Source organism: Oncorhynchus nerka, linkage group LG9b (genome assembly GCF_034236695.1).
Source record: "Oncorhynchus nerka isolate Pitt River linkage group LG9b, Oner_Uvic_2.0, whole genome shotgun sequence".
NCBI classification, from domain to species: Eukaryota; Metazoa; Chordata; class Actinopteri; order Salmoniformes; family Salmonidae; genus Oncorhynchus; species Oncorhynchus nerka.
Window position 1 is genome coordinate 28,311,761 of NC_088424.1, and position 144,179 is coordinate 28,455,939.

At 41.5% G+C, this 144,179-nt stretch overlaps 3 protein-coding genes across 10 annotated transcripts; 2 read left to right on the plus strand and 1 right to left on the minus strand.

Moving 5' to 3' along the window:
* Positions 1 to 30,309: 30,309 nt before the first annotated feature.
* Positions 30,310 to 54,950, minus strand: LOC115114546 (coiled-coil domain-containing protein 178). The gene is made up of 20 exons (XM_029642873.2): positions 54,749 to 54,950; positions 54,494 to 54,577; positions 53,540 to 53,676; positions 53,372 to 53,430; positions 52,584 to 52,660; positions 52,118 to 52,321; positions 51,698 to 51,918; positions 51,464 to 51,606; positions 47,967 to 48,120; positions 47,653 to 47,748; positions 47,411 to 47,547; positions 47,104 to 47,287; positions 46,346 to 46,408; positions 46,010 to 46,171; positions 45,796 to 45,909; positions 45,388 to 45,533; positions 44,947 to 45,106; positions 38,898 to 39,047; positions 33,847 to 33,981; positions 30,310 to 31,046 (listed from the first exon to the last, which is right to left on the minus strand). Exons 2-20 carry the CDS (start codon positions 54,549 to 54,551, stop codon positions 30,870 to 30,872), a joined length of 2,577 nt encoding a protein of 858 aa, XP_029498733.2. The 5' UTR covers positions 54,552 to 54,577; positions 54,749 to 54,950; the 3' UTR covers positions 30,310 to 30,869.
* Positions 54,951 to 58,798: 3,848 nt separating this feature from the next.
* LOC115114547 (dystrobrevin alpha) lies at positions 58,799 to 97,463 on the plus strand. Of its 6 annotated transcripts, none has more exons than XM_065013485.1 (21): positions 58,799 to 59,038; positions 64,569 to 64,636; positions 64,963 to 65,043; positions 66,129 to 66,342; positions 68,407 to 68,492; positions 69,080 to 69,234; positions 69,454 to 69,559; positions 69,995 to 70,161; positions 70,535 to 70,659; positions 71,958 to 72,041; positions 81,155 to 81,242; positions 81,727 to 81,821; positions 83,804 to 83,917; positions 85,107 to 85,203; positions 85,913 to 85,933; positions 94,487 to 94,646; positions 94,726 to 94,833; positions 94,929 to 95,028; positions 95,143 to 95,272; positions 95,388 to 95,426; positions 95,603 to 97,463. In XM_065013485.1, the coding sequence occupies exons 2-20, from the start codon at positions 64,570 to 64,572 to the stop codon at positions 95,403 to 95,405; spliced, it is 2,016 nt and encodes a 671-aa protein (XP_064869557.1). In that variant the 5' UTR covers positions 58,799 to 59,038; position 64,569; the 3' UTR covers positions 95,406 to 95,426; positions 95,603 to 97,463. The 6 variants fall into 6 exon arrangements, with proteins under 6 accessions (XP_064869557.1, XP_064869559.1, XP_064869556.1 ...); XM_065013484.1 differs by lacking the exon at positions 58,799 to 59,038 and adding an exon at positions 60,654 to 60,894; XM_029642876.2 differs by lacking the exon at positions 58,799 to 59,038 and adding an exon at positions 60,656 to 60,894 and having other exon boundaries at positions 94,744 to 94,833.
* A 17,392-nt stretch (positions 97,464 to 114,855) lies between these two features.
* LOC115114548 (microtubule-associated protein RP/EB family member 2-like) lies at positions 114,856 to 129,374 on the plus strand. 3 transcript variants are annotated; one of them, XM_029642884.1, is made up of 7 exons: positions 114,856 to 114,962; positions 123,865 to 123,992; positions 124,556 to 124,701; positions 124,915 to 125,134; positions 126,681 to 126,844; positions 127,341 to 127,499; positions 127,793 to 129,374. In XM_029642884.1, exons 2-7 carry the CDS (start codon positions 123,872 to 123,874, stop codon positions 127,877 to 127,879), a joined length of 897 nt encoding a protein of 298 aa, XP_029498744.1. In that variant the 5' UTR covers positions 114,856 to 114,962; positions 123,865 to 123,871; the 3' UTR covers positions 127,880 to 129,374. The 3 variants fall into 3 exon arrangements, with proteins under 3 accessions (XP_029498744.1, XP_029498743.1, XP_029498745.1); XM_029642883.2 differs by lacking the exon at positions 114,856 to 114,962 and adding an exon at positions 121,822 to 122,071; XM_029642885.2 differs by lacking the exon at positions 114,856 to 114,962 and adding an exon at positions 122,701 to 122,785.
* The last annotated feature ends 14,805 nt before the right edge of the window (positions 129,375 to 144,179 follow it).

A 144,179-nucleotide genomic window follows, 5' to 3' on the forward strand; every position in this document is an offset into this window, starting at 1 on the left:
GTTAACTCAAATTACCCCTGAACCTTTCTACTGTTAACTCAAATGTTAACTCAAATTACCCCTGAACCTCAAATTCTAACTGTTAACTCAAATTACCCCTGAACCTGTCTACTGTTAACTCAAATTACCCCTGAACCTGTCTACTGTTAACTCAAATTACCCCTGAACCTTTCTACTGTTAACTCAAATTACCCCTGAACCTGTCTACTGTTAACTCAAATTACCCCTGAACCTGTCTGTCTACTGTTAACTCAAATTACCCCTGAACCTGTCTACTGTTAACTCAAATTACCCCTGAACCTGTCTATTAACTCAAATTACCCCTGAACCTTTCTACTGTTAACTCAAATTACCCCTGAACCTGTCTACTGTTAACTCAAATTACCCCCTGAACCTTACCCCTGAACCTGTCTACTGTTAACTCAAATTACCCCTGCACCTGTCTACTGTTAACTCAAATTACCCCTGAACCTTTCTACTGTTAACTCAAATTACCCCTGAACCTTTCTACTGTTAACTCAAATTACCCCTGAACCTGTCTACTGTTAACTCAAATTACCCCTGTTAACTCAAATTACCCCTGAACCTCTACTGTTAACTCAAATTACCCCTGAACCTGTCTACTGTTAACTCAAATTACCCCTGAACCTTTCTGCTGTTAACTCAAATTACCCCTGAACCTGTCTACTGTTAACTCAAATTACCCCTGAACCTGTTTACTGTTAACTCAAATTACCCCTGAACCTGAACTCACCCTGAACCTGTCTACTGTTAACTCAAATTACCCCTGAACCTGTCTACTGTTAACTCAAATTACCCCTGAACCTTTCTAACTGTTAACTCAAATTACCCCTGAACCTGTCTACTGTTAACTCAAATTACCCCTGAACCTGTTCTACTGTTAACTCAAATTACCCCTGAACCTCAAAATTACCCCTGAACCTGTCTACTGTTAACTCAAATTACCCCTGAACCTGTCTACTGTTAACTCAAATTACCCCTGAACCTTCTGTTAACTCAAATTTAACTCAAATCAAATTACCCCTGAACCTGTCTACTGTTAACTCAAATTACCCCTGAACCTGAACCTCTACTGTTAACTCAAATTACCCCTGAACCTGTCTTGTGAACCTGTCTACTGTTAACTCAAATTACCCCTGAACCTTTCTACTGTTAACTCAAATTACCCCTGAACCTGTGTTAACTGTTAATTACTCCTGAACCTTTCTACTGTTAACTCAAATTACCCCTGAACCTGTCTACTTACTCAAATTACCCCTGAACCTGTCTACTGTTAACTCAAATTACCCTACTGTTAACTCAAATTTCCTTTCTACTGTTAACTCAAATTACCCCTGAACCTGTCTACTGTTAAATTACCCCTGAACCTTTCTACTGTTAACTCAAATTACCCCTGAACCTGTCTACTGTTAACTCAAATTACCCCTGAACCTTTCTAAACTCAAATTACCCCTGAACCTGTCTACTGTTAACTCAAATTTCCCCTGAACCTGTTAAACTCAAATTACCCTGAACCTGTCTACTGTTAACTCAAATTTAACTCACCCCTGCCCTGAACCTTTCTACTGAACCTGTCTACTGTTAACTCAAATTACCCCTGAACCTTTCTACTGTCTACTGTTAACTCAAATTACCCCTGAACCTGTCTACTGTTTACCCCTGAACCTTTCTACTGTTAACCTGGTGTCAAATTCAAATTACCCCTGAACCTGTCTACTGTTAACTCAAATTACCCCTGAACACCTGAACCTTCTACTGTTAACTCAAATTACCCTGAACCTTCTACTGTTAACTCAAATTACCCCTGAACCTTCTACTGTTAACTCAAATTACCCCTGCACCTGTCTACTGTTAACTCAAATCAACCTTTCTACCCTCAAATTACCCCTGAACCTGTCTACTGTTAACTCAAATTACTGAACCTGTCTACTGTTAACTCAAATTACCCTGAACCTGTTCTACTGTTAACTCAAATTACCTACTGTTAACTGCAACCTGTCTACTGTTAACTCAAATTACCCCTGAACCTGTCTACTGTTAACTCAAATTACCCCTGAACCTGTCTACTGTTAACTCAAATTACCCTGAACCTTTCTACTGTTAACTCAAATTACCCCTGAACCTTTCTACTGTTAACTCAAATTACCTGAACCTTCTACTGTTAACTCAAATTACCCCTGAACCTGTGAACCTGTCTACTGTTAACTCAAATTACCCCTGAACCTGTCTACTGTTAACTCAAATTACCCCTGACCTGTCTACTGTTAACTCAAATTACCTTCTACTGTTAACTCAAATTACCCCTGAACCTTCTACTGTTAACTCAAATTACCCCTGAACCTGTCTACTGTTAACTCAAATTACCCTGAACCTGTCTACTGTTAACTCAAATTACCCCTGAACCTGTCTACTGTTAACTCAAAATACCCCTGAACCTGTCTAAACCTCAAATTACCCCTGAACCTGTCTACTGTTAACTCAAATTACCCCTGAACCTTTCTACTGTTAACTCAAATTACCCTTCTGAACCTCAAATTACCCTGAACCTTTCTACTGTTAACTCTACCCCTGAACCTGTCTACTGTTAACTCAAATTACCCTGAACCTGTCTACTGTTAACTCAAATTACCCCTGAACCTTTCTACTGTTAACTCAAATTACCCCTGTCTACTGTTAACTCAAATTACCTGTTTACTGAACCTGAACCTTCTACTGTTAACTAACCTCAAATTACCCCTGAACCTGTCTACTGTTAACTCAAATTACCCCTGAACCTGTCTACTGTTAACTCAAATTACCCCTGACCTTTCTACTGTTAACTCAAATTACCCCTCCTACCCCTGTTACTGTTAACTCAAATTACCCCTGAACCTTTCTACTGTTAACTCAAATTACCCCTGAACCTGTCTACTGTTAACTCAAATTACCCCTGAACCTTTCTACTGTTAACTCAAATTACCCCTGACCTTCTACTGTTAACTCAAATTACCCCTGAACCTGTCTACTGTTAACTCAAATTACCCCTGTTAACTCAAATTACCCCTGAACCTTTCTACTGTTAACTCAAATTAAATTACCCCTGCACCTGTCTACCTTAACTCAAATTACCCTGAACCTGTCTACTGTTAACTCAAATTACCCTGAACCTGTCTACTGTTAACTCAAATTACCCCTGAACCTGTCTACTGTTAACTCAAATTACCCCTGAACCTGTCTAACTCAAATTACCCCTGAACCTGTCTACTGTTAACTCAAATTACCCTGAACCTGTCTACTGTTAACTCAAATTACCCCTGAACCTGTTAACTCAAATTACCCCTGAACCTGTCTACTGTTAACTCAAATTACCCCTGAACCTGAACCTTACCCTGAACCTCTACTGTTAACTCAAATTACCCTGAACCTGTCTACTGTTAACTCAAATTACCCCCCTGAACCTGTCTACTGTTAACTCAAATTACCCCTGAACCTGTTCTACTGTTAACTCAAATTACCCCTGAACCTGTCTACTGTTAACTCAAATTACCCCTGAACCTTCTACTGTTAACTCAAATTACCCCTGCCTGTCTACTGTTAACTCAAATTACCCCTGAACCTTTCTACTGTTAACTCAAATTACCCCTGAACCTGCTACTGTTAACTTACCCCTCTCTACTGTTAACTCAAATTACCCCTGAACCTGTCTACTGTTAACTCAAATTACCCTGAACCTTTCTACCCCTGAACCTGTCTACTGTTAACTCAAACTTCAAATGTACTCAAATTACCCCTGAACCTGTCTACTGTTAACTCAAATTACCCCTGAACCTGTCTACTGTTAACTCAAATTACCCTGAACCTGTTCTACTGTTAACTCAACTGAAAACTCAAATTACCCCTGAACCTGTCTACTGTTAACTCAAATTACCCCTGAACCTGTTACTGTTAACTCAAATTACCCCTGAACCTGTTAACTTCTACTGTTAACTCAAATTACCCTGAACCTGTCTACTGTTAACTCAAATTACCCCTGAACCTTTACCCCTGAACCTACCCCTGAACCTGTCTACTGTTAACTCAAATTACCCTGAACCTTTCTACTGTTAACTCAAATTACCCCTGAACCTGTTTACTGTTAACTCAAATTACCCCTGAACCTGTCTACTGTTAACTCAAATTACCCCTGAACCTGTCTACTGTTAACTCAAATTACCCCTGAACCTTTCTACTGTTAACTGAACCTGTCTACTGTTAACTCAAATTACCCCTGAACCTTTCTACTGTTAACAAATTACCCTGAACCTGTCTACTGTTAACTCAAATTACCCTGAACCTTTCCTGTTAACTGTTAAACTCAAATTACCCCTGAACCTGTCTACTGTTAACTCAAATTACCCCTGAACCTGTCTACTGTTAACTCAAATTACCCCTGAACCTTACCCCTGTCTACTGTTAACTCAAATTACCCCTGAACCTGTCTACTGTTAACCTCAAATCTGTCTACTGTTAACTCAAATTACCCTGAACCTGTCTACTGTTAACTCAAATTACCCCTGAACCTGTCTACTGTTAACTCAAATTACCCCTGAACCTGTCTACTGTTAACTCAAATTACTCAAATTACCCCTGAACCTTTCTACTGTTAACCCCCTGAACCTGTCTACTGTTAACTGAACCTTTCTACTGTTAATTAAAATTACCCCCTGCACCTGTCTACTGTTACCAAATTACCCCTGAACCTTTTACTGTTAACTCAAATACTGTTAACCCAAATTTACCCCTGAACCTTTCTACTGTTAACTCAAATTACCCCTGCCTGTCTGAACCTTTACTGTTAACTCAAATTACCCCTGAACCTTTGCTGTTAACTCAAATTACCCCTGAACCTGTCTACTGTTAACTCAAATTACCCCTGAACCTGTCTACTGTTAACTCAAATTACAAATTACCTGAACCTGTCTACTGTTAACTCAAATTACCTGAACCTTTCTACTGTTAACTCAAATTACCCCCTGAACCTGTTAAAATTACCTGAACCTTTCTACTGTTAACTCAAATTACCCCTGAACCTGTCTACTGTTAACTCAAATTACCCCTGAACCTTCTACTGTTAACTCAAATTACCCTGAACCTGGGTACTGTTAACTCAAATTACTGTTAACTCAGTTACCCCTGAACCTGTCTTGTTAACTCAAATTAAAAATTACCCTGAACCTGTCTACTGTTAACCAAATTACTGAACCTTCTACTGTTAACTCAAATTACCTGCTACTGTTAACTCAAATCCCTGAACCTTTCTAAAACTCAAATTACCCCTGAACCTGTCTACTGTTAACTCACCCCTGAACCTGTTTACTGTTAACTCAAATTACCCCTGAACCTGTCTACTGTTAACTCAAATTACCCCTGAACCTGTCTACTGTTAACTCAAATTACCCCTGAACCTTTCTACTGTTAACTCAAATTACCCCTGAACCTGTCTACTGTTAACTCAAATTACCCCTGAACCTTTCTACTGTTAACTCAAATTACCCCTGCACCTGTCTACTGTTAACTCAAATTACCCCTGAACCTTTCTACTGTTAACTCAAATTACCCCTGAACCTGTCTACTGTTAACTCAAATTACCCCTACTGTTAACTCACCTGTCTACTGTTAACTCAAATTACCCCTGAACCTGTCTACTGTTAACTCAAATTACCCCTGAACCTGTCTACTGTTAACTCAAATTACCCTGAACCTTCTACTGTTAACTCAAATTACCCCTGAACCTTTCTACTGTTAACTCAAATTACCCCTGAACCTTTCTACTGTTAACTCAAATTACCCCTGAACCTGTCTACTGTTAACTCAAATTACCCCTGAACCTTTCTACTGTTAACTCAAATTACCCCTGAACCTTTCTACTGTTAACTCAAATTACCCCTGAACCTGTCAAATTACCCCTGTTTCTACTGTTAACTCAAATTACCCCTGAACCTTTCTACTGTTAACTCAAATTACCCCTGAACCTGTCTACTGTTAACTCAAATTACCCCTGAACCTTTCTACTGTTAACTCAAATTACCCCTGAACCTGTCTGTCTACTGTTAACTCAAATTACCCTGAACCTTACCCCTGTCTACTGTTAACTCAAATTACCCCTGAACCTGTCTACTGTTAACTCAAATTACCCTGAACCTTTCTACTGTTAACTCAAATTACCCCTGAACCTGTCTACTGTTAACTCAAATTACCCCTGAACCTGTCTACTGTTAACTCAAATTACCCCTGAAAACTCAAATTACCCCTGAACCTGTCTACTGTTAACTCAAATTACCCCTGAACCTGTCTACTGTTAACTCAAATTACCCCTGAACCTGTCTACTGTTAACTCAAATTACCCCTGAACCTTCTACTGTTAACTCAAATTACCCCTGAACCTTCTACTGTTAACTCAAATTACCCCTGAACCTTTCTACTGTTAACTCAAATTACCCCTGAACCTTTCTACTGTTAACTCAAATTACCCCTGAACCTTTCTGAACCTGTTAACTCAAATTACCCCCTGAACCTGTCCTTTCTACTGTTAACTCAAATTACCCCTGAACCTGTTCTACTGTTAACTCAAATTACCCCTGAACTCAAATTACCCCTGAACCTTCTACTGTTAACTCAAATTACCCCTGAACCTGTCTACTGTTAACTCAAATTACCCCTGAACCTTTCTACTGTTAACTCAAATTACCTGTCCTGTTAACTCAACCCCCTGTCTACTGTTAACTCAAATTACCCCTGAACCTTTCTACTGTTAACTCAAATTACCCCTGAACCTTTCTACCTGTCTACTGTTAACTCAAATTACCCCTGAACCTGTTCTACTGTTAACTCAAATTACCCCTGAACCTTTCTACTGTTAACTCAAATTACCCCTGAACCTTTCTACTGTTAACTCAAATTACCCCTGAACCTTACTGTTAACTCAAATTACCCCTGAACCTTTCTACTGTTAACTCAAATTACCCCTGAACCTGTCTACTGTTAACTCAAATTACCCCTGAACCTGTCTACTGTTAACTCAAATTACCCCTGAACCTGTCTACTGTTAACTCAAATTACCCCTGAACCTTTCTACTGTTAACTCAAATTACCCCTGAACCTGTCTACCTTACCCCTCTACTGTTAACTCAAATTACCCCTGAACCTTCTACTGTTAACTCAAATTACCCCTGAACCTGTCTACTGTTAACTCAAATTACCCCTGAACCTGTCTACTGTTAACTCAAATTACCCCTGAACCTTTCTACTGTTAACTCAAATTACCCCTGAACCTTTCTACTGTTAACTCAAATTACCCCTGAACCTGTCTACTGTTAACTCAAATTACCCCCTGAACCTGTTAACTATTAACTCAAATTACCCTGAACCTGTCTACTGTTAACTCAAATTACCCCTGAACCTTTCTACTGTTAACTGAACCTTTCTTTAACTCAAATTGAACCTGAACCTTCTACTGTTAACTCAAATTACCCCTGAACCTTTCTACTGTTAACTCAAATTACCCCTGAACCTGTCTACTGTTAACTCAAATTACCCCTGAACCTTCTACTGTTAACTCAAATTACCCCTGAACCTGTCTACTGTTAACTCAAATTACCCCTGAACCTGTCTACTGTTAACTCAAATTACCCCTGAACCTGTCTACTGTTAACCAAATTACCCCTGAACCTGTCTACTGTTAACTCAAATTACCCCTGAACCTGTCTACTGTTAACTCAAATTACCCCTGAACCTTTCTAACTGTTACCCCTGAACCTGTCTCAAACTCAAATTACCCCTGAACCTGTCTACTGTTAACTCAAATTACCCCTGAACCTTTCTACTGTTAACTCAAATTACCCCTGAACCTTTCTACTGTTAACTCAAATTACCCCTGAACCTTTCTACTGTTAACTCAAATTACCCCTGAACCTGTCTACTGTTAACTCAAATTACCCCTGAACCTTTCTACTGTTAACTCAAATTACCCCTGAACCTGTCTACTGTTAACTCAAATTACCCCTGAACCTGTCTACTGTTAACTCAAATTACCCCTGAACCTTTCTACTGTTAACTCAAATTACCCCTGAACCTTTCTACTGTTAACTCAAATTACCCCTGAACCTGTCTAAACTCAAATTACCCTACTGAACCTGTCTACTGTTAACTCAAATTACCCCTGAACCTGTCTACTGTTAACTCAAATTACCCCTGAACCTACTGTTAACTGTTAACAAATTACCCCTGCACCTGTCTACTGTTAACTCAAATTACCCCTGAACCTGTCTACTGTTAACTCAAATTACCCCTGAACCTGTCTACTGTTAACTCAAATTAACTCAAACTTACCCTGAACCTTTCTACTGTTAACTCAAATTACCCCTGAACCTGTCTACTGTTAACTCAAATTACCCCTGTTAAACTCAAATTACCCCTGAACCTTTCTACTGTTAACTCAAATTACCCCTGAACCTTTCTACTGTTAACTCAAATTACCCCTGAACCTGTCTAAACTCAAATTACCCCTGAACCTGAACCCCTGAACCTACTGTTAACTCAAATTACCCCTGAACCTTTCTACTGTTAACTCAAATTACCCCTGAACCTGTCTACTGTTAACTCAAATTACCCCTGAACCTTTCTACTGTTAACTCAAATTACCCCTGAACCTGTCTACTGTTAACTCAAATTACCCCTGAACCTGTCTACTGTTAACTCAAATTACCCCTGAACCTGTCTACTGTTAACTCAAATTACCCCTGAACCTTTCTACTGTTAACTCAAATTACCCCTGAACCTGTCTACTGTTAACTCAAATTACCCCTGAACCTGTCTACTGTTAACTCAAATTACCCCTGAACCTGTCTACTGTTAACTCAAATTACCCCTGAACCTGTCTACTGTTAACTCAAATTACCCCTGAACCTGTCTACTGTTAACTCAAATTACCCCTGAACCTGTCTACTGTTAACTCAAATTACCCTGAACCTTTCTACTGTTAACTCAAATTACCCCTGAACCTGTCTACTGTTAACTCAAATTACCCCTGAAACTCAAATTACCCCTGAACTTTCTACTGTTAACTCAAATTACCCCTGAACCTGTCTACTGTTAACTCAAATTACCCCTGAACCTTTCTAACTGTTAAACTCAAATTACCCCCTGTTAACTCACCCCTGTCTACTGTTAACTCAAATTACCCCTGAACCTTTCTACTGTTAACTCAAATTACCCCTGAACCTGTCTACTGTTAACTCAAATTACCCCTGAACCTGTCTACTGTTAACTCAAATTACCCCTGAACCTGTCTACTGTTAACTCAAATTACCCCTGAACCTTTACTGTTAACTCAAATTACCCTGAACCTTTCTACTGTTAACCAACCTTCTACTGTTAACTCAAATTACTGAACCTACTGTTAACTCAAATTACCCCTGAACCTGTCTACTGTTAACTCAAATTACCCCTGAACCTGTCTACTGTTAACTCAAATTACCCCTGAACCTTTCTACTGTTAACTCAAATTACCCCTGAACCTGTCTACTGTTAACTCAAATTACCCCTGACCTTTCTACTGTTAACTCAAATTACCCCTGAACCTTCTACTGTTAACTCAAATTACCCCTGAACCTGTCTACTGTTAACTCAAATTACCCCTGAACCTGTCTACTGTTAACTCAAATTACCCCTGAACCTGTCTACTGTTAACTCAAATTACCCCTGAACCTGTCTACTGTTAACTCAAATTACCCCTGAACCTGTCTACTGTTAACTCAAATTACCCCTGAACCTTTCTACTGTTAACTCAAATTACCCCTGAACCTGTCTACTGTTAACTCAAATTACCCCTGAACCTGTCTACTGTTAACTCAAATTACCCTGAACCTGCTACTGTTAACTCAAATTACCCCTGAACCTTTCTACTGTTAACTCAAATTACCCCTGAACCTGTCTACTGTTAACTCAAATTACCCCTGAACCTGTCTACTGTTAACTCAAATTACCCCTGAACCTGTCTACTGTTAACTCAAATTACCCCTGAACCTTTCTACTGTTAACTCAAATTACCCCCGAACCTGTCTACTGTTAACTCAAATTACCCCATGCACCTGTCTACTGTTAACTCAAATTACCCCTGAACCTGTCTACTGTTAACTCAAATTACCCCTGAACCTTTCTACTGTTAACTCAAATTACCCCTGAACCTGTCTACTGTTAACTCAAATTACCCCTGAACCTGTCTACTGTTAACTCAAATTACCCCTGAACCTGTCTACTGTTAACTCAAATTACCCCTGAACCTTTCTACTGTTAACTCAAATTACCCCTGAACCTGTCTACTGTTAACTCAAATTACCCCTGAACCTGTCTACTGTTAACTCAAATTCCCCTGCACCTGTCTACTGTTAACTCAAATTACCCCTGAACCTGTCTACTGTTAACTCAAATTACCCCTGAACCTTTCTACTGTTAACTCAAATTACCCCTGAACCTGTCTACTGTTAACTCAAATTACCCCTGAACCTGTCTACTGTTAACTCAAATTACCCCTGAACCTGTCTACTGTTAACTCAAATTACCCCTGAACCTGTCTACTGTTAACTCAAATTACCCCCTGCACCTGTCTACTGTTAACTCAAATTACCCCTGCACCTGTCTACTGTTAACTCAAATTACCCCTGAACCTTTCTACTGTTAACTCAAATTACCCCTGAACCTTTCTACTGTTAACTCAAATTACCCCTGAACCTTTCTACTGTTAACTCAAATTACCCCTGAACCTGTCTACTGTTAACTCAAATTACCCCTGAACCTGTCTACTGTTAACTCAAATTACCCTGAACCTTTCTACTGTTAACTCAAATTACCCCCTGAACCTTCTACTGTTAACTCAAATTACCCCTGAACCTGTCTACTTAACTCAAATTACCCCTGAACCTGTCTACTGTTAACTCAAATTACCCCTGAACCTTTCTACTGTTAACTCAAATTACCCTGAACCTGTCTACTGTTAACTCAAATTACCCCTGAACCTGTCTACTGTTAACTCAAATTACCCCTGAACCTGTCTACTGTTAACTCAAATTACCCCTGAACCTGTCTACTGTTAACTCAAATTACCCCTGAACCTGTCTACTGTTAACTCAAATTACCCCTGAACCTGTCTACTGTTAACTCAAATTACCCCTGAACCTTTCTACTGTTAACTCAAATTACCCCTGAACCTGTCTACTGTTAACTCAAATTACCCCTGAACCTGTCTACTGTTAACTCAAATTACCCCTGAACCTTTCTACTGTTAACTCAAATTACCCCTGAACCTGTCTACTGTTAACTCAAATTACCCCTGAACCTGTCTACTGTTAACTCAAATTACCCCTGAACCTTAACTGTTAACTCAAATTACCCCTGAACCTGTCTACTGTAAACTCAAATTACCCCTGAACCTTTCTACTGTTAACTCAAATTACCCCTGCACCTGTCTACTGTTAACTCAAATTACCCCTGAACCTTTCTACTGTTAACTCAAATTACCCCTGAACCTTTCTACTGTTAACTCAAATTACCCCTGAACCTTTCTACTGTTAACTCAAATTACCCCCTGAACCTGTTAACTCTACTGTTAACTCAAATTACCCCTGAACCTGAACCTTCTACTGTTAACTCAAATTACCCCTGAACCTGTCTACTGTTAACTCAAATTACCCCTGAACCTGTCTACTGTTAACTCAAATTACCCCTGAACCTGTCTACTGTTAACTCAAATTACCCCTGAACCTTTCTGCTGTTAACTCAAATTACCCCTGAACCTGTCTACTGTTAACTCAAATTACCCCTGAACCTGTTTACTGTTAACTCAAATTACCCCTGAACCTGTCTACTGTTAACTCAAATTACCCCTGAACCTTTCTACTGTTAACTCAAATTACCCCTGAACCTGTCTACTGTTAACTCAAATTACCCCTGAACCTTTCTACTGTTAACTCAAATTACCCCTGAACCTGTCTACTGTTAACTCAAATTACCCCTGAACCTGTCTACTGTTAACTCAAATTACCCCCTGTTAACCTTACCCCTGAACTACTGTTAACTCAAATTACCCCTGAACCTGTCTACTGTTAACTCAAATTACCCCTGAACCTTTCTACTGTTAACTCAAATTACCCCTGAACCTTCTACTGTTAACTCAAATTACCCCTGAACCTGTCTACTGTTAACTCAAATTACCCCTGTTAACCTGTCTACTGTTAACTCAAATTACCCCTGAACCTTTCTACTGTTAACTCAAATTACCCCTGAACCTGTCTACTGTTAACTCAAATTACCCCTGAACCTTTCTACTGTTAACTCAAACCTTACCCTCAAATTACCCCTGCACCTGTCTACTGTTAACTCAAATTACCCCTGAACCTTACCCCTCTACTGTTAACTCAAATTACCCCTGAACCTGTCTACTGTTAACTCAAATTACCCCTGAACCTTTCTACTGTTAACTCAAATTACCCCTGAACCTTTCTACTGTTAACTCAAATTACCCCTGAACCTGTCTACTGTTAACTCAAATTACCCCTAACCTGTCTACTGTTAACTCAAATTACCCCTGAACCTGTCTACTGTTAACTCAAATTACCCCTGAACCTGTCTACTGTTAACTCAAATTACCCCTGAACCTTTGAACCTTTCTACTGTTAACTCAAATTACCCCTGAACCTGTCTACTGTTAACTCAAATTACCCCTGAACCTGTCTACTGTTAACTCAAATTACCCCTGAACCTGTCTACTGTTAACTCAAATTACCCCTGAACCTGTTCTACTGTTAACTCAAATTACCCCTGAACCTGTTTACTGTTAACTCAAATTACCCCTGAACCTTTCTACTGTTAACTCAAATTAACTCCCCTGAACCTGTCTACTGTTAACTCAAATTACCCCTGAACCTTTCTACTGTTAACTCAAATTACCCCTGAACCTTTCTACTCAAATTACCCCTGAACCTAACTGTTAACTCAAATTACCCCTGAACCTGTCTACTGTTAACTCAAATTACCCCTGAACCTGTTCTACTGTTAACTCAAATTACCCCTGAACCTGTTCTACTGTTAACTCAAATTACCCCTGAACCTGTCTACTGTTAACTCAAATTACCCCTGAACCTGTCTACTGTTAACTCAAATTACCCCTGAACCTTTCTACTGTTAACTCAAATTACCCCTGAACCTTTCTACTGTTAACTCAAATTACCCCTGAACCTGTCTACTGTTAACTCAAATTACCCCTGAACCAAATTACCCCTGAACCTCTACTGTTAACTCAAATTACCCCTGAACCTGTCTACTGTTAACTCAAATTACCCCTGAACCTGTCTGTTAACTGTTAACTCAAATTACCCCTGAACCTTTCTACTGTTAACTCAAATTACCCTGAACCTTTCTACTGTTAACTCAAATTACCCCTGAACCTTTCTACTGTTAACTCAAATTACCCCTGAACCTTTCTACTGTTAACTCAAATTACCCCTGAACCAAATTACCCCTGAACCTACTGTTAACTCAAATTACCCCTGAACCTGTCTACTGTTAACTCAAATTACCCCTGAACCTGTTTACTGTTAACTCAAATTACCCCTGAACCTGTCTACTGTTAACTCAAATTACCCCTGAACCTTTCTACTGTTAACTCAAATTACCCCTGAACCTGTCTACTGTTAACTCAAATTACCCCTGAACCTGTCTACTGTTAACTCAAATTACCCCTGAACCTTTCTACTGTTAACTCAAATTACCCCTGAACCTTTCTACTGTTAACTCAAATTACCCCTGAACCTTTCTAACTCAAATTACCCCTGAACCTTTCTACTGTTAACTCAAATTACCCCTGAACCTGTCTACTGTTAACTCAAATTACCCCTGAACCTGTCTACTGTTAACTCAAATTACCCTGAACCTTTCTGTTAACCTGTCTACCCTGAACCAAATTTCTGTCTACTGTTAACTCAAATTACCCCTGAACCTTTCTACTGTTAACTCAAATTACCCCTGAACCTGTCTACTGTTAACTCAAATTACCCCTGAACCTTTCTACTGTTAACTCAAATTACCCCTGAACCTGTCTACTGTTAACTCAAATTACCCCTGAACCTTTCTACTGTTAACTCAAATTACCCCCCTGAACCTGTTACCTGTCTACTGTTAACTCAAATTACCCCTGAACCTTTCTACTGTTAACTCAAATTACCCCTGAACCTTTCTACTGTTAACTCAAATTACCCCTGAACCTGTCTACTGTTAACTCAAATTACCCCTGAACCTTTCTACTGTTAACTCAAATTACCCCTGAACCTTTCTACTGTTAACTCAAATTACCCCTGAACAAAATTACCCTGAACCTTTCTACTGTTAACTCAAATTACCCCTGAACCTTTCTACTGTTAACTCAAATTACCCCTGAACCTTCTACTGTTAACTCAAATTACCCCTGAACCTGTCTACTGTTAACTCAAATTACCCCTGAACCTGTTCAAATTACTGAACCTTTCTACTGTTAACTCAAATTACCCCTGAACCTCTACTGTTAAATTGTCTACCTCAAATTACCCCTGAACCTTTCTACTGTTAACTCAAATTACCCTGAACCTGTCTAACTCAAATTACCCCTGCACCTGTCTACTGTTAACTCAAATTACCCTCTGTCCTCTGCACAGTCTAGTCATAAAGCAGGTGGAGTTTGCTGGAGAGAAAATCAGTCCATTTATAAAATTCAGTTTATCGATAAGGCCCGTTATTTGCCTGAACCATAGGAAGGAGATTCATTGTTTATAGAGTGAAAGGTGCTGTTGTCTGTATAGCACCAGTTGCTAATTATTCACTGTAAGGAGAACTAAAGCGGTGCACTAAATGACATGATAAAGTCCTCTACCATGTAGACCATAACCCTTGTGAATTATCAACATACAGCTTCCCTTCAGCTTCCCTTCAGCTTCCCTTCAGTTCAAAGTTAGTGTTAGTACTCATCCAAAGTCTACTTTGTATTAATTATTGTGCTCTTATTGGTTGCTGTTTGAAACCACCAGATCTTACATTTACATTTACATTTAAGTCATTTAGCAGACGCTCTTATCCAGAGCGACTTACAAATTGGTGCGTTCACCTTAAGACATCCAGTGGAACAGCCACTTTACAATAGTGCATCTAAATCTTTTAAGGGGGGTGAGAAGGATTACTTTATCCTATCCTAGGTATTCCTGAAAGAGGTGGGGTTTCAGGTGTCTCCGGAAGGTGGTGATTGACTCCGCTGTCCTGGCGTCGTGAGGGAGTTTGTTCCACCATTGGGGGGCCAGAGCAGCGAACAGTTTTCACTGGGCTGCGCGGGAACTGTACTTCCTCAGTGGTAGGGAGGCGAGCAGGCCAGAGGTGGATGAACGCAGTGCCCTTGTTTGGGTGTAGGGCCTGATCAGAGCCTGGAGGTACTGAGGTGCCGTTCCCCTCACAGCTCCGTAGGCAAGCACCATGGTCTTGTAGCGGATGCGAGCTTCAACTGGAAGCCAGTGGAGAGAGCGGAGAAGCGGAGATCTTCACACATGACGTAGTGTAGGCACCACAGACACATGATGTAGTGTAGGCACCACAGACACATGACGTAGTGTAGGCACCACAGACACATGATGTAGTGTAGGCACCACAGACACATGACTTGGTGTAGGCACCACAGACACATGACATAGTGTGGGCACCACAGACACATGACGTAGTGTAGGCACCGCAAACACATGGCGTAGTCTAGGCACCACAGACACATGGCGTAGTCTAGGCACCACAGACACATGACGTAGTCTAGGCACCACAGACACATGGCGTAGTCTAGGCACCACAGACACATGGCGTAGTCTAGGCACCACAGACACATGACGTAGTGTAGGCACCACAGACACATGACGTAGTGTAGGCACCACAGACACATGGCATAGTCTAGGCACCACAGACACATGATGTAGTGTAGGCACCACAGACACATGACTTGGTGTAGGCACCACAGACACATGACATAGTGTGGGCACCACAGACACATGGCGTAGTCTAGGCACCACAGACACATTGTGTAGTCTAGGCACCACAGACACATGGTGTAGTCTAGGCACCACAGACACATGGCGTAGTCTAGGCACCACAGACACATGGCGTAGTCTAGGCACCACAGACACATGGCGTAGTGTAGGCACCACAGACACATGACGTAGTGTAGGCACCACAGACACATGTTGTAGTGTAGGCACCACAGACACATGACTTGGTGTAGGCACCACAGACACATGACATAGTGTGGGCACCACAGACACATGACGTAGTGTAGGCACCGCAAACACATGGCGTAGTCTAGGCACCACAGACACATGGCGTAGTCTAGGCACCACAGACACATGACGTAGTCTAGGCACCACAGACACATGGCGTAGTCTAGGCACCACAGACACATGGCGTAGTCTAGGCACCACAGACACATGACGTAGTGTAGGCACCACAGACACATGACGTAGTGTAGGCACCACAGACACATGTCATAGTCTAGGCACCACAGACACATGATGTAGTGTAGGCACCACAGACACATGACTTGGTGTAGGCACCACAGACACATGACATAGTGTGGGCACCACAGACACATGACGTAGTGTAGGCACCGCAAACACATGGCGTAGTCTAGGCACCACAGACACATGGCGTAGTCTAGGCACCACAGACACATGACGTAGTCTAGGCACCACAGACACATGGCGTAGTCTAGGCACCACAGACACATGGCGTAGTCTAGGCACCACAGACACATGGTGTAGTGTAGGCACCACAGACACATGACGTAGTGTAGGCACCACAGACACATGACGTAGTGTAGGCACCACAGACACATGGCATAGTCTAGGCAGCACAGACACATGGCGTAGTGTAGGCACCACAGACACATGGCGTAGTGTGGGCACCACAGACACATGACGTAGTCTAGGCACCACAGACACATGGCGTAGTCTAGGCACCACAGACACATGACGTAGTCTAGGCACCACAGACACATGGCGTAGTGTAGGCACCACAGACACATGGCGTAGTCTAGGCACCACAGACACATGGCGTAGTCTAGGCAGCACAGACACATGGCGTAGTGTAGGCACCACAGACACATGATGTAGTGTAGGCACCACAGACACATGACGTAGTGTAGGCACCACAGACACATGGCGTAGTGTAGGCACCACAGAACCATGGCGTAATGTAGGCACCACAGACACATGGCGTTGTGTGGGCCCCACAGACACATAACCATGGCGTAATGTAGGCACCACAGACACATGGCCTAGTGTAGGCACCACAGACACATAACCATGGCGTAATGTAGGCACCACAGACACATGGCCTAGTGTAGGCACCACAGACACATAACCATGGCGTAATGTAGGCACCAAAGACACATGGCCTAGTGTAGGCACCACAGACACATAATCATGGCTTAATGTAGGCACCACAGACACATGGCCTAGTGTAGGCACCACAGACACATAACCATGGCGTAATGTAGGCACCACAGACACATGGCGTATTGTAGGCACCACAGAACCATGGCGTAAAGTAGACACCACAGACACATGGCGTAGTGTAGGCACCAGAGAACCATGGCGTAATGTAGGCACCACAGACACAGACAAGGCTCACAGAGTCAGCCAGCAGCCGGGAGGTGAGCAGAGGGATGAACAGGCGGTGTCCCCTCCAGACTGAGCACAGAAGCATACGTGTGTGTGTGTGTGTGTGTGTGTGTGTGTGTGTGTGTGTGTGTGTGTGTGTGTGTGTGTGTGTGTGTGTGTGTGTGTGTAAGTGACTGAGGCATTCTATTCTCAAATGACAAAGGAGAGTGGATGAGCAATAGAGGAGGGAGAGAGGGAGGGAACAGGGAAAGTTGTACGGAGGGAGGGAAGACTCACCTTGGGAGCGGCTAGCTGGACTACTGGGACAGGAAGAGGTGTGGGGGAGACTGGAGAGGACACCAAGGTGTGGAGGACTGGGCACAGGGGGGCAAGCCAAACCATGGTGGTAGTAGTCTAGAGTGGAGAACTGTGTGGGGGCTGGGGGGAGTAAGGGGGTGCCGATGTCTCCCCAGCGTGAAGCATCTACCTTCAGGGTGGCAGCAGGCGTGGAGTGGGGTGCGGTGGAGCGAGCACAGGCTCACTGGCGCGGTCACCTAGGGATGCTGGAGCTGCTGTTGCATGACTGATAGTTATTCCTTGGGAGAATTGGGAGATGAGCCCATTGTATTACCACCTCCCCCCCACTACCACAACCCAAATTGTATCAATGCTGTTGAGCCTTGAAAGTGTGATTTTTTTTTAGGTGTCCAAAGAAATTGTGGTATCAACAAAGCAAATGGTGTATTCCATTTTTTTTAATTATGCATACTTTTTAACCATATTATATAAGCAATAATTTAATTTACAGTAATGAATGTCAATGAATACCATAGTAGTATGAAAGGGGATGTATCGCATAATTTGGTATCTCAAAGCCGACTGAGTTAGGCTGAGATACAGCATAGAACTGGTGTATTCATATAAAATATAACTCCCATAGTAAATTCCCTTGGCAACAAGGACCTACCAAGCCTTTGAATTTTTGCCACTACTTTTGTTTCTGACTCTCGCAGTCGTATCTTCTCGAAAATTCTCTGTGTCTAATATGGTCAGCACTCCCAATTATTCACTCCACTGACAAGTGAAACAAACAGGGGCCAACCAGTACATTCTGTATTATCGACTCCCCTTGGATTCCTATGACAATAATTAATACAATGGCAAGCCGCTGTTACCGACCCCGGCGACATGAGCTCAAGAACATAAGCTCTCCCATTTAGAACAATTGTCGAGAGGAAGGAAACTACTACCTCCAGCTACACGTGAGGTTATAACTAATGATGTAGTCACCACACAGTCTGTGAGGTCATCATAACTAATTATATAGTCACCACACAGTCTGTGAGGTCATCATAGCTAATGATGTGGTCACCACACAGGCCATGAGGTCATCATAGCTGATGATGAAGTCACCACACAGTCCGTAAGGTCATCATAGCTAATGATGTAGTCACCACACAGTCCGTGAGGTCATCATAGCTAATGATGAAGTCACCACACAGTCCGTGAGGTCATCATAGCTAATGATGTAGTCACCACACAGTCCATGAGGTCATCATAGCTAATGATGTAGTCACCACACAGTCCGTGAGGTCATCATAGCTAATGATGAAGTCACCACACAGTCCGTAAGGTCAACATAGCTAATGATGTAGTCACCACACAGTCCGTGAGGTCATCATAGCTAATGATGTAGTCACCACACAGTCCGTGAGGTCATCATAGCTAATGATGAAGTCACCACACAGTCCGTGAGGTCATCAAAGCTAATGATGTAGTCACCACACAGTCCGGGAGGTCATCATAGCTAATGATGTAGTCACCACACAGTCCATGAGGTCATCATAGCTAATGATGTAGTCACCACACAGTCTGTGAGGTCATCATAGCTAATGATGTAGTCACCACACAGTCCGGGAGGTCATCATAGCTAATGATGTAGTCACCACACAGTCCATGAGGTCATCATAGCTAATGATGTAGTCACCACACAGTTTGTGAGATCATCATAGCTGATGATGTAGTCACCACACAGTTGGTGAGGTCATCATAGCTGATGATGTTGTTGTCTTAGTTCTCTCTTTATGTAGTGTTGTGGCGTCTCTTTTGTCGTGATGTGTGTTTTGTCCTTTTTATACAAATAAAAAAAATCATTTTTAATCGCAGCCTTTTGCCTTCGGGCCGCCATTGTAAAATTCTATTTTTTCTTAACTGACTTGCCTAGTTAAATACATACATATATATTAAATGTAGTCACCACAGTCTGTGAGGTAATCATAGTTGATGATATAGTCACCACACAGTCCGTGAGGTCATTATAGCTGATGATGTAGTCAGCAGTCTGTGAGGTCATCATAGTTGATGATGCACAGTCCACACCATGGACAGACATGCCCGTGCAGTCTGGTTTCCAGTCCATAGAATGGATATAAATCCCATTACAAGAGCTCATTAATAACATCAGGTTATTACCAGATTATTACTCACACCATTACATAGCTAATGCTGTGGCTCTGGTGGATGGCAGGAACATATGAATACCTGACCATAAATATACAGTACAGTACATACAATTTCCAGCAACTCAAGCAGGGTCACCACTGACCATCACAGAGGCATGGTGCTGTACATACAGGCGCATAGGTAGCACAATCACACATAAGAGCACAGCATAGACAGACACAACACAGAAATATAGGACATAAATATAACACACGCTCAAAGTACAAGCACACAATCACAATATCAACACACAAGACATAAAGTTTGAGGGGTTGTGGTAAGAGTTGCCATTACACTTCATGCAGATAAAGCCTTTCCTATATAAAATCAAAGGATTACTTGTAATGTGTTCATCAGCCAACCAATATCGGCATGCAGTTTTACCACGGGACATTTTGAGAGGTTTATTAAAAAAATGGTTGTGGATCACTTTTTTTCCTTCCAACATCCATTAAAAGAATGTCACACCATGTTTAAATCCTCACAGCAGGACTTGGCATCAACAGAAAGAGTGGATGGGTTTCTCTTTAACAGCTGTAATTTGTGTTTTCCAATCACCATGCTGATTTCTGCTCATTATACTCTGGGTTCACATCGGTAAGTGAGCAAAGTTTGGATTGATTGACTCTAATTAACTAAAAAATGTTCCGAGCCATGGATTTATTATCATGCTAGCTAGCCACAATGTCACAGACATTCACAAATTACTATCCTGTTAAGATAAATGTCTTGGAAATCAAAGGAGTGTGTAAACACAGGGAACAGTAGTATTATTTCCGTGATCATTTTTATTTGGCATGTTTTCCATGTGGTTACCACACAATGAAAAAAGTAGCCTATAAAGCTAGTATGCAGATTTCACATTTATTCTCAAAATATGAATATATTGGTAGTCATACAAGATTGGTATTAGTATCAATGAATGGAAACTTGTGTACTATCCAAACTTCAGTTGTCTAAGTCGTACAGTGTTTCCCAACTCCGGTCCTAGAGTACCCCCAACAGTGCGTAATTTTGTTGTGGCCCCAGGCAAGCACACCAGATTCTACTTGTCAACTAATCATCAAGCCCTTGACAAGTGGATTCAGGTATTTTTGTCCGGGGATACAACAAAAAGGTGTGCTATTGGGGGAACTCGAGGACCAGAGTTGGGAAACACTGGTCTAAGAAACGACAAATGACAATTTGTAAATGGTTTCCCACTGAGACGATGGGAAGACAGAAACTGACAACCCTGCTTAGCTCCACTGTCGGCACGACTAAACGTTTGAAACAGTTCATCTAGGAACCTTCACAGTACTATTTGGTCGTCTCTTTGTCAAGTCCAGGCCCTATCCTTGTTGTGTCCACTAAAAGAAAGCAGTGTCTCCCTCATTGATATGTTAGACACAGTAGTACCTCTCTCCACTCTATTATTCCTTTGCCCCCATGGCTCAATTCTCTACTCTTAGAAAAAAGGGTTCCAAAAGTGTTCTTCAGCTGTCCCTCTGTCCCTCTCTTTCTGTAAATACCCTGATGAAGGCTTGCACTGAAATACGTTGGCTTTAACAATAAATACATACTTCTTTAAGCAACATTCACATGTACATTGTATATATTTACTGTACTTTGCATGGAAGTGGTGTTGGAGGGCCAGTAGGAGGCACTCTTTCCTCTTGTCTAAAAATTATAATAACCCAATGCCCCAGGGCAGTGATTGGGGACATTGCCCTGTGTAGCGTCTTTCAAATGGGACATTAAACGGGTATCCTGACTCTCTGTGGTCACTAAAAGACCATGGAACTTATCATCATGGCCACCTAATCATCCCCAGCTTCCAATTGTCTCATTTATCTCCACTCCCCTGTAACTATTTCCCAGGTCGTTGCTGTAAATGAGAATATGTTCTATGTTAATTTACCTGGTAAAATGTTTTTAAGCATACTGTCAAATATGCTGAATAGTTTTTCATCTTCAACTTCTTCTCTTTCACAAACAACTAGAGATGATGGCTCTAGGGTACAGGTAGCAAACTGACCCCCATTATCCATGATTCAAACAAACACCCTGTAATAGATAACCTGTAAATCAGGTCCTACCACAATATCTGTACAACCTGTCTGTGTGCTATAGTGAAAGCCCCTTCACTGACTGGCATGTCACAAATGATTACAATGAAATACCAGAGGTACTGTTCAATGTATGCCCGCTGTGTTGTTTGTGACACATGTTCTGAATTTTGTTTACTCATCATAGACTTTACATAATAACACCAGTGTGTATAAATCAAATCAAATCAAATTTTATTTGTCACATACACATGGTTAGCAGATGTTAATGCGAGTGTAGCGAAATGCTTGTGCTTCTAGTTCCGACAATGCAGTAATAACCAACAAGTAATCTAACTAACAATTCCAAAACTACTGTCTTATACACAGTGTAAGGGGATAAAGAATATGTACATAAAGATATATGAATGAGTGATGGTACAGAGCAGCATAGGCAAGATACAGTAGATGGTATCGAGTACAGTATATACATATGAGATGAGTATGTAAACAAAGTGGCATAGTTAAAGTGGCTAGTGATACATGTATTACATAAGAATGCTGTCGATGATATAGAGTACAGTATATACGTATGCATATGAGATGAATAATGTAGGGTATGTAACATTATATAAGGTAGCATTGTTTAAAGTGGCTAGTGATATATTTACATCATTTCCCATCAATTCCCATTATTAAAGTGGCTGGAGTTGAGTCAGTGTCAGTGTCAGTGTGTTGGCAGCAGCCACTCAATGTTAGTGGTGGCTGTTTAACAGTCTGATGGCCTTGAGATAGAAGCTGTTTTTCAGTCTCTCGGTCCCAGCTTTGATGCACCTGTACTGACCTCGCCTTCTGGATGATAGCGGGGTGAACAGGCAGTGGCTCGGGTGGTTGATGTCCTTGATGAACTTTATGGCCTTCCTGTAACATCCGGTGGTGTAGGTGTCCTGGAGGGCAGGTAGTTTGCCCCCGGTGATGCGTTGTGCAGACCTCACTACCCTCTGGAGAGCCTTACGGTTGTGGGCGGAGCGGTTGCCGTACCAGGCGGTGATACAGCCCGCCAGGATGCTCTCGATTGTGCATCTGTAGAAGTTTGTGAGTGCTTTTGGTGACAAGCCGAATTTCTTCAGCCTCCTGAGGTTGAAGAGGCGCTGCTGCGCCTTCTTCACGATGCTGTCTGTGTGAGTGGACCAATTCAGTTTGTCTGTGATGTGTATGCCGAGGAACTTAAAACTTGCTACCCTCTCCACTACTGTTCCATCGATGTGGATAGGGGGGTGTTCCCTCTGCTGTTTCCTGAAGTCCACAATCATCTCCTTAGTTTTGTTGACGTTGAGTGTGAGGTTATTTTCCTGACACCACACTCCGAGGGCCCTCACCTCCTCCCTGTAGGCCGTCTCGTCGTTGTTGGTAATCAAGCCTACCACTGTTGTGTCGTCCGCAAACTTGATGATTGAGTTGAAGGCGTGCGTGGCCACGCAGTCGTGGGTGAACAGGGAGTACAGGAGAGGGCTCAGAACGCACCCTTGTGGGGCCCCAGTGTTGAGGATCCGCGGGGTGGAGATGTTGTTGCCTACCCTCACCACCTGGGGGCGGCCCGTCAGGAAGTCCAGTACCCAGTTGCACAGGGCGGGGTCGAGACCCAGGGTCTCGAGCTTAATGACGAGCTTGGAGGGTACTATGGTGTTGAATGCCGAGCTGTAGTCGATGAACAGCATTCTCACATAGGTATTCCTCTTGTCCAGATGGGTTAGGGCAGTGTGCAGTGTGGTTGAGATTGCATCGTCTGTGGACCTATTTGGGCGGTAAGCAAATTGGAGTGGGTCTAGGGTGTCAGGTAGGGTGGAGGTGATATGGTCCTTGACTAGTCTCTCAAAACACTTGTATAACATGTAATAAACATAAAATACTGTACAGTAGGCCTAGCAATTTTTACATCAATATCTCCACACACTACAGTAGTACACACACACACACACACACACACACACACACACACACACACACACACACACACACACGTACATGTACACATCAGTACACCTACTAACAAGTAGCAACATTCAGGTGTGTGTACCTAGTCTTGTCTCCAGACAAATGTGATGACAGCCAGCTCTGGGTCTGTGTCATTTATTATGGGGGATTGATTTGATGCAAGGAAATGAGATTAATGTTTTGGGAAGTAGCCTAAATTTGAGATATTGCTATAATGTTTAAGAGATACAGATGTAGGATCTTGATTTGATCACCCTGTTGCAGAAAAACTTTAAAACGTGTAGTGTATTTGACGTTTAAAAAGGCTTTTGAAGCAAACAGGCTCAAATTAGGATCATACATCTGTAGCAGAGTCAGTGCATTTTTCTAAATACTCCTATTTCCTTAAGGTGTTTTGGGGGAAAGAGCTGGATCTGAAAGACTGTGTTAGATCCATTAACCTGTATGGCCATCTTAGACAACAGCCCTGTTGAGGAATCACACAATACAATAAGTAAACAACGCCACTACCACGAAGCTAGCACCAGTTAGCCGTGAGCCAGGCGCATCTCCCGGCCAGCAAACTAAATTCTACAATACCTCTTTCGCCATCTGGCTTGGATTCTCTGTCGACACGGCGCCCCGCCACACCACCACGACTGGTCTGCCGACGAATACTCCATCCGCTGTGCCTTCAACCGGCCTCCGTCGGAGGGCTACTAACTTTAAACACCTTGTCGCCTGCTAGCGTAGTGGCGGGTTCTCTGTTCCATCCATCACTTGGCTACATAGCTGATGCCTGCTGGACTGTCCATTAATCACGGTACTCCATTCTGTTAATTACATTTTTATCTGTCGGCCCCAGCCGCGAACTCAGGCTCTGTGTGTAGTTGATCCGACCCTCTCTGCCTAGTCATCGCCATTTTACCTGCTGTTGCTGTGTTAGCTGATTAGCTGTTGTTGTCTCAGCTGTTGTTTTAGCTAGCTCTCCCAATCAACACCTGTGATTACTTTATGCCTCGCTGTATGTCTCTCTCAAATGTCAATATGCCTTGTATACTGTTGTTCAGGTTAGTTATCATTGTTTTAGTTTACAATGGAGCCCCTAGTTCCACTCTTCATACCTCTGATACCTCCTTTGTCCCACCTCCCACACATGCGGTGACCTCACCCATTACAACCAGCATGTCCAGAGATACAACCTCTCTTATCATCACCCAGTGCCTGGGCTTACCTCCGTTGTACCCGCACCCCACCATACCCCTGTCTGCGCATTGTGCCCTGAATATATTCTACCATGCCCAGAAATCTGCCTCTTTTATTCTTTGTCCCCAACGCTCTAGGTGACCAGTTTTGATAGCCTTTAGCCGCACCCTCATACTACTCCTCCTCTGTTCTGCGGGTGATGTGGAGGTAAACCCAGGCCCTGCATGTCCCCAGGCACCCTCATTTGTTGACTTCTGTGATCGAAAATGTCTTGGCTTCATGCATGTCAACATCAGAAGCCTCCTCCCTAAGTTTGTTTTACTCACTGCTTTAGCACACTGAGCCAACCCTGATGTCCTTGCCGTGTCTGAATCCTGCCTTAGGAAGGCCACCAAAATGTCTGAGATTTCCATACCCAACTACAACATTTTCCGTCAAGATAGAACTGCCAAAGGGGGAGGAGTTGCAGTCTACTGCAGAGATAGCCTGCAAAGTAATGTCATACTTTCCAGGTCCATACCCAAACAATTCGAACTACTAATTTTAAAAATTACTCTCTCCAGAAATAAGTCTCTCACTGTTGCCGCCTTCTACCGACCCCTCTCAGCTCCCAGCTGTGCCCTGGACACCATTTGTGAATTGATCGCCCCCCATCTAGCTTCAGAGTTTGTTCTGTTAGGTGACCTAAACTGGGATATGCTTAACACCCCAGCAGTCCTAAAATCTAAGCTAGATGCCCTCAATCTCACACAAATCATCAAGGAACCCACCAGGTACAACCCTACATCTGTAAACAAGGGCACCCTCATAGACGTTATCCTGACCAACTGGCCCTCCAAATATACCTCCACTGTCTTCAACCAGGATCTCAGCGATCACTGCCTCATTGCCTGTATCTGCTATGGGTCCGCAGTCAAACGACCACCCCTCATCACTGTCAAACGCTCCCTAAAACACTTCTGCGAGCAGGCCTTTCTAATCGACCTGGAAGGATATTGACCTCATCCCGTCAGTTGAGGATGCCTGGCCATTCTTTAAAAGTAACTTCCTCACCATCTTAGATAAGCATGCTCCGTTCAAAAAATGCAGAACTAAGAACAGATATAGCCCTTGGTTCACTCCAGACCTGACTGCCCTCGACCAGCACAAAAACATCCTGTGGCGGACTGCAATAGCATCGAATAGTCCCCGCGATATGCAACTGTTCAGGGAAGTCAGGAACCAATACACGCAGTCAGTCAGGAAAACAAAGGCCAGCTTTTTCAAGCAGAAATTTGCATCCTGTAGCTCTAACTCCAAAAAGTTCCGGGACACTGTAAAGTCCATGGAGAACAAGAGCACCTCCTCCCAGCTGCCCACTGCACTGAGGCTAGGTAACACGGTCACCACCGATAAATCCATGATAATCGAAAACTTCAACAAGCATTTCTCAACGGCTGGCCATGCCTTCCTCCTTGCTACTCCAACCTCGGCCAACAGCTCCACCCCCCCTCCCCGCAGCTACTTGCCCAAGCCTACCCAGCTTCTCCTTTACCCAAATAGATGTTCTGAAAGAGCTGCAAAACCTGGAACCGTACAAATCAGCTGAGCTTGACAATCTGGACCCTCTATTTCTGAAACTATCCGCCGCCATTGTCGCAACCCCTATTACCAGCCTGTTCAACCTCTCTTTCATATCGTCTGAGATCCCCAAGGATTGGAAAGCTGCCGCAGTCATCCCCCTCTTCAAAGGGGGAGACACCCTGGACCCCAACTGTTACAAACCAATATCCATCCTGCCCTGACTATCTAAGGTCTTCGAAAGCCAAGTCAACAAACAGATCACTGACCATCTCGAATCCCACCGTACCTTCTCCGCTGTGCAATCTGGTTTCCGAGCCGGTCACGGGTGCACCTCAGCCACGCTCAAGGTACTAAATGATATCATAACCGCCATCGATAAAAGACAGTACTGTGCAGCCGTCTTCATCGACCTGGCCAAGGCTTTAGACTCTGTCAATCACCATATTCTTATCGGCAGACTCAGTAGCCTCGGTTTTTCTAATGACTGCCTTGCCTGGTTCACCAACTACTTTGCAGACAGAGTTCAGTGTGTCAAATCGGAGGGCATGTTGTCCGGTCCTCTGGCAGTCTCTATGGGGGTGCCACAGGGTTCAATTCTCGGGCCGACTATTTTCTTTGTATATATCAATGATGTTGCTCTTGCTGCGGCTGATTCCCTGATCCACCTCTACGCAGACGACACCATTCTGTATACTTCTGGCCCTTCCAAGGAGACTGTGCTATCTAACCTCCAAACAAGCTTCAATGCCATACAACACTCCTTCCGTGGCCTCCAACTGCTCTTACACGCTAGTAAAACCAAATGCATGCTTTTCAACCGTTCGCTGCCTGCACCCGCACGCCCGACTAGCATCACCACCCTGGATGGTTCCGACCTAGAATATGTGGACATCTATAAGTACCTAGGTGTCTGGCTAGACTGTAAACTCTCCTACTCATATCAAACATCTCCAATCTAAAATCAAATCTAGAGTCGGCTTTCTATTCCGCAACAAAGCCTCCTTCAATCACGCCGACAAAATTACCCTATTAAAACTGACTATTCTACCGATCCTCGACTTTGGTGATGTCATCTACAAAATAGCTTCCAATACTCTGGATGCAGTTTATCACAGTGCCATCCGTTTTGTTACTAAAGCACCTATACCACCCACCACTGCGACCTGTAAGCTCTAGTCGGCTGGCCCTCGCTACATATTCGTCGCCAGACCGACTGGCTCCAGGTCATCTACAATTCCATGCTAGGTAAAGCTCCGCCTTATCTCAGTTCACTGGTCACGATGGCAACATCCACCCGTAGCACGTGCTCCAGCAGGTGTATCTCACTGATCATCCCTAAAGCCAACACCTCATTTGGCCACCTTTCCTTCCAGTTCCATGCTGCCTGTGACTGGAACGAATTGAAAAAATCGCTGAAGTTGGAGACTTTGTATCTTCCTCACCAACTTTAAACAGCTGCTATCTGAGCAGCTAACCGATCGCTGCAGCTGTACATAGTCCATCGGTAAATAGCCCACCCAATTTACCTACCCAATCCCCAACTGTTTTTATTTATTTACTTTTCTGCTCTTTTGCACACCATTATCTCTACCTGTACATGACCATCTGATCATTTATCACTCCAGTGTTAATCTGCAAAATTGTAATTATTCGCCTACCTCCTCATGCCTTTTGCACACAATGTATATAGACTGTTTTTTCTTTTTTTTCTACTGTGTTATTGACTTGTTTATTGTTTACTCCATGTGTAACTCTGTGTTGTTGTCTGTTCACACTGCTATGCTTTATCTTGGCCAGGTCGCAGTTGTAAATGAGAACCTGTTCTCAACTAGCCTACCTGGTTAAATAAAGGTGAAATATAAATTTAAAAAAAATAAAGTGCACCTAGAGTGCCTTATTCCCCAAACAGGAACATCTTTAAACTACTGGTCTTTACAGTCAAAAGGTCAAAATGATCATAGTAAACACACACTTTCATAAGGCCAACTTGACTACCAGGTGATTCAATAAGATGCTATTTTATGGCATGGCAGTGGAAATGGAGCATGTGTTGCTAAAGTCAATGGTGATTTCAATAACCACATTTCCATCCATAGTTTTTATGTGAGTAAAGTCATACTGTATTTTTTTTTTTAAACACAGCTGTGATAGAAACAGGAAGTTTCCATACAATTTTATAAATGGCAACAGATAATTCCTTTGTTTTACATCTTTTTATCTGTAAAATTAATTATGCGAGAAATGGACGTGGAAATGCCTTTACGCACAAATATTGATATAATAATCATCATATCGAAGTAAACTTGGGAGTCATGCAATATGTTGTGTGGTTCAAACACTAGGACTCGGGAAACCAAGCAGTTTATTAGACTGGTCTGATTCTGGTGACATGATGATGCCGTTTGACAAATAAAAATATTCTGGCTCTTATCCATAAGAATCTCGTCATGTAGGCCTAGACCACCTGTTTCTGCGAGTTGTTGACTAGAGAGCAAGTGCTTAGACCAGAGCAGGCAAATGTTCTAGTTTAATGCAACAGAGTTGAAAATGTGAAGGAAACTTGATTGAACTTTTGAACATATTTTCTTTATGCAGATTCTTGAAAATTCGCATGAAAATCTTTCACCAATTGGATGGAAACCGAGATACTGTCTCCCTCTCTCAGCTTGTTGTTTCATACTGCCCCCCTCTGCCCTGGAAGGGAGGGAATAGGCCTCGGTGTCATCAACATACAAACGTCTCTATCAACCAGAAGACTGCAGACCCAGACCAACAATATCTATCACCTGGCTGAGTGACCTGATAGGAAATCACTGTCACTACTTGAGGTGACTTCAAGAACATCTTGGCGAGAACAGATCTTACATGAATCCAATGGCCATCTCCATAGCTTAATAGTCCATTTCAGCCATAGTCTGAAATTGTCCCATCACAATAATCAAAATATGAACAATGCTGTGCTAATAATACTTGTATCACTAATATTTATGAAAGAGGAAAATAAAAACTTTTGAAGTGTGTTTAATAAATATTAATGTGCCACATCATTATTGGGCCCGTGAAGCAATGCTTAATGTTTGATGAATTGCTTGATGAAATAATACACATTTGTTTTCTCTTCCAAATAAATACTACGTGTGATTCAGGTGAGATGTGGCAAATTGAAAGCAGCGTTACCTGGGGGTTCTTCCGTTAGAAAGCCAGTTGGCTACTGCACCCCGCTACACAACATCCTTTTGTAATGTGCACACTATTTACCCCTGGAATGCTCCAGGCTAATGTCTCAATAATGTTCACTCCTTTCTCAGGTCCTTCCCACAAAGGACTTAACTAATGATCCATGGACAAAATGAAGCATTTAAATTTATTCATTAATCATTCATCTCCAGCTCATTGAAAATGCTAAACTTCCACAAAATGAAGATTGAATATTGAAAAGTGATTGAGGGAGACAGCTTTCTAGAAGAGGGAGAGAGAAAATGAGAGAGGGATAAAAAAAATGAAACAACAACAACAAGTGTGCTTGTCTCCTGAGAGGAAGTGTTTTGCTCGGACATTGGTCCGGGTGGTCGAGGTAGTGTACTAAGTGGTAGTTAAGGTCACGGTGGGTTTTAGTAGTCCTGATTAGATCTCCAAATCTGGAGAAGCTTAGAATTTCTGTCAACACTGCCTGTAATTATTCTCTTTTCCAATTAATGGTGACATAGATTAATTATCTGATGAGGCAAAGCCAATTGCAATCATTCACCCTGCTAAAATTAGATCAGTCCTGGCAGCAGCATGAAAGTCACCTGTTTCATTGTTATGGATCTGCTGCTGGTGAGAGAGAGAGAGAGAGGGGGGGGGGGGATAGTGAGTGAGTGAAGCGTGCTGGGGTAAGTAAGTTGTCTGGCACCAGGTGAATGTCCAATTACACTGTTATCTGAACTGTAGGCATCTTCTTCTTGTTCAACCCAATGGCATCCAGACCCGCTTGTTTGTTCCCTGCTGCTGTCTCCATCGTCGGAGCATCCTCACTGGTTGTTGAGTCATCTGCCAGAGAGTGCAGAAAGGCAGAAATGCGCCGGATTGCTTCTGACAACTCCTCCTGTTTGAATAAGAGAGCAAATAGAATCAATGAATACATTCTAATTAAGAAAACAGAGTGACGACAGTAGTCAGATGACGTTGAGTCGGGGAGATTAGAGAGGGAGAGCAGCAGCTTTGACGACAGACATACAGTAGACAAAGACAACTCTAGTGTTGATGTGATGCTTTCTCCGTTCTCTGTCTGTTTCACTACTTGCTGCTTGCTCGACGTATTGTCTAGAGATAGTGAGAGTAAGTTACGCCCAGGGTCTTGTTCTTTATTTTGTGGAAGGAGAGAGCGAGAACAAGTACAAGAGAGAGAGGCTCCTGGTTGAACCATGGTCCAGGTTCAGTGCGCCTGTGTTTTAAAAATCTCAGCATCCAGTTTTTCTATTAAACTGCCTTGCACTGTCAACCAACTTGGGAATCTGAACCGGCCTAGCCATGCAGAAATTCTCTGACTAACAATTATATCAGAAACAGGATCTTGGATTACTGTCCCTGGAGACTGGGGCTAGTGGGCGTCTGCTACTATCATTACTGGCCATTCAACAAGCACTCTGCACTGTGAGCCATTGTCAATTATGCCATCCCTGGTGTAAACTGGTAGAACACAAAATCTCAACTGCCAGTTCTGGCAGCGGTGTTACAGGATGACAGCGCCCCCCCCCCCCCCCCACCATCCCACACCGCCCATTGCCTCCTCCTCTGAAGCTACTGCAAAGCAAGAAAATAAGTTATATTTGGCTTCATAATGCTAGTGTGGTGGAAGTGCAGACCTGACGCCTTGGTGGTGGAAGTGCAGACCTGACTTTTCTGATCTTCTGCCAAATAGGTGGATGGATTAGTATAGTACCCAGCAGGATTCAGTCCATGAAGACTCCATTTTGGTACATTTGTTTCATTATGTTTTGTTCTGTTGGTGCGAAGTGGGAACTGCTATGAGGCCATCACCATCAGTATGTAAAATATGCAGTGCATCACTGAGGGCTTTGGTTTTAACATGAACGTTACTCGGAGGGGCTTTCTGTTAAAAGTATGCACTGCTTTATCTGTAAGTGTGCACTACTTAGAGGGTCTTTGATTTTTAAGTGTGTACTACTCTGAGGGTCGTTGTGCTTAAAGTGTGCACTACTCTAAGGGGTCTTTCTAAGGGGTGTGCACTATTCTAAGGACCCTGAGTAAGGAAGCTTAGTAAGGAAGCTGTGCGTAGTGCGTAGTAAAGCCTACTTTAGTCTGCAGGAGCCGGGTTGGGGGTTTAATGTGAGTAGCTGCTCTGCTCTGAGGGACCCTGTGCTGGGCTGTGACGGGTGACGGTGCGCTGCGCTTCAATACACCAGCTCTTTTGTCCTTCACACTCTGCAGCTCCCTGATAGCTCCTCCCTCCTCCTCCTCCTCCTCCATGCTCCACTCCTCCCTGCTCTGCTCTACCCTCTGCTCTGTGTTCAGCTGCCTAGGGCCTCCCCTCCTCTCTTCGGGGCTAGACCTGGGAGACATGACTGCTCCCTCCCTCCCTGACTGACTGGCTGTAATGTCTGGCTGGATAAGACCAATCAAAAAGCATGTCGGCAATACAAAGGGGGAAGGAATGGATGGATAGGGAAATAATGACTGAATGTGTTATTGCTCACTGTGTAGAGAAGACTAGACACAGAGGGTCTGAAATTATGTCAAAACAATTCTATCTGGGAAGAAGTCTGATCGAATCAAATCAGTTGAATTATAATTTGAATTGCAATGAAGACCTAGACAAAACTTGTATTGTCTAAGTGTGTGGGACTGTGACATAGGTAATGGTAGTGCTAGCTTGGGAAAAGCCGATAGACGTGGCTGGCTGTCACACCTGGATAGAAAGCAGGGGCAAGGAAACAATGCTGAATGTAAACACCTCTGTATACAAAATATAATGGGTGAGAGAATGTTGAATGGTTCATGGTTGGATGGCACCTGCCTGCTACACTATGATGTTTGGTGAGGGTGCTACAGGACAGGACATTCTTGATAAAGATTCATCACTCTCCTTCTGTCCGCTTTGACCTCCTCTCACATCTCACCACATATTAGCCACCCATTATCCAGTAATTGAAGATCTCCACTTCTCCATGCACCCCTGCAGATTTAGAATTACGTGCCTACTACTTTTTCAGCAAAACATGAGAAAGGTAGCTCGGGGTTATTCAACCTAGGAACACAGGAGGGTTTGTAGTTGTACCATAGATAGTTATCCAGTAGTAACAACACAATAAACATAAGGCAGCCACACAGCCAAACGTAATGTAGTGAATAAATATGCACCCTAACAAGAGTGAATGTATAGTTCTCTGGAGAGGAGAAAGGGCTAGCTTCACATGCCGGGTCGCAGCATGTCATAGGCACTCGCACTGAAACATCGTCAATCACGTCACTGTGCCGGCGTTGTGACGACTGGATATATGGAGGAAGGGTGATGGTGGCGTGTTTAATAACTGTAGTGTGATGACGCTACAGACGGCTGTGGTGACTGGTGAATGTTTTACTGTGGGTTAGTGGACTGGTTAGTTCCCTGCCAATGGAGGCATGACGCTCAGCTCAACATGTTTTAACTTTGGGATGCCACACATGCTCAGCATTACACGAAGTCATTATGCTGTCATAAATTATTATACTCCCATTAAATTAATAAAATCTACTCATCCCATGAATCTTCCCAACACTTAAAAAAATTATTGTGATATACTGCAGGACTAGGCAGGCGGATTGGAGAATTGAAGAAAACCCCATTGAACTGGAATGGTTGTAATGTTGTATGTGTGTGAATTCATCCTGTGAAACATACATACCTGGACAGTTTTTATTTTCTGGTTGTTCTCGTTAGAGAGGGTCTGGAAGCGGGCCAGTTCAGCCTGGCTATAGAGGCTGCGTTGTCTGAAGTATTTCACCACAGCTTTGTGCATCCTCTTCTGCAACAAAGAAATCTAGGAGGGGGAAGACAGGGAGAAAGAAGGAAGGGAAGAGAGAAGAGAGAAAAAGGAATTGGTAAGGCAGGAGAGGAAATTAATGGCAGTGTTCAAGAAGAATGATGGAGGGGAATAGAGAAAGCAGTCAATAGCCCATTCTGCAGTACACAGGCCTGACAGGAATTTCACAGTCTCTTGGTTTCTCTGCCCACTCGTGTGCAGTCATCAGAATCCAGTCACATCTGGCTGCCAGGATGGGGGGTTAATTTTCTCTAAATGCTTCAGCAGTTTTGTTCTAGCTGAGGCAAACTCTGTGACTGCAAAGCTGATGAGTAAAATATTTCTACTTCACCCAGTTTAACTTTATATCAATCCCCTCAAGACATATTTTACACATACACACAGAGTCATGAACCCCCCACCGAAACTAGAAATTATTCCTAGTCTATTGGAAAGACATGATGCTCGCTTGCTTTATTATTTGAACACAGTTTCAAGCAAAGGGGTTTCTTTAAATTCTGATAGATGCCATTGCTTTTTCTCCCTCCATCTCTGCTTTCTTCCTGCAAAGCTTATCATTGCTTGGCAATGTGTTCCCCAGTGCATAGAGAAACTAAAGCGAATTAGCTCAGCCATCTACTGCTGAAGGACAGACAATAACAGGAATTCTCTTCATAGCGTAAAAACCTGTGTTGAGAGCTCCATCCACATAAACAAAACAATGCTTACATGCAGTGATGAGGCCACTTAAATGAACCATAAGGTAACTGGTGCTACTGGAGGAGAAATAACACATTGCAATTGAAAACCACTTTTAGGTTAGTGCTATCCTAGTAGATGGGGGTAGGTATGGTATGTAACCATTATACAAAAAAAGGTATTTTGATATTGCCTAAAATTTGAGGAAAGTGTTGGGTTGGAGCATTGAAGCATTCAGCTATGTGCAGGTGATTAAAAAATGTACCAATTGTAACATTGTAACTTACTGTATAATGTCAACTAATAACAAATGCAATACATTCAGAATGTATCTTTGTCTTATTACTATGGTGCTAACTACGTTTGCATTATAACAGGCCAAAGCCTATAAACCTTGGCTTGATGAGTCAGGCCAGTAGAGCGCCTTAGCAGGTGCTTCCATTGGCTCCCTCTGCTGAATATCAAACATTTTACAGGCTCTTCAAACAACTGAGAGCTTCTTCCATGTTTGGAGTGAACCAAGTCATTCCAGTACACAGTATTGCTATGGGCTGTCAAAACATGAGTGCTATGATATGATCCCACCAGTGTGCTGGGTCCTTTGAAGCTAGTCTTTCTTCTCTGGGACAGAAGCAGGTTAGTTAGCCACTATGAATAAAACCCTGTATCATTGGGTATTGAGAATAACAACTGATAGAAATGAGATTGTCAGAGGGATATGCAAATCAGAAACCAAAAAACGAAAAGGAATTACATTACATTACATCTGTTTCTATTTAGAATGAGAAAATGAGAGATGTTGGTAGGTGGTTCTGTACTAAATGTCTATGTCTAGAGCTGAAACAAACAGAAATGGTTAAGGAAGGCTAAATACAGAGTAAAAGGAAATCAGGCTTTGATCACGAGCGTGGAGAATCCTGCCCACAGGATTTTATTTCTGCATTTTTTTACTTGATAACATTCATTCAGTCAGATGAGGAATTGCTCAAGTAAAGGTATTAGTCATTTTGGAGAAACAAATAATGTCTATTGCTTATTGCCTGAAGCAGTGCATGTTTTATTTCCTGTTTAGGCTATAGAATATGGTCTTCATCTGCAATTCCTTTTAAGATCAAAGTTAAATTGCGTCCCAGACCATAAAAACCGAAACGGTTGAAATGTTGTTTTCTGTAGCTTCTCTCACAACTATTCAACACCTTTAGGAGTATACGTTGTTCTGTAGTTTTCATTCAACACATTTAGGAGTATACGTTGTTCTGTAGTTTTCATTCAGCACCTTTAGGAGTATACGTTGTTCTGTAGTTTTCATTCAACACCTTTAGGAGTATACGTTGTTCTGTAGTTTTCATTCAACACCTTTAGGAGTATACGTTGTTCTGTAGTTTTCATTCAACACCTTTAGGAGTATACGTTGTTCTGTAGTTTTCATTCAACACCTTTAGGAGTATACGTTGTTCTGTACTTTTCATTCAACACCTTTAGGATTATACGTTGTTCTGTAGTTTTCATTCAACACCTTTAGGAGTATACGTTGTTCTGTAGTTTTCATTTAAGACCTTTAGGAGTATACGTTGTTCTGTAGTTTTCATTCAACACCTTTAGGAGTATACGTTGTTCTGTAGTTTTCATTCAGCACCTTTAGGAGTATACGTTGTTCTGTAGTTTTCATTCAACACCTTTAGGAGTATACGTTGTTCTGTAGTTTTCATTCAGCACCTTTAGGAGTATACGTTGTTCTGTAGTTTTCATTCAACACCTTTAGGAGTATACGTTGTTCTGTAGTTTTCATTCAGCACCTTTAGGAGTATACGTTGTTCTGTAGTTTTCATTCAACACCTTTAGGAGTATACGTTGTTCTGTAGTTTTCATTCAGCACCTTTAGGAGTATACGTTGTTCTGTAGTTTTCATTCAACACCTTTAGGAGTATACGTTGTTCTGTAGTTTTCATTCAGCACCTTTAGGAGTATACGTTGTTCTGTAGTTTTCATTCAACACCTTTAGGAGTATACGTTGTTCTGTAGTTTTCATTCAGCACCTTTAGGAGTATACGTTGTTCTGTAGTTTTCATTCAACACCTTTAGGAGTATACGTTGTTCTGTAGTTTTCATTCAACACCTTTAGGAGTATACGTTGTTATGTAGTTTTCATTCAGCACCTTTAGGAGTATACATTGTTCTGTAGCTTTCATTCAACACCTTTAGGCGTATACGTTGTTCTGTAGCTTTCATTCAACACCTTTAAGAGTATACGTTGTTCTGTAGTTTTCATTCAACACCTTTAGGAGTATACGTTGTTCTGTAGTTTTCATTCAGCACCTTTAGGAGTATACGTTGTTCTGTAGTTTTCATTCAGCACCTTTAGGAGTATACGTTGTTCTGTAGTTTTCATTCAACACCTTTAGGAGTATACGTTGTTCTGTATTTTTCATTCAACACCTTTAGGAGTATACGTTGTTCTGTAGTTTTCATTCAGCACCTTTAGGAGTATACGTTGTTCTGTAGTTTTCATTCAACACCTTTAGGAGTATACGTTGTTCTGTAGTTTTCATTCAACACCTTTAGGAGTATACGTTGTTCTGTAGTTTTCATTCAGCACCTTTAGGAGTATACGTTGTTCTGTAGTTTTCATTCAGCACCTTTAGGAGTATACGTTGTTCTGTAGTTTTCATTCAGCACCTTTAGGAGTATACGTTGTTCTGTAGTTTTCATTCAACACCTTTAGGAGTATACGTTGTTCTGTAGTTTTCATTCAACACCTTTAGGAGTATACGTTGTTCTGTAGTTTTCATTCAACACCTTTAGGAGTATACGTTGTTCTGTAGTTTTCATTCAGCACCTTTAGGAGTATACGTTGTTCTGTAGTTTTCATTCAACACCTTTAGGAGTATACGTTGTTCTGTAGTTTTCATTCAACACCTTTAGGAGTATACGTTGTTCTGTAGTTTTCATTCAGCACCTTTAGGAGTATACGTTGTTCTGTAGTTTTCATTTAAGACCTTTGGGAGTATTAGCATTGAGAGTGTATTCTCTTTTTCTATTATTGACAATGTGCCTGCTATGTGTCTCCCTCCCATTGGCCAACCTAGCCCATTGGCCAACCTAGCCCATTGGCCAAACTAGCCCATTGGCCAACCTAGCACATTGGCCAACCTAGCCCATTGGCCAACCTAGCCCATTGGACAACCTAGCCCATTGGACAACCAAGCCCATTGGCCAACCTAGCCCATTGGCCAACCTAGCCCATTGGCCAACCTAGCCCATTGGACACCTATCCCATTGGAGACCTAGCCCATTGGCCAACCTAGCCCATTGGCCATCCTAGCCCATTGGCCAAACTAGCCCATTGGCCAACCTAGCCCATTGGCCAACCTAGCCCATTGGCCAAAATAGCCCATTGGACACCTAGCCCATTGGCCAACCTAGCCCATTGGCCAACCTAGCCCATTGGCCAACCTAGCCCATTGGACACCTAGCCCATTGGACACCTAACCCATTGGACAACCTAGCCCATTGGACACCTAACCCATTGGACACCTAGCCCATTGGACACCTAGCCCATTGGCCAACCTAGCCCATTGGCCAACCTAGCCCATTGGCCAACCTAGCCCATTGGCCAACCTAGCCCATTGGACACCTAGCCCATTGGCCAACCTAGCCCATTGGACACCTAACCCATTGGACCCCTAACCCATTGGACACCTAGCCCATTGGACACCTAACCCATTGGACCCCTAACCCATTGGACACCTAGCCCATTGGTCACCTAGCCCATTGGCCAACCTAGCCCATTGGACACCTAACCCATTGGACCCCTAACCCATTGGACAACCTAGTGAACAGAAGCAAACATAATGAAACATGTCACCTTGGAACACCTGTATAGTGAGCTTAGTCTTTATGCGTTTGCATGAATTACATCCACCTATCCTCTCTCTAATCTCCCCCTGGGCAGAAAAACTACTATATCACATCCATCATCCTCCTACACTAAGGTTATCTCATCAAGATCAGATTACTGCATCTCATTGGTTACCCAACTAAAACAATCTGAAAATTACTGACCATGCTAAGAAACATTCCAATCAAACGGCAAACTGGATATAATATAATTTAACATAATATCATATCATATAATGATTTAAATGTATGATTCAATGATAGTGATTATGATTCAATATGTAAAGCTCTATAATTTCATAACATTATGAAGTAGACACGTTCAGTAGAGAGCCTACCTGTTTGTGATCATAAAAAGATGCCTCTGCTCGATTCCTCTTGTCAAACACCCCAACAGCCCCCTGCTTGACGATCATCAGGACTTTCTGAAGGGCTCTGTACTCGTGGGCCAACTCAACGTTCTCTCTTAGGGCTACCTTTAGGTCGGACTACAACACATACACATACAAACGCACGTTCAGTTACAAGGTTTCACATATATTGATAACAAGGTGTCCTGACAATTTTAAGCACTTGACAGGACTTATGAGTGTGGTCCACAGTCAGAAAATATTGAGGAGACATGGCAGGTTGCAGCACAGTATGACTGAGGAGGTCCATCATGGTGGTTGGTTCCATCAACCCCTAGTGGAGGAGAGCTGCTACAATCCTACCAAGGAACAATACATGCTGAAGCAGCAGTTATACTGCACTGTATACAGTACATGTTGAATGTCAGCTACTGTATGAGCGATCAAAGACATGGATCACTGTCCCAGACAAGGCTATAGAAAGGAGAGATAAACATTCTCATGAACCAATAGGCCTGTGAGTGAATCCATAGATGTACAGTATGTATTTAGGGCATACTGTATAATCATAATTATGACAGGCTTAAAATGAATTTACAATAACATTTTGTCATAGGTTATTTAGTAGGGGGAACAAGTACACGTGTGTGAGACTATATGTGTGTGCATACTACTGGATGTGTGAGTCTTACAATCTAGGGCACACAGGGACAAGTACAGACAAACACTGACTGGACACTATTCTGGAAATGAAATAAATAACAATGACTGAGTAACTGTCTCTCTCTCTGCCTGCCCTCTTCTCAAGTCTCAACCCCATTCATTCCCAGAGTATTTGATCATTGTGTTGCTGTATCCTGGTGGTCTCGACTGTACTGTGCTGTACCTGCAGAACGAAGGAACATAATGAAGTGTGTCTCTGCAGTAAAACACAACAGCAGCAGCACTAAGGTGATGAGTTTAACCCAGCAGAAAGAGGGGAGGGGGGGCTGTAAACATGACAAATGCTTTCTATTGATTCCAGTTTTAATTACAGCAGGCAAGGCATGCAGCACTTCTGACTAAGCCCATCTGATGGCTGCTGTTATCTGAAGTGTAAATGGAACGAATTACACTTCATTGCCCATAAGAAGTCTGTAGTTTGGTTGCGTTGTTTACTTTATCCATGGTGACAACTACACAGAACGCCAGCTAGCTGCTTGATTACATTAATGAAGGAAGACACTATGTTGATGGTGGAAACGCTTTGGAAACGCTTGGGTTTGGAGATCATGACAGACATTCACAGTGCCTTCCGAAAGCATTCATACCCATTGACTTATTCCACATTTTGTCGTGTTGCAGCCTGAATTCAAAATAGATTAAATAAATAAAAACATTCTCATCCATCTGCACACAATACCCCATAATGACAAAGTGAAAACGTATTTTTAGAATTTTAGCTAATTTATTGACAAATAAATACAGAAATATCTCATTTAGAGTATTCACACCAGAGTCCATATATGTTAGAAATACTTTTGGCACTGATTATAGCTGTGAGTCTTTCTGGATAAGTCTCTAAGAGCTTTGCACACCGGGATTGTACAATATTTGCTCATTATTATTTTCAAAATTCTTAAAGTTCTGTCAAATTGGTTGTTGATCATTGCTAGAGTCTTGGCATAATATAACGACACAAGGCAAGACCCAGATGCAGACACAAGAGGCAGATGGTTTGAGTTCTGATATTTATTATAGTCCAAGGGGTAGGCAAAAGGGAGGTCGGGGACAGGCAAGAGTTCATAACCAGGTCAGAGTCAAAAACGGTACAGGGCGGCAGGCAGGCTCGAGGTCAGAGCAAGGCAGAATGGTCAGGCAGGCAGACTCAGAGTCAGCACAGGCAAAGGTCAGAACCAGGAGGATGAGAAAAACAGAGACTGGTAAAAAACAAACAGGAGCTAGTAGAAAAACACTGGTTGACTTGGCAAACAAGACAAACTGGCACAGACAGACAGAAAACACAGGTATAAATACATAGGGGATAATGTGGAAGGTGGGCGACACCTGGAGGGGGGTGGGGGGGTGGAGACAAGCACAAGGTCAGGTGAAACAGACCAGGTTGTGTCAGGTATAAATACATAGGGGATAATGTGGAAGATGGGCGACACCTGGAGGGGGGGTGGGTGGAGACAAGCACAAGGTCAGGTGAAACAGACCAGGTTGTGACAATAGATGTCAAAGCAGATTTATGTCAAAACTGTAACTCAGCTATAAAATTGCAAAATTGCAGATAGATTGTGGATTCTATCAATGTAATTGTCTGCATAATTTCCAATCCCCCATATTTACTGTATATATTTTTTTATTTACTGTCTTCTTGGCAAGCAACTCCAGTGTAGATTTGGCCTTGTGTTGTAAGTTAATGTCCTGCTGTGTCTGTTGGAAAGCAGACAAACCAGGGTTTCTTCTTGGATTTTGCCTGTGCTTAGCTCCATTCTGTATTTGTTTTTATCCTGAAAAACCCAGTCCTTGATTACAAGCATACCGATGACATGATGCAGCCACCACTATGCTTGAAAACATGGAGAGTGGTACTCAGTAATGTGTTGTATTGAATTTGCTCCAAACACAACACTTTGTAGTTAGGACAAAAAGTGAATTGCTTTGCCACATTTTTGCAGTATTACTTTAGTGTCTTGTTGTAAACAGAGTGCATGTTCTGGAATATTTGTATTCTGCACAGGCTTCTTTCTTTTCACTCTGTTAATTAGGTTAGTACTGTGGAGTAAATACAATGTTGTTGATCTGTTCTCAGTTTTCTCCTATCACAGCCCTTAAACTCTGTAACTGTTTTATAGTCACCATTGGCCTCCTGGTGAAATCCCTAAGAGGTTTCCTTCCTCTCCGGTAACTAAGTTAGGAAGGACGCCTGTATCTTTGTAGTGACTGGGTGTATTGATACACCATCTAAAGTGTAATTAATAACTTCATCATCCTCAAAGCAATATTCAATGTCTGCTTTTTAAATTTTTTACACATCTACCAATAGGTGCCTTTCTTTGTGAGGCATTGGAAAACCTTCCTGGTCTTTATGGTTGAATCTGTGTTCGAAATTCACTGCTCGACTGAGGGACCTTACTGTCACGTCTGCTCCCGCTCCCCCTCTCTGGCGCTCGAAGGCACCAGGCTGCCCATCATTATGCACACCTGTCACCATCATTACGCACATCAGCGTTTCATTGGACTCACCTGGACTCCTTCACTTTGTCGATTGCCCCCTCTAAATCTGTCTGTTCCTCAGTTTGATCCCGTCAGCATTAATGTTGTTTTGTTTCCCCTGTCCAGACGCTGGCCGTGTTCTGTTTCATGTCCGTTATTTATTAAATGTTCACTCCCTGTACTTGCTTCTAGTCTCCCAGCGTCTTTCCTTACACTTACAAGTAATTGTATGTGTGGGGTACAGAGATGAGATAATGCTAAACACTATTATTGTAAACAGAGTGAGTCCATGCAACTTATTATGTGACTTGTTAAGCACATTTTTACTCCTGAACATATTTAGGCTTGCCATAAGAAAGGTGTTGAATACTTATTGACTCAAGACATTTCAGCTTTTAATTTTTAATTAATTTGTAACAATTTTGAAAACCATAATTCCACATTGACATTATGCGGTATTGTGTGTAGGCCAGTGACACAAAATCTAAATTAAATCTATTTTAAATTCAGGCTGTCACACAACAAAATGTGGGGAAAATGAATACTTTCTGAAGGCACTGTACCTGCTGAATAACTGGACTTCAGCTGATTTTGATTAATTTAATTTCAATTGACTCAGTGTATGGGGCGACTTCATGAGTTGAATGGAACTGTTTGTGGATACACAACAGTGTTTTGGTGAAAATTAGGTTAAGATTAGGGTTAAGGGTTTTGTTAAGGTTAGTGTTAAGGTAAGGGTTAGTTATAGATTTTGGCTAGTTGGGCTGTCAATGGGATGCAGGTCAAAAAGTCCCCTTTGTGTCTCCCCACACACAAACACAAGCCTCCTCTGAGCTGTTAGCAATACTAATGTGCTCTACCTAACAGTTAACATCCCAACAGTCAACATCCATGGTGACCTCTGGGGCCTTCCAATGATAATATGAGGTCAGCATCTGAGTCACACACGGCAGTTTCCAAATGCTTAGTGTGCTAATTACGTTATGCTAATGTGGACATTTATGTGTGTGCTGTATATTCAAATCAAATCGAAGTGTATTGGTCGCGTATAAATATTTGCAGATGTTATTGCAGGTGCGATTTGCAGCTTGTGTTTCTAGCTCCAACAGTGCAGTAATAATACCTAGCAATACAAAATGATTACGCACATAATCCAAAAAGTCAAAAGAAAGAAGTTAATACATTTCAGAACGCGTATAGAAAGTATGGACAGTATATGAATAGAAACTGTGTACAGCAGTAGTTATATAGGACCTAATGAACATAATGATCAAATTAACCAATTTCCTTCTAACTTAACAGTCGCTCTAACTCTTGATCTTTTTATTTGGTGAGAGGGGCGATAGGCCTATTGTTGTTTCCATTACATTTTTTCAAGTGAAAAAGGCTAAAGCTATTTTTGCATGATTGCTTTTTATCAGGCTAATGGGACTTGTGTCTATGAGGAAGACTTCCTAATTCTTAAATTGTCTCACGCCAACAACTTCTTTAAAGTTGCTGCGCTCGCGGATGCATGGCGGCCTAGCTCCATTGCCTTTTCTTGTTTTGAACTAATGCATTCTTGATCACCGTTTAATGAAACTCTATACCACATGGTGATTTCACATTAGATAAGCCATGTGAGACTCCCATCAGCCACGAGGCAGTGGCTGGGCTGATAATCCTGCATGCTGCAGATGAAAACCTTACAATAAATTGGGCTCTCCCATTAAAGGGGCACTCTGCAGTTGCTACATCCATTTTTGGACTCATAAATTAATGATATATACCTATAAGTTTCTTGAAGAATATAACTGATAAATGCCTCATGAGCTTAATTCAACTATCTTACCCCATCAGAAGCCAAAATATAAGCTTGTTTAACTGCAATGTGTGTAAACAAAGTAAATGTAAACAAACTCTATAGCCTCTAAACATGGTTAAAACTATAATGTTGATATCATTGATGATCACTCCTTGCATCCATAGCTCTGTCTATGAATTTGAGAGTGGTAACATTTCTCCAGTCCCATTCCTCACCTTTTTACCGAAACAGGAGCGGGGACACCCTTGGTTATTCTTTCAACTGCTGATTGCCACTTTAAAACAAGGCTTAAATATAAAATAATGTACACCACAGAGATTTTTTACACTTATTTTGAGGTGAATACAAAAAACATTACATTGGTTAAAATGTGTTTTGTCAATGGTGTGAGGTTGGGAAGAATAGGCTTGTGTTTAAATTAATATGATGATTAAACATACAGGTAACTGAATACAGCAAATGTCCAACCAAGAAAGATTCACCAATACAGGAGAGGCCTTCCCACTGGGCACAAACTGGGTGAATCAACGTTGTTTTCAAGTCATTTCAATAAAATTCCATTAAACCAACGTGGGATACATGAATTGAAGTCTGTGTTCAGTTGGTTATCAGTTTGGAAAAATACTTTCCAACAGTTAGTTGTCACTTCTTTAAAAAACACAACACGATTGACCTTGGCTTGTAATTCTAATTGCTTAGGATGCTGTTGTGGTCTTCTCACAACGGATTGTAGCGAGTAATTCTAGTGACACTAATCCACAAATAACTACACAATAAGCTGAGGACCCTTTCAGACTTTCTCTTGTGTTTGTTACCAATATACCACTTTGAAGACAATTGCCAATGGGCATGTTTGAAAACTAACAAATATTTTTAGCCTACCTGCTTTTAGCCTACCTAAATGTTACTGTACATTGTCTCAATTCCAGTAAGATTAGCTGTATGAGGAATACCAGTAACACTAACATCCAATAAAATGAGTACAACATAAACCAAACCACCTTGTATTAACCAAATGACCCAGTGTTTTACCTTGGTTTCCTCCATTTTTTGCTGTCTGGTTGTGAATAGAGTAGTGTGAGTTTGCACTGCTTGCTCAATCCGTTGTTGACAGTTGTTGATATCACGTTCTAAGGTGTTCATGATCAACGTAGCTGTTTGGTTTTTGAACTCTACGGCATCAAAGACGGACCTGATAAATACAGGTGAACGGCAATCAGTTTATTTGGAATAATACCAAGCTGATTCCTGTGCTAATATCAATGATGGAAAAGCCAAGGCTTCAAAGTTAATGGTGACGCTTCACGCTCTGAGAACAGCATGAATCAAACTAATACATTCAAGCTTTCCAGGGTCTCTGGTGGAGCAGGCTTACAATGATAATACATTCTAAATACTCTAGATAGGGTAGAAGGCCTATTATATTATATTGGCAGAACAGAGGGTGGTTGTGAGGAGAGGAGAGATTCTTACTGTAGTTCTTCAATGACATCTGGCATTGTGGCTGCTGTTTCCTCCATCCTGTCAGACTCTGTTCTGTACTCTTTGGACTTAGCAGTGAGGACTGTGATTCTGCTCAAGGCGTGGTCAAACCTCTTGGTAACATCTTGGTGTAATTCCTGTCAACAATAAACAAGATTGAAATGAATGAACCATGCGCCACAATGAAACTTGGCAGCATGATTTCAACATCAATAACTTTTATTAAGTCCCACCACCCACCTTGTGATTTCAAATACATTACACTATCACTTGTAAATCATGTGTGTGTATTAGGTGTAATACATTATATCATGAAATGTGTTGTGCTAATATCAATTACATTTCTCACAATTTTTTTAAAAATATGGTGACTGTGTGTAAATCCTTGCTTTATCTTACCTTGACTGTATTTAGATGGTCAAGTTTCAGGTTCCTTTCCTTTTCCAGACAATTTGTAGTGTTTTTGTGTTCTGTTAGAATATCACAAAGTTTCTCCCTTAAACGTTCAATTTTCTGAAACAGAGAAATTAATAATCAATTGAATTTAAAACACTCAACATATCTCACTAAAATGTTTGAAATACAGTAAACTGAACATAAAATGTTAGATTACCTCAGATTTATCATTGTAAACCTTTCTCAGTTTTTCCATTTCAATTTCCAGTTGTTTTGTAGCTGATGACACCTCTTCAAATTCCTTATGAAGTTCCCATCTGGCGTTTTCTGTGTTGGTTTGCTCCTGGTGTAATTCTGCTTTAAATGTTGTTAATGTATCCTAAAATACAGTTTAAAAATGTAACAAAACTGTTGTACACAAGGAATCATATCACCTTCCAAGATCAGTCTTACGAGATTACTGGTTTTAGAACACAGCTGATTGTAAAAAGATGCTTGGCAGAACCAACCGTGAAAGTCAAAACTCTACAGAAGACAGACAGAAGAGATTTACCTTCAGAATGGCCATGGCTTTCATCTCACTCATCATGTCTTTCTTCAGATTCTCAATCACTTTCTGAGGAGATATGTATATGTGTTGCATCAGTAACACTAGTAAAGAAGCCCACTTCATCATGGTACATGAATCTACTAGTGCATATCTGAATGTCTATCTGCAAGGGCTCTTTTCACAAACCCACCTTGATAGAGACTCCAAGCATGGTTGAATCTCTAAAAGCATGTGCTTCTCTCACCGACAACTAATGCAGATTATGTGATTGACAATATCTAACGGAATTTGAATCCTAAACACTTGTGTCAATGAGGATATGCAACCTCATGTAGGATTCATTTATAAATCAGTGTCTCTCTAACTTACCCTCATAAATTCTGATAAAATGGATCTCTATGTATTATGAGCATGGTACTACAGGTAAGAGTGCATGGATCTCTACAGATGTAAGATCTTCATTTGAGCTAGTTTGCTACAGCAGGAAATTAATCCTGCAGCGACAAGAAATGTAAATGATTCTGTGGATTATAATTCATGGACATTTTTGTAGTGGTTGATATATTTTTCATAAGGGAAAATCAAGTCTGAAATCTCAAAGTGGAAATTACAAACCTCACAAGCCTTTTCAAACCTCAAATACACCACAAGTTTTAAATGTCCTGCATTGCAAATTAAGATCTTACATCTGTGGCCTTGATCATACTACAGGTAAAAGTGTATGGATGTCGAGTTAAGTGCATGTCTCTTTCCACACGGACCCTCATCCTCTGCTCCTCCATGAAGGTCTGCTGCTCCAGCTCCTCCAGGTTGACCTTGGTGTTAGCATGCATTGCTGCCACCTGGGACAACTCCTCCTTGGCCTCTTCTCTCTGTTCCTCATTCACACTGATCTTCTGTAGCATGCGCTTCCTCTCCTTCTGAAGCTGCTTCACCGCCTGCTCACTGATGGATGGACACACACACACACACACGCACGTAAGTATGCACACACACACAGCTATGTAAGTATGCATACCTACACACACATACGTAAGTATGCACACACACACAAATTACATACAGTACCTCTCATAGATCGTGTTACTGTAGTCCTCAGTCTCTAGTTCATACTCTTTGTTTTCCTCATGGAGAGCCAAGATGTCCTGATGCTTCTTGCAGAACACCTCCTCGGAGTGAGAGACCGCCGCTTCACCTGCAAGTCTCTGGAATATGCAACGTTAGGAAGCAATAAATATGCAATAAGTTGTATGGAATAAATAAAGTATTGTGAGAAATATTCAACATCAACAATAACTATCATCACTTACGGTTGCATGGACTTCTTTCTGCAGCTCTGAAATCTCTTCCTTTAATTGTGCAATTTTTCTACCTTCAACCTCAATAAATATGTTCAACTCCACAACCTGTGACCAAAAAATAACTATACATTGTATTCTCAATGTGTAAGGAACATTGGTGCATGTTTCAGCATATTCCTTAAGTAAAATTCCTCATTAATTTGTTCATTCATTAATTATGATAAATGCAGTTGTTCACAGTGGTGAAAATCATTTAAGTTAAAGACTGGCTCACATGTGCTGACGTAACATACAGTACACAGTTAGCACAGTACAGTACTCACCAGATCATTGACTGCAGTCTCCTGCACCTCTAGCACAGGGATATGTTGTGACATGTCTCCCCACTCCTCCTCCTTCAAAGCTACCCTCTCCTCTGTCTCCTTCAATGTAATGCAGTAGCCATCCCAATAATCTATCAGCTGCTGGAACTCAGTTCTGGACAAAATAATACAATCATCTTTTGAAGTGAAATTATTCATAAACTTTGCATGTATGTCTAATTGCGCAAACTGCAAGCATGGCGCAACAGTTGTAAGTACTTTATAACAACACTGTCAGGTTAAGTTACCGCATGATTACAGAGATATTTGAGATTTAACAGGACAGATTACTTGGACAATTATTCCTTGGTTCCTTCTGGTTCCTTTTAACCTAAAAAAAACTTTGGGTAACTATCAGATACTGTATGTGAGGACAGACGCTGGGAGATGAGAAGAAGGTACAGGGAGTGAACATTTAATAAATAACAAACATGAAACAAAACACGGACAGCGTCTGGATAGGTGAAACAAAACACGGACAGCGTCTGGATAGGTGAAACAAAACACGGACAGCGTCTGGATAGGTGAAACAAAACACGGACAGCGTCTGGATAGGTGAAACAAAACACGGACAGCGTCTGGATAGGTGAAACAAAACACGGACAGCGTCTGGATAGGTGAAACAAAACACGGACAGCGTCTGGATAGGTGAAACAAAACGACGTTAATGCTGACACAGGGATCAAACTGAGGAACAGATACAGTTAAAGTTTACATACAATTATGTTGGAGTCATTAAAACTTGTTTTTCAACCACTCCACAAATTAATTGTTAACAAACTATAGCTTTGGCAAGTCGGTCAGGACATCTACTTTGTGCACGACACAAGTAATTTTTCGAACAACTGTTTACAGACAGATTATTTCACTTATCACAATTCCAGTGGGTCAGAAGTTTACATACACTAAGTTGACTGTGCCTTTAATTAGGGCTAGTCCCCTTTTTTTCTCAATTTCTGCCTGAATGATGTGCCCAAAGTAAACTGCCTGTTGCCCAGGCCCTGAAACAAGGATATGCATATAATTGGTACCATTGGAAAGAAAACACTTTGAAGTTTGTAGAAATGTTAAAATAATGTAGGAGAATAACACAATAGATATGGTAGGAGAAAATCCAAAGAGAAACTAACAATAATGTTTTTGAGAGACCATCCTCTTACAATAACAAGAATAAGGTCATACTGACAATTAACCCACTGGATGCAATTCCTATGGCTTGCACAGGGTGTCAGCAGTCTATGTTCAAGGTTTCAGGCTTGTAACTTCAAAAACGAATAAGAAATATTAGTTTTAGGACAAGGACATAGTCTTGGAAATGTGTGTTTGGGCGCACCATGAAGACCTCCTATTGAACATACTTATTTCCGTATAAATATTATAGTTTGATTACATTTTAGGGTACATGAGGAGTAAATAGAAACGTATTTTGAGTTGTTGAAACAAAGTTTAGGGGTAGATTTTCAGATTCCTTTCTCTGCATGTTGAACGAGTGGACTACTCAAATCGATGGCGCCAACTAAACTGCCTTTTTGTGATATAAAGAAGGATTTCATCTAACAAAACGACACTACATGTTATAGCTAGGACCCTTTGGGTGACAAATCAGAGGAAGATTTTCAAAAAGTAAGTGAATATTTAATCGCTATTTGTGAATTTATGAAACCTGTGCCGGTGGAAAAATATTTTGAAATGGGGCGCCGTCCACAAACAATAGCATGGCATGTTTTCGCTGTAATAGTTACTGTAAATCGGACAGTACAGTTAGATTAACAAGAAATTAAGCTTTCAACCGATATAAGACACTTATATGTACCTAAATGTTTAATATCCATAATTTTTTGGATTATTTATTTGAAGTGCGCGCCCTCCAGTTTCACCGGAAGTAAAAGGGCCTATAAACAGCTTGGAAAATTCCAGAAAATGGTGTCATGGCTTTAGAAGCTTCTGATAGGCTAATTGACATAATTTGAGTCAATTGGAGGTGTACCTGTGGATGTATTTCAAGGCCTACCTTCAAACTCAGTGCCTCTTTGCTTGACATTATGGGAAACTCAAAAGAAATCAGCCAAGACCTCAGAAAAACTAATTGTAGACCTCCACAAGTCTGGTTCATCCTTGGGAGCCATTTCCAAACGCCTGAAGGTACCACGTTCATCTGTACAAATAATGGTACGCAAGTATAAACACCATGGAACCACACAGCCGTCATACCACTCAGGAAGGAGACGCATTCTGTCTCCTAGAGATGAACATACTTTGGTGCGAAAATCAATCCCAGAACAACAGCAAAGGACCTTGTGAAGATGATGGAGAAAACAGGTACAAAAGTATCTATATCCACAGTAAAATGTGTCCTATATCGACATAACCTGAAAGGCCGCTCAGCAAGGAAGAAGCCACTGCCCCAAAACCGCCATAAAAACAGACTACGGTTTGCAACTGCACATGGGGACAAAGATAGTACTTTTTAGAGAAATGTCCTCTGGTCTGCTGAAACAACAACAGAACTGTTTGGCCATAATAACCATCGTTATGTTTGGAGGAAAAAGGGGGAGGCTTGCAAGCCGAAGAACACCATCCCAACCGTGAAGCATGGGGTTGGCAGCATCATGTTGTGGGGGTGTTTTGCTGCAGGAGGGACTGGTGCACTTCACAAAATAGATGGCTTCATGAGGTAGGAAAATTATGTGGATATATTGAAGCAACATCTCAAGACATCAGTCAGGAAGTTAAAGCTTGGTCGCAAATGGATCTTCCAAATTGACAATGACCCCAAGGATACTTCCAAAGTTGTGTCAAAATGGCTTAAGGACAACAAAGTCAAGGTATTGGAGTGGTTATCACAAAGCCCTGACCTCAATCCTATAGAAAATCTGTGGACAGAACTGAAAAAGCGTGTGCGAGCAAGGAGGCCTATAAACCTGACTCAGTTACACCAGCTCTGTCAGGAGGAATGGGCCAAAATTCACCCAACTTATTGTGGGAAACTTGTGGAAGGCTTCCCAAAACGTTTGACCCAAGTTAAACAATTTAAAGGCAATGCTACCAAATACTAATTGTGTATGTAAACTTGGGGATCTGATGGAAAAAATAAATGCTGAAATAAATCATTCTCTCTACTATTATTCTGACATTTCACATTCTTAAAATAAAGTGGTGATCATAACTGACCTAAGACAGGGAATTTTTACTAGGATTAAATGTCAGGAATTGTGAAAAACTGAGTTTAAATGTATTTGGCTAAGGTGTATGTAAACTTCCGACTTCGCCTGTAGATATAGAGGAAGCAATCAACAAAGTAAGGAGTCCAGGTGAGTCCAATGAAGCGCTGATGTGCGTAATGATGGTGATAGGTGTGCATAATGATGGGCAGCCTGGCGCCCTTGAGTGCCAGAGAGAGGGAGTGAGAGCAGGCGTGACACTGTAATACTATTTAATATGCTGTATACTGTACTCACAGTCTGTCATTTAGCAGATTCCTGATGCCCTTAAGTTCATTGAACATCAATCCTCTATCCTCATCTGCTTTCAGTTCTTCCTTTCTCATCTCTTCTTGAAAACTCTTCAGTTCACTGAAGGTCTTTGAAAATGTCTCAAGGGCCTAAAATAAAAATATATATAAATATATGCAATATATATGTGATAATAATAGTGTAGAAAAAAACTTGAACAAAATTAATTGTGAACAGTACCTTATGTTGAGCCGTATTAATTTGGATCATGAAATCGCTCTCCAGCTGCAGTTTTTCCTTCACCAGAGGCCCATTTTTCTTGATGAAATCAATGTCCTCATTTAACCGCCGATTCAGAACTTCTGTCTTGATCAATCTATCTGTCACTTGGTGAAGTTTATCTCTTCTCAATTTCAGATGCCATTTCAATTCACTGATGTCTCTGGTACAGGCCTCATGCTCTGGAGAGAAACAGCACATATCCAGGTTTCAAGTAAAGTTGCACTATAAGCAATATATAAAGAACTTACCAAACCTACTAGATTACAGTTTATTTTGTCTTCAACAACAAGTGTTGCAAAATAATACTCCTAATAAAAGAGTGATAACAACATGAATGACCTTTCTTTAAGGGATATTTGTCTTTTGCCACTGACTGACCTTTCTGGACAGCTACAGGGAACTCCTGCTGCTTCCACAGTGAAATACTATAAATTTTCCTCCCTAAAGTTCTCCTTCTCTTCTTCTCCGACTGTAGAGCCTCCTCTGCATCCTGGCGATCAGCTTCCAGGCGTTCAATCAGATACACTACTTCTACCAGGACGTCCGTGGTTTCCTTACGCAGCGGAGACAACAGGTCACCCTCTGTATGAAGGAAGAGAGATGCTCGTATAGTATACCAGTAGCCTTATCTATTGAAAAATATTGGTAATTGTCAGATGACCTAAGCTAAAATCAAATAAACTACAAGTGGACTCATAGTACAGAAAGCATCTGCAAACAATAGGGGCTGTACTGTATATGGTTGATTCAAAATAGTGCGCATGTTATAGATTCCATTATAGATAGATGCCACTGTATCCCTCTCATTTGAGAAAAAAATAAAAATAATATTCACATCTTTCACCTCTTGCACTTAGTCCAATGCCTTCGATGTATAACTCTGTAGGTATCATTGAAGACACAGATTCACTGGAATTCAATCTGGAAAACATGGAACACATTTCTTCACAGACCTGAAGAAATAGGAACATTCATTGCTGTAAATGTAAAGCTTTAAATGAAGACTAATAAAAAAAATGAATCAAACTGTATTCATCAGGTACACAGTTTAAAGAAGGTTTGAAAGGTGCAGCAAAATGCTTGTGTGCTAACTCCCTCAACATTACAGTACAATAACCAATAATAAATATCAATAATAAGAGTCAAGTTAAAAATAACAAGTAATAGATCAGTATAGATCATGAATGTGCTATGTCCAGTATGACTGTATTTACAAATATTGTGTCTTGGTCACGCAGTTGACAATAGTATATAATAGAACACCAACGTTGACTGTGTTTGTGTGGGTGTGTGTGTATATTTGTGTGTGAGTCAATGTGCATGTGTGTGCTTGTGTGGGTTTGTTAATGGGTTGTTGTGGACGTGTTAAACTATACCCCACAAGAGTAGTAAACGAACAAAAATTTGACCAACAGGGGACATTTTTTGGGTCCCCACAAGGAAAAAGGCTATTTCTAGCATGTTTAGGTTAGAATTAGTGCTGGGGTTAGAATTAGGGTTAGGGGTTAAATGTTAGGGTTAGGAGTTAGGGTTAAGATTAGATTTTGGGGTTAGGGAAAATCGGACTTTGAATGGGTTGGAGTTGGAGGTGACACATAGGATATAACATAGGACCAAAAAGATACATCTTACCTAAAAGTTTTGCTTTTTTGCTGTTTTTCATGAGACATCTGATGCTGAACATTTCCTGACTGGTAGAGGAGACAGGCAGACAAATGACAGATTTTATTTTTTTCTTCATATTTTTAACTCATAATTAACTCAAAAAGCTTTTTTGCATGATCACACTTTGAATCTTACCTGTTGACACCAGTTCTCCACTTTCCTCTTCAGCTCCTGAATATGGCAAACAGCTTTGTTGACGCACGGCGAGGGTGTGTTAACCAGGGCACAACTGCGACGTCTGCTGGGGCACACTGCTTGAAGATCTACCTGATCTTAAAAGATATCAGAAATGACCAGCCGTAAATCAAATTGAAGAGTTAGACCTATGATAATTTGGGGTTGGCTTGATGAGAAGCCAAAAACACATAACTGCTTTCCATAAATATGATACATACAAACAACAGTATGACAGTATAACATAAGGAATCATTAATATGACATTTGTATCCCTTAAAATCCGACACAAAAATATAGTATATCGGACACATATTCCACTTTGTGTGAAAGAGACTTACTGTACACAGTGTTATGACAATAAGACAATGATCTTATGTAATTTCCACTATCACCCATAAATGTCCATATAAACAATCACTGTATTGTAAGCATCAGGGAATAGGCCAAGGGCCAGGGAAGCCTAATTTGAGCCTCCTGTGGCAGACTCAAGGACAATATAGGCTTAGCGGTGGAAGGGTGCCATCTGGCTGCAGTATGGCTCCTGGCCTAAATGCACAATATTGAAACAGATATCCTACTCAGTCTAACATACACTTTAGGCCAGTGCTTCCAAGGCACAACATAGCCTACTCTTAGTAAGATGATGCTGCAGCTGGAGCGCTCATATGAAATATGATTAAGCAGGTGGGCGACTTTCACCTTTTGTCATGGACTGTAATGTGAGAGTACATTACCTGCTGTTGTGGCAATCTGTCTCAAGTGTCTCTTTAGAAGCAAGACAATGTGCGATGACAGACAGTATCCCCATTGTATAACAATGCTACCACCTGTATCTCTGTTCTGTTTCAATTGCCTTTCAAGTGTTTAGGTGTGTGAGGGGGTTATATTATTTGTGCAAAATTTCATTCAAACCTTGTAAACTTGGCCCGTCCTCCCTTGATGGAAATCTGAGTGGTTCAACTTCAGGCATTGTCGCAATATGCAATCTCCACAATACTATGCAAAAAACAAATTATTGTTAGTTAGATCAATGTTAGTGAAATTAAATCACTTATTTGCTACCTTTACATCTTGCCACTGTGCAAACTAATGGCAAAGCTGTGTGTCATGTCTTATGTTATGGCATGGAAGAAAGTCGAAGCGTGAGCGAGTTGGCTATCAACTTACTTGTTCCCAGAATGGATAGGCCTTCGTTCTTTTAAAATTGTAACATCCTGATTCAGGCGCTAATGTAACTAACACTGATACGTTATCTGGAAACAATATACCCGATGAAATGTTCAACTAACTTTATTTTATGACCAGAAAGTTACAAGAAAGGAGTTGTAATGTCCCGTGTGATTCTATTCCGCGTTGAATGGCTGCGTAAACTTCCCGTGTCACATGGTTGCTAAGCAACAAGCAAAGGGCTGCATTCAAGAGCAGTAGTAGAGGTTTGTTCACTGTACTTTATAATGTGACAAATAATAACCCCTCACGGCTTCTCGAGGCCCTTTGCATGGCACAGGCATTGCTCGTCTGCCATCTAAATTAGTGGGACATATTATGCGTTGTATTAATTCAGAGGAACGTTTTCACCAAGGTTAGGCTAAAGTCTAGACATTTTGAGACACTATAACAGCATTTTAGGATGATAAGTTGCATGAAGTTTCCCAGTGAAACTGTTTGGCTGACTAGAGGAATAACAAATGTAATTATACTAGGGTAAGAAAGGCTTGTTGTGGAAATGAGTCATGAAGCAAGTTAGCCTATGAATGAAAGGACAATGGGGCATCACATTTGTGCTTAAGCAGCAATTGCACATGCATTCATTACAAGTACAACATAAAAATGATCTGTTTGTTGATCATTAATTGATGAGATACCAACACAATACATGTCACTTCCTACTGGCAATCAATGCCATTTCCACTTAAAGCACAATTGAATGCTCTAGAAGTTAAACAAAATAAGGAGCAGACATTATATGCCTACCATTCTTAGATCTGTGAGACAGGTTCTAAGATAGGGCAGGGTCAATAAGACCTTAACTGGATACTGGTATGGAAGCATGCAAGACAGGACTATCACAAAATATATAGATTGTATTACAAATATAGTAAAGTACGCCAGTTTACTGAGCAGGCGTAATTTGATGTCACCAAAGGTCATTTACAGTTTTACAAAGGCCTGAAACAAAACACAGCCAATTTTATGTGGAAGCACAGCAAACTGATTTTCTGTGCAACACAGCAAACACAATATTCAACAGGGATTCAATATCAAAGGTCTAACAGACTAAAGTGTTACGTGAATAAAACTGCACGCTCTCTCAATCCCCCCTCCCCCTCCAAAAAAAACAGTAAGCTATTAAACACAATACATACCTCTGCTGCTCTCAAGTTCACTCCACTCGACACAGCCACCATTTATTTTTTAGGTTGTTTTTTAACCTTCATTTAAGCAGGGGGTCATGCTGAGACCGCAGTCTCTTTCGCACATGAGCTCTGCATGAACACACCAATAAACAACAATTACACTATACATATCTATAAACACATCAATTACACCCCACTGGCACAGACGTCAATTCAACGTCTATTCCACGTTGGTTCAACGTAATTTCCTTGAAATTACGTGGAAACAACGTTGATTCAACCAGTGTGTGCCCAGTAGGACAAAATATGAAAAGCAAAACAACCATATGAAACAAACACATTCTTAAGTAAAGTTTCAAGTTGTAATGTCACGTGCACAAGTACAGTGAAATGTCTTTCTTAACCCAACAATGCAGTAATCAATATCAATGTAGTACTAAAAATAACATAAGGCAGAACAAAAACACACACATACAAAGAATTAAGAAGAACACAATAAGTAAGTAACCTATATACAGGGTCAGTTCCAATCCCATATTTACAATGTGCAGGGATATTGCAGCAATAGACATCAGGATATATGATAAACAAAGTAGCAGCAGCGTTTATGATTATTGTATGTGAGTGTGTGTGTGTGAGCAAATTAAGTGTGTGTGTGTGTGTGTGTGTGTGTGTGTGTGTGTGTGTGTGTGTGTGTGTGTGTGTGTGTGTGTGTGTGTGTGTGTGTGTGTGTGTGTGTGTGTGTGTGTAACTCTGTTGTGTGTCGCACTGCTTTGCTTTATCTTGGCCAGGTCGCAGTTGTAAATGAGAACTTGTTCTCAACTGGCCTACCTGGTTAAATAAAGGTGAAATAAATCAAATAAAAAACTCAGTTCGTGTAGCCATTTTGTTAGCTATTTAGCAGTCTTATGGCTTGGGGATAGAAGCTGTTCAGGAGCCTGTTGGTGATTTGATGCACCGGTTGCTGTGCTGAAGCAGAGGCCCTCTGACATCAAAGCAGAGGCCCTCTAACATATGCCTAAATTGGAAACCTGATCTCAGAGCATTTTGTGTTATTCTGTACGTAAATCTGAGACATTTGGCTAAGTTTAGGAGTTAGGTTAAAGGGTTAGGGTTAGCTAAAAGGTTAAGGTTAGGGTTAGGGGAAGGATTAGCTTAAAGGATTAAGGCTATCTGGATATTAAGGCTACCTGGCTATCACTTTTTTTGGTTACTCCCTGATTCCATATGTGTTATTTCATAGTGTTGATGTCTTCACTATTATTCTACAATGTAGAAAATAGTAAAAAATAATAAAAAGAATGAGTAGGTGTGTCCAAACTTTTGACTGGTACTGTATATATATTTATATATATACACACTACCGTTCAAAAGTTTGGGGTCACCTAGAAATGTCCTTGTTTTTTAAAGAAAAGCACATTTGTTGTCCATTAAAATAATCAAATTGATCAGAAATACAGTGTAGACATAATTAATGTTGTAAATGACTATTGTAGCTGGAAACGGCTGATTTTTTATACATACATAGGTGTACAGAGGCCCATTATCAGCAACCATCACTCCTGTGTTCCAATGGCACATTGTGTTAGCTAATCCAAGTTTATCATTTTAAAAGGTTAATTGATCATTAGAAAACCCTTTTGCAATTATATTATCACAGCTGAAAACTGTTGTTCTGATTAAAGAAGCAATAAGTGGGAGGCCCCAGTGCACAACTGAACAAGAGGACAAGTACATTAGAGTGTCTAGTTTGAGAAACAGACACCTCACAAGTCCTCAACTGGCAACTTCATTAAATAGTATCCGCAAAACACAAGTCTCAACGTCAACAGTGAAGAGGCGACTCCGGGATGCTGGCCTTCTAGGCAGAGTTCCCCTGTCCAGTGTCTGTGTTATTTTGCCCATCTTAATCTTTTATTTTTATTGGTCAGTCTGAGATATGGATTTTTCTTTGCAACTCTGCCTAGAAGGCCAGCATCCCAGAGTCGCCTCATCCCTGTTGACGTTGAGACTGGAGTTTTGCGGGTGCTATTTCATGAAGCTGCCAGTTGAGAACTTGTGAGGCATCTGTTTCTCAAACTAGACACTCTAATGTACTTGTCTTCTTGCTCAGTTGTGCACCGGGGCCTCCCACTCCTCTTTCTATTCTGGTTAGAGCCAGTTTGCGTTGTTCTATGAAGGGAGTAGTACACCGCGTTGTTCGAGATCTTCAGTTTCTTGGCAATTTCTCGCATGGAATAGCCTTCATTTTTCAGAACAAGAATAGACTGGCTAGGTTCAGAAGAAAGGTATTTGTTTTTGGCCATTTTGAGCCTGTTATCGAACCCACAAATGCTGATGCTCCAGATACTCACCCAGTCTAAAGAAGGCCAATTTTATTGCTTATTTAATCAGAACAACAGTTTTCAGCTGTGCTAACATAATTGCAAAAGGGTTTTCAAATGATCAATTAGCCTTTTAAAATTATAAACTTGGATTAGCTAACACAATGTGCCATTGGAACACAAGAGTGATGGTTGCTGACAATGGGCCTCTGTAAGCATATATATATTCCATAAAAAATCTGCCGTTTCCGGCTAAGATAGTCATTTACAACATTAACAATGTCTGTATTTCTGATCAATTTGATGTTATTTTAATGGACAAAAAAATGCGCTTCCATTTAAAAAACAAGGACATTTCTGTGTCCCCAAACTTTTGAATAATGATAATAATAAAACAATCTGATGGGGATTGTTTCCAGACACGGCACGTATACTTCCTGTGCATTGTAGTCATGGTGGGTTGAATCATTATGTGTTTATATGTTTCTTTTGTCAACTTCAATACAGTATAGTACATTGGCGCAAGTTAAGAGATTCCGCATTACGTCATCGGCAGAGGCCACATACTCGAAGCAAATGTTGGGTAGTGCTAACATTACGCGAACATTTCGAATACAGCGCCACGGCAAAAAGCGTTAGTAATAACAGGATTAGCAGCGTTCTAGGTGTAATGGTGAATTGATCTAAATGAATCGTAATCATACATATGGATACGGCTGACACTTCAATTCCTGGAGGTAAACAATGCAGTTTTATGACCATGCCTCGATATCCTGGTAAGTATAGACAGCACAAATGCACTGCAACATCGGTAGTGAAACGACATTATCACTCGTTTAAAATCCAAGTTACTGTGTAGTGGGAACTAGTGAGATCGAGAAAAAAATGTATCACGAGGCAAAATGCATGCCAATTAATAGGGTTAAACTATTGACTATTTGGATGTTGTAAAAATGACACCGTTATGTCGCTCATTTGTAGGGATGCTTCTGTCGTTACAGGGATACAGGTTATTTTGCAATCGATGTGCATATAAATCTGTCATCTGCTGCCTGTTGCCTTTCTTCACTCATCATGTATGTTTGACAAAAACATTGAAATATCATACTGTTTCTCAATTCTTTCTGAAATACACTAGAGCTGAGCATGATCCATTCTAGATAAAATAATCTAGTCATTGACATGGCCATCATGGCTGGTTGTAAAACTGTAATGGCATCATTAACCAACAGTTTGGTATAGAGTGCATACATTTCCTACCCATCCAGTTGTTTCTGTTGCAGAGATTACCTGAAGCAGCTTCACTAATCACCAGTATAAAGTTGCCAGTATCAGTTTTTTTCCTCCATCAAGGAGTTCACGTTGGAACACAGTGTCAGTTCAGGAACCACACAGTTCTATTCAGGAACAACAACCATAAACACGTCAAGAACACTCGTGAGTTTTTGTCTTGTGGAGCCATGACCCTTGGCCTCTTTGCAATGTCTCTGAGTTGTACCAGTTCAGTGCTGTCTGCCCAGGTCAGAGGCCCCACGAGCAGATAACTGACTGGGGCAACTCAGAGACATGCAGTGTCCAGTGTAATAGACTCCCAGACAGACAACATAAGACTGTTTAGACTTCTTATTAACTGACTATATAGGCTGCTATAAATACACCATTTCAATATGTGATGTGCTTTTTTGTTGGTGATTTCTGTACAGTTAACTTCATAACTGAACAAAGTAGACAGCTCTACACCCAGCTCTACACTGTGGATGGAAATCAGGTGCCAACATCAATTATATTCTAATGATGTAAAAATAACACTGGGCAATCAGTGGATGAAAGTAAATACATGAACAGCTGCAATATGTAGCTTATGACTCAGTCTGCTATGGGCATATGCAGGGTCACAATTCAAGCAACTGCTCGTGTCCCGGAAATACTGTATGACAACCTGATCCAAGTAGTTTAAGAATATACATGAAAAACACCATAGTCTCCTGTGCTTTTCTTTCTTCGCCTGTGGTAAATATAGAGCCATAATATAAACAAGGGACTTATAAGGGAATGGTTCAGCGGGCCTGGAACTCAGTTAATAACTGGGCAAGAGAGTATATATCCCCTGCAGCAATAAATGTGATCATTTTAATAACGCTGAGAGAAACAGACTTTATAGCCTCAGTTTGATTCTGGCAGAGGTGGAGAGTTACAAGTCATCTACAATGTTTAGTTTATGGTGTACGATGATTTGCTCGTTTCAGGGCAGTTATTTTCTAATACTGCAAGTGTATTTGACACTGGCACAGAGCAAGAGTAATGCTTGCTGGGCAGGCGCCAAGCGAGAGATTGGAAGGGACTGCAACTGGAGAGCCAGCAAATCTGTACAAGAATGTGGAGCCTGCTCATTTGAAGTTAAAGATAGAGGCAGCAGCACAAGCTGTGTCCTGACCGTTTCTAATTTCAGATATCTGACTGTTGCTAAGCTAACCACCGTCCAACTGAGGCTAGCTACTTTTGTTGTCATGCTTGCCTGGTAGAGAGGGCTTCATACTCTGTACAGTTGTTAAGAAAGACAAACCTTTGGAGTAGCACACAGACAGACAAGGAGAAGGAGAAGGAAACAGAGGAACATGGTACATTCTGAAGGGTACGTTCAACATTGACAAGTTTGTAATCTCCTGATTTGTGTTGCTTGTAGTTTTCAATCTCCACCAGGGGAATAGTAGTTTGTGTCAATCTTAGTTATTTATTTCACAGTTTAAAAATAGCCTTTGTAAGGTCAAATACTTAGCACAAGAACTTGTCTCTGTTACTTTTGTGATATGAAAAGGGAGTTTGAGTATGTTAACATGTTATTATTAGTTAGTTATGTGTTTCTGTACTACTGTATATGAGACATCTACCGTAGATTGCTCTTGGATGATTGATGAATTATTAACTAAAAAGTGTTTTACATTGTTGTTACTTACTTCAACTCAAACTTTACATTACACACAGATCATTTTTGTTTACAGTCATCTTTATTGTATAAATACCGTGTCTAATGAATTCAGTATTTTTTTAACCAATTTTACCCAGTGTTACCATAGAGGGCGTAACTCTGCAGAAAAGGATCTGTGTGCAGAAAAATAGTTGTCATCTTTGTTTATGGGTACAGTACCTTGAATTAGACTTTGTAATGAAACATTTGGAAGTTCCTGCATAATATTAGCATATTTATCACTTTCAATTATATAAATTCTAAAGTCTTATTTGTTGAAAATTGGCCCGTCTTAGTAGAACGAGTGTAATGAGTCAAAGTTGTTTATAATATCTGTTCTCATTGTATAATTGACAAGTTCTATCCTAGTTTTATTCTATTTGTAATTACAATGTTTTCAAATCCTGATTCAAACATTAGTGGTGCCTGTTAGATCTTCAAGAGAAAATGTATGACGAGAGGGTGGTGAAAAACATTGCTCCACAAACTTGGACCACTCTAAGGGGATACGAAGACATTGCACCCTATTTATTTTATTTTATGGACAATGGAGTGACGAGATTCTTTGTTACTATGGCAACTTAGCACATGACTATGTGTATTAGACAGCCTTGGACAGTGCAGCTAGGCATGGTGTGAGCGTTCGCTCACTCTGCCACTCTGCCCCCTGTGAAACACTCTTCCTTGTCTCACTCAGGTTTTTCAATGCCCTGACTTTTGTTTGCATACTTACATGTTTTAGTGTGTCCTGAAGGTCAACCGGTAAGAACCTATCTGTCATCAGTGTTAGAGTCCCTCTTGGCTGCACAGACTGTTTTTTGCTGTTTTAAAGCTCATTTCCTGCAATTCTACACATTTTACCATTGGGCAGAGATCATATTTTACACTTTTAAAGCTAGTTTCCTGTAATTCTACAACAACAAAAAATCATGGTGCTGAGAGAACATTTTCAGTTAAAGCTAATTTCCTGCAATTCTACACATTTGGACATGTGAAGTAACTGTCCAGTGAAAATCTAACTTTTAAAAGTTCATATTCTGTTAACTCATACCCAAATAATATTGTTGACTCAACCTATACTCGCATTTGTGGCCAAAGCATAAATTGGAGACAAACCCCATCTCAAACTTGCATCTTAAACAGAGCGTTTAAAAAATGCTTGCTTTTTTTCTCTTAAGCCTTGTTCACATGGCAGTTTGAATTGACTCAAATCCTATTTTTTTGGCATATCCCACTTGAATCTGTTCTTTTTCCTGCATTCCCGAACAGACAAAAAGCACATGGAATTGTATATTTCAAGCCACATTTCAAACCACTTTCATAGGTTCTTTTGAAATCAGATACAAATTTGATTCCTGGCCATACGGCTTGTGTCTGAACGGTCAAATCTGATTTATTTGCCCTAAAGTGGGTTTTACACTGTTATTTGGTATATCTTGTTGCTTGCTAGTTACTCTGTTGACAGTTTGACAAGAACATGTGGTAGCTAACTAGCTTGTTCATTGTTTATAAACAAATTAGTTAATGTGCTAGAAAGCTAAACCGCTACCTAGATAGATAGTTGACTGCTGTGGCTAGACAAAAATAACTAATTTTGAAAGTTGGATCATCTTATCCTTTAAGGCTTTAAAAGTGTTCTTATACTTTGATTTTGAACATTCAAAGCAAATGGGAAACGTCCATGGCAGGCATTGTTGTCACCTTAGCTTGCAACATAACTTCTGAGTTGAGGAAGCACAAGCACCACCACCAATCAGCTTACACCACTAGCGTAGCCATGTTAGCAAATAACTGCTATCTGAACACACACAAATCCCATTTGCCACTTGTAAATTTGCCATTTGGACAGTCGATATTCCAAAACGGATTTGAAAAAAAAAAACGTATTTGAGCATTAAGTCCTGCAGTGTGACCAAGGCTATAGAATATGATGTCATACTACTGAGAAATATGAGCTGGCCAATCAGTGGTCTTGGGGAGAGTGAGCTGGCCAATCAGTGGTCTACTGTATTCATATTTTTAATGACTGGTATATGCCCACACCATTCTGTTGTTAGGGTACACCCACACCATTCTGTTGTTGGGGTACACCCATACCATTCTGTTGTTGGGGTACACCCATAACATTCTGTTGTTGGGGTACACCCATACCATGCTGTTGTTGGGGTACACCCATAACTGTTGTTGGGTAATTCTTCTGTTGTTGGGGTAAACCCACACCATTCTGTTGTTGGGGTACACCCATACCATTCTGTTGTTGGGGTACACCCATACCATTCTGTTGTTGGGGTACACCCATACCATTCTGTTGTTGGGGTACACCCATAACAATTCTGTTGTTAGGGTAAACCCACACCATTCTGTTGTTGGGGTACAACCATACCATTCTGTTGTTGGGGTACACCCATACCATTCTGTTGTTGGGGTACACCCATACCATTCTGTTGTTGGGGTACACCCATACCATTCCGACATAGAACATCTGCTTTTTAACATACTTAGCTACCAGTTTTTGGAAGGAAAACTATTTCACGCATATTGTAGGTAATTATAGGTCATATTTCATAGGAACCTGGAAACACTGGACAGTTTTGTTAGTTCTCAAAGATTACCTTATTTAAAATGCATAGCTCCATTATCTTTTCTACATACTGTACAGCATATTTAGTTTTAGTCATTTAAGTTTACAATGAAAACATTTTACATCATATTTTTTGGAGTGGCTGCCACAATTTAAATACATTTAGAGGAAACACTGGTCATGCATGCCACCATTTATTCAAGTGAAGATGGGCAGTGTGAGGAGGTAAAAAATGGCCCTAAGTGTCAATAATTTTACAGATGATGTTTAGTGATGGCCTCTTGGAACTACTGATACAGTATCTTGTTCGGATTCAGGCAATGAAGTGAATTTAGAAAATAGTGTGTGGATAGTGACATCAAGTGGATGATGATACAGTATGTAGAGTGTAATGGTGGTGATAGCCAAGGGGATAGTGTTGCGCTTGTTGAATAGTGTGTTTAACTCTGTACTGAGGGCTTGCTAAATGCATCGAGTCAGTAGGACCGTAGGACATACTGTACATGATAGAAGTTACAGCTGAGCAGTAGCACTACTATGTGAATAATACTACAACTACTAACAAGCTGTTGAGTTAGTAGTGTTACATTCATGTATTCAAATGGCAAAATGATTACCTGGGAAGCACTATATTTTGCTGCACACATTCATCCATTACAAAGGTATCACTATTAGAAAGTAAACTGTCATATCCAGTGATGTAATCCTGCTAAGTCATTACTAATGAATAGTCACTCAGTTTTCCTCTCCTTCGGATCAGAATGATTGAAGATCGTGGGAGGAGTGGCGACATCATGGCGGAGAGACGACAACTGTTCGCAGAGATGCGTAAGTGTCCAGGGCCATCTCTAAAGAGAGACACACATTCCAAGTATTATAACTATAGTATACATAATAATGTTATTAATGACATTTACCAAGTCATTTACTAGGTTACTTCTATAAAATATTAATATCATTAGCATCCAGTATAGGCCTACACAGAAGAACAGCGTTCATTCGGAAAACTAGACAGACATCTAGTGTTAATGTCCACATGAATAGCCTATGAGCAACACTTTTCTCCCAAGAGCTCCGCACAGTCTATCCTCAGCAGCATTCCTGTGTTACTGTCTTTCATATTGCCTTTCACAATTAATGTATTTTTCCTACAGGGGCACAAGAGTTGGATTCCATAAGATTGTCCACATATAGAACTGCTTGCAAACTCAGATTCGTTCAGAAGAAATGCAATCGTGAGTATGGTGTGATATCCTGTTTGATAGTAATAGTTGTGAGTATGGTGTGATATCCTGTGTTTGATAGTAATAGTCGTGAGTATGGTGTGATATCCTGTGTTTGATAGTAATAGTTGTGAGTATGGTGTGATATCCTGTGTTTGATAGTAATAGTTGTGAGTATGGTGTGATATCCTGTGTTTGATAGTAATAGTTGTGAGTATGGTGTGATATCCTGTGTTTGATAGTAATAGTCGTGAGTATGGTGTGATATCCTGTGTTTGATAGTAATAGTTGTGAGTATGGTGTGATATCCTGTGTTTGATAGTAATAGTTGTGAGTATGGTGTGATATCCTGTGTTTGATAGTAATAGTTGTGAGTATGGTGTGATATCCTGTGTTTGATAGTAATAGTCGTGAGTATGGTGTGATATCCTGTGTTTGATAGTAATAGTCGTGAGTATGGTGTGATATCCTGTGTTTGATAGTAATAGTTGTGAGTATGGTGTGATATCCTGTGTTTGATAGTAATAGTCGTGAGTATGGTGTGATATCCTGTGTTTGATAGTAATAGTTGTGAGTATGGTGTGATATCCTGTGTTTGATAGTAATAGTTGTGAGTATGGTGTGATATCCTGTGTTTGATAGTAATAGTTGTGAGTATGGTGTGATATCCTGTGTTTGATAGTAATAGTCGTGAGTATGGTGTGATATCCTGTGTTTGATAGTAATAGTTGTGAGTATGGTGTGATATCCTGTGTTTGATAGTAATAGTCGTGAGTATGGTGTGATATCCTGTGTTTGATAGTAATAGTTGTGAGTATGGTGTGATATCCTGTGTTTGATAGTAATAGTTGTGAGTATGGTGTGATATCCTGTGTTTGATAGTAATAGTCGTGAGTATGGTGTGATATCCTGTGTTTGATAGTAATAGTCGTGAGTATGGTGTGATATCCTGTGTTTGATAGTAATAGTCGTGAGTATGGTGTGATATCCTGTGTTTGATAGTAATAGTTGTAAAGTTGTCTCTAAAAAATGACCGCTAAAAGAGAACAGTGTACATGCATTTCTATTGGATTCTATTCCATTCTGTTCTTTTACAGTCCATTTGGTGGACATCTGGAACGTGATCGAGGCGTTCAGAGAGAACGGCCTGAACACCATGGACCTCAACACAGAGTTCACTGTGGCTCGCCTGGAAGCAATACTATCGACCATCTTCTACCAGCTCAACAAGCGCATGCCCACCACACACCAGATCAATGTGGAACAGTCCATCAGTCTGCTACTCAACTTTCTCCTGGCTGCCTATGACCCGTGAGTATCCACCATCACCTCATTACTGTGGGACGTTCACTGAGCATGATGATGGGACGTTTTTTTCTCTGTTTTGTGTGTGTGTGTGTGTGTGTGTGTGTGTGTGTGTGTGTGTGTGTGTGTGTGTGTGTGTGCGTGTGTCATTTAATTGAAGGGAAGTGTTGATAGGTGATAAATCTGTCCACAGTACACAGGTCTTTCATGGGAGTATGGAAGTCCAGACTGAATGTTGTTATAACGATGCAATGGTCTCACAATGTTCTTGTGCCATTGATTCATCTTTACTTCTGATGAAAGACAAGAGAAAGTAAACAGCAAAAATTACATAGTGAAGATAAATGCAATTGGGCACTTTTTGCTTGTTTTAAGCGTTATTTTTAATTTATTTAACTAGGCAAGTCAGTTAAGAACAAAGTCTTATTTACAGCCTAGGAACAGTGGGTTAACTGCCTTGGTCAGGGGCAGAATGACACATTTTTACCTTGTCAGCTCAGGGATTTGATGTAGCAACCTTTCGGTTACCGGCCCAACACTCTAACCACTAGGCTACCTGCCGTTCCAGGCAGGTTGCACAGGTATAAGAACTTAAAGGGATACTAAGGATTTTGGCAATGAAGTCCTTTATTTACTTCCCCAGAGTCAGATGAACTCATGGATACCATTTTTAGGTTTCTGAATCCAGTATGAAGGAAGTTAAACATAGTTTTGTGACTACGGTTAGTGCAATGACTGGAATTCTATGGTATTTACTAGCATGCTAGCAGTTACCATAGACATCCAGTCATTTCTCTAATGCTACACTACATGACCAAAAGTTTGTGGACACGAGCTCGTCGAATATCTCATTCCAAAATTATGGGAATGAATATGGAGTTGGTCCCCCCCCTTTGCTGCTATAACAGCCACCACTCTTCTGGGAAGGCTTTCCACTAGATGTTGGAACATTGCTGTAGAGACTTGCTTCCATTTAGCCACAAGTGCATTAGTGAGGTCAGGCACTGATGTTGGGTGATTAGGCCTGGCTCGCAATCGGCATTCCAATTCATCCCAAAGGTATTCGATGGGGTTGAGGTCAGGGCTCTGTGCAGGCCAGTCAAGTTCTTCCACACCGATCTCGACAAACCATTTCTGTATGGACCTCGCTTTGTGCACGGGGGCATTGTCATGCTGAAACAGGAAAGGGCCTTTCCCAAACTGTTGCCACAAAGTTGGAAGCACAGAATCATCTAGAATATAATTTTATGCTGTAGCGTTAAGATTTCCCTTCACTGGAACTAAGGGGCCTAGCCCAAACCATGAAAAACAACCCCAGGTCATTATTCCTCCTCCCACCAAACGTTGCAGTTGGCACTATGCATTGGGGCAGGTAGCGTTCTCCTGGCATCCGCCTAACCCAGATTTGTCATCGGACTGTCAGATTGTGAAGCGTAATTCATCACTTCATAGAGCGCGTTTCCACTGCTCCAGAGTCCAATGGCGGCAAACTTTACACCACTCCAGCCCTTCGCTTGGCATCGCGCATGGTGATCTTAGGCTTGTGTGGGGTGCTCTGCCATGGAAACCCATTTCATGAAGCTCTCGACGAACAGTTCTTGTGCTGATGTTGCTTCCAGAGGAAGTTTGGAACCGAGGACAGACGATTTATAAATAAAAAATAAATAAAAAATCCTAATACTGTACCAGGTTGAAAGTCACTGCGCTCTTCAGTATGTTTGTCTATAGATATTGCATGGCTGTGTGCTCAATTTTATACACCTGTCAGCAACAGGTGTGGCTGATATAGCTGAATCCACTGATTTGAAGGGTTGTCCATGTACTTCTGTATATATATTGTAGTTAGCAGTTATGCTAACGCTAGTTAGCAGTTATGCTAACACTAGTTAGCAACTTCCTCCAAACTGCACGCAGGGACATAAAAATGGAATTGACGAGTTCATCTGACGCTGGAGTATCCTTTTAATGTTAAAGTGTTTAAATCATTGCAAGTATTATTCTTAAACTGTATATTCTTGACCTGTTCAAATTATACAAGTACACAAATACTAAACACATTTCCTCTTTTAGGGAAGGCCTCGGAAAAATGTCTGTCTTTGTTGTGAAGATGGCCCTAGCAACCATCTGTGGAGGAAAGATTTTGGATAAATTAAGATGTAAGCTCACCCGTTCATCTTTGTTAAGAATAATACATTAGAGAGAGAATTAACCATTTGCAGAGAATGAATTGTCAATGTTAGCTTTTTGTTAACTTATTAATAGTTATCCTGAACAATTTAAAATGTGTTTAGTCAGTGAAGTCTCTCTCTGTTGAGGAATTTAGTAATACAACAAAATTTGTTTCCAGTGGGTTTTTCCCTTGAAGTCTGTATGCCTGCACTATTGTTCCTAGATGAAAAAGAGAACAGTGGCCCTTAACTCTCCACGGCTGGGAGAAGTCATTATTTATCATCTGAAGGATAGGGTTTATTACATAATCCACCAAATCTAGTGCATCAGACAGCCGCAGCAACTCATGGGGAAAGTAAATGGAAGGTTAGGGTATTTTAGCTTATGTTTTGTGGTAATTACTATGTATTGCTACACAGCTTTAATTTGTTTTTGTTCTTTGTAAATGCAATACACAGCATGATTGCACTGTCTAATGCTGCAATTAGCTAACAATGGTGACAGCTGACAATTAATTTGATAAATTATTTATATATATTTTGCAGTAATGCCTCCTCTCCCATTTTCTTCACAGATATTTTTTCACAGATATCAGACCCTGGTGGCATAATGGTGTACTCCCAATTCGACCAGTTTCTGAGGGAGGTTCTCAAATTGCCAATGACTGTTTTTGAGGGGCCTTCCTTTGGCTATACTGAGCAATCCACAAGAACCTGCTTTGCACAGCAGGTAAGAGTCCCCATCTACACTGAAAAGGAACATACATTTTCAAGTAAATCAATGAATGAATGAATGAATAACACACTATAGGTATAGAGACTGGATGGATGTTGTAATTGTGTATAAAACATCCTTTATAAAACTATATTTTCCTTGTAGTACTAGCTACCCCATATGCATAACCTGTATGTGATGTGTAACTCTGTCCTCTCTACTGCATGTCGACAGAAAAAGGTCTCCCTCAACACATTCCTGGACACGATGATGTCAGATCCTCCTCCTCAGTGTCTGGTGTGGTTACCACTCATGCATCGCTTGGCTAATGTGGAGAATGGTGAGCCATCACCGCCACCACGGCATATTTAACACGTTCCTGGGTAGCACTGGGTATGAATTTTGTCTCACACCATCACATTGAGTCACCACATAGTAGACACACTTGCGCAAACACACACACATACACACCCTTCCACCATCACATCACCCTGCCCAATCCCTCGTGATTGACAAGGTACAAAATTAGTCATTAGTCTCACACACACACTGATGTTCACAGAACACACTCCTTTATTTGAAGAACACTGTCTGAGAGACCTGCAAAACATCCCAGTGCTGTTGTCTTGTATAAAGATATCAGTTGCAAACCAATTTGTGTTTGTATTAACAACGTTTGGGGTGTGTGTGTATATGTACTCCCGTGTGTGTATGTGGACTTGAATGCACATGTTGGTGTGTGTGCCCCCCCACCTTGCCCCCTCCGCCCCTGCAGTGTTTCACCCGGTCGAGTGCTCCTACTGCCACAGTGAGAGTATAATGGGCTTCCGCTACCGCTGCCAACAATGTCATAATTACCAGCTCTGTCAGGACTGCTTCTGGAGGGGGCATGCCAGCGGTTCCCATAGCAACCAGCACCAAATGAAGGAGTACACGTCATGGGTAAGGGGGGTGACGGGGTGGGGAGAGGAGGGGGACGCCAGCCAGCGATTTCTGCTCAGCTTCACCCAACACATTACAGTGCTATAGGGATGGATGATGAAAGTGTAATTTGATTCCCTCACCTGTGGTAAGGAATATTACATGCAGTGTATTTCCCTTGATCTCTGATGTTCTACATGTGGCCAGATACATTTAAATGATATGGATAGGCAGTGGAGAATTGCATTTTATAAATGGATTGTATTGTATGTGCTGTGACATTTTGGTCAGTGGCATCTAATCCTATATGATATTTTGAAAGTAATTACTCTGTTTTAAGTACCTCTTCTTGCCCTCTGAAAGCATACCTAGCGTATGTTTGTGTTTCTCCCAGAAATCGCCTGCTAAGAAGTTATCTAATGCTCTCAGCAAATCACTGAGCTGTGCATCTAGCAGAGAACCTTTACACCCCATGTTTCCTGACATGCCAGAAAAACCTCTGAACCTAGCCCACATTGTGTAAGTATGGAGATATTCTATTCATACAGTATCACTTGTATTCAAGACCACAGTCATCCTATTAAATTCCTGTCAATTTCAGATCCATCCCATAATCCCATACTACAGCCCTGTATCCCCAAAGTAATAACCACAATTGGTAAAAACAGATGTTTCATCTTTGCTCCATTTTTCTTTGTGTGTGTTCTGGAAATGAACAATGTCAATATGAAGCCACGGTCCTTTAGTGCTACAGTATATATTTGATGCATTACTTTTCCAACCCTTAACAGCTAAGCCAAGTCATATGTAGGGTTGCTATATTCCGGGAACTTTCAATAAATGTCCAGGTTTTCCCGAAATACCTGTTGGAAGATACCCGGAATCAGGAGAGAATAAGCAGAAAATGTAAGCCTCCAACCAGGATTTCTGGAAAACCAGGGAATTTATTGAAAGTTCCCAAAATTTAGCAACCCTAGTCAGATGTCTAAGCTGTAGTGTGGAAAAGAGTGGCAATGCATTCTAAGGGCTGAGAATCTGAGACAAATGTTGATTTTGACACCTACGTAGATTATTTTCATGTGAAAGTGAATTCAGTTGTACCACTCACTGTGGCCGTTGTAGTGCATGCATGGGTGATTGTAACTTATCTCTTTGTTCTTTTCTTGCTGCAAAATAGAGACACTTGGTAAGTTTGCTTTGAATACTTGCTAGAATATGTAGAATATGCTGCTATTCCTTTTAATTAGATCAAGTACTATAGAAGGTAGTGTATTATATTACTAGTAGCTAGTGCCATATTCTTTTGTCTGTTGTTTAATCGAATCATGTTGATCCTCCAGGGTCAATCCTTATATACTATGCCCTGTAGTTCCTCAAAGTGGCACCTTCATTTTAGCACAACAAACTTGTGTGCAGTTCACTACAGGTTTCTGCATCAATTATTCTGTCCCTCCTTTGCGCCACATGTGAATACCTTTTTAGGTCATGTAAACAATAAGATTATGAGGAGTTAATGACCTTCGGATGAGTGAGGAGGAAATCCACACGCACACATTATTTATGTGATGTGTCACAATCAAAAACTGCAGCTATTGTGTTCCGACTCCCCAGCCCCATTCAATGCTCTTTCGGCCCTCTGAGATCTCGATGCGCACACACACACACACGCACGCACGCACGCAGGAACGCACGCACACACACACACACACACACACACACACACACACACACAAACACAAACATTTATGCGACAGTTGCTTCTCTTCCATTTGATGATGACTGTTTGAACATGATCATGTTTGTCTCCTGCACTACAGGCCTCCCAGACCAATGAATAGCACCAATGACTTCATGCTCTCCCACTCCATGCCCACATCAGGGAACCCTTACTCCACTAAGAAGTGAGTATCTGATATATCAGTCAGAAAGTCTGCAATAATGCCGGGTATACAGAATTTTTGAGTTAGGTTACCTAACTGTACATATTTGTCATGAACATGAACACCTTTAAGCCCGCTTAAAATCCACACGTCAGTATGAATCCTACTAACCAATCTTTATTTTTCTAAACATTTTTGGATATATGCAGCTAATTTGTGGAGGTTTGTGTTGTCTCACTCTTTTGTCTGGTGTAAATAGCTGCCTTATAGTACCAAGAATAATGAAGTTGAGCAGAAAAAAAATGTTGGCTAGGGCTGCTTCAGATCTGTTGAAAGGAAGGGGGTAAGTGACCCAAGCGGGCGTACTGCCTTGGAGAATGGTTTGGTGGTAACAGGGATCAAGGTAAGACCAAGTGCAGACTGTGTGAAGTAATAATGTTTATTGTAACAACAGGGGCAGGCAAACGACAGGTCAAGGCAGGCAAGGGTTGATAATCCAGAGTAGGAGCAAAGGTACAGGACGGCAGGCAGGCTCAGGGACAGGCAGAGTGGTCAGGCGGGTGGGTACAGGGTCAGGACAGGCAAGGGTCAACAACCAGGAGGACGAGAAAAATATAGGCTGGGAAAGACAGGAGCTGACAGGACAAACGCCGGTAAGCTTGACAAACAAGATGAACTGGCACAGACAGACAGAAAATACAGGTATAAGTACCCAGAGGTAAGTGGGAGAGATGGGTGACACCTGGAGGGGTTGGAGACGAGCACAAGGACAGGTGAAACAGATCAGGGCATGACAGGTGGCTCAAATGCGTACGTGAACTAATTCAAATGGATTGAGGCTGGGTCCGAAATGGCATGCTATTCCCTACAGTATATAGTGCACTACTTTTGACCACGGCCAGGACTGGTCTAAAGAAGTGCTCTATTGTAGGGAATATGGTGCTTCTTCAGATGCAGACATAGTCATTATAGAGCATACACTGCAGTGGAATCAGTCACTCTTCTTATTTCCTATGTGTTTACAAAGTGATACTCAAGGATATATCTGAAATATGCTAGATGGTGTATGCATAGTAAAGACCATTAACTGTTCATTAGGGTAGAGTATCTATTACAATGCTTTTCATAGGCATCCCACATTACCTGGGAGAGTTAAAGTAACTGCTGCAAGTCATTAATATTAGCTTTGAGTCTCTCTCTCAAGTTCCTTTTTTCTGTTTTCAGTGTACTGAACATGTACTTAACTGAATCACTCTCTGTCATTTTTTACAATGATTGACATACAACTACAGTCCCTTTTACATACTTGTAAGTTCTTTTATTTTCTGTTTTGCTGGCTCGTAATGTCAGCTTTGGACTCAGGAATAATATAAGTACACGGTAGATACACGTGCACACACACACTTTAGATTTGTGTGTATTGTTGTGAATTGTTAGATATTACTGCACTTTTGGAGCTAGGAACACAAGCATTTTGCTACACCCGCAATAACATCTGCTAAATATGTGTATGTGACCAATAACATTTGATTTGACTGAGCGAGCCAGATAGAACCAAGGAACCAAGTTACAGGAGAAGTTACACACATAGTTTTCTGGCGTCAGTGAGTCCTCCATCTCTACATATAGGAACTGCACCTGCACTTCATGAGACAAAGGCTCCATTGGTTTAAACACGGACCCCATTCATAGAGCCAGGTTTGTAAAGATATGAACCTTCTAGGGATGGGCATTTGACATTGTTTGACTGTTCAAGTATTTACATTTAAAAAATGATATATTTTTTAGAACTCACGGCCTGCACTGGAAGAAATATGTCCGCATTTATCTATATATAGGCCTAAGCCAATAGAGCTTGACGATGCCAAATTTATCATGACCATTACAAATATCAAATCCTTATTGCTAAATTGCTCCATAAATATTCAGTCAATAAAAAAGCAAGTGCAATTTAAGATACATTTATTGAATCCTTGATATCAACTAGTTATATTATATCGTTGAACACAATCTTCAAAAAGACAGTAACCTCAGCAGTTGCTCTTGCTTGTAGAAACCTGTGACTGTGCAATGGCATAGCCTTGCTTTTGTAATTTAGCAGACACTCTTATTTCCCGAGCCCTTATCACAGTCAAGACACCCATTTTATAGTAAAAAAAAAACTTGATGTAATAGAACAGAACATTTTTCAAAAGGAAAAAAAGATGCCACTACGAAGTGATGCGCATCTCCCGTCTGGATAAGTTATTCTCAAAGGGTGATCATTTATTAGCACAGGCAAACTACATTTTCTTCATATGATGTTTCTTTCGACCTCTCTAAAATAAATCATAGATTGATTGTGATGGTGTAGGCTGTATTACATGGATTTTTTTTTTTACTTTTAAAAATGTAGACGTTCCAAAGGTCAGCATCAGTAGCTTGTAGGCTATGCGTGGAAGACAGAAGATGCTAAATGTGTTTATGTTCATTAACGGTCAATTACCTTGAGACTGACAGTTATTTGCTTGACAATCACCGGCTGACAAAATGTCATGACCGCCACAGCCCTAATCATGCTGATCCATAGTACCTTGCGTGGATGTGATGATTAGTAGAGGTTGAATGGGGGCATGTTCTCTTCTTCTGGCATTTCAGGGCTGTTGACAACGTGGTTAATGTTGGGTTTTGGTCTTGGGAGTGTAGTAAGCAAACAGTACTTAGCAAAAATCACTCATTCAATCTTGAAATGCTTATTGAAATCATTAGCGTTATTAGACAGAGTGGTAGTTCATGCATGACTAGGCTTTGCATCTTGGAGCTATAGGTTACTTGTGAATTTTTGTAAATGTCAAACCAATGACATATTGAAGTTTTGACATTCATTTACTTACAATACTTTCACTGTTGAAAACCCAAACACTGGACTATTTAGATCAAATTCCCATAAGAAGATTATGATACAAGATATAAATGCCTATTTTTTCTGTCTGTGTACTGTAGATTATTTGAAAATGCAGTACAGGTTCAGTATCACATTCATATCTATAGTAATTGTTTCACAGGATAATTCAACAGATGTATCCCAAAGGGATAGCATAACACAGCTTGGTTTTCATCTTTTGACTCATTCAATGACGGAGACTAGACATATTGCTCTCTCCAGACCTGTCCTTGCCCAGTACTCTCTTCCCCTCCCTGTTCTCATCATGTGTGTCATTTGTGTTCTGAAACCCTACACTGTTCCAGGTTAAACTACAGCCTTGATGTGCCCAATAGGCTGGCTGATGAATATGTTCTCATTGGGCTGTATGTGAACCCCACGTCATGATTAGTGTGGATTCCTCTGTCTGTAAAGTAAACACAGTGGGGAACTACTAGCTACAGTATTCACACAGTATTTACACCACCCCTGGCACTGTTCTCCCTTTTTTTGATTTAGCTACAAGCCTTAATACCGCATACACTACTCACATCAAACTGAATAAAGGAAGTACAGTGCCTTGCCAAAGTATTCATTCCCCTTGGCGTTTTTCCTATTTTGTTGCATTACAATCTGCAATTTAAATAGGTTTTTATTTGGATTTCATGTAATGAACATACACAAAATAGTCCAAATTGGTGAGGTGAAATTTTAAAAATTATTTTTTTTTAAAAATAAAATAAAACGTGAAGTTGTGCGTGCATATGTATTCACCCCCTCTGCTATGAAGCCCCTAAATAAGATCTGGTGCTACCAATTACTTTCAGAAGTCACATAATTAGTTGAAAGAATGGAAAGTATATGGAAAGAATATGGCACCACAACAAACCTTCCAAGACAGGGCCGCCCAACAAAACTCACGGACCAGACATGGAGGGCATTAATCAGCGAGGCAAAAAAGAGACCAAAGATAACCCTGAAGGAGCTGCAAAGGTCTACAGCGGAGATTGGAGTATCTGTCCATAGGACCACTTTAAGCTGTACACTCCACAGAGCTGGGCTTTACAGAAAAGTGGCCAGAAAAAAAGTCATTGCTTTTTTAAGAAAAAATAAGCAAACACGTTTGGTGTTCACCAAAAGGCATGTGGCAGACTCCCCAAACATATAGAAGAAGGTACTCTGGTCGATAAGACAAAAATGTAGCTTTTTGGCCATCAAGGAAAACGCTATGTCTGGTTCAAACCCAATACCTCTCATCACCCCGAGCTACCATCCCCACAGTGAAGCATGGTGGTGGCAGCATCATGCTGTTGGGATGTTTTTCCATCAGCAGGGATGTTGCTAAATAAAGGGAAAATCTTGAGGGAAACCTGTTTCAGTCTTCCAGAGATTTGAGACTGGGACAGAGGTTCACCTTCCAGCAGGACAATGGCCCTAAACATACTGTGAAAGGAACACTTGAGTGATTTAAGGGGAAACATTTAAATGTCTTGGAATGGCCTAGTCAAAGCCCAGACCTCAATCCAATTGAGAATCTGTGGTATGACTTGAAGATTGCTGTACACCAGCCGAACCCATCCAACTTGAAGGAGCTGGAGCAGTTTTGCCTTGAAGAATGGGCAAAAATCCCAGTGGCTAGATATGCCAAGCTTATAGAGACATACCCCAAGAGACTTGCAGCCGTAAATGCTGTAAACTTTTTTATTCCACCTTTATTTAACCAGGTAGGCTAGTTCTCATTAGCAACTGCGACCTGGCCAAGATAAAGCATAGCAATTCTACACATACAACAACACAGAGTTACACATGGAATAAACAAAACATAGTCAATAATACATTAGAACAAAAGAAAACAAAAAGTCTATATACACTGAGTGCAAATGAGGTAAGATAAGGGAGCTAAGGCAATAAATAGGCCATGGTGGCGAAGTAATTACAATATAGCAATTAAACACTGGAATGGTAGATGTGCAGAAGATGAATGTGCATGTAGAGATACTGGGGAGCAAGATAAATAAATACTGTATGGGGTGAGGTAAGTAGATAGATGGGCTGTTTACAGATGGGCTATGTACAGGTGCAGTGATCTGTGAGCTGCTTTGACAGCTGGTGCTTAAAGCTAGTGAGATGTGAGTCTCCAGTTTCAGAGATTTTTGCAGTTAGTTCCAGTCATTGGCAGCAGAGAACTGGAAGGAAAGACGACCAAAAGAGGAATTGGCTTTGGGGTGACCAGTGAGATATACGTACCTGCTGGAGCGCGTGCTACGAGTGGGAGCTGCTATGGTGACCAGTGAGCTGAGATAAGGCGGGGCTTTAACTAGCAGAGACTTGTAGATAACCTGTAGCCAGTGGGTTTGGCGATGAGTATGAAGCGAGGGCCAACCAACTAGAGCGTACAGGTCGCAATGGTGGGTAGTGTAAGGGGCTTTGGTGACAAAATGGAAGGCACTGTGATAGACTGCATCCAGTTTGTTGAGTAGAGTGTTGGAGGCTATTTTATAGATAACATCACCGAAGTCGAGGATCGGTAGGATGGTCAGTTTTACAAGGGTATGTTTGGCAGCATGAGTGAAAGATGCTTTGTTCCGATATAGGAAGCCAATTCTAGATTTAATTTTGGATTGGAGATGCTTAATGTGAGTCTGGAAGGAGAGTTTACAGTCCAACCAGACACCTAGGTTTTTGTAGTTGTCCACGTATTCTAAGTCAGAGCTGCCCAGAGTAGTGATGCTGGACGGGCGAGCAGGTGCGGGCAGTGATCGGTTGAATAGCATGCATTTAGTTTTACTTGCGTTTAAGAGCAGTTGGAGGCCACGGAAGGAGAGTTGTATGGCATTGAAGCTCGTCTGGAGGTTAGTTAACACAGTGTCCAAAGAGGGGCCAGAAGTATACTGAATGGTGTCGTCTGCGTAGAGGTGTACCAGAGAATCACCAGCAGAAGAGCAACATCATTGATGTACTGTATACAGAGAAGAGTCGGCCTGAGGATTGAACCCTGTGGCACCCCCATAGAGAATGCCAGAGGTACGGACAACAGGCCCTCCGATTTGACACACTGAACTCTATCAGAGAAGTAGTTGGTGAACCAGGCGAGGCAATCATTTGAGAAACCAAGGCTGTCGAGTCTGCAAATAAGAATGTGGTGATTGACAGAATCGAAAGCCTTGGCCAAGTCGATGAATACGGCTGCACAGTAATGTCTCTTATCAATGGCAATTATGAGCAAGCGGAAACAATGAGAGACTTGTTTCTGGAAAGAGGAATATTTAGAAGTAGAAGCTCGAATTGTTTGGATACAGACTTGGTTACAGACAGGCTATCTTTGCAGTAGATTGCAACGCCGCCCCCTTTGGCAGTTCTATTTTGGCAGAAAATGTTATAGATAGCGATGGAGATTTCAGGGTTTTTGGTGGTTTTCCTAAGCCAGGATTCAGACACGGCTAAGACATCCGGGTTGGCAGTGTGTGCTAAATCAGTGAGTAAAACAAACTTAGGGAGTAGGCTTCTAATGTTAACATGCAAATGAGAGCACCTGGGGAGTGGGAGTGGAGCTAGGCACTGCAGGACCTGGATTAACCTCTACATCACCAGAGGAGAAGTAGGATAAGGGTACGGCTAAATGCTATACGAACTGGCCGTCTAGCACATTCGGAATAGAGAGTAAAAGGAGCAGGTTTCTGGGCACGATAGCATAGATTCAAGGCATAGTGTACAGACAAAGGTAAGGTAGGATGTGAGTACATTGGAGCGAAACCTAGGCATTGAGTAATGATGAGAGAGATATAGTCTCTAGAGATGTTTAAACCAGGTGATGTCATCGCATATGTAGGAGGTGGAACAACATGGTTGGTTAAGGCATATTGAGCAGGGCTAGAGGCTCTACAGTGAAATAAGACAGTAATCACTAACCAGGACAGTAATGGACGAGGCATATTGATATTAGAGAGAGGCATGCGTAGCCAGGTGAACATATGGGTCCAGTGAGTGGTTGGGCTGACTGGGAACACGGCGATTCAGACAGTTAGCACAGTTAGCAGGCCGATGCTAACACGCTAACAGTTAGTAGGCCGGGGCTAAACAAGCTAGCAGTTAGCAGACCGGGGCTGGCAAGCTAGCAGTTAGCAGACCGGGTTAGCAGGCAAGCAGTTAGCAGGGGCCAGCAGTTAGCAGACCGGGGCAGGCAAGCTAGCAGTTAGTTGACCGGGGCTAGCCAGTTGGCCTTTGGGGGACGTCGCGATGGGGGTAAGTCTGCTTTTGCCTCATCGTGCGGTGACATCGATAGACCAGTCGTGGAGTTAGGAGGGTTCCAAGTAGGTAGCTAGCAGTCCTAGCAGGTTAGCAGAATGGGCCTTCAGCGGGCGTCGCGCCTGAGGGGCCTGTTGGAATCCTCGGGCAGATTATGTCGGTATTCCAGTCGTAGAGGATTGGCGGGGTTCCGGCAGTAGAAGGGGTCCGGATATTGTAGCCCAGGAGTGAGTCGGGAGATGGGTCAAGCATGGGCTAGCCCCAGGCTAGTTGGTGCTAGCTCAGGGACGGAAATGTTAGCCAGGAGTAGTCAACCGTTGCGATTAGCTAGCTGTGATGATCCAGATGAAAAGGTTCCGAGTTTGTGGTAGGAATTCGGGGATATGGAGAGAAAAATAGGTCCGGTATGCTCTGGTTTGAAACGCGTTGTACGAACTGGAGAGAGATTTCCGAGCTAAAGGTTAGCTGATGACTGCTAGCAGTGGTTAGCTGACTGATAGCTGGTAGCTAGTTAGCTAGCTGGCTTCAGTTGAGGTATTCCAGTTTGGATGTAAATAGAAATACTTTAGGAAAAAAACAAACAGATCCACACCACATTGGGTGAGGCGGGTTGCAGGAGAGTATTTTGAAGTTGAGGTTTAAGAAAAATATTAAAAAGAACGCGAAGAAAAATATATATACACATGGGACGAGACAAGACAAAGACGTCTGACTGCTACGCCATCTTGGATTGCAAGATGTTTGTTTCACAATAAATTATATTTTGCATCTTCAAAGTGGTAGGCATGTTGTGTAAATCAAATGATACAAACCCCCAAAATATTCATTTTAATTCCATGTTGTAAGGCAACAAAATAGGAACAATGCCAAGGGGGTGAATACTTTCGCAAGCCATTGTATGTGCATTCACAATCCATTGACTTGTCTTTTAAAAGTTGTCATGCAGTAATGTAGCTAAACACTTTTCATAAACCATACTGCTTTCGCCAGCTGTTACTAAGCAATAGGTGTTGGAAGGCTAAATCAACGCTATTTTGCTCATGAAGTTGTTACAGGGCTGTACAAAGTTGCATTTGTTTTGCTCTTCATATAGTGAAAACCTAGTTTCTTGCCCTAGAATTGTCATTTTAATGTGCTTATGATGACAGATTAGACTTTGCTGCGTTTCCTTCTTTGCTGTGGCAGTAATCAGTTATTTGTAGAGAATATCTGTGTTTATGTTTGTCCTTTATTATAACATCTTGGACTGTTACAGTAAATACATTGATTGGATTTTGTTTCTTGGACTTTAATGCGTCTTTATGAGTTTCAACAAATGCTGTATGATAAATATCAACTATTTCTACCTGTAATATTGGAAACTCAGACCTTTACAAAATGATCCAGTGGAAGCTACTGACCGTTTACTGAAGTATCCATCTGAAAGGACTATTTTGTGAGGGTGCTAAGATTAGTAGGAATCATCTGCTTGGGTCCGTGCTGCTCTTCTCTCCTGCTTTGCTCCGCCTCTGTGGACTCTGTAGTAGCATCATCTTAGAGATCTTTCTGCAGATGGAAAACACTTACAGATTCAACTGCATGTAACTTTCCTTAGCATTTGTATAAGCTGAATGTTGTTCCTTAGTGCTTATAGTGCGTGTGCGTGTGTGCGTGCGTGGCTTCAGCAACATGGCTGTGATTTTGGCCCAAAAATGTGCAGCCGAGAACCTTTTTATAGTTTTATCTGTAAATAGCATCAACAATTGACATGGGAGTCAATAGAAACTACTCTCCAGTTTGCATGTAAATACATTATAATTAACTAACCAATCATACAGATACTGTTCCAATTATCATTTGAAATTGATGTACAGTAATGTAAGTAAGTGCAGAACTACTCTTTATATTTGGCAGCAATATTTTGTGTCTGTGTGTCTAGTTACCTCACTGCAGTAAATATGTAGATGACAGATGACTGTCTCCCCTCCTCTCTCCACCTGTTGATTAGTTTGCTGGAGAGCAGTTCCCACCAGGAGGAAGAGCACAGTCTCATCGCCCGCTACGCTTCTAGACTGGCCTCTGACGCAGCTGCCGCGGTGAGACACACATGCCATCTGAGGTCATAGTGGGAGAAAATACCGTGAATAGCATCCTGACATGTGCCCAGCACGAATACACATTTGTTCCAAAGGCCTGTTTTCCGTAGTCAGGTTACCCATTCAGGAAGCGCTCGTGCCTGTAATCTTGACCCATCAGTGTTCGCTGTGGCTACTTATGTCACTGCTATGTAGTAGTGTATAAGGAAATAACATCAGCCAGATGACCTCAATACTGTAGATAATGTAATGTGTCTCTGTGTGTAATGATAATGTCATGTCTCTGTGCGTACTGATAGTGTCATACATCTCTGTGTGTAATGATAATGTCATGTCTCTGTGGGTAATGATGGTGTCATGTGTCCCTGTGTGTAATGATGATGTCATAATGTCCCCATTTGTAATGATAATGGTATGTGTCCCTGTGTGTAATGATAATATCATGTGTCCCCGTTGTTTAATGATTATGTCATGTGTCTTCCAGCAACAGCAGCAGAGGGTCCCCAACGACATCTCTTTCTCTCTGGATGCCAACAAGCAGCAGAGGCAGCTTATTGCTGAGCTAGAGAGCAAAAACAGGTCAGGGATGGTTTCCATCTGGATTTGCTTTTCTCTCTCTGTTCACCTATTCTTTCCAGCCCTGCCATCGTGCCAAATTACATGAAAGGAATGTGATAGATTATTTAATGTGGTACTCAATGTGCTTCCCACACAAACTGTGGTTGATAGTTATTCAAATGGGCTGTAGCCCTGTTTGCATGGTAGTACCAGAAAAATACAAAAGCAACTCAAGTCTTAATGTCGTCAAGCTAGCTGGTAGACCCCCCTGTAATCCATCACACCATCTAAATCACACAAACAAAACTACTTCAGAAAGCCTACATACAGTGCCTTGCGAAAGTATTCGGCCCCCTTGAACTTTGCGACCTTTTGCCACATTTCAGGCTTCAAATATAAAGATATAAAACTGTATTTTTTTGTGAAGAATCAACAACAAGTAGGACACAATCATGAAGTGGAACGACATTTATTGGATATTTCAAACTTTTTTAACAAATCAAAAACTGAAAAATTGGGCGTGCAAAATTATTCAGCCCCTTTACTTTCAGTGCAGCAAACTCTCTCCAGAAGTTCAGTGAGGATCTCTGAATGATCCAATGTTGACCTATAAATGACTAATGATGATAAATACAATCCACCTGTGTGTAATCAAGTCTCCGTATAAATGCACCTGCACTGTGATAGTCTCAGAGGTCCGTTAAAAGCGCAGAGAGCATCATGAAGAACAAGGAACACACCAGGCAGGTCCGAGATACTGTTGTGAAGAAGTTTAAAGCCGGATTTGGATACAAAAAGATTTCCCAAGCTTTAAACATCCCAAGGAGCACTGTGTAAGCGATAATATTGAAATGGAAGGAGTATCAGACCACTGCAAATCTACCAAGACCTGGCCGTCCCTCTAAACTTTCAGCTCATACAAGGAGAAGACTGATCAGAGATGCAGCCAAGAGGCCCATGATCACTCTGGATGAACTGCAGAGATCTACAGCTGAGGTGGGAGACTGTCCATAGGACAACAATCAGTCGTATATTGCACAAATCTGGCCTTTATGGAAGAGTGGCAAGAAGAAAGCCATTTCTTAAAGATATCCATAAAAAGTGTTGTTTAAAGTTTGCCACAAGCCACCTGGGAGACACACCAAACATGTGGAAGAAGGTGCTCTGGTCAGATGAAACCAAAATTGAACTTTTTGGCAACAATGCAAAACGTTATGTTTGGCGTAAAAGCAACACAGCTCATCACCCTGAACACACCATCCCCACTGTCAAACATGGTGGTGGCAGCATCATGGTTTGGGCCTGCTTTTCTTCAGCAGGGACAGGGAAGATGGTTAAAATTGATGGGAAGATGGATGGAGCCAAATACAGGACCATTCTGGAAGAAAACCTGATGGAGTCTGCAAAAGACCTGAGACTGGGACAGAGATTTGTCTTCCAACAAGACAATGATCCAAAACATAAAGCAAAATCTACAATGGAATGGTTCAAAAATAAACATATCCAGGTGTTAGAATGGCCAAGTCAAAGTCCAGACCTGAATCCAATTGAGAATCTGTGGAAAGAACTGAAAACTGCTGTTCACAAATGCTCTCCATCCAACCTCACTGAGCTCGAGCTGTTTTGCAAGGAGGAATGGGAAAAATGTCAGTCTCTCGATGTGTAAAACTGATAGAGACATACCCCAAGCGACTTACAGCTGTAATCGCAGCAAAAGGTGGCGCTACAAAGTATTAACTTAAGGGGGCTGAATAATTTTGCACGCCCAATTTTTCAGTTTTTGATATGTTAAAAAAGTTTGAAATATCCAATAAATGTCGTTCCACTTCATGATTGTGTCCCACTTGTTGTTGATTCTTCACAAAAAAATACAGTTTTATATCTTTATGTTTGAAGCCTGAAATGTGGCAAAAGGTCGCAAAGTTCAAGGGGGCCGAATACTTTCGCAAGGCACTGTATGTGACATACTAGCTTCAACTGGCCTGTGTTTGTGTGTGTCACAGAGAGATCTTGCAGGAGATCCAGCGTCTGAGAGTGCAGCACGAGCAGGCCTCACAGCCTCCCACATGCACGTCCCAACAGAACCCCACTCTGCTGGCCGAGCTACGGCTTCTCAGGTAGACCCATCTCAAATTCTTCTACAAAACAATCTGTGACCATTTAAATGGACAATTCAATTTGTATATAGACTCAAAAAAAGAAACGTCCTCTCACTGTCAACTGTGTTTATTTTCAGCAAAATTAACGTGTTATTATTTGTATGAACATAAGATTCAACAACTGAAACACAAACTGACACAAAGTTCCACAGACATGTGATTAACAAATATTGAATAATGTGTTCCTGAACAAAGGGCGGGTCAAAATCAAAAGTAACAGTCAGTATCTGGTGTGGCCACCAGCTGCATTAAGTACTGCAGTGCATCTCCTGCTCATGGACTGCACCAGATTTGCCAGTTCTTGCTGTGAGATGTTACCCCACTCTTCCACCGAGGCATCTGCAAGTTCCCGGACATTTCTGGGGAGAATGGCCTTAGCCCTCACCCTCTGATCCCACAGGTCCCAGATGTGCTCAATGGGATTGAGATCTCCGCTCTTCACTAGCCATGGCAGAACACTGACATTCCTGTCTTGCAGGAAATCATGCAGAGAACAAGCAGTATGGCTGGAGGCATTGTCATGCTGGGGGTTCATGTCAGGATGAGCCTGCAAGAAGGGTACCACATGAGGAAGGAGGATGTCTTCCCTGTAACGCACAGCGTTGAGATTGCCTACAATGACAACAAGCTCAGTCCGATGATGCTGTGACACACCGCCCCAGACCATGACAGACCGTCCACCTCCAAATCGATCCCGCTCCAGACTACAGGCCTTGGTGTAACGCTCATTCCTTCGGCGATAAACGCGAGTCCAGCCTCTCTCAGCCTGTAGACAGTCTGACAGTCTTGTAGACAGTCTGAACACTGATGGGGGGGTTGTGCGTTCCTGGTGTAACTCGGGCAGTTGTTGTTGCCATCTTGTACCTGTCTCACAGGTGTGATGTTCGGATGTACTGATGCTGTGCAGGTGACCTTAATTGCCTACCGTCTGTAAGCTGTTAGTGTCTTAATGACCGTTCCACGGGTGCATGTTCATTAATTGTTTATTGTTCATTGAACAAGCATGGGAAATGGTGTTTAAACCCTTTACAATGAAGATCTGTGAAGTTATTTTGATTTTTACAAATTATCTTTGAAAGACAGGGTCCTGAAAAAGGGACGTTTCTTTTTTTGCTGAGTTTATTATGTTTTTTTCTCCCTCTACCAGGCAACGCAAAGATGAGCTGGAGCAGAGGATGTCTGCTCTGCAGGAGAGTCGCAGGGAACTCATGGTACAGCTGGAGCAGCTGATGCTGCTGCTGAAGGTGTGTGAGAAAGCCACACAGTTTCAAGCCATACCGTTTCATTTCTACTGTAATGTTGGCCTGCAAATGAGAAGGGTAGAAAATCCAACACACTTTTCATTATCCCACCACTAGAGGGAGCACTTCTTCAAATGTCACTGGGGCTTCATCATAAGGAAGTTTTCATATCTTAAGTAAATCCTGAGTTCCTCTGGTTTGACAAGTATTCCTTTCTCATCTTCTTACCAAAATCCATACGTCTCTTTACAAAAAATGTGTTTGTGTTCCCCAGTTTCTTCATGTTAAAATGTTTGAGATATAACCTTTTCCAGACCTTCTACTGGTCATTCTGCTAAGGACAGTGTTTGGATCATATGTACTGACAACATACAAACAACATAACTCACAAAATAAAACTGGATATAGGATACAATTTAGTCAGTCAGACACAACAACAGTCAATGGAGAAAGGGTTTAAGAAGCCTTACACAAACTGCTTACTGTACTGACTTAAATGGTAAGGCTATCAATCTAATCACTCCAATGAAGGGATCAATGCTAAACCAGTTAGCCCAATCTAGCATAACCATGCTAGCATCAGACTTGCTAAAGCCTACTATATGGGAGAAAATCCCAATAAGTTTTTACATATGAAAGAAATTGTCTTCATTGATTGATTTTACTATTGTGTGCTTTTGGGACAGTACATGAATAACGTTTCTCTCAACAGGAGGAGGAAAGGAAGCAAGCTGTAAGTTTGTCAGTGAAACCTAAAATAACTAATGCTTCTTACAAAGAAACTTCTGAATGTGATGTTTGTTGTTTTGCTGACAATATTTGATCAGTTCTCATGGGAACTGAAAATGCGGCAGTCAGATGAACTAACAGCATGTTAGATATTTAAATAATTTGGACTTAATATAAAGTGCTGTTAAATGGACCTAAAATGCATTATGGCACGTGCTCTATGTTTGTTGCTCACCAACCATGGATGTGTTTTTGGATAAACATGCTTAACATAACAGCTTTTTCAGCAGAAAATTCTATTGGCCTGAACTTTAGCAATTTTTGCTCCATTACTGGGTCTTATAATATTATAATTAACAATTTTGGAATCATGCTATTACTGACACAACTCTTAGAGGTTTCACGCAGTGATGAGGAGTAGGGCCCTGAGGTTTTCCTGACCAAAACTACAATCCCTACTTTATGTTCCCCATACAGACCTATGGAGATTCATAACTTCATGAATTCCACCCACCCAGCTACCCCCCATGCTAACAGGACAGCACCCCAATCACAAGAGACCAACAGTCCAGCAAGAAAGCTATGCAGTAGCAACACAAAGAATAGAGCACCCTGCTGCAGCCGAGCTAAACCAGACGAGGCATCTGCTGAACAGAATCTGCAAACAAATCCATGAATTCCTTCTTTCTTATTATCAGAAATAGAATAATTAAAAATACAACCTATTATCATTGAGTTTTGCATAAGATACCCAGGAAAGGGTTAAAGTTACCTCATAAATATATGTAACCTCATAAACAAAGTTCATGACATTAGTAATTTGCTAATCTTAGATAATATGGATATATTAGCAATTTCTGAGACCCTCTTATAACACACCTTTGATACAGCAGTAGGAGTACAAGGATATAACATCTATAGAAAAGACAGGAATCTCTATAGGGGGAGCTCAGAGAGGATCTCATCACAAGTGAAGTAGAAGTGCTGTGGTTGAAGGTTCACCTGCCTCATCTGAAGCCTCTTCTTTTAGGGTGCTGCTATAGGTCACCATGTGGAAACTGTCAGTATCTGGAGAATGTGTGTGATGTTAGATAAGAACCCTGATGTTATCAGAGAAATGTATTTTATTGGTGACCTGAACATTGACTGGTAATCATGTAGTTGTCCTCTCAAGAGGAAGCTTCTTACTGTGAGTAATGACTGTAACATGACTCAGGTTATCACTCAACCAACTAGAGTGTTGTCCAATAGTGGTGGATCTGTGACATCCACTTGCATTGATTATATATTCACCAATGCTGCAGAGATTTGCTCCGAAGCAATATCAGTTCCCATTGACTGTGGTGACCATAATATTGTGGCAATAACAAGGAAGGGCCTAAAGTTATTTATAAGAGATCATACAAAATGTTTTCTCAGGAGGAACTGCCTAAAAGGCCAGCATCCCAGAGTCACCTCTTCACTATTGACATTGAGACTGGGGTTTTGCGGGTACTTTTTTTTACCCCCTTTTCCTCCTCAATTTCATGATATCCAATTGTTAGTAGCTACTATCTTGTCTCATCGCTACAACTCCCGTACGGGCTCGGGAGAGACGAAGGTTGAAAGTCATGCGTTCTCCGATACACAACCGATACACAACCCAACCAAGCCGCACTGCTTCTTAACACAGCGTGCATCCAACCCGGAAGCCAGCCGCACCAATGTGTTGGAGGAAACACTGTGCGCCCGGCCCGCCACAGGAGTCGCTGGTGCGCAATGAGACCATGATATCCCTACCGGCCAAACCCTCCTTAACCCAGACGACGCTAGGCCAATTGTGTGTCGCCCCACAGGCCCCCCGGTCGCGGCTGGTTGCGACAGAGCCTGGGCACGAACCCAGAGTCTCTGGTGGCACAGCTAGCGCTGCAGTACAGCGCCCTTAACCATTGCGCCACCCGGGAGGCCTTGCCGGTATTTTTTAATGAAGCTGCCAGTTGAAGACTTGTGAGGCGTCTGTTTCTCAATCTAGGCACTCTAATATACTTGTCCTCTTGCTCAATTGTGCACCGGGGCCTCCCACTCCTCTTTCTATTCTGGTTAGAGCCAGTTTGCGCTGTTCTGTGAAGGTACACAGCATTGTACGAGATCTTCAGTTTCTTGTCAATTTCTCGCATGGAAGCCTTCATTTCTATCCTTCATTTCTCAGAACAAGAATAGACTGACTAGGTTCAGAAGAAAGGCCATTTTGAGCCTGTAATCGAACCTACAAATGCTGATGCTCCAGATTCTCAACTAGTCTAAAGAAGGCCAGATTTTCAGCGGTGATAACATAATCGCAAAAGGGTTATCTCATGATCAATTAGCCTTTTAAAATGATAAACTTGGATTAGCTAACATAACGTGCCATTGGAACACAGGAGTGATGGTTGCTGATAATGGGCCTCTGTACACCTATGTAGATATTCCATAAAAAATCAGCAGTTTCCAGCTACAATAGTCATTTACAACATTAACAATGTCTACACTGTATGCCTGATCAATTTGATGTTATTTTAATTGGCAAAAAAAAGTGCTTTTCTTTCAAAAACAAAGACATTTCTATGTGACCCCAAATTTTTTAACGGTAGTGTATGTTGGTATGTTGGTCTGATGTGTATAAGGAAGAGAATCCAGATAAAACACTTGGGAGTATTTGTGATATTATTCTTGCCAATTGTTGACAAACATGCAACTAACTAAGAACTGTTAGAGCCCTCTGGAAAGATTGTGAATTGAAAATGTTATGGTTCAAAGAAAGTATGCAAAAAAGGTTGCAAACAAGTCTGGCTGCTCAGCTGATTGTTTCATATACTGTCAATTGAGAAATGTTGTGACTAAATATGTACAGTTGAAGTCGGAAGTTTACATACACATTAGCCAAATACATTTCAACTGAGTTTTTCACAATTCCTGACATTTAATCCTAGGAAAACTTCCTGTCTAGGTCAGTCAGGATCACCACTTTATTTTAAGAATGTGAAATGTCAGAATAATAGTTGAGAGAATGATTTATTTCAGTGGGTCAGAAGTTTACATACACTCAATTAGTATTTGGTAGCATTGCCTATAAATTGTTTAACATGGGTCAAACGTTTCGGGTAGCCTTCCACAAGCTTCCTACAATAAGTTGGGTGCATTTTGGCCCATTCCTCTTGACAGAGCTGGTGTAACTGACTCAGGTTTGTAGGCCTCCTTGCTCACACACACTTTTTCAGTTCTGCCCACAAATGTTCTATAGGATTGAGGTCAGGGCTTTTTGTGATGGCCACTCTAATACCTTGACTTTGTTGTCCTTAAGCCAACAACTTTGGAAGTATGCTTGGGGTCATTTTCCATTTGGAAGACCCATTTGCGACCAAGCTTTAACTTCCTGACTGATGTCTTGAGATGTTGCTTCAATATATCCACATAATTTTCCTACCTCATGATGCCATCTATTTTGTGAAGTGCACCAGTCCCTCCTACAGCAAAGCACCCCCACAACATGATGCTGCCACCCCGGTACTTCACGGTTGGGATGGTGTTCTTCGGCGTGCAAGCCTCCCCCTTTTTCCTCCAAACATATTGATGGTCATTATGGCCAAATAGTTATATTTTTGTTTCATCAGACCAGAGGATATTTCTCCAAAAAGTACAATCTTTGTCCCCATGTGCAGTTGCAAACCATAGTGTGGCTTTTTTATGGCGGTTTTGGAGCAGTGGATTCTTCCTTGCTGAGCGGCCTTTCAGGTTATGACGATATATGACTCATTTTACTGTAGATATAGATACTTCTGTACCTGTTTCCTCCATCATCTTCACAAGGTCCTTTGCTGTTGTTCTGGGATTGATTTGCACTTTTTGCACCAAAGTACGTTCATTTCTAGGCGACAGAACACGTCTCCTTCCTGAGCGTTATGACGTCTGTGTGGTCCCATGGTGTTTATACTTGCATACTATTGTTTGTACAGATAAACGTGGTACCTTCAGGCATTTAGAAATTGCTCCCAAGGATGAATCAGACTTGTGGAGGTCTACCATTTTTTTCTGAGGTCTTGGCTGATTTCTTTTGATTTCCCCATGATGTCAAGCAAAGATGCACTGAGTTTGAAGGTAGGCCTTGAAATACATCCACAGGTACACCTCCAATTGACTCAAATGATGTCAATTAGCCTAACAGAAGCTTCTAGAGCCATGACATAATATTCTGGAATTTTCCAAGCTGTTTAAAGGCACAGTCAACGTAGTGTATGTAAGCTTCTGACCCACTAGAATTGTGATACAGTGAATTATAAGTGAAATAATCTGTCTGTAAACAATTGTTAGAAAAATGACTTGTGTCATGCACAATGTAGGTGTCCTAACATACTTGCCAAAACTATAGTTTGTTAACAAGAAATTTGTGGAGTGGTTAAAAATGGAGTTTTAATGACTCCAACCTAAGTGTATGTAAACTTCCGACTTCAACTGAATACACAGTACAAGTCAAAAGTTTGGACTTGGACCTCCCGAGTGGCACAGTGGTCTGGTTCCAATCCAGGCTCTGTCGCAGCCGGCCGTGACCTGGAAACCCATGGGACGGCGCCCAATTGGCCCAGCATCGTCCTGGTTCGGGGAGGGTTTGGCCAGCAGGGATGTTCTTGTCCCATCGCGCACTAGCGACTCCTGTGGTGGGCTGTGTGCAATGCATTCTGACATGTTCGGTCGCCAGGTGTACGATGTATACTCCGACACATTGGTGCGGCTGGCTTCCGGTTAAGCGAGCAGTGTGTCAAGAAGCAGTGCAGCTTGGCTGGGTTGTGTTTCAGAGGACGCAAGTCCTTGAGGGAGTTGCAGCCATGGGACAAGATTGTAACTACCACGAAATTGGGGAGGAAAGGGGTAAAAAAAATGGACACACCTACTCATTCAAGTTATTCTACGTTGTAGAGTAATAGTATTTTCTACGTTGTAGAGTAATAGTGAAGACATGAAAACTATGAAATTAGGGTTAGGGTTAAACACCAAAAAGTGTTAAACAAATCTAAATATATTTGAGATTCTATATATTTAGCTGCCTTGATGGCAGCTTTGCACAATCTTGGCATTCTCTCAACCAGCTTCATGAGGTAGTCACCAGGAATGCATTTCAATTAGCAAGTGTGCCTTGTTAAAAGTTGATTTGTTAACACTTAATGTGTGTGAGCCAATCAGTTGTGTTGTGACAAGGTAGGGGTGGTATACAGAAGATAGCCCTATTTTGTAAAGGACCAAGGCCACAAGAACAGCTCAAATAAGCAAAAGGAAACGACAGCCAGTCATTACTTTAAGACATGAAGGTCAGTCATTGCGGAACATTTCAACAACTTTGAAAGTGCAGTCGCAAAAACCAATGCAGCGCTATGATGAAACTGGCCCTCATGATGACCGCCACAGGAAAGGAAGACCTAGAGTTACCTCTGCTGCAGAGGATAAGTTCATTAGAGTTACCAGCCTTAGAAATTGTAGGCCAAATAAATGCTTCACAGAGTTCAAGTAACAGACACAACTCAACATCAACTGTTCAGATGAGACTGTGTGAATTAGACCTTCATGGTTGAATTGCTGCAAAGAAACCACTACTAAAGAACACCAATAAGAAGAAGAGACTTGCTTGGGCCAAGAAACACGAGCAATGGACATTAGACCGGTGGAAATCTGTCCTTTGGTCTGATGAGTCCAAATGTTAGATTTTTGGTTCCAACCGCCGTGTCTTTGTGAGATGCAGAGTAGGTGAATGGATGATCTCCGCATGTGTGGTTCCCACCGTGAAGCATGGAGCAGAAGGTGTGATGGTGTGGGGGTGCTTTGCTGGTGAGATTTTATGTAATTTATTTAGAATTCAACGCACATTTAACCAGCATGGCTACCACAGCATTCTGAAGCAATATGCCATCCCATCCCAGCATTCCAAGTGAAGCTGGTTGAGAGAATGTCAAGAGTGTGCAAAGCTGTCATCAAGGCAAAGGGTGGCTACTTTGAAGAATCTAAAATCTAATTTGTTTGACATTTTTTTGGTTACTACATGAATCAATATGTGTAATTTCATAGTTTTTATTTATTCACTATCATTCTACAATGTAGAAAATAGTAAAGAATAAAGAAAAACACTTAAATTTGTAGCTGTGTTCAAACTTTTGACTGGTACTGTATATTTTACCAAAACAAAATAAATTATAAAAATAATGACATTATGGGCAGAAAACCCAAATAATCGTTCATTGAAGCTGATGGGTCATTTATCACAAAACCTTTTTATATGGACAATCATTTCAATTACTATTTCACCGGTAAAGTGGACAAACTGAGAAGTGAAATGACAATATTGAACAGTGAACCATCGTATTTGTGTATTGATGATCTAATAATGAAAGAGAATGATTGCTGTTTTGAATTTGGTAAATTTTGTGCAAAAGAGGTGGAAAAACAGTTGTTATCCATCAATAATGATAAGCCACCAGGTATAAATAACCTAAATGGTGAAATATTAAGAATGGTAGCAGACTGTATTACCACCCCTTTTGCCAAAGCCTAAAGGAGTGTGTGCCCACAGGCATGGAAGGAAGCTAGAGTAATTTCACTGCCTAAAAATAATAAAGCGCCCTTTGCTGTCTCTTACAGCCGCCCAATCAGTTTGCTGCCTGTTCTTAGTAAACAGATGGAGAGAATTGTGTTTGAACAAATACAGTGCTATTTTTTTGTTAAGTTAACTACTGACTTTCAACATGCATATAAGGAAGTGCACTCAACTTGTACTGCACTGCACTGACTCTGATAATAAGATTATAGTTGGAGCTGTAGTGTAAAATTTCACTGCAGCCTTTGATGTTATTGATCATAATTCGTTATTGAAAAAGTTAACTTGTTATGGCTTTACTTCACCTGCCATCACATGGTTGGAGAGTTACTTATCCAACAGAACTCCGAGAGTATTCTTCAATGGAAGCTTCTCGAACGTCAGATATGTACAGTGTGGTATCCCTCAGGGCAGTTCCCTTGGGCCGTTACTCTACTCTATTTTTTACAAATGATTTGCCACTTGTCTTACAAGAAGCCAAAATTACTATATATGCTGATGATTGCACACTCCACACATCAGCACCTACAGCCAGTGAGCTCAATGAGACTCTTAGGAGTTATAGTCAGTGTCAGAATGGGTCATTAACAATAAACTGGTCTTACATACATCTAAAACCAAAAGCATTGTATTTGGTTCAAAGCAGCTGAACTCCTAGGAGTAAAATTGGATGGTCAGTTATCAGGGTCAAGTCATATTGACAAAGTTATTGTGAAGAGGTAGAGGTATGTCTGTTATTAAAAGATGTTTTGAGTTTATGACACAAAGATCAACTGTACTAGTTGTTCAGGCTTTCATCTTGTCTGATCTTGATTACTGTCCATATGGTCAGGTGCAGCAAAGAAAGACCTCGCAAAGCTGCAGCTGGTTCAAAACAAAGCAACACGCCTTACCCTTAACTTCACACACTGAGCTAACATCAACAACATGCATGATAGTCTTTCATGGTTGAGGAGAAATTGACGACTTCTCTTCTAGTCTTTTTAAGAATCATTTGTGTGTTGAAAATGGCTAACCACTTAAATAATCGTTTTGCATACACTTTGAACAGACATACATATCCCACCAGACATGCTACTATGGGTTTCTTCACGATACCCAAACCAAAAACAGATTTTGTTTTGTATGGAGCCATGTCATCATGTAATACTCTGCCACCAGATGTTTATCTTTAAAAAACAGATACAAAACATATTGTACCACAGCGCTTCTCCTCTTTCTAAAGATCTAATTTAACTGTACTGTATATAATAATATTAATATATATGAATAGTGTGTAAATAGCATGTTTGTTGTCTCTAGTTGTCTTTCCTATATATAACTCATATTTTTTTACGATCTTGTCTCATCAATGCAAGTCCCCAACTGGCTTGGGAGAGGCAAAGGTTGAGTCATGTGTCCTCCAAAACATGACCTGCCAAGCCGCGCTTCTTAACGCCCGCTCGCTTAACCCAGAAGCCAGCTACACCAATGTGTCAGAGGAAACACCTTTCAACCGATGACCGAGGTCAGCTCGCAGTAGCCCGGCCTGCCACAAGGAGTCGCTAGAGTACGATGAGCCAAGTAAAGCCCCCCCGGGCAAACCCTCTTCTAACCCGGACGACACTGGGCCAATTGTGTGCCGCCCTATAGGACTCACAACACTGAGATGTAGTGCCTTAGACCGCTGCACCACTCGGGATGCCCCTATTTTATATTTAATGTAATATCTTATGTTCTTCTTATCTATTACTGTTCTGTACTTCGTCATGTATGTGTACCCCAGGAAGAGTAGCTGCTGTAGCTAATGAGAATCCTAATAACTGAGTCATTCAGTATAGAAATAGCCCCACAAACATTAGATAGATCAATGTGGATGATCACTGGTTGTTACTGCACTGGTGTACTACTGCTACTACTGAAACAGTGACAGGAAGTGACACCTAGAGTCACGCTAACCATGCTTCCTGTTTCCTGTTTCAGACTCAGGGACCTGGCTCCCCCCGCTCGTCTCCCAGCCACACAGTCAGTCGGTCCATCCCCATGCCAACCCAGTCAGAGTCTGCCGGCACCACACCCACTCACGCCCCTCAGGACTCACTCATGGGTGTGGGAGGGGACGTGCAGGAGGCCTTCGCTCAGGGTAATACACACACTCACACACCTTTACAGTTAGGAGTGCAGTAGCCTCCTCAGGTTCTGAATGCCAGTGTTTGTACCAGCCTCGGTTCTATCTCCAGGCCCCAGGAGGAACTTGAGAAATGACCTCCTTGTTGCAGCTGACTCCATCACCAACACCATGTCTTCATTGGTTAAAGAGCTCAATTCAGGTGATACTATGGTCTCACTGTGTCTCTGACTTCTGAAAATATACCTTTCATATCCTCCGAGCATTTTAAAGCTGCGTGTGTTTTGTCTTCTCCAGAGGCTGGAAGTCAATCAGAGAGCAACATGGACTCTCAGACAGATGGACTGTTCTCCTCTCCCACTTCCGATCTTCTAGCACAGATGACCACTAAACCACGGTAACTACGGTATGAAGTATGCACAGTGTGTAGATATGCTGTATGAATCTCTATAAAAGCTCAAAATTATATACAGAAGATTGCAGTATGGTAATGTTGGATTTACCTCCATAGTCTTGGTGACAGGAACCCTGATGGAGTTGAGGAGGAGTGCTATGAGAACGACTTGGTTCAGGTGCTGGAGGATGAGCTGAAGATGGGGGAACTACTAAAACACAGACGGGAGCAAGAGAAACCCCATATGGTGACCTATGGTTTGAGTTATTATTATGGAAAATAAGTGCATTTCAAAACACATTCCTTTTAAATTCCTTGAATTCTTCTCTCTTCATTTTGGTTGTTTTCTTGGTGCGGTACAGGTGACTTTGCAGCAATGACCTTGTTTAACAAGTCTCCTGGTAAGACGACTAATTCATTTTTTGACATGTTCTTACCATTTGATGTTCACTGCACAAAAATAATAACTATTCATCTTCTGTGTTTATTTCATTCACTGCCTGGAATATATTTTTTCTCACTACACTATAGTCCAGTACAAATGGGCAGAGTATTTAACTCCCTGTCCTCTCAACAGGTAAGCAATATGAAAAGCCACAAAAGTAGAAAAACACTGGAAGATGGATGAGAAGAGAAGGCATATAGAGAAGGCTGTGGAGAGATGATGGTCAACATGCATGCAAGTTAAACTAAAAAATAAGTGACAAGGAGGAAGGATCAAAGTTATGACACTGCTAAATCCAACATATTATGTAAAGATCTATTTTTTAAACCAACAGCATTTTTAAGTGAATACTGTGAACCGATATGGAGGGATTATTAAACAAAACAGCTGTCTATTATACCACCGGTGCCATAAAATCGAATAACTTTGTTGAGAATTATTTGATTTTTAATCATATTATTTTGGGGTATGAGTTGTTGAAGAATTGTGCAAGTATATGCTGTAGTTCATTTTTCCCTGGGGCCACATTCGGTCTTCAACGAGGTCCGGAGGGTCGCACTGAATTGTTTAAAATATTTCCTTGCTGTCAAAATTTGCAAAAAACTGTCCTCTATCCATCATTTTGGGAATTTTCTATGCTCTCTGACAGTTTACAGTTTATTAGCGAGCTGGACTGTCAAGAAACTATGAGTATAGGTCCAATATCATTTCTACACAGTTGTGATTAGATTTTAGTCCTTTTTTTCTTCATTTTAAAGTATATTTTTACTCCAACCACCCACGGGCCAGATTGGACTCCCTCCGACCTGCGGGCCGGGCCGTATGTCTGACACCCCTGCTGTAGGTGTATTGCTGGTGAGATTGCTTTTTAAACCAAATAGTAAACTTGGTATATGTGTAAACTGAGGCACAACTGTTTATAACCCAGAGGGTAGCTACAGTATGTCTGACGCTATGACCTGGTTGGCCCATCAGTCGAATGATACTGGTGTTGTATCGCTTTTGTATTTGTTGTTTGACTGTTTAGCTTTTTGATTGAGTGGCTTGTCAGATAGTTTATTTTATTTGCCTTAGCTGGTTAGCTTAGCTCACATTTGGATGGGGTACAGTCAGACCTTCAATGCAGCATGTACTGTAGCTAACATTGTTCCAGCCACTGGTACATTTATATTCACTGTCAAAATCACTTTGTTTATTTCACCCACAAGTTTTGCCTAGTGGTCAATAGTACTGTATTACGTAATACAACTGCAGAAGAGGAACAATGTTATTTGCCCTCTTCTGCATGTTGTGTATGCCACATTGCAAATTTTATTTAATTCCACCTGGAGTATTAAGCCGTTAGGTGATACTAAGAGAATCAGACAGTATAAGACAAAGAAGCTGAACCTATGATACATCTAATGCTGGAAAGTGATATTGTCTACTGAAGGATTTTGTTAACTAATAGCTATACTTTGATTAAGAGTTATAGTTGATTTTATTTGATTAATAGCTGCTTGAGGTTTGAAGATGTGACGACATAAATGAAATTGGAGTAGGGAATACAGTACGTAGACAGTACATAGTAGATAGAATGGACAGTACAGTACATATAACGGACAACATTGTTTATAACACTCCAGATTCTAAGGTTTACACTTGCAAGAACAGAGGACATTGTTTGTTTACCATGTTTTAGAATCAATATCTTCTGTTTTACCATAGATTTTGAAGTTGCATTGTCATTTAAATGTTCTGACCAAATTATTAGTGTTCTTATACTCACTCACACACAAATCTCTCACAAACATACACTCACAGTCACACACTTGGTAACCAAGCTCATTGTGTGTAAATGTTACCCAGTCACTTTAAAATATGTGGTGCAAGCCAATAAATGTCTGAAATGTATCTAGTATAATTTTTAAGCTAGTTCGTATAAGTGATTTTGCATGGTGGTGATGATGCATAATAAAGAATTGACACAACATGATAATGTTGTTGCCTATGAGCTCTTTCTCTTCTTTTTATCCATTGCTTATAAAAGGCACCTACGTAGCCTGGAATCCAAACTGATATCTGTTTGAAACAATGATGAAACTGAGAATATCAGTTTGGATTCCAGGATAGCACTATGAATTCCCATAGGTTTGCTTTACTGCCCCACAATTTATTATCTGTCACTAGTTCAATGCTTCTAGCTCACTGCATTTAATTCATCACACACCCTCCCAGTTAGAACAAAAGAGCAGACAACCATTGCTAGATAAGATCACTACTTGTGTATAACCTCACACAAACTGTAGGTGTATCCCTTGGCTACTGTCAATAAGATAGGGTCTCTGTCGAATTCAGAAGTAGCCTTCAAGTTGACATGATTCCCTAAGAATTTATATCAGTAGAAAAATTGAACGCAGCAGCTGGGTACTGAACGTCTGAAAGTATGTCAAATAACCCCTTGGGCCAAAGAAAAGGCCTTTGCCGAAGCATTTCAGCCAAGGTAATCTTAAATGCTAATGACATTTCATGCTTTCTTGCTCCTAACTTATTTATGAAACTTGACACCATCGTTTCATTGCTTTGCCTGCTCTGTCCTCTGTTTCTGCTCTCCTGCTCTTGCTTGACATGCCACTCCATTGTTCTGTCTTCCTCCCTCTAGGTAGGACTTGAGTGCCCCCTGCTGTTCAAGAAGTATATTCTTCTTCTTTGGTATTATGGCGGTCCGCAAACAAATGTTATAGGTGCATCACTCCTCCTGCTTTCTTGGCTGTATATCAGCCTAACTATTCTGGAGAATGAATTCATTACACTTTGTGAAAAAGATGCCCTACCAACTAACCCTACACCCATTAAAACCTCATCACTATTCCACTACTTTGGCTCTATCTGATCCTACATCAGACCAACACCCTGGGAGGACGGGACACTATCGTTCAAAACACCTTGTAACTCTTCTGCAGTAAAATCTCATACACCCAAGTACTTCTCCGCAGCTGCCATCACAACTTCTATCCTCTGATTGGCCATGAACGCCAAAAATACCAACCTTACTGAAGCATATTTTATTCCTATCACTCTCTATGGACATCGGCCTACTCACAGGGGATCCTCTTAGGATCTCTCACCCTGGACCAATCTTCCTCGACTACTCTCATCACTGCCTCAGCATACCACACCTTCTGCACTACTTTGATCCTGGTAACCTCAACATGTCTTTGTCTCATCGGACACCTCTGATCTCCAACACCATGCGTAACCCTACAGTTTACACACACAACTTTTTCCACCGTTACTACAAATTCCTTTGCCTCGTGTCCTCCTACACACTTCTCACATCTAGAAATCTCCCTCCTACAGACTGCTGCCAACACCATAACCTTGACATCTAAAACACCGTAATGGGTTTGGGACAAAATCTCTCACGGGATAACTCGCACATCCTAACTTGACTTTATCTGGTAAAAAACTCTGCATCAATATTCAGTAGTACAGGCAGTGTCTTCTCTGTTTCACCATACTCTCCACCGGGTCTGTGTCGCACCAAACGGTGGTTGTCACAGACACCGGGAGTCTTCAACTTCATCATCAACTTCACCAAACCCTCCTCAACACTTAATGCCAGTCCAGTTATCACTCCTTTCAACAGAGCCTCAGGAGAGAAAAACATGTCACAGTTCTTGTCCCCAGTCAATTTTGCTGTGACTCTTACATGGATGATGTTAAAAATATTTGTTGGTCTGTATGGTGGAAAGAGATGTTAAAAATATGTGTTGGTCTAATGTGATTAATAAGGAGCATCCAGACGCTGCACTTGATGAATTTATGAAATAGCTTCTTCCAATTATTGATAAACATGCACCTATTAAGAAATTGACTGCTAGAACTGTTAAGGCACGGTGGATTGATGAGGAATTGAAAAACTGTATGGTGGAAAGAGAGGGGGTAAGAAGAGTGGCTAATAAGTCTGGCTGCACATCTGACTAGCTGACTTACTGCAAATTGAGGAATTATGTGACTAAACTCAACAAAAAGAACAAGAAACTCTATTATGAAGCCAAGATCAATGATATAAAGAATGCTGGGAAAAAAAATTAAATCATGATCAGAAAGACAAATTCAACTCCATCTTTCATCGAATCAGATGGCTTATTCATCACAAAACCATTTGATGTTGCCAATTATTTGAATGATTACTTCAAGTGGGCAAACTTAGGCAAGAAATTCCAACAATGAACAGTCAGCCTTCGTATTCATGCATAGAAGAACAACTAAGAAAGAAAAGCAGTTCAAGTTTGACTTTTGTAAAGTTAGTGTGGGAGAGGTAGAAAAATTATCGTTATCGAACAATAATGACAAACCTCCTGGCATTGAAAATGTAGATGTTTATTATTATTCGCTCCAAGATGGCATAGCAGTTCAGACGTCTTTTGTCCTCATCTTGTCGTGTCCCGTATATATATATATTTACAACTTTCTTCGCATACCTTTTTATATATATTTTTTATTTTCCATAAACTCATCTTCTAAACACTCTCCTGCAATCCACCTCACCAATTTATATATTTTTTTAAAGAAAGTATTATTTACCTCAAATCTGTAATCCTCCATAGAAGCTAACCAGAAGCTAGCCAGAAGCTAGCCAGAAGCTAATCCAGAAGCTAGCCAGAAGCTAGCCAGAAGCTAGCCTGAAGCTAATCAGAAGCTAGTTAGCTTCTTTACTGGCTAATCGTTAGTATTCAGTTAACCACGGTTTGTGGTCATCGGCTATCCTTTAGCTCGAAAATCTATCCCCAGTTTTGTACGGCGCGTCTCGGACCGGAACATACCGGACCTATTTTTCTCTCCATGTCCCCGGATTTCAACCGCTAACTCTGGACATTTATACCTGGATCTCGCAGCTAGCTAGCTGCTATCCGTGTGACTATCGGCTTTCGTCGATTCCGGAGCAAACATCAATTAGTCCGGAGCTAGCCAGCTGAAGAGTTCCATCAGTCACTCCTGGGCTACAATCACCTATCCGGACCCGTTTTACTGCCAACGCGGAGCCCTTGGTAGTCCAGGCCTTCACGACTGGACTACCGACGTTATCTACCCGAGGGAGTTATCCGGCTGGCTCCTCCGTCGCGACGTTACCTGAACGCCCATCTGCTATCTGAATAGACCTATCGGACAATTATTTATTTTATTTTTTCTTGGGCCTCTATAACTATATCTATTGTTTTTTTTGCGAATTGGATTCATCCTCTCTACCACACGGAACCCCACTAATCCTACCGACGGAAACGCACGAGGTGGCTAATAACAGACCTCCATCCTATGCTAGCTTGCTACCGATGGCCCGGCTAGCTGTCTAAATCGCCGTGACCCCAACCAACCTCACTACTCACTGGACCCTTTTGATCACTCGACTAAGCATGCCTCTCCTTAATGTCAATATGCCTTGTCCATTGCTGTTCTCGTTAGTGTTTATTGGCTTATTTCACTGTAGAGCCTCTAGTCCTGCTCACTATACCTTATCCAACCTATTAGTTCCACCACCCACACATGCAATGACATCTCCTGGTTTCAATGATGTTTCTAGAGACAATATCTCTCTCATCATCACTCAATACCTAGGTTTACCTCCACTGTATTCACATCCTACCATACCTTTGTCTGTACATTATACCTTGAAGCTATTTTATCACCCCCAGAAACCTCCTTTTACTCTCTGTTCCAGACGTTCTAGACGAACAATTCTTATTGCTTTTAGCCGTACCCTTATCCTACTCCTCCTCTGTTCCTCTGGCGATGTAGAGGTGAATCCAGGCCCTGCAGTGCCTATCTCCACTCCTATTCTCCAGGCGCTCCCTTTTGATGACTTCTGTAACCGTAATAGCCTTGGTTTCATGCATGTTAACATTAGAAGCCTCCTCCCTAAGTTTGTTTTATTCACTGCTTTAGAACACTCTGCCAACCCGGATGTTCTAGCTGTGTCTGAATCCTGGCTTAGGAAGACCACCAAAAATTTTCATCCCAAACGACAACATTTTCAGACAAGATTGAACTGCCAAAGGGGGCGGTGTTGCAATCTACTGCAAAGATAGCCTGCAGAGTTCTGTCCTACTATCCAGGTCTGTATCCAAACAATTTGAACTTCTACTTTTAAAAATCCACCTCTCTAAAAAGAAGTCTCTCACCGTTGCCGCCTGCTATAGACCACCCTCTGCCCCCAGCTGTGCTCTGGACACCATATGTGAACTGATTTCCCCCCATCTATCTTCAGAGCTCGTGCTGCTAGGCGACCTAAACTGGAACATGCTTAACACCCCAGCCATTCTACAATCTAAGCTTGATGCCCTCAATCTCACACAAATTATCAATGAACCTACCAGTTACCTCCCCAAAGCCTTAAACACAGGCACCCTCATAGATATCATCCTAACCAACTTGCCCTCTAAATACACCTCTACTGTCTTCAACCAAGATCTCAGCGATCACTGTCTCATTGCCTGCATCCGTAATGGGTCAGCAGTCAAACGACCTCCACTCATCACTGTCAAACGCTCCCTGAAACACTTCAGCGAGCAGCCCTTTCTAATCGACCTGGCCGGGGTATCCTGGAAGGATATTGATCTCATCCCGTCAGTAGAGGATGCCTGGTTATAAAGAAAAAGCCTTCCTAACCATCTTAAATAAGCATGCCCCATTCAAGAAATTTAGAACCAGGAACAGATATAGCCCTTGGTTCTCCCCAGACCTGACTGCCCTTACCCAACACAAAAACATCCTATGGCGTTCTGCATTAGCATCGAACAGCCCCCGTGATATGCAGCTGTTCAGGGAAGCTAGAAACCATTATACAAAGGCAGTTAGAAAAGCCAAGGCTAGCTTTTTCAAGCAGAAATTTGCTTCCTGCAACACTAACTCAAACACTAACTCAAAAAAGTTCTGGGACATTGTAAAGTCCATGGAGAATAAGAACACCTCCTCCCAGCTGCCCACTGCACTGAAGATAGGAAACACTGTCACCACTGATAAGTCCACTATAATTGAGAATTTCAATAAGCATTTTTCCACGGCTGGCCATGCTTTCCACCTGGCTACTCCTACTCAAAGCACTGCACCCCCCACAGCCTTCCCCATTTCTCTTTCTCCCAAATCCAGTCAGCTGATGTTCTGAAAGAGCTGCAAAATCTGGACCCCTACAAATCAGCCGGGCTAGACAATCTGGACCCTTTCTTTCTAAAATTATCTGCCTAAATTGTTGCCACCCCTATTACTAGCCTGTTCAACCTCTCTTTCGTGTCGTCTGAGATTCCCAAAGATTGGAAAGCAGCTGCGGTCATCCCCCTCTTCAAAGGGGGGACACTCTTGACCCAAACTGCTACAGACCTATATCTATCCTACCCTGCCTTTCTAAGGTCTTCGAAAGCCAAGTCAACAAAAAGATTACCGACCATTTCAAATCTCACCATACCTTCTCTGCTATGCAATCTGGTTTCAGAGCTGGTCAGCCATGCTCAAGGTCCTAAACGATATCTTAACCGCCATCGATAAGAAACATTACTGTGCAGCCGTATTCATTGATCTGGCCAAGGCTTTCGACTCTATCAATCACCACATCCTCATCGGCAGACTCGACAGCCTTGGTTTCTCAAATGACTGCCTCGCCTGGTTCACCAACTACTTCTCTAATAGAGTTCAGTGTGTCAAATCGGAGGGTCTGCTGTCCGGACCTCTGGCAGTCTCTATGGGGGTGCCACAGGGTTAAATTCTTGGACCGACTCTCTTCTCTGTATACATCAATGATGTCGCTCTTGCTGCTGGTGAGTCTCTGATCCACCTCTACGCAGACGACACCATTCTGTATACTTCTGGCCCCTCTTTGGACACAGTGTTAACAACCCTCCAGGCAAGATTCAATGCCATACAACTCTCCTTCCATGGCCTCCAATTGCTCTTAAATACAAGTAAAACTAAATGCATGCTCTTCAACCGATCGCTGCCTGCACCTGCCCGCCTGTCCAACATCGCTACTCTGGACGGCTCTGATTTAGAATACGTGGACAACTACAAATACCTAGGTGTCTGGTTAGACTGTAAACTCTCCTTCCAGACCCACATCAAACATCTCCAATCCAAAGTTAAATCTAGAATTGGCTTCCTACTTCGCAACAAAGCATCCTTCACTCATGCTGCCAAACATACCCTTGTAAAACTGACCATCCTACCAATCCTCGACTTTGGCGATGTCATTTACAAAATAGCCTCCAATACCCTACTCAACAAATTGGATGCAGTCTATCACAGTGCAATCAGTTTTGTCACCAAAGCCCCATATACTACCCACCATTGCGACCTGTACGCTCTCATTGGCTGGCCCTCGCTTCATACTCGTCGCCAAACCCACTGGCTCCATGTCATCTACAAGACCCTGCTAGGTAAAGTCCCCCCTTATCTCAGCTCGCTGGTCACCATAGCATCACCCACCTGTAGCACGCGCTCCAGCAGGTATATCTCTCTGGTCACCCCCAAAACCAATTATTTCTTTGGCTGCCTCTCCTTCCAGTTCTCTGCTGCCAATGACTGGAATGAACTACAAAAATCTCTGAAACTGGAAACAATTATCTCCCTCACTAGCTTTAAGCACCAACTGTCAGAGCAGCTCACATATTACTGCACCTGTACATAGCCCATCTATAATTTAGCCCAAACAACTACCTCTTTCCCTACTGTATTTATTTTATGTATTTATTTATTTTGCTCCTTTGCACCCCATTATTTTTATTTCTACTTTGCACATTCTTCCACTGCAAATCTACCATTCCAGTGTTTTACTTGCTATATTGTATTTACTTTGCCACCATGGCCTTTTTTTGCCTTTACCTCCCTTTTCTCACCTCATTTGCTCACATCGTATATAGACTTTTTTATACTGTATTATTGACTGTATGTTTGTTTTACTCCATGTGTAACTCTGTGTCGTTGTATGTGTCGAACTGCTTTGCTTTATCTTGGCCAGGTCGCAATTGTAAATGAGAACTTGTTCTCAACTTGCCTACCTGGTTAAATAAAGGTGAAATAATTTAAAAAATAAATAAAAGATGGAAAGCTACTGAGGATGGTAGCTGACTCTATAGCCACTCTTATCTGTCATATCTTTAATCTGAGCCTAGAGGAAAGTTTTTGTCCTCAGGCCTGGAGGGAGCCTATCACATTTCACTTTGTTATTTTGTATTTGTGTAGTGTTCAGTTTGTCTTATTAAAATGGACACATACCACGCTGCAAATTGGTCCGACCTCTCTTACTCCTCATCAGAGGAAGACGACGAACGTTACAGAGCCAACGTAATTCCTGCCCAAGAGTGGTAAAGATGTATGTGTTATTGTAACATAATTCGTCCTCCTCTGATGAGGATTAGTCAAGATCGGACCAATGCGCAGCGTGGTATGTGTCCATGTTAATATTTAATAAATCAACTGAACACTGAATAAAAAAACAACAAAGTGAAAGAACGAAACAACAACGAAACAGTCCTGTCTGGTGAAGACACAAAACAGAAAACAATCACCCACAACTAAAATGGGGAAAACAGGCTACCTAAGTATGATTCTCAATCAGAGACAACGAACGACACCTGCCTCTGATTGAGAACCATACTAGGCCAAACACGTAGAAAATATAACATAGAAAAAAGAACACCCAAACTCACGCCCTGACCAACCTAAAACAAAGACATAAAAAATAAACTAAGGTCAGAACGTGACAGTTATGACTTTTCAACTTCTGCCATATTGTGGATTCAGAGCTATCTATCTAATAGAATTCAAAGGGTTTTATTTAATGGAAGCTTCTCTAATGTCAAACATGTAAAGTACCGCAGGGCAACTCTCCAGGCCCTCTACTCTTTTCTATTTTTATCAATGACCTGCCACTGGCATTGAACAAAGCATGTGTGTCCATGTATGCTGATGATTTAACCAAATATGCATCAGCAACCACAACGAATAAAGTTGCTGAAACCCTTAACAAAGAGTTGCAGTCTGTTTTGGAAAGGGTGGCCAGTAATAAACTGGTCCTGAACATCTCTAAAACTAAGATAATTATATTTGGTACAAATCATTCCCTAAGTTCTAGACCTCAGCTGAATCTGGTACTGAATGGTGTGGCTGTTGAACAAATTGAAGAGACTTAATTACTTGGTGTTACCTTAGATTGTAAACTGTCATGGTCAAAACATATAGATTCAATGGTTGTAAAGATGGGGAAAGGTCTATCCTAGTTAAGCTGCAGCTGGCCCGAACAGAGCAGCATGTCTTGCTCTTCATTGTAATCAGAGAGCTGATATAAATACAATTCGTGCCAGTCTCTCTTGGCTAAGAGTTGAGGAGAGACTGACTGCATCACTTCTTCTTTTTATAAGAAGCATTGTGTAGAAAATCCCACATTTTTTGCTCCCTCTGAATGGCAGAAATGCAAAAATTCTACACGATTCAACTTCGAGTCACTTTCACTGACCCAACATTGCCCAACCTCTTCTCCACCCAACCTGACACCACATATGGATCAGCCAGAAGGCAAGGATCCATATTCTCCAAACATCTCACTCACACTGGGCAAAAACATCTTTATCACCATCAGGACGAGGCTCGAACTTGGCGGCCTTCACTGCACCTGCCACCACAGTTAATTCATCCTCACTCTTGTCATGTCACATTTTTTCCTGCAGGACTCCATATTTATTCTTAATATGGACAATAGTCTTCTTTTTTTTTCCTGCCTGCCTTCTTACCGACCTCTATGGGTTCCCCTGACTCCATCCCCAAGTCCGACAACCATTCGGGGACGTACCTGCCATCTTGTCAACCACGACTCTCCATTATGTGGGTTTAATGACAAGACCCAAAGAGGGACAAACATTTTTTTTAACAAGTATCTCAGCCCCCAGAACCAAATATTGTCTGTCACGAGAGACCAACAGGGTTTTAACCAGATGGGATACAGGTTTTACTTTTTGTAGCAGGTTAGGTGTCACGAGAGACCAACAGGGTTTTAACCAGATGGGATACAGGTTTTACTTTTTGTAGCAGGTTAGGAGTCACGAGAGACCAACTTGCTAGTTACTTAACTAGCAAGTTAGGAGAATTAGGTTGAGGTTAGAAAAAGGGTTAGCGTTAGTTCACCAAGTGAGGAGATTATGTATGGAAGTCAATGAGTGTGTCAAATTTGGTCAACAAAAAATGTAATGGCTTATTTGCTCGAATATACTTTTTCCTAAGGCTTAGGTTGTTATGCGTGTACTGATATAAGTAGGACACATGACATCTCGGAGACTTTGAGAAAAAAGCACTTTATATCGAAGAATATGGACATACTGACAAGATGCATGTCTCTCCTCCCTTTTTTGAATTTTCAATGAGGGTTGTTGACATCAACCGCCTGTATTCAATGGAGAGAGATGCTATGGTACTAGCCACAATGGATATGCATAGCCATCTCTAGACAACTCGCACATAAAGGGATGTTTATCAAACTTTCCGGGACATCACGTGTCCTACATATATTATACTAGCAACAATTTAAGCATTACGAAACTTTATTCAATCAAATAAATATCATGTAGCAAAAAAGCCATACATACTCCTTGCTTGGCCGAAACCTGGCTCAGGAAGGCCACCAAAAATTCTGAGATTTCCATACCCAACTATAACATTTTCCGTCAAGATAGAACTGCCAAAGGGGGAGGAGTTGCAGTCTACTGCAGAGATAGCCTGCAAAGTAATGTCATACTTTCCAGGTCCATACCCAAACAGTTCGAACTACTAATCTTAAAAATTACTCTCTCCAGAAATAAGTTTCTCACTGTTGCCGCCTGCTACCGACCCACCTCAGCTCCCAGCTGTGCCCTGGACACCATTTGTGAATTGATCGCCCCCCATCTAGCTTCAGAGTTTGTTCTGTTAGGTGACCTAAACTGGGATATGCTTAACACCCCGGCAGTCCTACAATCTAAGATAGATGCCCTCAATCTCACACAAATCATCAAGGAACCCACCAGGTACAACCCTAAATCTGTAAACAAGGGCACCCTCATAGACGTCATCCTGACCAACTGGCCCTCCAAATACACCTCCGCCGTCTTCAACCAGGATCTCAGCGATCACTGCCTCATTGCCTGTATCCGCTACGGAGCCACAGTCAAACGACCACCCCTCATCACTGTCAAACGCTCCCCAAAACACTTCTGTGAGCAGGCCTTTCTAATCGACCTGGCCCGGGTATCCTGGAAGGACATTGACCTCATCCCGTCAGTTGAGGATGCCTGGTCATTCTTTAAAAGTAACTTCCTCACCATCTTAGATAAGCATGCTCCGTTCAAAAAACTATGAACAGATATAGCCCTTGGTTTACTCCAGACCTGACTGCCCTCGACCAGCACAAAAACATCCTGTGGCGGACTGCAATAGCATTGAATAGTCCCTGCGATATGCAACTGTTCAGGGAAGTCAGGAACCAATACACTCAGTCAGTCAGGAAAGCTAAGGCCAGCTTCTTCAGGCAGAAATTTGCATCCTGTAGCTCCAACTCCAAAAAGTTCTGGGACACTGTGAAGTCCATGGAGAACATGAGCACCTCCTCCCAGCTGCCCACTGCACTGAGGCTAGGTAACACGGTCACCACCGATAAATCCATGATTATCGAAAACTTCAACAAGCATTTCTCAACGGCTGGACATGCCTTCCGCCTGGCTACTCCAACCTCGGCCAACAGCTCCGCCCCCCCCGCAGCTACTCGCTCCTCTCCAGGTTCTCCTTTACCCAAATCCAGATAGCAGATGTTCTGAAAGAGCTGCAAAACCTGGACCCGTACAAATCAGCTGGGCTTGACAATCTGGACCCTCTATTTCTGAAACTATCCGCCGCCATTGTCGCAACCCCTATTACCAGCCTGTTCAACCTCTCTTTCATATCGTCCTAGATCCCCAAGGATTGGAAAGCTGCCGCAGTCATCCCCCTCTTCAAAGGGGGAGACACCCTGGACCCAAACTGTTACAGACCTATATCCATCCTGCCCTGCCTATCTAAGGTCTTCGAAAGCCAAGTCAACAAACAGGTCACTGACCATCTCGAATCACAGCGTACCTTCTCCGCTGTGCAATCTGGTTTCCGAGCCGGTCACGGGTGCACCTCAGCCACGCTCAAGGTACTAAACTATATCATAACGGCCATCGATAAAAGACAGTACTGTGCAGCCGTCTTTATCGACTTTGCCAAGGCGTTCGACTCTGTCAATCACCATATTCTTATCGGCAGACTCAGTAGCCTCGGTTTTTCTGATGACTGCCTTGCCTGGTTCACCAACTACTTTGCAGACAGAGTTCAGTGTGTCAAATCGGAGGGCATGCTGTCCGGTCCTCTGGCAGTCTCTATGGGGGTGCCTCAGGGTTCAATTCTCGGGCCGACTCTTTTCTCTGTATATATCAATGATGTTGCTCTTGCTGCGGGCGATTCCCTGATCCACCTCTACGCAGACGACACCATTCTATATACTTCCGGCCCGTCCTTGGACACTGCTATCTAACCTCCAAACGAGCTTCAATGCCATACAACACTCCTTCCGTGGCCTCCAACTGCTCTTAAACGCTAGTAAAACCAAATGCATGCTTTTCAACCGTTCGCTGTCTGCACCCGCACGCCTGACTAGTATCACCACCCTGGATGGTTCCGACCTTGAATATGTGGACATCTATAAGTACCTAGGTGTCTGGCTAGACTGTAAACTCTCCTTCCAGACTCATATCAAACATCTCCAATCGAAAATCAAATCTAGAGTCGGCTTTCTATTCCGCAACAAAGCCTCCTTCACTCACGCCGCCAAACTTACCCTAGTAAAACTGACTATCCTACCGATCCTCGACTTCGGCGACGTCATCTACAAAATAGCTTCCAACACTCTACTCAGCAAACTGGATGCAGTTTATCACATTGCCATCCGTTTTGTCACTAAAGCACCTTATACCACCCACCACTGCGACCTGTATGCTCTAGTCGGCTGGCCCTCGCTACATATTCGTCGCCAGACCCACTGGTTCCATGTCATCTACAAGTCCATGCTAGGTAACGCTCCGCCTTATCTCAGTTCACTGGTCACGATGGCAACACCCACCCGTAGCACGCGCTCCAGCAGGTGTATCTCACTGATCATCCCTAAAGCCAACACCTCATTTGGCCGCCTTTCATTCCAGTTCTCTGCTGCCTGTGACTGGAACGAATTGCAAAAATCGCTGAAGTTGGAGACTTTTATCTCCCCCACCAACTTCAAACATCTGCTATCTGAGCAGATAACCAATCACTGCAGCTGTACATAGTCTATCGGTAAATAGCCTACCCAATTTTACCTACCTCTATCCCCATACTGTTTTTATTTATTTACTTTTCTGCTCTTTTGCACACCAATATCTCTACCTGTACATGACCATCTGATCACTTATCACTCCAGTGTTAATCTGCAAAATTTTAATTATTTGCCTACCTCCTCATGCCTTTTGCACACAATGTATATAGACTCTCTTTTTTTCTACTGTGTTATTGACTTGTTTATTGTTTACTCCATGTGTAACTCTGTGTTGTCTGTTCACACTGCTATGCTTTATATTGGCCAGGTCGCAGTTGCAAATGAGAACTTGTTCTCAACTAGCCTACCTGGTTAAATAAAGGTGAAATAAAAAATAAAAAATAAAAAACAACGAGTCACCTGCTGGAAGGAGACAGATTTTACCCAGAGTTGGGCTTCTCTTCCTCTTCCTCTCTGTTTATATCGGAGGTCATGTTAGTGTTATCTACAATCCTTGGGACGTACCTACCCTAAATCCTAACCCTAACCTTAACCCTTACCCTAACCAGTAGTGATTTTGGCATGTAAATCTTGGTGGGGCAAATTCCCTCCATTTGTTTTTAGATGCATGCCAGCAAAGCCATTACGCAACACAACACTGAACAATACATTAATTGCACTATTATGGTGACAAATATGCCCACAAACTGTTAGGGCCTACATAATGCTGTCCCAACAGCAGAGCTTTCTTTTCAGCACCTTTGAACTAATCCTTACCACTTCTTCACCTGACTATCAGCAGAGCCATGTCTGGCAGCGAAACAGTTAATTCAGTTAATTCAGCCTAAAAACATAGCTGATATGGCTGACTTGCTTAAACAAATGTGGTTTCTACTGACAATTGAGATGTAAAAACTATAGCAAAAACTATAAGGGGAGGACGAGCGAATAAGAGGTCATCTGTAATTTCCATTAAGACATTAATGAGCGAGCTAGGATAGACATAGTCAATAACTATACGTTCAGCACCTTTGAAATGTACAGCGACAGAATTCAAATCAAATCAAATTGTATTAGTCACATGCGCCGAATATAACAGGTGTAGACCTTACGGTGAAATGCTTACTTACAAGCCATTAACCAACAATGCAGTTAAAAAAATATGAATAAGAATAAGAAATAAAGGGAACAAGTAATTAAAGAGCAGCAGTGAAATAACAATAGCGAGACTATATACAGTGGGTAGCGGTACAGAGTCAATGTGCGGGGGCACTGGTGTTACAGTATTCTGCCTGAACACCAAGTCAGACCTGTAGGATAAATAAAGGGGGAATATAAGAAAACAATGCAAGGTCTTATAATATTCGATGATGACCTTTCTCTAGAACAGGCTATAGACTACAGGTGCACCACCAAGTCAGAACAGTAGGCTAAGTGACGAGGGGGAAATGGACTTCAATTGGTATGATGTGCTACGTTTCATATCAAATCAAATTTATTTATATTGCCCTTCTTACGTCAGCTGATTTATCAAAGTGCTGTACAGAAACCCAGCCTAAAACCCCAAACAGCAAGCAATGCAGGTGTAGAAGCACGGTGGCTAGGAAAAACCTAGGAAGAAACCTAGAGAGGAACCAGGCTATGAGGGGTGGCCAGTCCTCTTCTGGCTGTGCCGGGTGGAGATTATAACAGAACATGACCAAGATGTTCAAATGTTCATAAATGACCAGCATGGTCATATAATAGTAATCACAGTGAACAGGTCAGGGTTCCATAGCCGCAGGCAGAAACAGTTGAAACTGGAGCAGCACGGCCAGGTGGACTGAGAACAACAAGGAGTGATCATGCCAGGTCATCATGCCAAGTAGTCCTGAGGCATGGTCCTAGGGCTCAGGTCCTCTGAGATAGAGAAAGAAAGAGAGAAAGAGAGAATTATAGAGAGCATACTTAAATTCACACAGGACACAGGATAAGACAGGATAAATACTCCAGATATAACAGACTGACCCTAGCCCCCCGACACATAAACTACTGCAGCATAAATACTGGAGGCTGAGACAGGAGGGGTCAGGAGACACTGTGGCCCCATCCGATGATACCCCCGGACAGGGCCAAACAGGCAGGATACACCATATGGTATGTATTAATTTGTGGGTGTCCATCATTCATTTCATATGATATGTTATGAATTACAATTTGTATATGTTTATGAAAATTACAATTAACATATGTTACGAATTGCAATTCATACAACATATTTCAAATTGCAGTTTGTACAATATGTTATGAATTTGCTAAATGTATGATATGTTACAAATTCCAATATGGTGTCGCTAACATTAGCTAGGTGCCTAGGTTCTGCTTAAGGTTATAGGGTTAGGAGTTAGGTTAAAGGGTTAGCTAACATGCTAAGTAAGCTCAGCAAAAAAAGAAACGTCCTCCCACTGTCAACTGCATTTCTTTTCAGCAAACTTAACATGTGTAAATATTTGTATGAACATAAGATTCAACAACTGAGACATAAACTGAACATGTTCCACAGACATGTGACTAACAGAAATTAAATAATGTGTCCCTGAACAAAGGAGGGGGGGTCAAAATCAAAAGTAACAATCTGTATCTGGTGTGGCCACCATATGCATTAAGTACTGCAGTGCATCTCCTCCTCATGGACTGCACCAGATTTGCCAGTTCTTGGTGTGAGATGTTACCTCACTCTTCCACCAGGCACCTGCAAATTCCCGGACATTTCTGGGGGGAATGGTCCTAGACTTCACCCTCTGATCCAACAGGTCCAGGATGTACTCAATGGGATTGAGATCTGGGCTCTTCGCTGGCCATGGCAGAACACTGACATTCCTGTCTTGCAGGAAATCATGCACAGAATGAGCAATGGTGGCATTGTCATGCTGGAGGATCATGTCAGGATGAGCCTGCAGGAACGGTACCACGTGAGGGAGGAGGATGTCGTTCCTGTAACGCACAGCGTTGAGATTGCCTACAATGACAACAAGCTCAGTCCGATTATGCTGTGACACACCGCCCCAGACCATGACGGACCCTCCACCTCCAAATCGATTCCACTCCAGAACACAGGCCTCTGTGTCAACGCTCATTCCTTCGACGAGAAACGCATATCCGACCATCACCCCTGGTGAGACAAAACCATGACTGGTCGCTGAAGAGCACTTTTTGCCATTCCTGTCTGGTCCAGCAATGGTGGGTTTGTGCCCATAGGCGACGTTGTTGCCGGTGATGTCTGGTGAGGACCTGCCTTACAACAGGCCTACAAGCACTCAGTCCAGGCTTTCTCAGCCTATTGCAGACAGTTTAAGCACTGAGGAGGGATTGTGCGTTCCTGGTGTAACTCGGCGGGTTGTTGTTGCCATCCTGTACCTGTCCCGTAGGTGTGATGTTCGGATGTACTGATCCTGTGCAGGTGTTGTTACACGAGGTCTGCCACGAGGTCTGAGGATGATCAGCTGTCCGTCCTGTCTCCCTGTAGCGCTGTCTTAGGCGTTTCACAGTACGGACATTGCAATTTATTGCCCTGGCCACATCTGCAGTCCTCATGCCTCCTTCCAGCACACCTAAGGCACGTTCACGCAGATGAGCAGGGACCCTGGGCATCTTTCTTTTGGTGTTTTTCAGAGTCAGTAGAAAGGGCTCTTTAGTGTCCTAAGTGTTCATGGTTCATTGAACAAGCATGGGAAACAGTGTTTAAACCCTTTACCATGAATATCTGTTAGTTATTTGGATATTTACTAATTATCTTTGAAAGACAGGGTCCAGAGTTCAGTTGCAAAGTAGCAAGTAGTTCCAAAGTTACTAATTACCCAACATTTTTGTTTTTGCCTTATCCTTCTGTCTTATGTAGCCATACCAAACATAACAAATCTTACTAATTTGAGTGTCCCGGATTTACATGTACTATGTTACATCTAGTCTTGAAACCAGGCTGTTCCTACACAAGCAGTGGTCCAACCAGTTGGGTACAATACAAATTCTAAAAACGAATAAAAAGCATTCTTAATAGAGATGATTCATTGAGCTTAATTTGTACCTAGGAACTGGCACCAAGACTACATAATTTTGATAATGATACATCAGGACTTGCCAAATATCTGAGATATATTTTAGTGCCCCTTGTGTAATTGCTGTGTGCTAAGGGAAATGCTAAGGGGAAATCTGAACTGCTAAACTGTTAACTTCTTACAAACAAATCAAGGAGCTCAGTATGCAGACCACTTATTGCAGTCAAGCACAGTCAATGCTGAATGATGAAATATGCTCTTTGACTCAAATCTCTAGCAAGTCTGCTTATTAACCTACACATATAATGGAAATGGTATGTAGATAAGATCTCAACCAAGGAACTGTGGACCTTATGTCTTGCACACACTTGTGGGATTATCTCATTTGTTTTGTTTGACATATTTTGATATATTAAATTAGTTGACCAAGTCAGCTCTGGTGAATGTTTTCTTTTTGGCCTGAAACCAAATTCCTTACAAGCCTCAAATCATAGATCCCTACTAAATGTGTCTGAAAGCCCTTTTGCTCTGGACCACAGCTTCTCTCTCCAAAGAGATTGATTTATGATGAGGAAAATCTATATATGGTATTCCTAGCCTCATACTATACATTTTAAACAAGTACATGAAAGTTTCTTGTCTTAGAGCTTAATTTTGCACATTTGGAAACAAGATAAGTCTTATCATATCCAATGTGGTATAGGAATCTTGAAGGTGAAACCCTTCATTTGAAGTACAAAAGTACAAGTTGGATAATTTAAAAGAAAAATGAAATATATAACAAATAAGAATTAGAAATTAAATGACCTACTGAATTTTATCTGTATACATTGCATATTGTCTTATTGTGTAATACTAAAAGGAATGCAGGAATGTATTATCATGTTACTAAAAAAGGAGAGTGCAGAGGCAACTCCAATGCCCATGTACAGTAGCTGTCAGTTATACACAATGAGCAACGCATCAACTTATGACTGGTCGAAATCACACCAGATGTTACAATCAAGCCAATCGGCTTCAGCAACGCTGGTTCTTTGTCGAATGAAACATGTGTACGTTATCGGCGTCATCAGCTCCTACAATGAGTGGAAAGAGGGTGGGGTGACTCAGGAAAATAGCAGCTTTTGAACACCGAATAACCTGAAATCTGAGTTCACTGGTGAGTCAAAAAATCTACGGTTGCAATGTGATTTTTTTTGTCAAACTTGTTGAACATGTTTTAGGACATATATGGCGGGCTGTACACCTCAGTATATTGTTGAATTCTACTCGATGTAATGTGGTTAATACTGTATATGTTGGCTACCGGTTTCTGTCAAAATGGGCTTGTAATTATTGCTAGCTTGCTAGTCCAGCAGTGTACGTTACCGTGGTAGTGCTAGCTACCGGTATATATTGATTAGCCAGATAGCTAGCATGCTAACTATGTTTGGTTTGACAGCTAGCCACCTACTAGTTTGGAAGTTTCACTCACTACTCCACTTTCACTTTGGTTTGTGTGTGTCTTTTTAGTATGTGACACTTTGCACATTTGAACCACTTCCCGCGAGAAAGGGGACTGCAAATTGTAACCAAAACTCTCAACAACAACGTGGATATCAAAAAACAAGATAATGCTTGTAAAAAAAAAAGATATTCAGCTATGAAGTCCTTTGACAAGTCTCAGCCACCAGAGAGAAACTTCTTCATTTGTACACTGTGCTGACTTCTGCTCTGGTTTAACACAACATTGAACAGCATGGCACCACAATGGTACAGTGCAAATCAATACAGTAATTCAGTACCAGCCAGCTAGGTGTCCAAGACAGCTGATGCCCCTAAGCAGCTGCAAAAGAGATCTGAAATGGCCAATTCAACTTGGCATTTTTTCCTTATGTTATGATTTCTGCAGTCATCATTATCCATATTTGCCTGGTGTTGATTTGAGATGGAGAACAGCTATGTGTTTAATCATCAGAACGTTTTCATGTTGTGTCTTTGGCAATGTTTTCATTCCTGCTTTTCTTGAGGACATATGTACACTGACTGAATATTTCTTCAGTCAGTGCACAGAGGAGTACACTGTGTTCTAGTTGTACCAATAATAAACAGTGTGTGCACTGTCAGAGGGTTACTACTCAGGCTGGCTTATATTTCATTAATATACAATACCAGTCAAAAGTTTGGACACACTTGTTCATTCGAGGGTTTTCTTTATTTTTACTATTTTCTACATTGTAGAATAATAGTGAAGACATCAACACTATGAAATAACACACATGGAATCATGTAGTAACCAATAAAGTGTTAAACGAATCCAAATATATTTTAGATTCTTCAAAGTAGCCCCCCTTTGCCTTGATGACAGCTTTGCACACGCTTGGCATTCTCCCAACCAGCTTCACATGGAATGCTTTTCCATCAGTCTTGAAGGAGTTCCCACATATGCTGAGAATTTGTTGGCTGCTTTTCCTTCACTCTGCAGTCTAACTCATCCCAAACATCTCAATTGGGTTGAGGCCAGGTGACTGTGGAGGCCAGGTCATCTGATGCAGCACTTCATCACTCTCCTTGGTCAAATAGCCCTTACATTTAACATTTAAGTCATTTAGCAGACGCTCTTATCCAGAGCGACTTACAAATTACAGAGCCTGGGGGTGTTATGGTAGCCATGCTGGTTAAGTGTCCCTTGAATTCTAAATAAATTACATGGTGTCACCAGCAAAGCACCCCCACACCATCACATCTCCTCCTCCATGCTTCACGGTGGGAACTACACATGTATAGATCATCCGTTCACCTACTCTGCGTCTCAAACACAAGATGGATGGAACCAAAAATTAAACATTTGGATTCATCAGACCAAAGGACAGATTTCCACTGGTCTGATGTCCATTGCTTGTGTTTCCTGGCACAAGCAAGTCTCTTATTCTTATTGGTGTCCTTTAGTGGTGGTTTATTTGCAGTAATTTGACTATGAAGGCCTGATTCACGCAGTCTCCTCTGAACAGTTGATGTTGAGATGTGTCTGTTACTTGAACTCTGTGTGAAGCAGCTATGTGGGCTTCAATTTTTGAAGCTAGTAAACTCTAATGAACTTATCTGCAGCAGAGGTAACTCTGGTTCTTCCTTTCCTTCCTCTCATCATAGCACTTGATGGTTTTTGCGACTGCACTTGAATGAACTTTAAAAGTTCTTAATGTTCCACGTTGACTGACCTTCATGTCTTAAAGAAATTGACTGTTGTTTGTCTTTGCTTATTTGAGCTGTTCTTGCCATAATATGGACTTGGTCTTTTACCAAATAGGGCTATATTCTGTATACCACCCCTACCTTGTCACAACACAACTGATTGGCTCAAATGCATTAAGAAGGAATGAAATTCCAGAAATTTAACTTTTAACAAGGCACACCTGTTAATTGAAATGCATTCCAGGTGACTACCTCATGAAGCTGGTTGAGAGAATGCCAAGAGTGTGCAAAGCTGTCATCGAGGCAAAGGGTGGCTACTTTGAAGAATCTCGCTAACACTTTTTTTGGTTACTACATGATTCCAAATGTGTTATTTAGTAGTTTTGATGTCTTCACTTTTATTCTACAATGTAGAACATGTAGAAAATAGTCAAAATAAAGGAACCCTTGAATGAGTACGTGTCCAAACTTTTGACTGGTACTGTATACAAAAATAAAATAAAAAGGTCTATTGTTCCCTGAGGTATATAAATTCTGCATGACTGTAACCGTGTGTTTCTGTCATGGAGACTCAAGGCAGCAGGTTTTTGTTCTAGCCCAGCACTAACACCTGAGGGTTTGGCAGGGCGGCAGTTAGAGAATGGCTGGTAATCTGAGGGTTGCAATCATGGCTTACGTCTGTCACTGGAAGAATCTTGCGGGATTCACAGCAATCAGTCAACTGGCAACCAGAGGTTTCTGGCATCACTATCTCTGATACAACCTACAACCGTTGTGCCCTAGAGCAAGGTATATCTTAAACCAGGCTGAAAAGGTGCCAGTTTCCACTTCAAGTCGATTTAATGGTCCACCAGCTTAAAAAAACAGGAAAATATGCGTTCTGTCTTAAAACACTATTTCCACCACCATGTTAGTGGTTAATGCTGCTTCCGGATGTTGTGTACCGCATTCAGCAGTCTGTTTACCCATGGCTGAACAGTGTACGCAACATCAGGAAGTGGCATTAGCCACTAGTATGGTGGTGGAAAAAGGGGTTTTATTAAGAGCGTATGTATATTTTCCCAGTTTTGTTTTTAGACAGGCTCACCATTAAATCAAGTCAAGGAGGAAACCAAGTAACCGACGCATTTGCAACCTGAATGGAGGATGTTTTATGAACTAACTGGTCGCCGGGGGACACGAGTGTCTCACTGTCTCGGCAGATTACAGTAGGACACAAACTTGACAAATGACGTAAGAATAGAGGCATCTGGCGGAAGTAGGGGTACAGCCTGCCATGTGGTGTGTTAGTGGGACAGTGCAGCCCTCATATATATATATATATATATATATATATACTGCTCAAAAAAATAAAGGTAACACTAAAATAACACATCCTAGATCTGAATGAATGAAATATTCTTATTAAATACTTTTTTCTTTACATAGTTGAATGTGCTGACAACAAAATCACACACAAATTATCAATGGAAATCAAATTTATCAACCCATGGAGGTCTGGATTTGGAGTCCCGCTCATAATTAAAGTGGAAAACCACACTACAGGCTGATCCAACTTTGATGTAATGCCCTTAAAACAAATCAAAAAGAGGCTCAGTAGTGTGTGTGGGCTCCACGTGCCTGTATGACCTCCCTACAACGCCTGGGCATGCTCCTGATGAGGTGGCAGATGGTCTCCTGAGGGATCTCCTCCCAGACCTGGACTAAAGCATCCGCCAATTCCTGGACAGTCTGTGGTGCAACGTGGCGTTGGTGGATGGAGCGAGACATGATGTCCCAGATGTGCTCAATTGGATTCAGGTCTGGGGAACGGGTGGGCCAGTCCATAGCATCAATGCCTTCCTCTTGCAGGAACTGCTGACACACTCCAGCCACATGAGGTCTAGCATTGTCTTGCATTAGGAGGAACCCAGGGCCAACCGCACCAGCATATGGTCTCACAAGGGGTCTGAGGATCTCATCTTGGTACCTAATGGCAGTCAGGCTACCTCTGGCGAGCACATGGAGTGCTGTGCGGCCCCCCAAAGAAATGCCACCCCACACCATGACTGACCCACCGCCAAACCGGTCATGCTGGAGGATGTTGTTCTCCACGGCGTCTCCAGACTCTGTCACGTCTGTCACATGTGCTCAGTGTGAACCTGCTTTCATCTGTGAAGAGCACAGGGCGCCAGTGGCGAATTTGCCAATCTTGGTGTTCTCTGGCAAATGCCAAACGTCCTGCACGGTGTTGGGCTGTAAGCACAACCCCCACCTGTGGACGTCGGGCCCTCATACCACCTTCATGGAGTCTGTTTCTGACCATTTGAGCAGACCCATGCACATTTGTGGCCTGCTGGAGGTCATTTTGCAGGGCTCTGGCAGTGCTCCTCCTGCTCCTCCTTGCACAAAGGCAGAGGTAGCGGTCCTGCTGCTGGGTTGTTGTCCTCCTACGGCCTCTTCCACGTCTCCTGATGTACTGGCCTGTCTCCTGGTAGCGCCTCCATGCTCTGGACACTATGCTGACAGACACAGCAAACCTTCTTGCCACAGCTCATATTGATGTGCCATCCTGGATGAGCTGCACTACCTGAGCCACTTGTGTGGGTTGTAGACTCCGTCTCATGCTACCACTAGAGTGAAAGCACCGCCAGCATTCAAAAGTGACCAAAACATCAGCCAGGAAGCATAGGAACTGAGAAGTGGTCTGTGGTTATCACCTGCAGAACCACTCCTTTATTGGGGGTATCTTGCTAATTGCCTATAATTTCCACCTGTCTATTCCATTTGCACAACAGCATGTGAAATTTATTGTCAATCAGTGTTGCTTCCTAAGTGGACAGTTTGATTTCACAGAAGTGTGATTGACTTGGAGTTACATTGTGTTGTTTAAGTCTTCCCTTTATTTTTTTGAGCAGTGTGTATACACTGTTCCCTTAATTATTTTGAGCAGTGTATATACATTCCCCAAACCTGAATCCAATTGAGCACATCTGGGACATCATGTCTCGCCCCATTGCACCACAGACTGTCCAGGAGTTGGCGGATGCTTTAGTCCAGGTCTGGGAGGAGATCCCTCAGGAGACCATCCGCCACCTCATCAGGAGCATGCCCAGGCGTTGTAGTGAGGTCATACAGGCACGTGGAGGCCACACACACTACTGAGCCTAATTTTTGACTTGTTTTAAGGACATTACATCAAAGTTGGATCAGCCTGTAGTGTGGTTTTCCACTTTAATTTTGAGTGTGACTCCAAATCCAGACCTCCATGGGTTGATACATTTGATTTCCATTGATCATTTTTGTGTGATTTTGTTGTCAGCACATTCAACTATGTAAAGAAAAAAGTATTTAATAAGAATATTTCATTAATTCAGATCTAGGATGTGTTATTTTAGTGTTCCCTTTATTTTTTTGAGCAGTATATATATATATATATATTAGTTGTGGTAGGTACTGTTTCAGCAAAATGACAAGTTTCAGTTGAGCTAATTGATAAACTGGCCTATATACAGGTATTATGTTTCAACTAATCTATTTATTACCAGTAGATGAATCAGAGTTAGTGCTGGGTTGGAATGGAAGCCAGCATACGCTCAGTAGCTCTCCAGGACCAAGGTTGGTCCTGTACCTTATAGTATGGCTAACAACAAAGGCTTTTGTTCTGCTACTTGTGATTGTAGTACAGCACTTTAGAAGGCAATCCTTTTAAGCCATAGTGAGGAGCGATTAGTCCTTTTTTGAGGTCAGTTCGATTATCAATATTTTTAAAAATCAGGTTTTTGGTTTCTATTTTTTTTTTTTTTTGCGTGAAATGCCCTATGCATTATGTGGTTGAATGCTGTAACAACACAGAATAAAAAATTAAAAGTCCCATTACTGCTTATCACTTATTCACCATAATTTATTCACATGACTTTTATAAAATATTTCAGTTCTGCATATTGCATTTGTTTTTGTCAATGACTTTATTTTATTGTAAGTCATCTCATCTCTATAGAGCTACTGCCTATGCTGTCTGACAACACTATTTTAGTAGTTCAAAGTAAATAAGGCATACTTTTATAACTGCTGAATACCAACTATCAAATACTTGGATAATGTATTTTTAGGGAGAGATACCTTGTGAAGCAACTGCTCACTATACCTCTCCATTGCATATTTTTCTCTCTTCTCATTGTCTGTCCCACTTAATGTGGCAGGCATAAAATAAACAGACTGGACAAGTAGGTATGCAATAGATGATGGTTATTGTAGTTAATTACCACAGCTAAACTATGTAGACTGTTGGCCTGTTATTTAAAGCATTGAGCTCACAGAAAAATAGAACAAAATGGAATTTAAGTAATTGAACCAACATCAATCAATTAGTTGTTTTTGGAAACCAAAAATAAATACATTTGTTAATTCTCAGCACTAGCCATCAGAGGGTTGGTTTTCAGTGCAACATTAATGAAGCTGCTTACCAGTATGCAAAATAAAATAAAAAACTAGAATTGGTCCTATATGTCCCAGTCACAGATCCACTATTATTCTTCTGCATTTCAGCAATATAATAACCATTAATATTGTTATGTAAATTAAATTCAACAAGCAATTGAATTCTCACTCGCCCAAATAATGAGAATATAGAAAACCAAGAAGCACAATAGATGCATCATTTTATAATAAAGGCCTGGCATTTAAATGTCTTCAAGTAGGCCAACTATTGCTATTGACTCCGAGGCACGAAATAAACAAAACATTTTGCGTTTGAGTGAGAAAGGGTCCCTATGTTCCTTCGTTTATATTAGTGGAATTCGCCGTCCACCTTCCAAGAAGCGCACCGCCACCCCATCAGTCACGTGGTTGGTTAGGGTGCAGTGACGTCACCAGAGACAGATTTGTGAAGAATAAGCAGACTAGAGAACGAGCCCGAGGTGCGTCACTTTATATTGCATCGTCCTTTCATAGAGAGAGAGAGAGCAGATAATCTGTTCAATATTTTAGAGACCCAATGCCTGGTCCCACCCAAGCACTGTCCCCAAATGGAGAGAATAACAACGACATCATCCCAACGGACGGATCCAACTGCATTCCTTACAGAAAAAATACAGTGCGAGGAGAGCGCGCCTACAGGTAAATCAGTGCAAATGCCGCAGTTGGCGTGGTTTCATAGCAAGGCTTTGAGCACAAGGTTGCTGCAAAACCCTGAACATTTGTTTCACGAGCATTGAATGTTTTCCATGCCACGGTCTAGTGCTATTTCGATTCCGTTACAATGAATCGGCTCGTGCAAAAGTGCATGTATTGCCTTCTTGGTGACTTGTCATTATCAAATCCAACATGTACGTGCTGTTTCTTAATCATGGGTTAAATCGTTTTGAGGAGGCCTCTGCAAGTTAACAATTCTGCCAAAGCGAAATACGTGACATTTACAGTGATATAACGGCACAAATTATGTGGCGAGTTGGAAATAAGACCGTTGTCAAAAAGACTACCCCGTTAGCTTGCTCCATTATCACATACACAGTCACTGTCTTGACTATAACGTTAATGATTGCAAGTAGCTGCTATACTATTTTTGTTGGTCCAAACCCTACCTAATCGTTTGTTCTGGGACAAGGGGCACCTTTACTGTCTTAGTTATTCCTTGTATTATATGACATGGTTATAAAACCAGTCTGTTCAAATGATAAAGTCTTCTGTCTGGGTCAAGTATAGCCAATGAGCTAACTGGCTAACAAAGCTAGCAGTACATCCGCTTTGTTGACACGAGAACGGCTGTCCTTTTTATCAGTGCGAAATCAACGAACGAGGATAGTTCGAAACCGAAACTCCAGTCCAAATTTGGTCAGTTTGGGTCATTGGAATAAATTATGCGCTTGATGTAATTGTAGCCTAACGTTAGCTGTTACCGTAATGGAAATGCATTGTCCGTCTGCCGCTAAGTGGCCAGCCCTTCTTGTTATCTGTGACAGTGGGATGTAAGATGATTAGCTAAGTGTTTGGTATGGTGGAGCGATAGAACACTAGACATTAGTAGGCCCGTTTTTTATTTCTGATACCCATCTGAGAATATGAAATGGTGCGATAACAACTCGGGTCTTACATTTTGACATTATGGGTTCCAGCCTCATCATTTAGAATGAAATAATACCAAAGCGGTGAAAAGCTCTATTTTGTTGCACTTTTACAATGTTCTTGCATAATGTAGGCTACACTCGTCAAAGACCATGTTTGAAGTTACTGTGATCACTATGGTTATCAACAGTTTCACACATTATACTATTCATGCTATTTGTTTGCACTGTGAGAGCTTACACCATGTTAATTTCACTTTGCTCCATTGATGTTTCTTAACTCACAATAGCCAGCTTCATTATGAAGATACGTTTTTTTATATCCTCATGCAATGTCTCCTCATCATCATGTAGATTTGTAGTACAACTATACTCAAACTTCACTCAAATTCAATACTCTCCTGAATGCTTTTTCCATATTTGTTTGAGCCCTCTCCTGTTATGAGTGTATTTGCATGTTTAGTGTTGATAGTGTGTATTCATTGCTGTTTAATTGGACATCATTTATCTTTATATATGTGTTACTAACATGTTATTACATTACTAGACCTTGGCTTAATTTCGTACAGTATCTAGTAGCTGTGGTTATATGCCTATGTTTACTTGCTTGCTGTCAAATCAGTGAGTTTCCCCTTGATGGTTTGTATTGTTGTTGTCTGCCTTGCTTAATCTTTGCTACTGCATCTCTCTGTTTAATGGCAGTTGAAAATGATATGCAGGTTTTTATCTGTTGGTCAACAATTGTGTGTACAGAATATTGGCTAACCATTATGTAAAAGGGATACAAGATAGTAATGTTTTGTAGAAAGTGAATTATAACTGACAGAGATTCCTTCCTGTCTTTTGCAGTTGGGGGATGGCGGTCAACGTATATTCTACCTCAATAACCCAGGAGACTATGAGCAGGCATGATATCACTGCCTGGGTTAACGATCTTCTCGGTCTGAACTACACTAAAGTGGAGCAGCTCTCCTCAGGTAAGAATAATTACCCTCTTAACTCTGCTGCAAACTGTGCTTGCTCCCAGAACCAAGGACCTCAGGATATAGGCCTAGCATAAGAAGGGAGATGCAGGATGATACTATAGGTATTGGATGAGAAACAGATGGCCATTTTTTTCCTCTCTTATATGCCCAACTTCTGCTGATAACCCTCTAATTATACATAGTAATATGTATAATCAAAGAAACCTGGTGTAACCCCAACCTTGCTCCTAACCTAACCTTGCTCTGACAGAGAAGACTGTGCTATTAATAAAACTAGTGTGCGCACTTGCTGTGCCTACCATGCCATGGCTACCCCAAGTAATCCAATCTCTCCTGAACCACACAGTCCTGTCGCAAGGTGTGCTAATGGTACTAATTCCATGGTCTCTAGTCTGTGTCTTTTAATTGAAAGGATGTGTTGTGCACAGGTTTGCTAATGGCAGTACAGATAAACATTTCCATCAAGCATGTGCCTGAAAAATATAATTAGTTTGCACTTGTATCAGAAGAGAAACAAGCAGTAATTTTTGTCACACATCTCAATTCCCTTCTAGGAGCAGCCTACTGCCAGTTCATGGATTTGTTATTCCCTGGCTGCGTCCATCTTAAGAAGGTTAAGTTCCAGGCTAAATTCGAGCATGAGTACATTCATAACTTCAAGCTGCTGCAGGCCTCTTTCAAGAGAATGAATGTGGACAAGGTGAGAGGATGAGGCCAAGTAGTGTCCTGACGTGACCTACCGTAGCTGCTAATGACAGTTAGTTGCATTGGCAAGGCTATATTAGATAGAACACTCACAAAGTTCCTTCATTTTTTTCCTTCTAATTTGTCAAGTCACATGAAGTCCAGATTATTAAAATAATTGGGGTAATTGTTTATCTTGATCAATTATTTCCACTTCTCCTCTTTAAAGATTATTCCTGTGGAGAAGCTTGTGAAAGCCAGATTTCAGGACAACCTTGACTTCATCCAGTGGTTTAAGAGGTTCTTTGATGCCAACTATGACGGTAAGGATTACGACCCACTTCAGGCCAGACAGGGTCAGGATGCCATCCCCCCACCTGACCCCGGTGAGCAGATCTTCAACCTGCCAAAAAAGTCCCAACACCACGCAGCCAGCTCCCCCACTGCAGGTAAGACCAGCTACCTGAGGGGTCTATCTAATAGAAAGCAGGATCAATGTGTTAGCCAGATAACTTGCCTAAATATTAGGAAATAATGTTGTTGTTTTTTAAAGATGTGCTTGAAATGAGCATGGTCTAACTGACTCAACAACCAAAAACACATACGTTTAGCTTTCTTAATGAACCAGAACATTTGTTTAATTCTGGTTGTTTATCAAAGTTAGCCTGCTAACTCATTGATCCTGTTTTGTAGGACACCCCTCTGGACAACAGACATTGTTTATGTAGATTAAGAAACTGTCTGAGGGTGTTTTCACATATAGTCCTCTTTAATGAACCTATATCAGTCCTCTTTACTCTGGGGTAAAAAGCAAAATAACTATGTTCTTTTTGTATTCACACTACCCATGCCTTTGAATAAGGACTCAACTCTTTTGCCAGTTCACTTGACCTGGTCTGAGTCCTCTTCGCATTCACATTGCTATGTTTATAAAGGAACCAAGATCTTTTTTCAACATTCACTCAATGCACTCTGGGTTTTTACAAAGCCATTCTATCAGATCATGTTATTGGACATCTAGATATACTTTTTGGAAGCTAATAGATTGCATTTAGTTAAAAGATTAGATTTATAATTTGAAGATAATATTAACATGTACAAATGATTGGTAACAGAATAAATAGCAGAAGAATACTGCAGATTAAATAATGCTGTAATTGAAAATTTTACACCCAATATAGCACACTGGCCCTTTATGAATGACTTGCCTAGTTAAATAAATAAAAAAGAGCCAGCGTTGATTTTATGCTTAGTGCTATCGAGGCTCTTTGGGACGTTCCTACTCTAAATCCTAACCTTAACCCTTTCCTTAACTATTTTAAATGTTAACTTCCATGGGGTAACGTCAGAGTTGGGACGTCCCAATGATCCCGGATAGCACGTCTCTTGATTTTGTATCCTATTTTGTGATTATTGCCAAGTATGTTGTCTTCTCACATTATTCAAACCCCACAAACGAAATAAACAGCGTATGAAGCTTTCTTAGCATATAGCTCACATAGTGCAAACAAATAATCTGAAAACTCCACACAATTTGGAAATTTCTCTGCTTTCTTGACAATCGCTAATCAATATCCAAAAACGGCACACATTTTTTTCCACTAACCTTATCTTTTCTCTTTTGTAGCACCAATGTGAGGGATTATGGCAGGGGAAACGGTGTTGCATTACTGTAGTGCAGTAATAATGACAAGCGAACCTGGGAAGCTTTGGATTCGCATTGCCCTAAAAACGGGAACCGGACCACGGAATTCAAGCGAACCGAACTCAGACCACCCCTTGATGGTCTCAGTTTGGTTCACTTCAGGGGCTCTTTTGAGGGTCTGAGTTCCTTTTTTAAATTGTACCTTTATTCAACTAGGCAAGTCAGTGTTCACACTGAACGAAAAATTAACAAACCGAGGTGAGTTCACAAAAATTGGCTGAAAGGGACCAAGTGTGAACACCCTGACATGACCAGATTATTTACATTTTCTAACATATCTTTGTGTTCAGGAGCCACCAGGGCAAGTGCAACAACTCCGAAACAAAACCCCTGCAGCCCCCATCCATCCTCCAGACCCTCTTCAGCGAAAAGAATCCCAGTTGCAACTCCAACGACAACTCCGGCCAAAGGAGAGCGGGAACTGGAAGCACAGGTCACAGGGCTCAACGACCAGGTATAAAGTCACTACTACAGGATAATTACAACTTAATATATATAAGTTACTACAACAGCGTCATTACAATTTAATATAGCTAAGTTGGACTCACTGTTTAGATTTGTAAGAAGGATATGTATGTATTGTTTTTGGCAAAACCAATATGACAAGTAATTACAAATTGCATTGAATGATCATTCCATAATCCTGGTTTTCCAAGGATTAGATTACTATTAAACCCTAAACATGAAAACGATCCAAGTAATGAAGTAATAAGCAGTTGGGGATCAGAGGAACAGTGGTGTATTACAGCTAGATTTTTAAGATGCGCTGTCCAACTTTGTGACCATTTTGTATTTTATTGACAATGGAAAAATCATTAATACTGCACATCATTATACAAAACAGTTTCCACACAAAGAAAATTGTGGTGTGTGAAGTAAAACAAATAGATGATAGGAATATCAACTTGTCTGTATGATACTAATACTACTTTTCCTCATTTTGTGTACAGGTGAACACATTAAAACTTGCACTTGAGGGTGTGGAGAAGGAGAGGGACTTTTACTTTGGAAAGCTGCGGGATGTGGAAGTGCTGGCACAGGAACAAGGTCAGGAGAGCGCCCAGTTCGTGGAGCGGCTAATGGAGATTCTGTACTCTGCAGACGAACAGGTCAGTCGGCTATATTTGATTGGCTCTTCATTGATTGATCATTCATAGGAATTTCCCAGAGGCGATTGGGTGTGGGTTGCTGTTGTGCAACGTTTGTTTTAGGTTCTAGAAGGTTGGTACTGGATTGGATAGCAAAGGTTTTGCTAATCGTTCAAGGACCTCATTTTCTTTGTAATCACAGGCCTTTGTTTGATTGATCAATTGATTTAGGTTGCTGGTGCTGTTAATTACTTGAAAAGACCTATGGTGGCTCTGGCCCTGACATTTTGTTATGACTGCTTGTGTCCCTTCAGGAAGGTGCAGGAGAGGTGGATGGAGAAGATGTGGATCCAGGGGTCCATGAAGAGGATGTTCCTGATGATCAGCAGGATGAGTACTGACTGCCATCACTCCCTGTCCTTGCCCCTGGCCCCACCACAACACCATGCCCTTTTGTTTTGTGAGAATTTTGTTACAGGTTTTTTTAATCTTTTTTTTTTTTTCTCATTTGTATTTTCTTCCCCTCGTGGTTTGTTTATTTTTTTGTTCTCCTGAAGACTGAGCACATGAAACAACCTCATGCAAAGAAACATGACCCTATTTTATTTTATATATATATATATATATATATTATATATATATATATTCCTCTGCTGTTCTACATTCTGTGTGTTATTGTGACTGTTGTGAAATGCTGTAGGCAGGTGGCTGTTATTACATACTGCCACATGCAGACAAGCTCAGAACATCACAGAAGTTTCCAAGGACAGTGACAAATGGTGAAAAAAATAAGTCATCCAAAATTCTAGATGTGACAAAATGTTGTAGTATGGAGTGGACAGATAGTGTTTTTATCTGTCAGCAAGTGTTATGTATGTTGCCAGCTTCGGTCGGTCCCATGATCCTTCCATTATGTACGTTGTTTCAAAGTTATTGTTTATTTGATTTTTTATTACATATCAACCATACTAATCATGAGAATGCAATAAGAAAATGCCCTGAAGGGCTCGTAGTATCTCCTAAATAACCTTCCTCCATATGTTGCACTGACATTTGACTCTGGAATGGATAATACTGTATGTCCATAGACTCACAATTTACACAATTACAAATTAATTACAAAAATAATAATTAAAGCTTAGAAGACTCGATATTGCCTTTACATGAAGTGAGGCAGTATGGTCCATGAGAATCATGAATGAAAAGCAGTAGTGAGTTAGTCATAATTTGTCTGTCTTCATGAATTCTAAGAATTCTGATAAATTAATCTGTGTACTCAAAAATGCCTAATTTGCACCAGATTTGGTGCGTCAGTGACAGAAACAAGTTTGTTTCGGTATGGCTTCATCATAAGGGAAGGGAGCTCATTTTAGTGTAGACTAGTATGACCACAATGAACATTATTTTCAACTTTAGTTTTAACAGCAACTAACCACCTTCGTATTCAGTGGAAGTCAGGTATATTTCAGATGTTTTCATATGACTTTTGAACCACATGTCTTAGGGAAAGTTGTGAGTCAGTTCACTGAGTAATTTGACATACTATATTCCAAGTACGTACATTGTATACCTTTTTTTTAATGTTGCATTTATTCTTATTGAACTTGGCAGTGCACCATAATGCTTTAGTCATATATTGTGTAAATGAAAAGGAATGTAAACATGTGCTGTCAATAATTATATATATTTTTTCTGATGTCCCACTCATTATGCATTCCCCAAAACGTGTTGCATGTTTGCATTTTATTTGTGAATAACTTGACCTGCTTTTTAAATATTTAATAATAAAAAATAACTATTAAGTGAGATGTGTTTTTGTATGTTTAACCTGCGTTTTGAAAGCTGTTGAGATTTGAATGGATTTACTGTAATAAAACCTTTCACCTTTTCAGTCAACTTGAGTTTTTCATTATGTTGTGGTATTATTCATCAAATATCCAACCTTCAATATTATTCACTGCAACAGTTGATATTTAAAAAAAAATGTAAGGAACGAAAACTGTTCATTTGGATTTGGCAGTGCAGTGGTCAATGAGGTATTGATGCCCAAAACAGGCTCTGTCTATTTGATGTGTTTACTGAAGGAACCGACTCCATTTGGGTTTGCTTTGCACCAAAATAGTACACTTTGTCTAGTGTTTCTGTTCCAGTCTATTTATTTTTATTTATTTAACTAGGCAAAGTCAGTTAAGAACACATTCTTATTTACAATGATGTATTGCAGTAACAGTAAGGCACTGTAGAGTTGATTGAAGTCATTAAAATTACATTTCCTCAATGAATCCTCTAACATTTGTCAGCTTAGAACCAAGTTCTCTGCTGCAAACTCAGAAGCCTGACAAGTGGTAGATATATAGCCTCTTGCTATTTACCTACTAAGTAATTAAACCTAAATAAATCAACAAATAATGGAGTTTTTCAGTGTCGGAACTGCTTCCAGCATTTTCTATTTAATGAACGTCAGCACTGTTCAACAAGTAAATGACTGTAGTACAAGGTGCGTCACCAACCTTTAGTACTACATTTCCCAGAAGCCAACAAGTCAATATCGTAAAAATTGTGCTTATTGGTCTTCATTTAAGGTTAGGCATAAGGTTACGAGTGTGTTTAAGGTTAGGTTTAAAATCTGATTTTAAGAATAGAAACTATAATTGCCAGGGTTTATGACTTCGTGGTTGTGGGACAACAAACAGAAGGGGTAACCCAGACATGTCACAGGGCCATAAAGCTGACGCATCTGTTCAGAACGTTTTCTCACCACCAAATGTGGTAGTGAGAGGAAGTCTATGAATTTTCTCATCGATGAAACATCTGATCTTAATAAATGTTTATATTTACAGCACATTGCACAATGTTTTATAGACTTAACGCTTGGCCAACGTTTTTTAAAAATTGCGCGGTTTTTGAAAGAGAGCAAGGTCGAATTGAGTTTGTGCACACGCGCACTTCACCGAGGAGGCGTTCCCTAACGGAAAAATGCAAAGACATGCTACAACGTGCCAATAGGTTCTCGCAAGCTTGCCATGCTTGTTTTGCCCACCATGCTTCATTTGCTCCCACTGTAAACGACACAGATGAACTGTCTTGGGTTAGTTATAAATAACTTTGATGGGACATTATAAAATGTAACCACTTCCTGAAAATGGTGCGCCAATAAGAAAAATTGTGGACAGCTAGCTGGTAATTTCATATTATTGCTGGGCGATTAACTGAATTGTCGGTTATTTTTTGTTTTTTAAACAACTAATTGACCGATGTCGGTTCAATTATTTGAATTCCGTTTCGTTCGTTTGTTTAATGTAAATTTAATGCGCATATTGCACACTTTGGTTTCTCGAGAGACACATCTAATCCATCATGAACTCTGCGATTTAGTGGGGAGTTGTAGTTTCCAACAGACCAATATTGTACATAGTTTAGAGCAGTAAACGTAGTTATTAACTACAATGACCTTAATCCATTGCGCATCTACTTGTTCTGTTTTTTATTTTATGCCAGCTAAGGAAGAGCCAGAAGAATGCGCTATCATGAGGGAACAGCTGTTGCTTTGCGAGGTATCCCCACAAATCTCGTCGTTTTTTTCTTTGTATACCTACCTGACAATACATTATCTAAGTGATTGATAGTTGGTATTCAGCAATCATAAAAAATATGCCTTATTTACTTAGAAAAACGACAAAATTGTGATTTAGTCAGAAATCATAAGCAGTAGCTCAGTAGATATGATATGACTTGGAATGAAATAATGAAGTCATCAATAAAACAAATGCAATATACACAATGAAAGAAATGTTTTATTAAAGTAATGTGAATAAATAATGGTTAATAAGTAATAAGCCGTAATGGGCAGTCACGACCATCATGGGACTTTTTACTAATTGTTTTATTCTGTGTTACAGCATTCAACTCAAATAATTGATACGGAAATCTTTATTTTTTTAAATAAACTAACCGAAACCGAACCGGCCTCAAAAAGCATTAATCGCTCAGCAATATTTCATATAGTTCTACTGGCTAAACTATCATATCTCACAAAATTGAGGTATGATTAGACCTATCATGTCCTATACCACTCACACAAAACGTCATATAGCTATTTGCCAACATTACTTTTCAAGGAAAGGTCATTTTCTCTGACTAGTCTGCTTTCTTTCTAGCTAACTGTTAGCTAACTCTATCTTGCTCTGGTTCCATTGCGCGGCGACAACAATGCTCCATTGATTATTTCATAGATAATCAATTTTGTTTAGTGACATTATATCACCAAAGTGAAGAAGTGTCTAAAGTGTTAGTCAAGGTAATTGAGGTAATGTGTACATGTAGGTAGAGTTCAAGTGACTATGCATAGATCATAAACAGAGAGTAGCACCAGTGTTGAAGAGGGGGGAGAGGGCAACGCAAATAGTCTGGGTAGACATTTGATTCGCTGTTCAGGAGTCTTATGGCTTGGGGGTAGAAGCTGTTAAGAAGCCTTTTGGAACTAGACTTGGCGCTCCGGTACCGCTTGCCATGCGATAGCAGAGAGAACAGTTATAGAGGTCCTGGATGGCAGGAAGCTTGGCCCCAGTGATGTACTGGACCGTACGCACTACACTCTGTAGTGCCTTGTGGTCGAAGGCCGAGCAGTTGCCATACCAGGCAGTGATGCAACCAGTCAGGATGCTCTCGATGGTGCAGCTGTGGAACCTTTTGAGGATCTGAGAACTCATGCCAAATCTTATCAGTCACCTGAGGGGGATAAGGTTTTGTCCTGCCTGCTTCATGACTGTCTCGCTTTGCTTGGACCATGTTAGTTGTTGGTGATGTGGACATGGAGGAACTTGAAGCTCTCAACCTGCTCCACTACAGCCCTGTCGATGAGAATGGAGGCGTGCTCGGTCCTCTTTTTCCTGTAGTCTACAATCATCTCCTTTGTCTTTATCACGTTGAAGGAGAGGCTGTTGTCCTGGCACCACATGGCCAGGTCTCTGACCTCCTCCCTATAGACTGTCTCGTTGTTGTCGGTGATCAGGCCTACAACTGTTGTGTCATCGGCAAACTTAAAGGATGGTGTTGGAGTCGTGCCTTGCCGTGCAGTCATGAGTGAACAGGGAGAACAGGAGGGGACTGAGCACGCACCGCTGGGGGGCTCCTGTGTTGATGATCAGCGTGGCGGATTTGTTGTTACCCAACCTTACGACCTGGGGCGGCCCGTCAGGCAGTCCAGGATCCAGTTGCAGAGGGAGATGTTTAGTCCCAGGGTCCTTAGCTTATTGATGAGCTTTGAGGGCACTATGGTATTGAGCTGTAGTCAATGAATAGCATTCTCACATACACTACCGTTCAAAAGTTTGGGGTCACTTACAAATGTCCTTGTTATTGAAAGAAAAGCTAATTTTGTCCATTAAAATAACATAAAATTGATCAGAAATATAGTGTAGACATTGTTAATGTTGTTTATGACTATTGTAGCTGGAAACAGCAGATTTTTTAATGGAATATCTACATAGGTGTACATAGCCCATTATCAGCAGCCATCATTCCTGTGTTCCAATGACAAGTTGTGTTAGCTAATCCAAGTGTATCATTTTAAAAGGCTAAATGATCATTAGAAAACCCTTTTGCAATTATGTTAGCACAGCTGAAAACTGTTGGTCTGATTAAAGAAGCAATAAAACTGGCCTTCTTTAGACTAGTTGAGTATCTGGAGCATCAGCATTTGTGCGTTCAATTACAGGCTCAAAATGGCCAGAAACAAATAACCTTCTGAAACGTGTCAGTTTAATCTTGTTCTGAGAAATGAAGGCAATTCCATGCGAGAAATTGCCAAGAAACTGAAGATCTGGTACAACGCTGTGTACTACTCCCTTCACAGAAAAGGCGCAAACTGGCTCTAATCAGAATAGAAAGATGAGTGGGAGGCCCCGGTGAACAACTGAACAAGAGGACAAGTACATTAGAGTGTCTAGTTTAAGAAACAGATGCCTCACAAGTCCTCAACTGGCAACTTCATTAAATAGTAGCCGCAAAACACCAGTCTTATCATCAACAGTGAAGAGGCGACTCTGGGATGCTTGCCTGTCAGGAGGATGGATTATCTTGGCAAAGGAGAAATGCTCACTTACAGAGATGTGAACAAATTTGAGAGAAATATGCTTTTTGTCTGTATGGACAATTTCTTATATCTTTTATTTTAGCTCATGAAACATGGGGCCAACACTTTATATGTTGCATTTATATTTTTTCAGTGTAGTTGGTTGGTTTAGTTATATACTTTACAGTATTTACAAAGGAGGTAATTTATTTTTCAGAGCAAAATGGAGGTGCAAAATATATTACAAGGACATCAATTGTATGTTCTGTGGTTAGTGTCAGAAAAGGAGAGATCCTTCAATCACTGCCACTTCTGCTACCAAGTCCTAGGAAAGATGTATAGCCAGCTTTTTGGACACTCCCGTGATATACGGTTGAAGTCGGAAGTTTACATACACCTTAGCCAAACACATTGAAACTCAGTTATTCACAATTCCTGACATTTAATCCCAGTAAAAATTACTTGATTTAGGTCAGTATGGTTCACCACTTTATTTTAAGAATGTGAAATGCCTGAATAATAGTAGAGATAATTATTTATTTCAGCTTTTATTTATTTTATCACATTCCAAGTGGGTCAGAAGTTTACATGAACTCAATTAGTATTTGGTAGCATTGCCTTAATTAAAAAAAACTTGGGTCAAATGTTTCAGGTAGCCTTCTACAAGCTTCCCACAATAAGCTGGGTGAATTTTGGCCCATTCTTCCTGACAGAACTTGTGTAACTGAGTCAGGTTTGTAGGTCTCCTTGCTCGCACACGCTTTTTCAGTTCTGCCCACAAATGTTCTATAGGATTGAGGTCAGGGCTTTGTGATGGACATTCCAATACCTTGACTTTGTTGTCCTTAAGCCATTTTGCCACAACTTTGGAAGTATGCTTGGTGTCATTGTCCATTTGGAAGACCCATTTGCAACCAAGTTTTACTGATGTCTTGAGATGTTGCTTCAATACATCCACATAATGTTCCTTCGTTATGATGCCATCTATTTTGTGAAGTGCACCAGGCATGCTGCCACCCCCGTGCTTCACGGTTGGGATGGTGTTTTGTTTCATCAGACCAGAGGACATTTCTCCAAAAAGTAAGATCTTTGTCCCCATGTGCAGTTGCAAACCGTAGTCTGGCCTTTTTATGGCGTTTTTGGACCAGTGGCTTCTTCCTTGCTGAGCAGCCTTTCAGGTTATGTCGATATAGGACTCTTTTTACTGTGGATATAGATACTTTTGTACCTGTTTCCTCCAGCATCTTCACAAGGTCCTTTGCTGTTGTTCTGGGATTGATTTTCGCACCAAAGTACGTTCAACTCTAGGAGACAGAACGCGTCTCCTTCCTGAGTGGTATAACGGCTGCGTTGTCCCATGGTGTTTATACTTGCTTACTATCCATTTGTTTTGAAAATGCATCATTATTATCCATTATTCATGAAAATCCATTATCGCTCTGTATCGCTTGAGACTGACCGTCTTTCACCTTGTCCACCCCTGTGTGTGTCCAATGTAGTGCTGTGTGATGAGGACCCATTGCACATCGCCTGGAGCTCCAGTGAGTGAGCTGTCTGACAGTGAAGCCCAGGCCCAACAGCCTTCACCGTCCCCAGCAGCAATGTGGCTCAGGACACAGCCGGACCCTGAGACATGCAGCGCCCATTCAGTTCTACAGCAGAGCCCTATGCATGCTCAGCACTGGAACAGGCACTTAAGACATGGGTGCAATGTTTATAGTGCTCTGTTTGCATTCAGCTTGCATCACTTGCAAGGCTTTATTCATCATATGACACAATCTGTGGTTGGTATTTTGTTTTCAATATGTATTTGTCTTTGAATGATATTCAGAGAACATTCATCACTGTTCCTTCATCAGTGCAAGTACTGCAGTGAAGAAAGTTTGTAATTAAGAATAGAATATACTGCGTATGTTCATCATTTCATCAGCCGCACATGATAATGTTTTAAATTGTATTTTTAGATGAGCTTCCGACTATAGACATAGATAGTGATGAGGCTGAAGATAAAGATGAGAAGGACGGTGTGGGGGAAAATCTCTGACTGTGAGTCGGAGTCCTACGCTGAGGAACCAAAATAATCATCACCTAAACGTACGACGGTGAGTAAACTAGAGCTTTACTCAAAAAAAAACTTACCAATGCTACATAAAACAGTAAGACAAAATATATATAAACACATCTAGATTTTTTAAAATCATGTTTATTTAAATAAATAAAAACGCAGACATTTCACATAGTGGTTTAAGACAAATATACTATTTTAAAAAATCCATAATGATACACAAACAATACAGTACACAAACTGAACAGTACAGACTACTAAAATATACAGAGGTGAATGAAGAGGCATGGCATTCTAAGTTGCAGTCATGTTCAATGACACTAGGTGGTGCTATGCACCTTCCAGTGCATTGTTTTCTTCCTTCTGTGTTTATATAACAGTGTGACAGTGTAAATATCCTTCCTTCACTCAGTATGAGCATAATGGTAAACATGTGCACGTGTATAGCAACATGTAATTAGTGTCATGGTGGTTTCCCGTAACATGCTAGATGTCAGCAGGGCCACATGGTTTCCCCATTAGGCTATAACTGATACATTTTTGGCATATGCCCTATGCAGCTCATATCAAGACACTTGTAGACAGGGATGTACACAACAACACAACACTGTTATATACCTTTAAGGAAACATGATTTTGCATTTATACATTTAAGACAACATGACTATTTCATCTTAACATCAACAGGGTCTAGGTAGTTATATTTATATGTTAGACCTTTTTAGACATTCTACCATTGGGAGGATTATTCAAAAACAAACTGACAGTCTAAGTCTGGCAGGCCAATACCAACACAGTACAACATAGTGCATTTTTCTTTGTAGCTTAGTTGGGAGTGCATGGCTCTTGCAACACCAGGATAGTTGGTTCAACTCCCCGGACCACCTGTACGTAAAAAGTATGCACGCATGACTATATGTAGCTTTGGATAAAAGCATCTGCTAAATGGCATACTGTATATTATATCTTCAGGTCATGCTCTAAATTGTCCCAGTGGTGTTGCTGAATGGAGCACTGTTTATGTGGGGAGAGGGTAGGGCACATTCCAAAATAGCAATCAGCCACTTAACTCTTTACACTCATGGGAATTGGCCTATATGGATAGGGCTACATTGAAATGTTCCATAAATAATAATTAAGATAAGCATATGCATAACTATGGTAGCAATTGAAAGAGAACATTTTGGAGATTATGGTAAAATTATTAGACCAAAGGTGAGGACACAAAAGTTCACCTGACACAAGACTGAATCCAAACATTACACTGTACATTTTATGTGCATTTTACATTTACTGTACTTTCCGTCGCATTTGTTGATAACGAAATCTGAAAATACTCTGGATACATTCAGTAACATGATAAGACTATTCCTGGAACATGTGAGGTAGGTGCAACATAACAAATAATGTTTTCTTTAAAGTACTAAATTACAAGACAAACCATTTTCTATTTGTGTGAAAGGACTAACAGGCGTCTCCAAGTGGACACACCTCTCCAAAGTGTTCACAGTTCCTAAGACATTTCAATGCATTTTTATGACTCAAACAACAATCTTCAACTATAGGGTGCTTTTTGAGCTCTCCTAGCTGTGCCGTTGAGGAACTAGAGCAAGCACACTTGCAGTTGTTTCCTTTGGAACACAACCCTGCATCCCCGCCATCACACAATTACTTTTGGTGTTTACGCAATCCAAAAAACAGTCCATTATAAATTGCTATCTGGTTCAGGTGGGCATGATTTGAAAGCGTGTTCTATTGCCAATATGACTAGATAAGTTATAAAATATGATATTACAGTGTTAGGCCTCCACAAGGCATTTCAGAGAAACATATTGTAATTTTGGTGCGCATAGAAATGAGTCGTGTGCATTCAGGTGTGTGTGGCCCGACACATGTTCTTCACAATAAACAAAAATAGGCTAATTCTGTTCAGAACAACCCAGGTACATTCAATTCATTGGACATTATTTGGAAAAGCTCACAACTGTCTATATAAGGTCCCACAGTTGACAGTGCATGTCAGAGCAAAAACCAAGCCATGAGGTTGAAGGAATTGTCCATAGAGCTCCGAGACAGGATTGTGTTGAGGCACAGATCTGGGGAAGGGTAGCAAAACATTTCTGCAGTATTGAAGGTCCCCAAGAACACAGTGTCCTCCATCATTCTTAAATGGAAGAAGTTTGGAACCACCAAGACTCTTCCTAGAGTTGGCTGCCTGGCCAAACTGAGCAATCGGGGGAGAAGGTGACCAAAAACCCGATGGTCACTCTGACAGAGCTCCAGAGTTCCTCTGTGGAGATAGGAGAACCTTCCAGAAGGACAACCATCTCTGCAGCACTCCACTAATCAGGCCTTTATGGTAGAGTGGTCACACAACAGCCCGCTTGGAGTTTGCCAAACGGCACCTAAAGGACTCTCAGACCATGAGAAACAAGATTCTTTGGTCTAATGAAACCAAGATTGAACTCTTTGGCCTGAATGCCAAGCTTCATGTCTGGAGGAAACCTGGCACCATCCCTACAGTGAAGCATAGTGGTGGCAGTATCATGCTGTGGGGATGTTTTTCAACAGGCAGGGACTGGGAGACTAGTCAGGATTGAGGAAAATATGTATGGAGCAAAGTACAGAGAGATCCTTGATGAAAACCTGCTCCAGGGCGCTCAGGATGTCAGACTGGGGCGAAGGTTCACCTTCCAACTGGACAACGACCCTAAGCACACAGCCAAGACAACGCTTCAGTGGCTTTGGGACAAGTCTCTGAATGTCCTTGAGTGGCCCAGCCAGACCCTGGACTTGAACCTGATCTAAAATCTCCGGAGTGACCTGAAAATAGCCGTGCAGCGACGCTCCCCATCCATCCTGACAGAGTTTGAGAGGATCTGCAGAGAAGAATGGGAGAAACTCCCTGAATACAGGTGTGTCAAGCTTGTAGCGAACCCAAGAAGACTCGAGGCTGTAATCGCTGCGAAATGTGCTTCAACAACGTACAGAGTAAAGGGTCTGAAAAGTTATGTAAATGTAATATTTCCGTTTTTTAAATTTTATAAATGATCAACAATTTCTAATACCCTGTTTTTTTTTGTCGTTATGGGGTATTATGTGTAGATTGATGATGAATGTAATGTAACAAAATGTGGAAAAAGTCAACGGTCTGAATATTTTCCAAATGCACTGTATACTGTGTTTTCAAAATACCCCTTCATATAATATGCAGTTTTATTTTTTTTGCCAAAATGCTGCTATGCTTGTTGTGTATTTTGTGAAATTGCATTAGTGTGACATTGGGGGGTTAACTTTGTAATTTCCCGGGTCTTGACATTTAATTTTTTGGGAAAATGTGAAGAATGGGCCTGGGACAGGATGGTTACCGGTGTTAATCCCTAATCCATTGTTTTCTAAAGTTCCAGAATATTCTACTATTTGGCTTTGGGTATGTTCAGTTACAGTGTTGACAAGTCAAAATGTGCCAAGCCTCTTGAGGCGCTCTCTGTAAGTATACTGAAGAAAATGTAAATGCAATAATTTCAAAGATTCTACTGATTTACAGTTAATTTAAGGAAATCAGTCAATTGAAATAAATTCATTAAACCCTAATCTATGGATTTCACATGACTGGGAATACAGATATGCATCTGTTGGTTACAGATACCTTAAAAACATGTAGGGGCTTGGATCAGAAAACCGTCTTGGTAAGCAAATTCAGTGTATATTTGGCCTTGTGTTGTAGGTTATTGTCCTGCTGAAAGGTGAATTTGTCTCCCAGTGTCTGTTGGATAGCAGACTGAACCAGGTTTTCCTCTAGGATTTTGCCTGTGCTTAAGCTCTATTCTGTTTCTTTTTATCCTAAAAAACTCCATAATCTTTGCCGATGACAAGCACACCCATAACATGAAGCAGCCAGCACCATCCTTGAATATATGAAGAGTGTTACTCAGTAAAGTGTTGTGTTGGATTTGCCCCAAACATAATACTTTGTATTCAGTACATTAAGTTGATTTCTTTACCACATGTTTTGCAGTTTTACTTTTGTGCCTTATTGCAAACAGGATGCATGTTTTGGAATATTTGTATTATGTACAGGCTTCCTTCTTTTCACTCTGTCATTTAGGTTAGTATTGTGGAGTAACTTCAATGTTGTTGATACATCCTCAATTTTCTCCTATCACAGCCATTAAACTCTGAAACTGTTTTAAAGTCACCATTGGCCTCATGGTGAAATCCCTAAGTGCTTTCCTTCCTCTCCGGCAACTGAGTTAGGAAGGACACCTGTTTCTTTGTAATGACTGGGTGTATTGATACACCATCCCCCAGGGGTATGCGCAATGCCATCGGGGATAAACTAAATAAAAATGTGATTCACATTTTTTTTAAAATCTATTTATATTTTCCAACGGGGCTATCCATTTGGGTGAGTTTTTCTCTCTCGCCTGAGTAGCCTCGTTTCACTGCCAAAAATAAAATTAAACCATATAGTGTTCAGCGAAATAACAACACAATGTCAAATACAGGTAGCCTTGTCAAATAATTAACATCCAATCACATTAACTGTTACTCCACTAACGGTCCATATGTAGCCAAACGTAGCTGCAGCTCATGTTGGTATCTGTACTGATGGCGCAAAAGCCATGACAGGCAGTTGCTCCCGACACCACTTGGGTCCACTGCAGCATCCACCGAGAGGCTCTTGCTGCCAAGGGAATGCCTGAAAGCTTGAAAGACGTTTTGGACACTACAGTGAAAATGGTTAACTTTGTTAAGGCAAGGCCCCTGAACTGCCGTGTATTTTCTGCACTATGCAATGATATGGGCAGCGACCATGTAATGCTTTTACAACATACAACATAAACAGAAGTGTGCTGGTTATCGAGGGGCAAAGTATTGACACGTTTTTTTAATTGAGAGACAAGCTTAAAGTTTTCTTTACCGACCATAATTTCCCCTTGTCTGACCGCTGGCATGATGACGAGTTTCTCACACCACTGGCCTATCTGGGTGATGTTTATTCGCACCTAAATGATCTGAATCTAGGATTACAGGGACTCTCCGTAAATATATTCAGTGTGCGGGACAGAATTGAGGCTCTGATTAATAAGTTGGAGCTCTTCTCTGTCTGCATTAACAAGGACAACACACAGGTCTTTCCATCTTTGTATGATTTTTTGTGTGCAAATGAACTCAAGCTTACTGACAATGTCAACTGTGATATAGCGAGTGAGTTGGGTGCGCAATTACGCAGGTACTTGGGACTATAAAAAGTTTGGGAACTGCTGCTCTAAGGGATATTCAATGTCAGATTTTTTCATTTTTACCCACGAATGGGTGCCATTCTTTGTGAGTCATTGGAAAACCTCCCTGGTCTTTGTGGTTGAATCTGTGTTTGAAATTCACTGCTTGACTGAGGGACCTTACAAATAATTGTATGTGTGGGGTACAGAGATGAGGTAGTCATTAAAAATCATGTTAAACACTATTGTTGCACACTGAGTGAGTCCATGCAACTTATTATGTGACTTGTTAATCAAATGTTTATTCCTGAACTTATTTAGGCTTGCCCATAACAAAGTGGTTGAATACTTATTGACTCAAGACATTTCAGCTTTTCATTTTTAAATAATTGGTAAAAATATCTAAAAACACAATTCCACTTTTACATTATGGGTTATTGTGTGTGTGTTGGCCAGTGACACAAATCTCAATTTAAATTCAGTCTGTAACATAACAAAATGTGTAAAATGTCAAGGGGTGTAACTACTTTCTGAAGGCACTCTATTAGTGTGAAAACTACTACTTTTGACATGAATGGATACAGATGGCCATTATTTATAAACTAAAAGTGAGTGTTTCCACATCCTATTCTACTCAGTGGCTATCAGTTTCCCTTTCATTTGAATACAGTTTGGGTCAGTAGGGTAAGGGTTAGTCGTTTTCTACTCTCTGCGGTGGATGGGATGGTTACTGCCGATAGTAAATCAAATTGGATCTAACAGGATACAGATTTTGAGATCTCAAATGCATTGTTTCATTTCAAGCGGAAACAAAACACACGGCTCGGCTGACTCACTTTATCTGTGTTTGCCATGTCAGTGTAGTGCTCTTTATCTGTGTTTGCCATGTCAGTGTAGTGCTCTTTATCTGTGTTTGCCATGTCAGTGTAGTGCTCTTTATCTGTGTTTGCCATGTCAGTGTAGTGCTCTTTATCTGTGTTTGCCATGTCAGTGTAGTGCTCTTTATCTGTGTTTGCCATGTCAGTGTAGTGCTCTTTATCTGTGTTTGCCATGTCAGTGTAGTGCTCTTTATCTGTGTTTGCCATGTCAGTGTAGTGCTCTTTATCTGTGTTTGCCATGTCAGTGTAGTGCTCTTTATCTGTGTTTGCCATGTCAGTGTAGTGCTCTTTATCTGTGTTTGCCATGTCAGTGTAGTGCTCTTTATCTGTGTTTGCCATGTCAGTGTAGTGCTCTTTATCTGTGTTTGCCATGTCAGTGTAGTGCTCTTTATCTGTGTTTGCCATGTCAGTGTAGTGCTCTTTATCTGTGTTTGCCATGTCAGTGTAGTGCTCTTTCATTTGTATTATTGTTCTAGAACTCTGTGGTGGGTAGATAAAAGGAGCATGCATGGTGACAATGTATTTCAAGGCCAGAGAGTTAGCCATTTGCCAGATGAAGGCAAATCCACACCCAAGCATAATCTTCCAAAGCCAAGACCTAGGTTCAAAAACAATTTGAGATCATTTCAAATAACTGCACTTGATTGAGCTTACCGGTTGCAATGGAACCAAAAAGGTCCCAAAAGTACAAGCCCCGCCCACCTGGCACTCCAGGCAGGCACTAAAGCAATCACTCAAACTATTTGAAAGAGAGAGTTCAAATGGCATTTGAACCCAGGTCCGCCGCAGCCTTTTTGCAGCCAACAGGGTTAATAAGTTCATCGGTACCACATCTAGGCGGTGCCAGCAGGGTTGTAAAAGCAGCCTTTTACTACTGTTGGTTCAGCAACAACATGCTAGCTAGGAGGCAGGTCCTGGCCCTCATAGGTCGAGAGAGAGGGAGAGCTGTGTGAGCTGTGTACTTACTTCCAATGCATTCAGTGCAGACAGGGTAGATGAACACATTTTTTAGGACAAGCCAGGAACATCGTGTTCCTGCTCTGTAGCTAGTTAGAGTGTGACGTCTGCTGGCACTCTGCCTAGCAGGGCCAAGTTGATTCAAATAAGAAAGTGTGCTGCTGGGCTGCTGCTGCGTGGGCTAGGGTGTGTGGCTGACAGGGTAGGGGGCTGGTAGGCTGCACTGGGGTGGGGTGAGTGGCTGACAGGGTAGGGGGCTGGTAGGCTGCACTGGGGTGGGGTGAGTGGCTGACAGGGTAGGGGGCTGGTAGGCTGCACTGGGGTGGGGTGTGTGGCTGACAGGGTAGGGGGCTGGTAGGCTGCACTGGGGTGGGGTGTGTGGCTGACAGGGTAGGGGGCTGGTAGGCTGCACTGGGGTGGGGTGAGTGGCTGACAGGGAAGGGGGCTGGTAGACTGGGGTGGGTGGCTGACAGGGAAGGGGGCTGGTAGGCTGGGGTGGGGTGAGTGGCTGACAGGGAAGGGGGCTGGTAGACTGGGGTGGGGTGAGTGGCTGACAGGGAAGGGGGCTGGTAGACTGGGGTGGGGTGAGTGGCTGACAGGGAAGGGGGCTGGTAGACTGGGGTGGGGTGAGTGGCTGACAGGGAAGGGGGCTGGTAGACTGGGGTGGGGTGTGTGGCTGACAGGGTAGGGGGCTGGTAGGCTGCACTGGGGTGGGGTGAGTGGCTGACAGGGAAGGGGGCTGGTAGGCTGCACTGGGGTGGGGTGAGTGGCTGACAGGGTAGGGGGCTGGTAGACTGGGGTGGGTGGCTGACAGGGAAGGGGCTGGTAGGCTGGGGTGGGGTGAGTGGCTGACAGGGAAGGGGGCTGGTAGACTGGGGTGGGGTGAGTGGCTGACAGGGAAGGGGGCTGGTAGGCTGCACTGGGGTGGGGTGTGTGGCTGACAGGGTAGGGGGCTGGTAGGCTGCACTGGGGTGGGGTGAGTGGCTGACAGGGAAGGGGGCTGGTAGACTGGGGTGGGTGGCTGACAGGGAAGGGGGCTGGTAGGCTGGGGTGGGGTGAGTGGCTGACAGGGAAGGGGGCTGGTAGACTGGGGTGGGGTGAGTGGCTGACAGGGAAGGGGGCTGGTAGGCTGCACTGGGGTGGGGTGAGTGGCTGACAGGGAAGGGGGCTGGTAGACTGGGGTGGGTGTCTGACAGGGTAGGGGGCTGGTAGGCTGCACTGGGGTGGGGTGAGTGGCTGAAATGGAAGGGGGCTGGTGCTCTGGGGTGGGTGGCTGACAGGGAAGGGGGCTGGTAGACTGGGGTGGGTGGCTGACAGGGAAGGGGACTGGGATGGGGTGAGTGGCTGACAGGGAAGGGGGCTGGTAGACTGGGGTGGGTGGCTGACAGGGAAGGGGGCTGGTAGGCTGCACTGGGGTGGGGTGAGTGGCTGACAGGGAAGGGGGCTGGTAGGCTGCACTGGGGTGGGGTGAGTGGCTGACAGGGAAGGGGGCTGGTAGACTGG

Excerpts from the sequence above, each read along its gene's own strand:
- LOC115114546 (XM_029642873.2), bottom strand. The coding sequence starts at position 54,551 with ATGCCTGAAGTTGAACCACTCAGATTTCCATCAAGGGAGGACGGGCCA. Across the intron at positions 53,677-54,493 it reads GGACGGGCCAAGTTTACAAG|ATCAGGTAGATCTTCAAGCA; the intron begins GTTTGAATGAAA and ends ATATCTTTTAAG. Across the intron at positions 46,172-46,345 it reads AAGCCATGGCCATTCTGAAG|GATACATTAACAACATTTAA; the intron begins GTAAATCTCTTC and ends ACTGTATTTTAG.
- LOC115114547 (XM_065013484.1), top strand. Across the intron at positions 64,637-64,962 it reads ACAACTGTTCGCAGAGATGC|GGGCACAAGAGTTGGATTCC; the intron begins GTAAGTGTCCAG and ends TTTTTCCTACAG. Across the intron at positions 70,660-71,957 it reads CTGAACCTAGCCCACATTGT|GCCTCCCAGACCAATGAATA; the intron begins GTAAGTATGGAG and ends CCTGCACTACAG.
- LOC115114548 (XM_029642883.2), top strand. The coding sequence starts at position 121,950 with ATGCCTGGTCCCACCCAAGCACTGTCCCCAAATGGAGAGAATAACAAC. Across the intron at positions 123,993-124,555 it reads AGTGGAGCAGCTCTCCTCAG|GAGCAGCCTACTGCCAGTTC; the intron begins GTAAGAATAATT and ends ATTCCCTTCTAG. Across the intron at positions 124,702-124,914 it reads AGAGAATGAATGTGGACAAG|ATTATTCCTGTGGAGAAGCT; the intron begins GTGAGAGGATGA and ends TCCTCTTTAAAG.